The sequence below is a fragment of the Pan troglodytes genome, chromosome 1 (assembly GCF_028858775.2).
Source record: "Pan troglodytes isolate AG18354 chromosome 1, NHGRI_mPanTro3-v2.0_pri, whole genome shotgun sequence".
NCBI lineage: Eukaryota > Metazoa > Chordata > Mammalia > Primates > Hominidae > Pan > Pan troglodytes.
Genome location: NC_072398.2, coordinates 187,471,940 through 187,597,728, shown reverse-complemented (window position 1 = coordinate 187,597,728; position 125,789 = coordinate 187,471,940). Strand labels below are relative to the sequence as shown.

The window sequence follows — 125,789 nt, the reverse complement described above, 5'->3', positions numbered from 1 at the left end:
ACCTGTAATCCTAGCACTTTGTAAGGCTGAGGCAGGCAGATCACTTGAGCTCACAAGTTCGAGCCTGGGCAACATCGTGAGACCCCGGCTCTACAAAAAAATACAAAAAATTAGCTGGGCATGGTGATGCATGCCTATAGTCCCAGCTACTCTGGAGGCTGAGGTGGGAGGATGACTTGAGCCCAGGAAGTGGAGGTTGCAGTAAGCCAAGACTGCGCCACTGCACTCCAGTCTGAGTGATAGAAACCTTGTCTCTAAATAAATAAATAAATAACTCCACAAATGGTGGGATATAGCTATGTGAAAGTTTAGTCCTAGAGTTTAGGTAAGAGGTCTGAGCCAAAGTACAGATATGACCCAGCCTATTAGTACCCATCCTTGAAAGGAAATGGCAGAATTCACTGTTTAAAAGGCTCCAACACTAAGGTCCTAACTGATCTGGTCCCTGCCTTGTCCTCTCATTCTACCTGTGACACTCTCCTGGGCCCCACCCAGTGCTTTAACCATTCCCCGAGGATGTCAGCATCTTTCATACCCCCCTCAACCCTCAAACCTTGCCCCCTGGCTCAGCACAAGGAACAGTCAGGTCTCCTAGGCAGTAAATCACTCCCTCCTCTTGCTCCCACAATTGTAATTATATGCTTATCTGCATCGCAAAACTATAAGCTCCTCTCAGCATGGGCCATGTTTTGTCATCTCTGTATCTCCAGCATCTGGCCCGTTATCTGGTACTCAGTTGGCCCTCTACCTTTGTTGAATGAATGTTAGTGTGAATGGGATGACGTGGGAAAGGAAGAGAGGCCAAGGGAACCAGAGTCAAGTGGAGAGGACAATAAGAATTAGAAAGCCTTTCCAATTCCCTTGGGAACAGTATCACTGAGTCCATAAATATTTATTGAAAGCCTGTGTTCCAGGTATACTCTAATGACTTCAGGTTCACACCTGACTCCAAAGCCATGAGTTTAAATGTTCCAATTAGTACCTGTGTGACCTTATGTAAGTTGCTGAACCTCTATAAAATTGGAGCAATAAGAGTACCTATCTCATAGGATTGCTGTAAAGACTGAAAGAGATAACACATGTAAAGGGTTTAGCACTGTTTCTGTCTCAACATTTAATAGACAAGGTGGGAAAGTGCCCAAAGTATCAGGAAGGTACATACTTATATGTAGATTCATGAGCATTCTTTTAATAATCTTTCCTAAACAGTTACTGTGTGCAAACCGCTATTGTGAGAGCACTATTGAGAGATTTTGGATTAAATGTCCATCATAAGAGTGCACTAGAGACAAAGCAGACTACTATAGATGATGAAACTGTCCCAGAGGCCAAACACAGCAGTGATAGGAAACTTCAACTGTGTTTTTATTTACCTGGACCACATTTGTAAATGACCATGGCAGGCCCTCAATAAATGCTGACTGACTACATGAATGAACATGCTCAAAGACAGTTGTTCAGCTCTTGTCCCAGGTTCTATCATACCCCTCTCCCCCTTCCTGAGTTTCTTTTGTTCAGTTTGGCAAACAGTGAATGGATGTTTGCCAAATATTTGAGGATGCTCAAATATCTGATATAGACCACTTAGCCCCAAATCCTACCAAATGGCATCTTCATGGCCCTGGGGTTCCTGCAAAACACTCAGTCTGATGGAAAAGACAGACATATAGATGAGCAATTATATATGTGGTGAGTGTTCCCATAGAGATAAACCCAGAGGGTTATGAAAGCACTGGGGTGCGGGGGCACCTTAACTCAGTATGGAGGCTAATTCTTAAAGGTGATGCAAAAATGACACTTAATTGAGCATTAAAGGTCACTTTCTAGGCCGCGTAAGGTGGCTCATGCCTGTAATCCCAGCACTTTAGGAGGCTGAGGTCGGTGGATCACCTGAGGTCAGGAGTTCGAGACCAGACTGGCCAACATGGTGAAACCCTGTCTCTACTAAAAAATACACAAAAATTAGCCAGGCCTGGTGGCAGGCGCCTGAAATTCCAGCTACTCAGGAGGCTGAGGCAGGAGAACCACTTGAAGGCAGGAGGCGGAGGTTGCAGTGAGCTGAGGTTGTGCCACTGCACTCCAGCCTGGGCGACAAGAGCGAGACTATCTCAAAAAAAAAAAAAAAAGGAAAAAAAGGACACTTTCTAGGAAGCAGGGAAAGGCATTCTAAGTGGAGCGAAGCATGTATGTGAAGGCATAGAAGCAAGAGATGTGGCGGGTTTGGGAACGCTAAGTAGTTTGGTATGACTCCAGTTCAGAGGGCATATGGGAGGGCAAGAAAGGTAGGCATGAGTCAGTTTATGAAGAGCCTTGTATGCCACAGCAAGAAGACTGGATTTTATTCTGTATATGTTTTTCAGCCCTGGCTGCAACTAGAATCAACTGGGGATCTTTTAAAATATCAGTGCCTGGCTCTCACCTCCAGATTGATGCTAGATGGTTGTTCTTAATGGGAAGAGGCCGAAGCATGTTTATATGCTGTATGGAGAGAGACAATGGGATCCAGCATACACATGAAGAGAGTAGCCTCTGGCTAAGGAGAACGGAAATAGAGTAAGTTCGTCAGTGGAATGGGAGGAAATTGAGGGAGTTTTGTCTAAAGGAGTCTATTTTTTCCTTCAGTCAGATGTTAGGTATTTGCTGAACATGGGGGATGGGTAGGTGATGGGATAAAGAATTGTAGGGAAGTGGTACACTCTGGAGTAACTGATGATGGAATGCTGGGAAAGCTTAGTGAACAGCTAAGTGGAAGGCCCCACTGGGTGGGAGACCATAAGGAGTGTACCAGTTTAGAAGGCTGTGATGTTTTCTGCAGAGCTAAGTGAGTGGGAGTCAGGAGAGCAGAAATAGGACCATTTGGGATCTGCAGGGAAGCGAGATGGAAGGCCTTGCTTGGGAGAGGGTTCAGTGAAGGCTGAGTAGATGAAACTAAACCAAGGGTACACTGATAAACTGGATAAACTGAAGAGGTCAAGGAACTCATAGGTTTGATAAGGATGAAGGCCAGGTGTAGTGGGGAAAGAAAACCCAGTCCAACAACTAAAATTCCATCCATTTCATGGAGCCTTCCTGACTAATGGGAAATGAGGTGGCAACTTCCCCCAGGTCCCACCCTGTCTGACTCACTCCTCACTCACTGCTCTTCAAAGGGCCCGTCTCCATCCTCTTTCTCAAGAAGATAAACCGTGGATGTTGTTTCTCTAAAAGTTCAGCCTGGAAACCACTGTCTGTATGAACTCAATTCCCATGATTTTTTGAGGCTTTATATGTTTCAGCACAAATATTAAATGGAGGTAGGATAGAGAAGCAGAAATGGCAATGAGGAAAAAAATGGGAAAAGGTATGCCTGCATGTTCATGAGTGAGTCAGCAGAAGAGTGGAGGGAAAAGACAATAAGACACGGGGTATCAGCTATGAATAGGAACCGAAGGTCCAGATTGAAGGGCAACAGAACTGGCAAGTGGAGATGGAAGCAGCCTCCTGGGGGCTATGTCAAGCTTCTCCATTCTCCATCCTGTAAAGGACAAAGGACACTTCCTACACAGTACCCACACAGAAGAGCTGATGGGAGGGTTAGCCTGTGAGGACGAGAGAGTGAAGATGAGGGCAAAGGGCTTGCCAGTTAATAATTCTGCATGTCCCTGGGCCCCAGCCAGCTAGCTGGTATCCTCTTCCAAAGCAGGCTGGGACCTTGGCTGAAGGAACCAGGGCTGGAAAGACATCGGGCTGGCAGAGGGGAGAGACTGCATGCAAACATTCTTTGTATCTTCTGGAATTTGAGAGTTGGCCTGGAACCCTGAAAGTCAAGGCCAATGTCTGATCCATCAGTGGGTAACCAGTGCCTACATACTATGGGTATCATTCACTGTTCATTGAACTGAACAAAAGAAACAGGAACGGGGAAAGGGATGTGATAGAACCTGCAGGAAAAGCTCCGGAGAGAAAGAAGGAGAGGCTTTTTGTTAGGGGGCAAACCAGGGGATGCTATCAAGATGGAGGAAAGGGAGTTAGCAAGATCCAGAAGACACATGAGAAGGACCAAGAGGGGAATGAGAAGCTTATTATTCTATTAGTACTTTTTCTGGCAAGGATGAAGCCAGCTGCATTCCCTATGTTCGAATGTTTCCATCCTGTAAGGTAAGTTCTATGATCACCTCTTAATAGATAAAAAAAAACTGGAATCAGAGGTTGAAGGCTTTGCTCAAGGTCGCAGACTGGGTAAGGTGAAAGCAACACAGGTGTTTCAGGCTGAGGAAAAAGCACAGACAAAGGAATGGATATAGGAAAACACAGGACAGGTAGAGAATTGCAAGGGATTCCGTTTGGCTAAAGCAACAGTCCCCAACCTTTTTGGCACCAGGGACCAGTTTCGTTTTGTGGAAGACAATTTTTCCAAGGATGAGGGCTTGTGGTGATGTGGGGGGCAAGGGGCAGGGGGATGGTTTCAGGAGGAAACTGTTCCACCTCAGATCATCAGGCATTCATTAGATTCTCATAAGGAGTGCACAGCCTAGATCCCTTGCATGCACAGTTCACAATAGGGTTCCCACTCCTATGAGAATCTAATGCTGCTGCTGACCTGTCAGAAGGCGGAGCTCAGGCATTAATGCTTGCTGACTTGCCCACCACTCATCTTCTGCTGTGCGGCCTGGTTCCTAACAGGTCACAGACCAGTACTGGTTCATGGCCCAGGGGTTGGGGACCCTTGGGCTAAAGGATATGGCTAACGAAAGGCCTTCATGTGATAGAAGGTTAATGAGTGGCCCCAGATCATGAAATGTTTTGAATTTTAAAAAATGAGTTTACTTTATATTGAGGTGTCTCTGAAGATTTTTTTTTTTTTTTTTTTTTTTTGCGACAGAGTCTCACTCTGTCGCCCAGGCTGGAGTGCAGTGGTGCGATCTTGGCTCACTGCAAGCTCCGCCTCCTGGGTTCACACCATTCTGCCTCAGCCTCCCGAGTAGCTGGGACTACAGGTGCTCACCACCACACCCGGCTAATTTTTTGTATTTTCAGTAGAGACAGGGTTTCACTGTGTTAGCCAGGATGGTCTCGATCTCCTGACCTTGTGATCCGCCCACCTCGACCTCCCAAAGTGTTGGGATTACAGGCGTGAGCCACCACGCCCGGCCCGTCTCTGAAGATTTTAAGTGGCAGGCTGATATGATCCCCACTGTATTTTAAAAAGACAAACTTGGGGACGGGCATAGTGGTTCACACTTGTAATCCCAACAATTTGGGAGGCCAAGGTGGGTGGATCAATTGAGGTCAGGAGTTAGAGACCAGCCTGGACCAACATGGTGAAACCCAATCTCTACTAAAAATACAAAATTAGGTGGGTGTGGTGGCGTGTGCCTGTAGTCCCAGCTACTTGGAAAGCTGAGGCAGGAGAATCGCTTGAACCTGGGAGGTGGAGGTTGCAGTGAACCAAGATCACACCACTGCACTCCAGCCTGGGCGACAGAGCAAGACTGCCTCAGAAGAAAGAAAGAAAAAAAGACAAACTTGGCAACAGCAAGGTATATTATCAAGAGGAAAGCAGAAGAAGGCAGGGATATCAGCTGGGAGCCAGCTCAGAGGTCTGGGTGTGACATAACAAAGGCCTGACCTAGAAGAATGGCAGTGAGAAGGAAGAAAAGGGGATACAACAGAAAGAGGACCCAGAACTGACAGCAGATGTCCAGATGGATAACTCAGGTGGGGCAGGATGAAGAAAATGAATGCAGTTTGGGACATCCTGAGTTTGAGGTGAGATGGCCCATTCAACAAGCAATCTAAAACACAATACTGTGCATTCAGGAGAAAGGACAGAGCTTGAGAAAAAAATCTGAGGATTCTCTATACAGAGGTGAAACCACACAAAGTGGACTGGAGTGTGGTAGCTCTAGTTTTGGCTGTATTCAGAAACTTTCCCATCCCCTGCTTTCATTTCCTTTGAGAAATTCCCTACCCCATTGGCTCATTAATGCTGGTATTCTCCCCTACTTCCTCCCAGTCCAAGCTCCTAATGGCACATAATCCAAGCAAAACCAGAGCTCTCCCATGAGATGAGTTCTAATAATGTAGAGTGGAGAAATGCAGAGACAGAGTCCAGACAACATTTGAGCCTCTGAGCCCACCTAGAGGCATCCACATAACCCAAGTACAGCTGGTTCTCCTTTTTTTTTTTTTGATTAAGCCAGTTTAATTGTAATTTTGATTAGGCTAGTTTAATTGTAATGTCTTGCAATCAAAACAGTCTACTAGACCATCATATAAAAATGAGATTGCTCAGGAGAAAGTAAAAGAGACTAACAGTTACCACTTGAGTGTTGACTATTTGCCTGAAGGGCCTTTTTAAGAAGCTTGGACTTTATCTGGTAGAAAATTAAGAGCTACCTAAAGATTTAAATTTAACTTTAAATATGTTTTGTTGAAGGTGCTCTTTGAAGTTGGTACTATAATCCCATTCTATAGAGCTGGAAACTGAGGTTCTTGTAAGTGAAGTAACTTTCTAAGGCCACACAATGGATAAGTGTTCAAACCAGGATATGAACTTGAAAATAAATAAACTGCAATAGAACTATGGGTGCTAGAATGGAAGTGTATACAGGGCACAGGAGAGGTACAGTTTAAGAATGGTCAAGTGTACAGGGGAGGAAGTAGTAAAGACTTTACAGGAGTAGGTGACATGTGAACTGGAAGGATGAATTGTTTATCAGGTGAATAAGGGGTTTGGAGCAGGAAAGAGAGAGGGTATTCTGCGTAGGGCAGAGCATGTATAAGCCATGGAGGTATGAGGCAACACCTGACTCCCAGCTATTTCCTTATGGCTACAGCTGAGAGCACTTATGGCAAAGTGGCAAGAGTCGTAGAGTATGCCATGACAAAACAAAGTCTGAAGGACTGGTGGTCAGTGTGGCGGGAAGAGAGGCAAGCATGGCACCAAAGAGCTCCGGTTTTGATCTCCAGTGAATTACACACAGCCACCCACGAAGAACTGAGCCCGAACTAGCAAGCACAGACAAGCGAGGCAAGAATTCATCACAACTGCACAGAGAAAGCTATGAGTGGTGAAGGGCCTCCTTTAGGGACTGACTGTAGAAAAACTATGGAACTGAGTGGTTAGCTAGTCTAGACAGGGAAGAGATACAGTTCAGAAGGCATGAAAAAGAACATTTCAGGTGAGAGGTCTTATCATTTGGCCTCAAAAGGACACAATTTCTTAATGAAAGAATGTAGGCAACAACTAGGTGGGAGAAATACAATTCACAAAACTAGATTTGAAATTGACTTATCATGTCAGGTAATCCAATGTAAAAATGCTCCAGTACCTACTCCGCACGTTACTAGGGAGATACCATGGGGGACGAAATATGCACAAAAAGCGTCTCCTGAGGCTAAGCTCCTGAGACATGAGCACAGGGGAGCTGCAGAGGGAAGGAGAGGTTATGACCTCTTAGAGGAATTGGTCAATCGTTTTTTCAAGCAACAATCACTGAGAGCAGAGAGTTCCAGATGTTACCCTATGAATAGATAATATGTATTGTGCTTCTACTGTTGTCAGCATTATCCTAAGCACTTTATATATATTAACCCATTTAAACCTCACAGCAACCCTATGAAATAGCCATTATTATCGACCCCAGGAATAAGGAGGCAAAGGCATAGAGAAGTGAACTAACTTGCCCAAGGCCACACAGCTGGTAAGTAGCACAGCTAGGATTTGAACTGGGGCAGTCTGGCACAAAAACCTGCTTTTTAAATCAAAATGTTATTTTATACTACTTCTCCAAAGACAAATCATAATAGTAATAATAGTAGCACTACCATTTATAGTGTTTATGATATGGGCTAGATGCTATAGTATGCCAGGCACACACATTATCTTGCCTAAGATCACTCAGCTCTCAGGTGGAAGAGCTGGATTCAAAGTTCAGGATGCTTGAATCTGGGAGACAATAAAGTGCACCAGGAGCTAGAATAAGTTTGTACAAGGTACAAATGTGGAGCATAAAAGAGGAGATAATTAATCTTACCTGGTGGGAGTGGTATTGAGTTGTGGGTTACTGGAAAACTTCACAACTTCACACGGGGCGACTTTTTTTTTCCTTTTTTTTTTTTTTTTTTGAGACAAGGTCTGGCTCTGTTGCCCAGGCTGGAGTGCGGCGGCACAACCACAGCTCACTGCAGCCTTGACCTCCCAGGCCCAAGCAATCCTCTCACCTCAGCCTCCCGAATGGCTGGGACCACAGGTGTGTGCCACCACACTTGGCTAATTTTTTAGTAAAGACAGGGTCTTCCTGTGCTGTCCAGGCTGGTCTCGAACTCCTGGGCTCATGCAGTCCTCACGCCTCAGCCTCCCAAAGTACTGGGATGACAGGCGTGAACCACTGCACCGGCAAGAGTGGGGTGACTTGTGAGCTGATTTTTGAAAGATGATTGGGTATTCATCAGACAGAATGATAGGGCAGTGTTCCATGCAGAGGGAACAGTGGGAATAAAGGAATGGAGGTTTGAAAGAGCTGTCACATTCAGGAAACTGCAAGCAATGTTGATGGCTTGGGAATTGAGTGGGTGGCATGACAATAAGAAGGAGGCAGGGGGCTGCATCACACAGAATCTTACTTGCCTTTCCAGAAAATCTGAGCTATTTTTTAAGTTTTTCCAATGAAGTAAATGTAATGGCCAAAAAGAGTAAATAAATATCCCTAGGGAATCTGGTGGCTTAGTCTGAAGCTGTTCAGACTAGTAGGAATTCTTTGAAGACTATTTTTTCTTAATAATGCATGCATGCTGGCTGGGTGTGGTGGCTCATGCCTGTAATCCCAGCACGTTGGGAGGCTGAGGCAGGAGGATCACTTGAGCTCAGGAGTTTGAGACCAGCTTGGGCAGTGTGGCAAAAGCAATCTCTACCAAAAATTAAAAAATTAGCCTGGTATGGTGGCGCACGCCTGTAGTCACAGCCACTTGGGGGCTGAGGTGGGAGGATCACTTGAGCTGGGAGATGGAGGTTGCAGTGAGCCAAGATCGCACCACTGCACTCTAACCTGTATGACGCAGTGAGACCGTGTCTCAAAATAAAATAATAATGCATGCTAAATGTGTGTTCTCTGTTTTAAATTACTCTTAAGTAAAATGAACATTCCAGGATGATTTTACCTTGTAATTTTCAGTATGCCTGGCACACCCACCCCTACCAACCCACCCACCAGGTATGTTGTCCATATGCCCCCATCTCTACCAAAAACACAAAAATTAGCCAGGTATGGTAGCGCGTGTCTGTAGTCCCAGCTACTTGGGAGGCTGAAGTGGGAGGATCGCTTGAGCCTGAGAGGCGGAGGTTGCAGTGAGCCAAGATCGCGCCACTGCACTCTAGCCTGGGTAACAGTGAGACAGACCATGTCTCAAAATAATAAAATAACAATACATGTTAAATGTGTATTCTGTTTTAAATTACCCTTAAAATGAACATTCCAGGAAGATTTTATCTTGTGATTTTCAGTATGTCTGGCACACCCACCCTACATGGGGAGTAAACTATCAAAAGGCTTTTAATCAACGGAATAATGTGATCAGATCTGCAGTTCAGAAAGACCTATCTGGCAGCCTTTTGGAAGACAAGTTAAAGTGGCAGGACTGGAGATAAAGGATTTTAATCAGGGGAGTAATGTGATCAGATCTACAGTTTAGAAAGACCTATCTGTAGCCTTTTGGAAGACGAGTTAGAGTGGGCATGGCTAGAGATATGGAGTCTGAACAATACTTTTAGTAAGAGAGGCCTAGAGCCTAAACTGTAGGACAGGGTGGATGGACACTGGGGAGACAGAATTGGTAGGATTTAGTATCTGATTAGGTATGAGGGGGTTGGGGACCCAGAGGGAGAATAGTTTAGAATGGTTTCCATATTCCTGGCTTAGAAGAGAAACAGGTGTGTAGGCTAGAATAACTGGATTTGGACATTCAACCAGCTGTGGATCATACAGGTAGAGATATCCATCAGGAATCTGCAGCTCAGCAAAGAGGTCTGAGCTGAAAATAAAACTCGCTTAAATTATGCACATAAAAGTGGTGGTCACAGAAAGCAGGTAGAATAAGAAGAAAAGGGGGTTAAGGACAAGTCCTAGAGAATAACATTTAAGAAGCAGGCAGAAGTATAAAAGTCCAAAAGCTGCAGAGAAGGAATGGCCAGAGAGGAGGATGAACAAGGAGAGCATGTGCCATAGAAGCCATGGGGGAGAAAGAGACTAAAGGAAATGGTCAGCATTAAATGCTGCAGATACATTACTATGAGGATTGAAAAAACTCTGGATTTAGCCATTAGGTCAACAGTGATCTCTGAGTTTCTGAGGAATGGTGGAAGTAGAAGCCCAAACACAGGGGTTGAAAAGTGAATGGGAGGTAAAAGAAACAGTGATTCTAAGCACTTTGTTTCAAGAGCATGGCTGCGAGTGAGTCAGTGAGAGGGGATGTAGGGTTAAGAAGGATCTTTTAACATGGAAGAGACACTAAAATGGCACTATCTAAGCCCATGAAATGTAGCCCAGAGAAATTGGCAAAAAGAATGAAGGATAGACTGGGTGTGGTGGCTCACACCTGTAATCCCAGCACTTTGGGAGGCTGAGGTGGGAGGATCGCTTGAGCTCAGGAGTTTGAGACCAGCCAGGGCAACATAGAGACCCTGTCTCCATTAAAAATAATAATAATTTAAAAATTAGCTGGGCATGGTGGCACATGCCTGTGGTCCCAGCTACTTGGGAGGCTGAGAGGTGGGAGGATCACTTGAGCCTAGAGGACCACCTGAGTTGCAGGATCACAGTGAGAGGTGATTGTGCCACTGCACTCAAGCCTGGATGACAGAGTGAGACCCTGTCTCAAAAAAAAAAAAAAAAATGAACAAAGGATATCTACGTAGGGAATGTGGGCAAGAAAAGATGAAGAATCAAAATGACCACAAACTAGGGAAATTAGGGTGAGAATTAGGGAAAGCAGTGGAATGGCAGAGAAAACATAGGAAGACGAGCATCCCAAGGCACTTATATTTGATTCAGTAGGAAAGGTTATCTTCATGTGGAAGAAGTATAATTTATTGCCTATACTGGAGGAGTCTCTTTGGTACATGTATCTTGCCCAAGGAGAGAGAGATGTGTGAGGGGGAGGGCGACTTCTAACACACAAGGTATGTCAGAACTTGTAACTTGTGATAACTTTGTGGTAACTTACCATCTCTTTGATGAATCTTCACTTAGAGAAAGATGTTTTAGAAAACAGTTTCAAGGTTGTGGTCTACAAGGGTGTTGGTATGTTAAGGTGTAGGTGACAGCAAGGGAACTTCACGAACAGTTTATAGGAGTTTGAGGGACTTGGGGGCTTATCTAGGAAAATTTTGGCCTATTTATGTAACAGTCATGCACCAAGGAAAACAAAACAAAACAAAATGCCTGGGGATAAATGGGTTTGAAAATCATTGCCACAGACTTTAGACCTAAAAAGGATCACTGGGATCACCAAGTGAGAAAACTGAGGCTTAGGGAAGTGAGATGCCTTGTCCACGATGTACTTAGGGAAGCTGCCATGTCCAAATGGCATGTGACTCATTGAGAGACCACAACAGGAACCCAAGAGCTGCCTCAGTGACACATGGAGCTCAAAAAAAAAAAGAAGAAGAAAGGAACTTTGTCTTGTGGGACAAAACACATGCTGAAGTGATGGGGCACCATGGTCCCATCAGATGCGTTGGAGTTTGCCTTCTGTTCCAATCATAAAGCCCCATCTGCACAGTGGCAAGCCCTTTCCAAGGGTTAGTCCCCATGTGTTTGAGGTTTCCAGGCAGGAGCCACATCGAGCCTCCATAAGCAGGCACTGTGAACCCTCAAGACTGAACAGAAAAGGACCACATCCCCTGTTCCTACTCCTGGCCCAATGCTAAACTTCAGTAGGCTATTCCCCTAATTCTGGAGCAGACAGGAAAGGCAGATGGAAGAGAATGTACACTCCTTCGTAGTTCATCTGGACAGCAATCAGGAGCTGACCCAGGGTGGGCGTTTGGAAGGACTCAGCCTCCGTCCTGCCTGGTGCTGGGATCAGCTTACACAGCTCCTGTGTCCACAGGGCACAGAGAATACATTGTCCATAAGGAGGATTATTCTGTACAAGAAGCTCAGACAAAGGGAGAGGTTGTTTCCAGCTGCCTGGGGGAGGTGAGAGGGGGGTGGGAAAAGGGACCAGCCTTGCACTGGGGCATTCCTGCAGAGTTCAGCTTCTTCTCTGTGGCAGCACAACAGGAGGTGGGCAATTACACCCCCTCCAGCTCAATCCTAATGCTGGGACCCATTATGGAGTTCTAAGGAGCACTTGGCTACAACCTATCTATCTTGGCTGTTTTCCAAAAAACGACAGGGTTGAATGAGGTACACCAGCTAAGTAGGGCAGCAATAAACACCAGAAGGGGAACAGAATGGGGTGACTGGCACAATGAGCAAAAGAGAGGTTCAGCAATGACTGAATCCCAGGCTCAGGGCAGAGCTGGAGAGGGAGAGATCCTAGGCAATGGGCCTTATGCTGACATTGATTGGATAAGCTTCCGCCTTCAGCAGGATGAACTCTGTCCTGTAGTAAGCTCTTGACGTTTCACAGCTGCTGCTTCTTTCTCCATCCTAGACACAAACCTAGGAGACAATGGCCTAATCTCTTTCTCCAGGGGACCCAAGAATAGGAGAAAGCACGATCTCCAAGCAAAACAGGACAGTCAAAAACAGAGGAATGTTACCAGAGAAGGCCAATAGTCACCTTTTGCAAATCCTAAATCTGAGCCAGTAAATAGGTCATGTCCCCTTCTTCAAAGGAAAACTGTATATGCATTCCCTCCTGAGGGAATGAGTATGTTAGGGGTGGGAGATACATACTCTCTATTGAGGCATTTACTAGGCTGTATGGACCCCAAAGTGGGAGACACTACTGAGATTTGTGTACTCCAGATGATTTGAGGATGGGGGATAAAAACGACAGCATGTGCTCCTACGGTGATGAATGTAGAGGAGTCCCTCTAGAGGAAGGAGTGTTTGCTTAGGGGAACAAGATGTAGGTGACATCCTGCATATGTTCCTGTTGGGGCAAGAGGATATTTCCATTCTTGGATGACAAGGAATCCATTTTAATAGTATGGTGGGGATGAAGTCAGTATTTGCCTGGGACACAAAAAAACTTGGGGTTGGTGCCATTCAATAGGAGGGAATCTTTTGGTGGAGTAAAGGACAATAGTCACCAAAAGATGCTCCAGGAATTTCAGAGAAGCACAGCTCAAACTCTACCCAATATGCCAGTTAATACTGACATTTCCAGTGGGAAGGGAAGAGGTGAGAAGATAACACCTGAGTGGGCTGATGAGCCGCAACAGTTTAAGTGGGGGAAAGGTCTGGCATTGCCTTAGAGCTGGTGACCAGACTCCCCTACTGCTATGTATTGTGGTCAGTGAGCTTTGTGGATACCATTCCTCACCTTGATGGAATGTTAACAGATGTGACATCTGGGACCACTTTTCCAGTCCTTTGCTGCCACAGCCTGGCAGAACTTTGTTTGGCACTGAACAAATGCCAAAGTACCAGTGTGTGACAGAACAGAAAAAAGGCAGCTGGAAGGTATGAGCAGGAGGGAAGTTTCAGGATTTTTAGATCAAAGCTAATTAAAGATACGGAAACTTTTTTATGGAGAACAAATTAGAACTGCCTTGCAGCACTCTTGAAACTGCCCCTCTGATCCCTATGTAGTGCTCTCATAAATTACTGTCAGACAACCCTGAGCCAGTGAACATCAATTTAAATAACTTTATTCAGAGGAATCCTTTGGTCCACTTCTGCTGACTCAACCCCTGCCCATGCCAACAAAGGAGTATAATTCAATTTGTTCAACTTTATAAAAGCAGGCAAAGCTACTGGGGGTTGCCCCCTCCCACCATCATTCTGGTCCACCATTTGGGCCACAGGCTTAGGGAAATGAAGGAAAGTCGTTTCCTTTGAAGGAAATCCTGGCCAAAGTCGAGAAAGTGGGCACCATTATGAGGTCAACTAAACCCTGATGGCAGTGTGAAGTGCAATTCCCTTCTCCCTCCAAAATAAGAAACATGAGTCCAGGGGAAGGGGCTTTTTCATGTACTAAGGAAAAACCCTTTCCCACATAGTCCTGCCTGGCAGAGCCACTTCCTGAGAAAGCCTCGTGTGTATAAGGTGGGGTAAAGGATAGGGGACTTTATGACTATTTGCCAGGTAAAAGCCAAGTTGGCTCCTTAGAGGATGGAAAGGAGAGCAGGCCCAAGCTTCACCAGGGCTGCAGGTGGGCATTTTTTTTTCCTTCCTGGCCCAGAAGCTTCTTCACCTCGCGCCTTAGAGGGATAGCCAGAATGAAACCCAGGCAGGAGGGCCTGCAAAAACAGTGTGCCTCTAAGAACACAGAGGTTGCTACAGTTTCTGGCAGCACAAAATAAGCATAGCCTTATTTGATCTTGTGTCCATCAGCTCACCATTGACGTGAGGCAGTATCAGATTAGGGTAAGTTCTGGATCAAGGACTGTGGAGGGTGGTGGGGAGAAGGATCTGTAGAAACTATCATTTATTGAATACCCATTATTTCATATACTGTACTAAGTGCTTTACATTCATTTCCTCATTTTAATCCTCACAACAACCCTATGAGGTAGGTATTATCACCATTTACAAATGAGAAACAGGCTCAGAAAAATTAGGTCACTTGTCCAAGGTCACACAGCTAGTCAGTGGTGGAAGTGGGATTTGTCTGCTGCTGAAAGCCCATGTTCTTTTTATTGTACCCATCTAGGTGAGCCTTGAGCAAAAGGTAATTTCACTGCCCAACTCTGCAAAGAGCACCAGGGAGTCGAGGTTGCCAGCCACACTCACCGCTGGTAGGGATGCATGGAAGCCGACTTGATGTTGGTTTTTATTCCACTTGGCATTTTCCCTGAAAGGAACATTAAAAAAGTCATCTTAAGCAAGGTAAGACTTTCATGACAAATCAGAAATGTGGTATCTCAGGTTCCCTCTGTCACTTCCTTTATCATCTCAGAACCTCTGTGGCATCTGACCCTGTTTGACAGAGGTCAGAAGTATGATTCTTCACCCAGCTGTCTCCCTGAAGGTGTCCAGGAGGAAAGAAGTGACATGGGAGAATAGTCTGTTCATCCACTCCTAGAACAGATAGCTAAACCTGTGTGACTCCCATTTAACGTCACAGGTAAAAGAGTACTATGTTCTCTCATTGTTTTTCTTTTTTTATATCATAATAAGTGCAGAATCTCTCTTTAATTGTCCCTTTTCCTAGACAGCTTGGAGGAAATAACTCTTCTAGCTGCCTGCATCTAGACTGTTCTAAAAATGAGTAGGAGAGAAGGCAGGAAGCCAAGAGCAAGAGAGGCAGGATACAGAGAAAAGAATACATGTAGGACTGGAAAACTGGCCTGCGTGAAAATTCCTGATGCACCTACCAAATGGTCTTAAGATCTGACTGCTGATTTCTCTACCTAACAAGAGACACTGACAACATATCTAATACCAGAATAAATGGGATAGAAGGATAGTTGACACAGAGATGTGAGATGCGGATGAGAAATTGGAGCAGTTTCTGTTACTCAAAGTTCTTCCTCACTCTCTGGTGCCTGTTGCAGAGTCTCAGATGAGATTTTTTTACTTCTGAAAATTATTTCCTGGGTCACAGTGAAAAGGAGAAATAGAGAAAACCTCTAGGTCTAGAGATGCTGGAGGCCCAGATAATCTAGCTTATTCCCTCCCACTCCTGCTCAAAGTCAGCTTCATTTCAACCCCTGCCACCTTACCTGGTTGACCTGCCTGAGCCATTTGTACCCCACTGAGCATTGGCTGCTGCTGGCTTGGAGCTCCTGCCATCTGCACCTGCTGTAATCCTGAGGTTCCTGCAAGGATCGTCCCAGCTCCTGGCTGGCCTGCCTGGCCAGGACCACTGCTGCCTGAAGGTCTCCAATTAGATAGTCCTTTCCCAAAGGCAACAGCTGCCACCAAGGCATTAGTGTCTGTAGGGTTAAAGGTCTGCTTGTTCGGCCGGAGACCTGAAGAAAAAGTAATGGGGATCCTGAAGTATGCTTCTGATGCAGGACTGAACGTGGCAGCTGGAAGACCAGTATGAGTGCCAGGGTTTGGAGTTCTGAATTCAGCAACATCTAGACTCCCTCACAGCCCAGAAAAAGAGCCAGAGGACCCCCAAGCCTATCTCAGAATTCTCTCTTCTTACTTTGCCCATTTCCTCCACTGCTTCAGTGCTGGCCTTAAATACAAAAGGCTAACAGAATGGATACAAACCCCAAAGCAGTTCACCCTTGTGTCCTAACTTCACTACTTCCAAAACAACCATTCCCATTCCAGTGATCTTATATACCTCTCCTTCTCTGTTTAGCCACCAGTCCCATCATACCTCCACTCTCTGATTCTCGCTCCTCTTTGCTGATTTTCTCCAGAAGGTTTGAACACATTTTATTCAAGCTCTGGATCTGCTTCTGTAACACACAAATTTGTGCAGAGATTAGGGTAACTAGGAAACGATATGGAGAAATTTATTCCTTGGGTTCTGCCAGAAGCAACTTAGGCGCAACCAACTATGTATCCCTACTAGACAGGAATGGTAATGCCTAGCCTCTCATGATGGGATGGGGATGGGGCAGCAAGGCAGTGACTCAGTCCAACCTGGGCTGCATCTGCACCAATGCGGGCAGCATCTGTCGTCAGTTGCTTCTCCTGTTCTTCCACTTCAGGGTCAGGCTTGGTTCTCAGATGGTCAGGGACTACCTCATGGCTGAAAACAGGCACCCGTCCTTCAGTCTGCCGCTGTAACACACAGATTTTATTGATCCTACTCTGTACTCCAAGAAGATTCTATCTGGCCTGACATAAAGTCCCATCCACAGGCAAACAGTGCATTTTCAAGAAAAATACAACCTGAGACATAATATCTAGTTTGCTAGGACACACTCTCCTTTACTCCATCCTTCATTTTTTGTGTCTTCTCACATCCCTATCTCTACCAGACCTAGGGGCAAATTAAACTATCACTGTCTGCCACGCTTCAAAGACTGGAATAGACAAAGTCACAAAAGGGCAAACTTTGTGGCTTGAGACAGATGTTGGAGAAGAAAGGTATCAGCCTTGGTGACATACCCCTCAGGTTATTACAGCACTATTTGGGAGTGGCTCTCCCGCCTTCAGAAGAACAAAAAGCAAGGCCTCCAAAATTATTTCTAGGCTCTCAGCTAATAACTTAATTTCCCTAAATACTAAAGAAGCCTAAAAAACCCCTTAATTTCCCAAGTTGTATTCTTTTTCTCCTCTTACCATGAGATCTTCATCTCGGTCTGGAGACAACACCAGAGGAATGATGACCTGGTTACGGAACAGCGGTGTTTTTTCATGCTTCAAGACCTTGTTCAGAGTGTTCAGCTGTCCAGAAAGCAAGGCAAAGTTGTCCAGGACAGATGGCCTGGTGGTGGTAACAAGGTGTCAGAATGTTGTACCCCTTCCCTGGGTGGTTCTTAGTAAAATAGTCCTAGTTCCTTCAGGCTAGGAACACTTGGATTCACCTCCAAAAGTCTCATAGCCCTATGACTAGCCTAAGTGGGAACAGACTAACAGGGATGACAGGGCTATGAAAGAGGGACATAGTTTCAGTTTATGAACCAGACTTAGAAAAAACCCAGTTCATTGTTTGAATGGGGTGAGGAACAGTGGCAAAATAGGAACCAGGGCTACACTGTTATAACTAAAACTTCAGAAACCGGGTAAAAGCCTCCTTTCCAGCCTGGAAATAAGATCCACACTTCAGAGTAGGTTGGCTCTAAAAGACTCAGCCACATCTGTGGCAAGAGATCCAGCACAAATAGAGCTGTAGTGGGAGGACCTCCTCACCAGAGAAGTCAAAGGGTAAGAATTGAAAGCTAGAAAGAACTTGGGTTAGGAAACTGAGCATTTCTCTACTTCCTTGCCATGGAATCCACTTGCTAAATGTTAGGAAACCCAGCTCTTTCCAAATCAAAAGATGTTTGCAAACTGATAAATGGTTACATCATCAGAAATGTCCTATTCATCAGGAGGCTAGGCCCCCCCACCCATAAGCCCTTCCTAGCTTGCCCTGGTAACTCTTACCAGGTCAGCCGGCCATACTCGTTCTCCAACTTGCAAATGAAACTCCCCAGAGAGTTCTTCAGATCAGCCACTTGACTCAGCAGTGCATCTAATGATGCCTCAAGCTGCTTCTCCTCTCTCTGCACCAATAGGAACAGGTTGGTTACCCAGATAAACGAGTATGACACATAGAAAGGAGGGCTGAAAAGCCAAGGAGATGGTGTGCAACACCAGTCAGGTAACACAGGATCTCATTGGCATAGGATAGCCAGGTTGTTTTCTATCTTTGGTATTTGGGTTATAGACAGCATCAACCCTGAGACCTTCCAACCTGTTTGCCTGACCCCAAGTCCTTCCACCAACTGATTCCTTTTCCCCATCACCTCCTAACCTATGCCTGGTTTTTCTCTGTGTTAGGTACACCCTACACTCCCTCACTGAGACATTTTCGACAGACCTAATGCCGGGAGATCATTCTCTCATGTGCACCTCTGTAGCACATGCACTCCAGCTTCCTCCATCGTAGCATCTGTGAGCCTGGCTGTCTTGTCAGTCTCTGGGAAATCTGCCTACTCATGAAGACTTCTCTGAATACCAGTCCTGCTCTCCCCTTTCCTTCCCCCCACCAACGACTCCAGCTTTCCATCTGCTCTCATCATTTTGTTTCAACCTTCTCCTTCCTGAATTAATATGCACTCATCTATCTCTGTGTCAATATTCCCGTGCCTCTTTCACAAGCTCAGTCAACCCATTAACATTTATTGAGACTACCAGCTGCAAGAAACTAAGTGACAAATGAAAAACAAAAACCACACATGCTTCTAAGCACTGGACAAACAAATTAAAATGCTGGGGGTCTGCAAAGCATTTCCTTCCCATCGGTGGTCTCCTGTTTTACTCCATTTCTTCACCCTTAACAACTATAGGGCACAGGCTGGGAAGAGTGATGCAAAACTGTCTTGCAAACCTGCCTGACAGGAACTTGATCCCGGGTTCCACCATGGCCTCTGATTATAAGCTGCTTAGCTTTCGGCCACCGCGGCCCACAATTCCCTCACTGCTTGGGCTTCTTTCCAATTAGATCCCCTGCTATATCGGCAACCAACAGCCTCCATCCAGCAGCTTAGGACAGGGCCTGAGCCAACCCACCACCTTCTTGAGCCGTCTTCCTTGGACTGCATCTCAGCCTCCCCGTATTACAACCTAATCCTTTCCCACGCCAAGCAAATAGGTGCTGCCTCCTCCCTCCGGATTTAGCCCGACTGTCTCCTGTCAGGCAAGCTCCACCCCCACCTCTCATCGCCGCCGCTCCCGCTCCAATTAGCCTCGCCCCCCAGCCCACATTCCCTTATCAGCCGTGGGTTCTGCCCTCTCTTCTCAGTCCCAACTCTTCATTCTCCTTAGCCAGCCCACTCTCGGTCCCTGTACCCGAAGCCTGCCAGCCGCTAGTACGCCCAACGCAACTCTCACCTGCATTGCGGCCACCGAGGCGGCTGCCAGGATTTCACTTCCGGTTTTCCAGTCAGCAAACGCCTACGAGAAGGCTTCGTCCACCAATCAGAAAACTGGAACTCGGCCCTCCCACCGATTTCCGGTTCCTGCTGGGTGCCGAGGTAGCCAGGTCAGGGGTCAAGAGTGGAACACCCTCACTGGCCCGGGCCGGCGCGGGAGGGCTGTGTGATGGCCTCGGAGCGCCCGGAGCCGGAGGTGAGGGGCGGGCGGGCGCAGCACTGGGCCCCGAGATCCGAGGGGGAGGGTCCGGCGGGCAGGCGTGGCGTTGGCCTCCTCTAGGTCTGGGGGTGGCCGGGCTGCGTAGCCTTGGCAGGGACCAGCCCAGCCCGGAAGGCCCGACTATGGCACCCCTGCGGACTATGTATGGGACGCGGTCCGCAGTTTCCTCGGGGAGCTAAAGGAGTAACTGTTCGCTTTGTTTTGTTTACTGACATGTCATCCGCGTCGTCGACTCTAAGACTTATAGTGGTGTTAACAAAACTTGTATTTTGACTTTCTGTTGCAGTTTCAATGGGCAACACGGCAGTAGATTTACTTTGCCGGTTTTTGCATTTCTTTAGGCATTGGAATGCCATAAACAGCATGAATTTATTTAGTTCTAGGGCTCATGCTTTTAGAAAAGCAGCTTTAATTTCATGAAAAAAACATTTGAGTCGGACTGAGACCTCGTTCCAATATTGGCGCTGTCATGTAGCTAATCTGTGCAACCTCAGGCGCGTCTTCCCGGATCCTGTTTCCTTCTTTATAAAATATCTGTCTTATAGTGTGTTGTGAGAATCCCATGTAATAAACCAGAAAGGTGATATGATATATTCGTTAAATGCTAAGGAACATGCAAGGAACCTTATATATGTTGTGTCATTCAGACTTGTGCAAGGAAGGTGGCATTCTCACAGAGGAGAAAACTGAAAAATGAGAAAGATTTAGTACCTTACTCAAATGCCACTCATCCAGGAACTAGCAGTTTGGAGTTAGAAGATCTGAGCTTAAAATCTCAGATTCGGATAAAACACCACCACCAGGAAAGGTGCCAACAAATCAGTAGGTGGGAAGGGTGAGAGATGTGTATAATGATACAAATAGTATTCATTACTGCAAACATACTGCATGCTCAGTACCATTCTAAGCTCTTTACCAATATCAGTTAATCCTCAGCCCTATGAAGTGGACACTGTTATCATCTCCTTTTTTTAGTTTAGGAACTGAGGCACAGAGATATTAAGAGTAACAAAGTAAGCCGGGCGCAGTGGCTTACACCTGTAATCCCAACACTGGGAGGCCGAGGTGGGCAGATCACCTGAGGTGAGGAGTTCGAGACCAGCCTGACCAACATGGAGAAAGCCCGTCTGTACTGAAAATACAAAATTAGCCAAGCATGGTGGCGCAGGCCTGTAATCTCAGCTACTCGGGAGGCTGAGGCAGGAGAATCGCTTGAACCCGGGAGGTGGAGGTTGCGATGAGCTGAGATCATGCCATTGCACTTCAGCCTGGGCAACAAGAGTGAAACTCCGTCTCAAAAAAAAAAAAAGTAACAAAGTTACACAGCTATTAAGTATTAGAGTCAGGACTCCAAAACAGATGGCCAGGCTCCAGTCCTTGTGTTCTTAACCATATTGTTCATGGTATAAATAATAAAGTAGCCACAGAATGGTAAATCTCCAGTTCACTGGGATTTGGTGTGGTAAGACCCAACATTGAATATGGTGGTAGGAAACTATGCCTTATTTAAAATAGTCATGTTCACAGAGGTGGTAGAATAGCTCATGCATCAGAAATATCAATCAAGATCAATCAGAAATATTAACACAAGAAAAACTATGAAACAGTTTAGAGGATGTTTCATTATAGATTAAAGTGAAAGGAGGTGGAGGGATGTTGTGGGGAAATGCAACATACCTTTTAGGCAGATAGTCTAGGACAACACCGTCCTGTAGAAATCTAAAGCAAGCCACATGTGTAATATTAAATTTTCTGATAGCCACATAAAAAAATGAAACAAATGAAATGAAATGTAATTATATATTTAACCCAAAACTCCCAAAATTTTCAAAATGTAATAAAATACAAAACATCGTGAGATATTTAACATTTTTTTTGGTACCAAGTCTTTAAAATCTAGTGTTGTATTTTACACTGATAGCACATCCCATCTTGGTCTAGCAACATTGTAAGTGCTCAGTAGCCCCATATAGTAGTCTTTACCATATAGAGCAGTACAGATCTAAAGTAATTTCAAGTGAAGACACACAATCCTGGGAGTCTCAGCCAAAAGGTAAGCTTTTTTTTTTTTTGAGACGAAGTCTCGCTCTGTCGCCCAGGCTGGAGTGCAGTGGTGCGATCTTGGCTCACTGCAACCTCCGCCTCCCGGGTTCACGCCATTCTCCTGCCTCAGCCTCCCAAGTAGCTGGGACTACAGGCGCCCGCTACCATGCCCTGCTAACTTTTTGTGTTTTTAGTAAAGACGGGGTTTCACCGTGTTAGCCAGATAGTCTCGATCTCCTGTCCTTGTGATCCGCCCGCCTCGGCTTCCCAAAGTGCTGGGATTACAGGCGTGAGCCACCACGCCCAGCCTAAGTTAAGCATTTTTTAACTCCCTGATTTGCATTTCTGAAAATTTTATCAGAAGGTAAAGAGATTGAAGAGTTCTGCCCCTGGGTGTAATAAAGTTATTGACTTTTAGAGGCTGTTAGGATCCCAAGAGAGAAAGATTGGGTATAGTCAGATTTAGGAAATCATTCATTCATCACACACTTGAAATATTTTACGAGTGCTGGTAGGAGTCAGAATTGTGCTAAGTATCAGGGTGGATACAGAGCCGTGTAAGACAGACATGCTCCCTATCTTTATGGAGTAAACAAGGATTGAATTAGGATAATAAGTGCTGTAAAGGAGTGAATTAGGGTGTTTAACAGTGGTTCTCAACCTACCTTGTTAAGAAATGGGGAGGCAAGGGGTTGTGAATAGGAAGACTCAGAAGAATGACATTTAAGCTGAAGCCTGAAGAATAGGTAGAAGTTTTCTAAAAGAAGAGGCAGAGAGCATTGCAAGCAAAGGGAATAGTGAAGATCTTCAGGTGAGAAGGAGCCCAGTGGAGCCTTCAGAGAACTAAGAGGAAGCAACTCCTAGTGTGGATGCAGTATGACAATGAGAATAGCTAGCACTTACTGAATGCTTACTGAGTATCATCTGATACTCAAAAATTATCTGAAAATAAGCACTTTTATTATCCGTGTTTCACAGATGAGCTAACTGAGGCATAGAGAGTGTAAGTCTCTGCCAAAGCCATATAGTTAATAATCAGCAGAACAAGCATTTGATCCTAGGTGCTCTAACACTGGAATACATGCTTTTAACTGCGTGGGGATTGGTGAGAGATAAGGCTGGAGAAGATGCAGCTTGAGGCCATGCTAGAGGCTCAGGACTTTGATGTATAGTGGTAAGAAGATTTTAGCCAGTTCAAGAGGGGAAATAATCCACATTATTTTGTGGGAATGTGTTAACAAAAGACAGCACAAGGGTTAGAAAAGGCTGAACAAATCACACCTTAATCACAAAGGGACAGGCACAAAAAGACAAAGCAACAAATTAATGAGATGGACCATGCTTCATTCATCCTGGTATACATGGTATGCAGCACAGTGCCTGGTAATGTTTTATTCATCTTGGTATAAATGGTATGTAGACCTCAATAAATATTCCAAAGAATGATAGCCTTCCTCTCCTGTTTAATTGCAACGACATCCCTATGAAGATATTCTTATCCACATGCTATCAATAAAGAAACTGAGGCTTGGAAAAATTAAGTAACTTGTCCAAGGTCACCTATATAGCAAATGATAAAATCAGATTTGAATCCAGGTCCCTGACCCCGAAACTCTACTTTGTCTTCCTTGCCAGACTACTCTGAGAGTAATGAACTTCAGACTCAAGGAGGATTCATATGAGGACTTGAAGCTCCATGTGAGTGTGGATGCTCTGAGAACTAATTCAGGGATTCTCAAATGTTAATGTGGAAGAATCACTTGGAGACCTTGTTAGAATGTAGATTCTGGAGCCCATCAACTCTTTTTTTTTTTTTTTTTTTTTGAGATGGAGTCTTGCTCTGTCGCCCAGGCTGGAGCGCAGTGGCGTGATCTTGGCTCACTGCAACCTCCGCCTCTCAGGTTCAAGCAATTCTTGTGCCTCAGCCTCCTGAGTAGCTGGGACTACAGGTGTGAGCCACAGCACCCAGTCTGGAGCCCATCAACTCTTAATTCAGTTGGTCTGGGGTGGTGCCTGGGACTCAACGCTGTATTTTCATAAGCACTTCAGGTGATTTTTCATGCAGCTGGTCCTTGGATCCCACTTTGAAAAACACCATTCTAGCTGCTTAAATTATTAAGTCTTCTAGTTATGATAAATTACATCTTGAAAGTGAAGAGAACTTAGAAATGATGTTTTGAAAATATAGTTGTTGGGCTGGGCGCGGTGGCTCATGCCTGTAATCCCAACGCTTTGGGAGGCTGAGGCGGGTGGATCACCTGATGTCGGGAGTTTGAGACCAGCCTGACCAGCATGGAGAAACCTCGTCTCTACCAAAAATACAAAATTAGCCGGGCGTGGTGGCGCATGCCTGTAATCCCAGCTACTCGGAAGGCTGAGGCAGGAGAATCGCTTAAATCCAGGAGGTGGAGGTTGCGGTGAGCCGAGATGGTGCCATTGCACTGTAGCCTGGGCAACAAGAGCGAAACTCCATCTCAAAAAAAAAAAAAAAGAAAAGAAAAAGAAAATATAGTTGTTGACTTTGAAGGATCATATGTAAAGGGGGATGTTGCAAGAAGACTAGGCAAATGTTCAGCAAATGTTCCTGATTTCAGGAAGGTGGATTCTGTAAGAACTGATTGATGAGCTAGACTTCATTGTGCCTTTGGAGAGTCAGTCCATCATTCAAAATAACCTTCAAGGAAAGGTGGGAAAAAATGGAAGCTGTACAGTAGTAAAATTTAGTGGCCTACTAACTGGTAATTGGAAGAAAGCTTTCTAATAGTCTGTGCTGTCTGTCTCGTTTACCCCCATTCTCTCCTCACTTAACAAACCTTGCTCAACCTTCAGCATCACTTTCTCTTAAGGTATTAGCCTGAACAGGTTACTTTGTTACTTGCTTGCTTTTTTGGGAGGAGGGGGAGGTCAGGGAGTGGGGCAGGGTCTTGCTCTGTCATCCAGGCTGGAGTGCAGTGGTATGATCATGGCTCACTGAAGCCTCAACCTCCCTGGGCTCAGGCGACCCTCCCACCTTAGTCTCCTGAGTAGCTGGGACTACAGCCACATGACACTACACCCAGCTAATTTTCATAATTTTTTGTAGAGACAGGGTTTTGCCATGTTGCCCAGGCTAGTCTCAAACTCCTGAGGCTCAAGTAATCCGCCCACTTTGGTCTTCCAAAGTGCTGGAATTGCAGGCATGGGCCACTGCACGTGGCTGTTACTTGTTTTTGTAGAACCACATTCTTATCCTTCGGAGCACTTACTCAGTGTGTAATTATACAATAGTCACAGTGATTATTTGATCAATGTTTTTGTCCTTCACTATAGAATATGTTTTATGAGAGCAGGGAATGCATGTGTTTGCTTTTCATTGTATCATTAGGACCCAGCCCAGTGCCTAGCATGTACCAGGCTTTTCATAAATTTGTTGAGTGAATGCATGCATGCTTACGTTGCCTTTGTTCTTTTTGGAGTTCGATGAGGACATGATGGCACCCTGAACAAATTAGCATGGAAATCAAACTGGAGAGATTTAGTAGAAGAAGAAACAACACTCTTAAGCTTCACCATAAAATAATAGGCTGAATTTATCCAAGTGACAGGACTAATTGAATGATCATATGTGTCCAAAAAAGCCAGGTGCATGAGGATAAAATGGGAGATGTGTTTGGACAGCAGCACAAGTGAGAAAGTCATGGAGGTTTCCTGAGCAAGTATAACCTAGGAGAATCTGAATCTGTGACCTCATTTGAGTATTATGTTCCATTCTGGTCCCCACATTTTAAGTTGTAAAGTAGACCAGCCAGAATTCATTCATGGGCACATAATCTAAGATATAAAATAGTGAGGAAACTTGAAACCATGCCATTTGAGACACACTTAAAGAACCCAAAGATGTTTGTTTTAGAAAAGTAAAGACTCAGGGCTGTCATCACATGTTTAATAGACTCTCGTTTGGCAGAGGGTCAGATTCTCCCTGTGTGGACTTAGAAGGTAAAACAAAAAGTGGGTTAGATATTTTCAAGACAACAGATTTTAAGAGTAGGTCAAGATATTATCAAAAAGACAGATTCTGGCTCTATGTGAGGACATTCCCAACTCTGCCAACTAAACAGGTATGGGCAAAAAAAAACAAAAAACAAAGAAACAACACTGAAGTGAATGGCTGTGCAGGACTTCTGACTCAAAGAAGAGAGGTAAACAGCAACACTTTGTTATTACTAATCTGTGCATTTATACACGTTACTTTTTACAAGGTGCTTTCACACATCATTGGGCTAGCTGGTATTTTTACACAGGAGGAAGCTCACCCAGAGTCTTAGCTGTCAAATCACAACACTTTCTTTCCGTAACACTGTTCTTTCTAAAACAAAGCTAATGGAACATAAAGCAAATCTGTTAGAACCCCCATTTGCACTCCCCCAGGGTTCCAGGAACAATAAAGAAGAAGATACTAGTGAAAACGTGGTAAAAACGATGTTTGTGGAAGCAAAGGAAAAACTCCAAAAATAGAATAGCTTACCTTGTCCATAAATGATTGAAAGATGAAGTGAATAAAGGACAGGAACTCTTCGTCAACAAAAACCATGTTGATAGAAGAGTGAAAAATTAGAAATTATTGGTAACAAATTAAGAATAGCTGGAAACAGAATAAATACAGCTTGTGAGATTAGTTTTCCTTGTTCATACATGTATTCAACAGTTATTATTAGAACACTTAGTATGTCTTGGCACTGTGCTAGGCTCTAGGGTTACAGCAAGAAACAATGTATAGGCCAGGTGTGGTGGCTAACACCTGTAATCCCAGCACTTTGGGAGGCTGAGGCCGGTGGATCACCTGAGGTAGAAGTTCGAGACCAGGCTAACATGGCAAAACCCTGTCTCTACTGAAAATACAAAAATTAACTGGGTGTGGTGGCACGTGCTTATAGTCCCAGCTACTGAGGAGCCTGAGGCGAGAGAATCACTTGAACCAAGAGGCGGAGGTTGCAGTGAGCCAAGATGGCACTGCTGCACTCCAGCCTGGGTGACAGAGCGAGACTCCATTTCAAAAAAAGAAAAGAAAAGAAACAATATGTAGACATGGCCTCCACCTCGCTGGATCTTCAGACTTATACAGGAAACAAACATTAAAGTATACAAATTCTTTTTTTTTGAGATGGAGAGATGGATGGAGTCTTGCTCTGTTGCCCAGGCTGGAGTGCAGTGGTGCAATCTTGGCTCACTGCAGCCTCCACCTCCTGGGTTCAAGCGATTCTCCTGCCTCGGTCCCCTAAGTAGCTGGGACTACAGATGTGCTCCACTATGCCCGGCTAATTTTTGTATGTTTTGGTAGAGGTGGGGTTTCGCCACATTGGCCAGGCTGGTCTCAAGCTCCTGGCCTCAGGTCATCCACCCACCCCGGCCTCCCAAAGTGCTGGGATTACAGGTGTGAGCCACTACGCCCGGCCCCTACAAATTCTTAATTATAAACTCTGGCAGGTGTCATGAAGAAAAAATACAGAGTGCTGTGTGAATGCCCAACATAGGACCCTAACTTAGTGCAGACAGTCATGGAAAGGTTCATTTATTAAACCTAGATTTGCCGTGATTTTAGTCCTAGAAGATGAGGTGACCACGTGCCCAACTCTGTCCTTAGAGTGCTGACCCACAAACATGTGCTCTTCCCCTTTTAACCCTGGCCTTACGTGGGCCAAAACGCTTTTCCTTGGTTTTTCCTTGCATAGCTGAAACAGGCTGGCATTTGAAAACAAAAAGTATTTAGTACCAAAGAACAAAAGGAAAGTAGTATTGACACTAGTGTTAAGATGATCTCATCTTGAGAAAAGTTGTACTAATTATGATTAGTTTTAAATGTCCAGTTTGCCGTGCTTAGAACATATAGCGAGAGGGGAAGAGGTGGTGGTGGGGAGAAAAAACCATAGCGAATTCACTTATTTAGAGAAATGTTATTGAACATCCTATGTGCCAGGCACTGCACTGGGCTCTGGAGACAGAGTGATAAACAAATGACTGCTGAATTAGGATAGCCTTCCTATTCTGATAATGCTCTGAGCCCCAAACCATCCCTTAACAAAAAAATTCTTTTTTAAAACTCCAGTAAGTCTCTTGTACATGCTTTTTTAGATAAGAACTTTGGCAGTATCCAGCATAGTCAACACATAATATCCCACCCACACTAGCTAAGTCAAACCTGAAGGAGAGGTTGCCTGGTTTAGTATCCCACCCTAAAACCAAGGATCAGAGAAAGAAAGGGTGAGTAATTGCTGTGATTTCCTTCTTTGCCAATAAATAGACCCCTTTTCTGTTTTTAGGAGCATGGCAATAAGAGTGTACAATTTGATGGGACTTTTCGATGGGGTGTGGTAGTCAGGAATAACTATCTACTTTTTGTAGCTAACTTAGAAATCATTTTGCAGTAGGTTGGGTGCGGTGGCTCACGCCTGTAATCCCAGCACTTTGGGAGGTGGAGGCGGGCGGATCACAAGGTCAGGAGTTCGAGACCAGCCTGGCCAATATGGTGAACCACCATCTCTATTAAAAATACAAAAAATAGCCAGGCATGGTGGCATGCCCCTGTAGTCCCAGCTACTCAGGAGGCTGAGATGGGAGAATCGCTTGAACTGAGGAGGCGGAAGTTGCAGTGAGCCGAGATCGCGCCACTACACTCCAGCCTAGGTGACAGAGCGAGACTCCGTCTCAAAAAAAAAAAAAAGAAAAAAATCATTTTGCAGCATATTGGTTTCCAATGCTACTTTAATCATCCTTGACACCTTCCTTTTTGTTACTTTCCTCCTATGTCCTGACTTATAATTAATCACCAATTCTTTTCTGTCCTATCCTAAAGATCCCTTGAAATGCAACTAAGTTCACTGTTTAGTTCAGCTGACTTTTTGTTTTCCATAATAAGACTTTCACCGTGAAAGATAGTGGTGGTTTTGCATCCTGGCATTATCTCATCAAGACCCAGTCTCACACAGTTCACAGAATGGCTACTTTGAGTAGCTCTAGTCTAAGCCACTGTCATCTCCCCTAGTTGTTAGTCTGCGGTGGGGGGGTGCTTTCTAAATCACACAGTAGCCAGAGGGAATTTTTTTTTTTTTTTTTTGAGACGGAGTCTCGCTAGGCTGGAGTGCAGTGGCGTGATCTCGACTCACTGCAAGCTCCGCCTCCCGGGTTCACGCCATTCTCCTGCCTCAGCCTCCTGAGTAGCTGGGACTACAGGCACCCGCCACCACACCCAGCTAATTTTTTGTATTTTTAGTAGAGATGGGGTTTCGCTGTGTTAGCCAGGATGGTCTCGATCTCCTGACCTCGTGAACCTCCTGCCTTGGCCTCCCAAAGTGCTGGGATTACAGACGTGAGCCATGGTGCCCGGCCACCAGAGGGAATTTTTTTTAATGCAGATATAATGTTACTGTCTTGTGGAATTCCTTTAGTAGCTTAAACTCACTCAAAGGATGAATCCAAAATCCTAGCCAGGGCCTGTCTCAACACAGTGTTGGAAAGCAGTGTAACAGAGAGTAGTATCTCCCAAGGTGTAATTTCATTTTATTATTATTTTTATTTATTTTTTGAGACAGAATCTTGCTGTTTTGCCCAGGCTGGAGTGCAGTGGTGTGATCATAGCTCATTGCAGCCTCAACCTCCCAGACTTAAGCGATCCTCCCACCTCAATCTCCCAAGTAGCTAGGACTACAGGTGCTCACCACCATGCCGAGCTAATTTTTGTATTTTTTTTTTTAGAGATGGACTTTCACCATTTGCCCAGGCTGTTCTCAAACTCCTAGGCTTAAGTTATTTGCCCGCTTTGGCCTCCCAAAGTGCTGAGATTACAAGTCTGAGCCACAGTGCCTAGCCCCAAGATGTGATTTTAGATGTTACAGAGAGAATATAATATGCAAGCGCAACATATTGATATTTAAATTCTCTTTTTATCTTTCTGATTATGTCAAAACATCCTTTCTGCTCATTACCCCCATTGTGCTCCTTTTCATGACTTAAAATCTCTTCTGCTCATAAGCCCTCAGTTTTATCCATTTGTCACTCTCAGTAGATGGGCTTTTGCAGCTCACCAGGCCTTGGTTTGACTTCTGAGGCTACACTTAATACTTACGTTGAATCACTTAACTTTTTGGACCTCTGTTTTCTCCTGTTAAATGTTTTGTGGTGAATACTGAATGAGCTTACTTATGTAAAAAACTTGTATAGGCCAGGCGTGGTGGCTCACGCCTGTAATCCCAGCACCTCGGAAGGCCAAGGCGGGTGAATCACCCAAGGTCAGGAGTTCCAGACCAGCCTGGCCAACATGATGAAACCCAGTCTCTACTAAAAATACAAAAATTAGCCGGGCTTGGTGGCGGGTGCCTGTAATCCCAGCTACTTGGGAGGCTTAGGCAGGAGAATCACTTGAACCCAGGAGGCGGAGGTTGCAGTGAGCCAAGATCGTGCCACTGCACTCCAGCCTGGGCAACAAAAGCAAAACTCCGTCTCAAAAAAAAAAAACGAACCTAGTATAGTGTTGTAATAGTTAACTGTAATAAATAGTTAACTTTTTTTTTGGACAGGGTCACGCTCTGTTGCTCAGGCTGGAGTGCCATGGTGCCATCATGGCTCACTACAGTCTCGACCTCCTGGGCTCAGGTGATCTTCCCATCTCAGCTTCCAGAGTAGCTGGGACTACAGGCACGAGCCACTATGCCTGGCTAATTTTTGTGTTTTTAGTAGTAGAGTTGAGGTTTCATCGTGTTGCCCAGGCTGGTCTTGAACTCCTAGGTGCAAACGGCCTGCCCACCTCAATCTCCCAAAGTGTTGGGGTTATAGGCTTGAACCGTTAATGCCCAGCTGTTATTGTTAACTTTTACTCTTACCAGGCATTGTGCTGAGCACTTCATATGCATGATATTCCTTGATCCACAGAACAGCACTTTAGATTGGTATTAGAATTATCTCTATTTTACAAAGGAGGACATTGAAGCTTAAAGAGGTGATACAACCTTTCCACTGTCTCACAGCTAATAAGTGGATGAATTGGGATTCAAACCCAGACTTTCTGAACCTGAAATTCTTGAACTTGGCCTCTACAGAGTACTTTTTTTTTCTTACTTTTTATTTTATTGTATTTTTTTGGATGGAGTCTCACTCTGTCGCCCAGGATGGAGTGCAGTGGTGTGATCTCGGCTCACTGCAACCTCCGCCTCCTGGGTTCAAGCGATCTCCTGCCTCAGCCTCCCAAGTAGCTGGGATTACAGGCGCCTGCCACCACGCCTAGCTAATTTTTGTATTTTTAGTAGAGACGGGGTTTCACCATGTTGGCCAGGCTGGTCTCGAACTCCTGACCTCTGGTGATCCACCTGCCTCAGCCTCCTGAAGTGCTGGGATTACAGGCATGAGCCACTGCGCCCGGCCCTTTTTTTTTCTTTTACATAGTACTTTTGCATATATCTTAGATGCTCAATAAATGTGAGTTCCTCCTTCTTGCCTTCTGCTATCATCCTTATCACTTTCCAGTACCTCTTTCTGTATCTTTTTACCCCTTCCTTCTGTCTTGGAGCAGAAGAAAGACTACGACTTCACAGCCATTGTATCTGTTCTCCACACTTTTCTCTGACATCAGAAACTCTTCATTATTGCTTTTCCAGGGCTTTTTCAGTCTTCTCTCCATGCATATTTCCCCATTTTGGAAAAAATAATTCTTCACTTTCTTTCAACATCATGTTTCTCAACAGGTAGTTATTAACTTCTGTTCATTTCTCCTCTACTACCTGCTCTTCAGTTCTTGCCACCTGGTGTTCTTTCCCTCATTAATCAGGGACACAGGAGGAGAAATTTGCCATTTGTGTAGGACAGACAAGAGAAAGGGAGTAATGAATGTGACAGATAAGCATTAATCACAAGAGACATTGGGGAGTTCAGACCAATTGACCTTTATTTCCTCAGTGAACTGTGGGCAAGTTTATCTGCTGGGAGGGGATTGAGAGATTGGAAAACCTCCTGTGGGGAACAGGAAAGGCTGCTGGCCAGGAGAATTCAGAGGACTGGTAAAGGCCTGCTAGAGTGGGCACTGCTGGCAAGGTGACAAGTTTCTTTCTGTCCAAGTGCAGCTGCCATAGTATATGTGTGGATAAGGGAAAATGTCAGATTCATCCCCAGATAAGATTTGACAGGACATGTGTAGTGGAAGGACAAGGACATGGGCAAGGGAATCGATGCTTGTTAGAGCATTGTTGAAGTGGCCACCTATGAGGCAATGGAGGCAAGAACTAGAGGGCTGACAACTGATAAGTGCGGGGGTGGGGACTGTGACCCACAGAGGTTTGATTTTGAGGTATTTGGAAGGCTTGCTATTCCTTCGGTGAAAATTTCTTCAGTGCCTGCTGTTGTCAAGACTTGTTAGGAGTAACTGTCTGGCATTCATGTAATGTATTAGGGACTTGTCCTGGTATTTGCTCTGTTTGTAGCAATTTGCCAAGCACAGGGGCACAAAAATAGAATCAGACACAGCCCCTGCCCTCAAAAGCTTATAGTTTATAGGTGAAACTCACATAAACTTTGTGGAAACAATATGGAAAGGTCACTTCATCTATATGGAGGTCTGTATCGGGCAAACAGGAACAGAGAGTTGAGAATTGACTCCCTGGGAACACCTTGCATGGAGGTTGGGGTAAACTTTTCACTTCTGCTGTTTTCCCTCTCATAGATGGTGAGTTCCTTGGGCAAATTATTTGCACAGTGATCTGTGTGTTCCAGGTACTCGGTGCCATTTTTTAAAGATGTATTAATGTCTCTTTGTTCCCAGGTGGAAGAAGCTGGGCAGGTGTTCCTGTTAATGAAAAAGGATTATCGAATCTCCCGAAATGTTCGCCTGGCTTGGTTCCTCAGTCATCTGCACCAAACTGTGCAGGCCACACCCCAGGAGATGCTGGTGAGGCCTAGACACACGAAAGGTGTGAGGGGCCAGCCCAGAAGGATCTGTTTTTTAGGAGAGTGCTAGAAACAGACAGGGTGGGAGACTAACTCTTAAGTCTGGTTAGGGCAAGGGACTGCCTACAAGATGATGGAAATTTTAAAAAATAATTTTTCCAGAGAGTGAGAGGAAGAGTATACGGTTAGATTGAGGGAGGTAGAGCCAATGATGTGTCATTTGGGATATAGAAGGCAGGTCCTGGGAAGAAAGGGATACTTCCCTGATCCTTTCCTTTTCTTTCCATCCTAATTTTCAGCTTCAGTCTGAACAGGAATTGGAAGTCCTCAGTGTCCTGCCCCCTGGGTGGCAGCCAGATGAACCAGTGGTCCCAAGGCCATTCCTCCTGGTACCTTCCACCCGGGTCACCTTCTTGGCTTGGCAGTATCGGTTTGTCATTGAGCTGGACCTTAGCCCATCTACTGGCATTGTGGTAAAGGATTGAAGGGAGACTGTGGGAAGAAAGGATGGGGTGGGGTGTGAGGAGAGGGAGAGGCCTGTGGGGAAGTGAAAAATGGTCCCAGCCTACCATTTTGGAGAGAAGACAGGCTTATAAAGGAATGATGGGTGTTTAAAAACAGCACTGGGCCAGCTGTGGTGACTCATGCCTACAATCCCAGTGCTTTGGGAAGCCAAGGCGGGCTGATTGCTCGAGCTCAGGAGTTCGAGACTAGCCTGGGCCACATGGCAAAACTCCCTCTCTATAAAAAATACAAAAATTAGCCAGGCATGCTGGCATGCACCTGTCCTAGCTACTCGGGAGGCTGAGGTGGGAGGATTGCTTGAGCCCAGGAGGTCGAGGCTACAGTGAGCCGGGATCAGGCCACTGCACTCTAGCGTGGGCAACAAAGCAAGACCCTGGTTTTGTTGTTTTTGTTTCCAAAAAACACCCCAGAAACTGTTCCATGTGTGGCACTATATTTGGGTGTGCGATCAGCCATAAGTTAAGTGTCCTACTGACCCATGGAAGCTGCATGTTTCTGCCCTCTGGTTAGGGCTGCCTTTGGACCCCCTTGAGTGCTCTTTCTCTGCCCTCAGGATGATTCCACAGGGGAGATCTTGTTTGATGAAGTTTTCCATGCCCTGTCCCGCTGCCTAGGCGGGCTGCTTCGGCCCTTCCGAGTGCCTGGATCTTGCATCGACTTCCAGCCTGAGATCTATGTAACTATCCAGGCCTACTCCTCCATCATTGGACTGCAGTCCCACCAGGTATTGCATCATCTCTCCAAGTTTGTACTCTCAGACCAAATTTCTATTAGTCCTCTGACCAAGTCCTTATCCTGTCTCTGCTGTTTGTCCCCAAAGTCCCAAGCTCTGCTGGCTTCTTGAACCTGTTTTCTAGTCATCCTCATGAGTCTCTCTCCCTTTGAGAAGAACCAGTTCCTCTGGACTTAAAGGGCTTTCCTATAGACTTCGGGTCAGTTGGTGTTGATTGGACACCTGCCTTTTTCACTGCTCCTGTAAATCTCTTTGATTCTGACCACTGGATGTCTGTTTTCTCCATTCCCCTCTTCTCCTTTAGTTCTGTTGGATGGTTTGCTGATGCGCTGGCTCTGGCTACTACCCTTAGGAGATGGTCTTTTGGAATAGTTTTGTGATTTTGAAAGACAGCAAATAACCCAGAAATGTAATTGGTTTCAAGGATAGAGGAGGGTCATTTTTTGTTCTTGTCTTTTTTTGAGACGGAGTTTCGCTCTTTTTGCCCAGGCTGGAGTGCAATGGCACAATCTTGGCTCACTGCAACCTCCGCCTCCTGGGTTCAAGCGATTCTCCTGCCTCAGCCTCCCAAGTAACTGGGATTATAGGCACTCACCACCAGGCCCAGCTTATTTATTTATTTATTTATTTTTAGTAGAGACGGGGTTTCGCCATGTTGGCCAGGCTGGTCTTAAACTCCCGACCTCAGGTGATCTGCCCGCCTCGGCCTCCCAAAGTGCTAGGATTACAGGCGTGAGCCACCGTGCCCAGTGTGGGTCATTTTTTTTTTGAGGGCCATGTGAACTGTTGGTTATAATGCTGACCACACAGATAATTACAGGGCTTATCCAGCACTCAAGGAGGCTATCACAAGACACTCCTTTTGGAGAATGGCCAAGTCTGTGACTGGAATATCTGTTTATGACTTAGATAAGCATTGGCCCAGTTTCCCCTCATCTGCTTTTAACTACCCTTAACTCATTGGTAAAGGCTTTCCCTGAAACTGTCCGTGATGGCTGCATTGTCACCTTAGCTATCAAACTGGATTTGAGAGATAAGATATTGGGAACATGATCTAAGGGTCTGAAACATACAGCAACAAAATTGGTGCATACCTGGATCCCAGGGCAGGGATTGCCAGCCCTCTGCCCTAGTTTAAAGTGCTTTCCTAGTATAGCCGTTAGGACTATCAGTTGTGGGCTGCATCCCCAGATGAGGGCCAGGTTTTGCAGGCACTGATAGCCAAGGCAGGGAGAGCATGGATGTTAGGTAATCACTCAAAACTTGGTTCAGGTTGGCAAACACTTAATGAAGCCTGAGCTATACCAGGCCTGAGCAGGTCCTGAAGACACAGATGAATCAGACCTTGTCTTTCTCCTGATGTGAGGAGTTGAGATTTTAGTGGGGGAGATAGATATTAAAGGGAGGTAATTGTAGTTGAATGTGATAAGGGCACCGATAAGATGACTCAGGTGCTATGGGAGCACCAAGAGGGAGCACCCAACCAAGCATAGGGCCACAATAGAGCAGACAAAGCAGCATTTGTTTTTCATGTTTTTGAGACAGAGTCTTGCTCTGTTGCCCGGGCTAGAGTGCAGTGGTGCAACCTTGGCTCACTGCACCCTCCACCTCCTGGGTTCAAGCAATTCTCCTGCCTCAGCCTTTCAAGTAGCTGGGATTACAGGTGCCCACTACCACGCCCGGCTAATTTTTGTTTTTTTTGTTTTTTTGGTAGAGACAGGGTTTCACCATGTTGGCCAGGCTGGCCTCGAACTTCTGACCTCAAGTGATCCACCTGCCTCAGCCTCCCAAAGTGCTGGAATTACAGGCATGAGCTACTGTGCCTGGCCCAAAGCAGCATTTGAACTGAGTTTTGAAGAAAGAATTGAGGTTAACCATTCAAAGAAGGGGAAATGGACTTTTCTGACAGAGGGACCAGCAAAAGCAAATACATGGTACTATGAACCTGTACTCTCAATCACAGGTGTTTTAGGGAACTACATATTATTCAGTGTCAACAGAGTAAAATTTGAATGTGGAAAGGGATGGTAAAGAGGAGACTGTAGACATAAGTGGGAGCTGGTTATGAAAGGCCATGAATGTGACACTAAGGACTTTGTGCTTTATTCTATGGGGGAGTTCAGTGTGGAGGATAAGAGCACTGGATCTGGAATCACATTGCCTGTGTTTGCTTCCTGGCAGTACCACTTACTGGTTGTGTGTCCTTGAGCAAGTTACTTAACCTTTCTGTGCATCTGTGACCTTTTTCCAAAGGGGATATTAACATTGCCTATATCATATGGTGATTGAATTAATACATGTCAAGCACTTAGAACTGTGCTTGCCACATACAGAATGTGTAAATGTTAGCTATTAAAATAATTAGCCATAGGTAGCGGAGAACTATTGAAAATTTTAAACAGACAGTAACAGGATCACATGTCTACATTGGGAAGATCACAGTATTTTGTGGCTAATATGGAGGATGGATTTGGGGACAAAGTCTGGATGGGAGAATAGGCGAAGATTATTGTAGCATGGGAGAGAGGAGGAAGCCTGAATAAGGACAGCAGCTATAGGGAAGGAGAGGATTTCATCAGTTAAGCCCCAGGGCCACTTGGCCGCCCTGAGCCAGCCTTTTCATTTTCTCTGTGGCTCCCTCAAGATGTATCCTGGCTGGGCGCAGTGGCTCATGCCTGTAATCCTAGCACTTTGGGAAGCCAAGGCAGGTGAATCACATGAGGCCAAGCGTTTGAGACCAGCCTGGCCAATGTGGCAAAACCCTGTCTACTAAAAATACAACAACAACAACAACAAAATTAGCTGGGCGTGATGGTGCATATCTGTAATCCCCGCTGCTTGGGAGGCCGAGTCATGAAAATTGCATGAACCTGGGAGGCAGAGGTTGCCATGAGCCAAGATCACGCCACTGTACTCCAACCTGAGCAACAGAGTGAGACTCTGTCTCCAAAAAAAAAAACAAGATATATCCTGTTAAATCACAGCACAGCAGTGCGTGCCTGTAATCCCAGCTACTTGGGAGGCTGAGATGAAAGAATTATTTGAGGCCAGGAGTTTGAGACTAGCCTGGGCCACAGAGTGAGAACCTGTCTCAAAAGAAAAAAGTTAATTCACATATATAATACATGTCCACAAAGATTTTAAAAATACATTAAAATATAAAGAAAAAACAAAACTCATCTATAATACAATACCCAGAAACAACAGGAGTTGTGCAAACAACAGTAGTTGTTTCTGGGTATCGTATTAAATTCTAACCTTTTTTTTTTTTTTTTTTTTTTGAGACAGAATCTTGCTCTGTTACCCAGGCTGGAGTGCAGTGGCATGATCTGGGTTCACTGCAACCTCCACCTCCTGGGTTCAGGTGATTCTCCTGCCTCAGCCTCCCGAGTAGCTGGGACTACAGGCGCCCGCCACCACGCCCGGCTAATTTTTTGTATTTTTAATAGAGACGGGGTTTCACAGTGTTGGCCAGGATGGTCTTGATCTCCTGACCTTGTGATCTGCCCGCCTCGGCCTCCCAAAGTGCTGGGATTACAGGCGTGAGCCACCACTCCTGGCTTAAATTCTAACATTTTATGGAACTTTCTTCTAATTTTGTGAGTGTGTCTTTATCCTCCCTCACTTCCATCTCTTTACCCAAAGAGAAAGGGAGAATCGAGAGGCTCATTCTAGACACGTGATTTTATGTCCTGTTTTTTGTTTTGTTTAAGAGACAGGGTCTCACTCTGTTGCCCAGGCTGGAGTGCAGAGGCATGATCATAGCTCAATGTAACCTTCAACTTCTGGGCTTAAGTGATCTCCCACCTCAGCCTGCCAAGTAGCTAGGACTGCAGGTGCATGCCACCATACCTGACTAATTGTTTAAAATTTTTTTGTAGAAACAGGATCTTGTTATGTTGTCCAGGCTGGTCTCAAACTCTTGACTTCAAGTGATCCTCCCACCTCAGCCTCCCAAAGTACTGGGATTACAGGCATGAGCTGCTGTGCCTAGCCTGTCCTGCTTTTTTTTTTTTTTTTTTTTAACATATAGTATGGGCATTCTTGTATGTCACTAAATATTCTTTGAAAATGTGATTTTTAATGTCCTGTTAACTTACTGTTTCATCATATCTTACCATATGTTTAGCCAGCCCCTACTTGGCCACTTGAGTTGTCTCAGTTTTCATTATTCTAAATAATATGAATAGGAACATCTTTCTCACCTTTTTATGGCTCCAGTTCTGCTCGTTTTCCTTCCCATGGGCCTGTAGAGTGAGACAATGTCCCACTTTCCCTCTTCTGGCTTGCCCGACCCACTTATCCAGTTGGGAACAGGGAGTAAAAAAGTAGTTGTTCCATGGGGTCAGGGTCCGAGAGAAGTGGGCATGTGGGGCAGATTGTAGGAGTGTGATGGGGAAAGAGGGGTGAGATCCTGAGGGCCACCGCAGGGACTGCTGGGTCTATATACAATTTTAGGATGGGGATACTTATTTATGTTTGAAGTAGAAGAAAAGGAGCCCATGGAGAAAGAATGAAGATATTAGAGAGACAAAAGGCTCAAGATTAGATGGACAGATTAGCTACAGGGAAAAAGAGAAGGAAGAGGAATCCTTGCTTCAGCACCTCAAAGGAAGAACAAAGACACAGATGTAAACCTTCAGTAGACTTTGGGGGTGCTTTCAGAGAGTTAGAGAGTAGTGTACCCTCCAGTTTAGGGTAAGCAGGGCGTTCCTATTGACTGACTTGCTTTCTCTTTGAAGAGGGCACAGGGCAGGAGTTATCTGCTGAGGGTAAAGGGAAGGAAGGAGCATTCATTAGGGGGGTAAGGAGAGGATTTTGAGCGTAAAAGAGAGAAAAGTGAAGGTCTACCTAGAACAGTCAGACAAGAGAAAGAAAGAAAGGGCATCCAAACTGGAAAATAAGTCAAATTATCCTTGTTTGCAGATGATATGATCTTTTATTTGGAAAAACCTAATGGCTCCACCAAAAAACTATTAGAACTGATAAACAAATTCAATAAAGTTGCAAGATACAAAATCAACATACAGAAAATCAGTAGCATTTCTGTATGTCAGCAGCAGACAATGTGAAGAAGAAATCAAGAAAGTAATCCCATTTACGATAGTTTAAAATAAAATACCTAGGAATTAACTTAACCAAAGAAGTGAAAGGTCTCTACAATGAAAACTATAAAACATCGATGAGAGAAATTGAAGTGGACTCCAAAAATTGGAATGATATTCCATGTTCATGGATTGGAAGAATCAGTATTGTTAAAATGCCCACACTGCCTAAAGCAGTCTACAGATTCAGTACAATTCCTATCAAAATACCAATGACATTCTTCATAGAAATAGAGAAAACAATCCTAAAATTTATATGGAACCACAAAAGACCCAGAATAGCCAAAGCTATTCTGAGCAAAACAAACAAAACTGGAGGAATCACATTACCTGACTTCAGATTATACTACAAAGCTATAGTAACCAAAAACAGCATGGTACTTGCATAAAAACAGACACATAGACCAATGGAACAGAATAGAGAACCCAGAAGCCATATATCTACAATGAACTCATTTTTGACAAAGATGCCAAGAACATACATTGGGGAAAGAACAGTCTCTTCAGTAAATGGTTCTGGGAAGACTGGATATTCATATGCAGAAGAATGAAACTAGACTCCTATCTCACAAAAATCAAATCAAAATGGATTAAAGACTTAAATCTGGCCGGGCGCAGTGGCTCACACCTGTAATCCCAACACTTTGGGAGGCCAAGGCAGGTGGATCACGAGGTCAGGAGTTCAAGACCAGCCTGGCCAAGATGGTGAAACCCCATCTCTACTAAAAAACTACAAAAAAACTAGCCGGGTGCAGTGGCAGGTGCCTGTAATCTCAGCTACTCGGGAGGCTGAGGCAGGAGAATCTCTTGAACCTGGGCAGCAGAGGTTGCAGTGAGCCAAGATCGCGCCACTGCACTCCAGCCTGGCCGACAGAGTAAGACTCTGTCTCAAAACAAACAAACAAAAAAGACTTAAATCTAAGACCTCAAACTATGAAACTACTAAAAGAAAGCATTGGAGAAACGCTCCATGACACTGGACTGGGCAAAGATTTCTTTTCTGTGTCTAATCTAGCAGATTAACTCAATATCCTGCTCTATTTAATACTGTTAAGCAGAAGGAAATAACTAATTTCAATTTTAAACTCACAAAACAAAGGAAACAAAATCATCTCACTACAGGCCTTTGACAAAGAACATGAGTCGTTTGCTATAGCTGCCAGGCATCAGTGTATGGCGAGGAACGGGGGCTTGAGGTTGCCCAGGCAAGGCCTCTGAGGTGGGGTATATTGGGGGTTAGGGGGGATCTTGATAGCACTGAGTTGCTGGATCCTGTGCTGCCCTGCCTGGGTGGGGAGCAGGGTGAGGGAGGCCATTCCTCTTCTGTAGAAAATGCCAACCCCCAGTACAGGGACTCTGGCAGCTGAATTGGTGACTGTAAAGCCTGATCTATATGAAATCAAAGGCACATGTGGAAATCCACTCCCAGCAAAGGGGGAGTCCTTGGGGGAAGCCAGCTGGGTTTCTGTAGGGTCCCCTCTGAAATGTCAGCATTTGAAAAACACAACCCAAAAGTAGAGGATCTACAGGGAACTTTATTCTCTCACTTCTGTCTTCATGGAGGGCACTGCCCCTTGGGAAGACCAGGTTGGCTTCTGGCACAGGTATCCCCCATCTTCTTGGGCGCCTGTGGCATTGCCAGCAGGCCAGAGGGGGCAGCTGGCAGTGTTGGCTCTAGCCTGACCCAGGGGGCCCAGTTAGGATGCCCTCTACCCATGGCAGGGGTGATGGCTACTTCTCCATGGTTCATGCATGAAGCTTCCAGCCCTTTCCAGCTCAGGGAACACATGCAGAATGACAGTCACCCAGCAGACTGGAAACTGCCTCCTCTCCAAAAGTCTGGCTCCTGAACACCCTCCTCCCTGGGAAGGGCTTTAGCCCCTTTGAGATTGGGCAGGAACCAGAAGAACAGTTTCTCTGCTTTGCCATGTCTGCAACCTAGGGCTCACCCAGCCCCATCAAGCGCTGAGCTCCAGCACTGTCCACACAGTGGAAACCAAGTGAAATGACTTTGGCTTGTGGAGGGGGAAGAATGAAAAACAAAAACAAAAGCAAAATCACCTGCCCACAAGATAGAGCAGAAAAGTTCATCCACTATCTTTTTTTTTTTTTTTTTTTTTTGAGACAGAGTCTCACTCTGTCACCTCGGGTGGAGTGCAGTGTCATGATCTTGGTTCATTGCAACCTCTGTCTCCCGGGTTCAAGCAATTCTCCTGCCTCAGCCTCCCGAGTAGCTGGGATTACAGGCACCTGCCACTACGCCCAGCTAATGTTTTGTATTTTAAGTAGAGACAGGGTTTTACCATGTTGGCCAGGCTGGTCTTGAACTCTTGACATCATGATTTGCCCGCCTCGGCCTCCCAAAGTGCTGGGATTACAGGCGTGAGCCACCACACCCGGCGACTTCATCCACTGTCTATCCGCTTCCCGTGTAAGGCCGACCACCCAGCCCCCAAACAACCCTTAAAATGAGACCCAAACCAAAGACCTAACATATAAGCCTCAAATCAGTAAACCTCTCCTGAAACAGGCGAGGAACTGCCTGCCCAGAAATACTCACAATAGGCTGTGCAGATTGTAAAGAGATCAACAGCTTCACCCACGCTCTGCATAAACTCTGGTACTGGCTGTGTTCTCCATAGAAGGTCTCGCTGTGTTGCCTGGGCTGGAGTGCAGTGGTGTGAACACAGCTCACTGCAGCCTTGATCTCTTGGGCTTAAGTGATTCTCCTGCCTCAGACTCCTGAGTAGCTGAGACCACAGGTGCATTTCACCACTCTCAGCTAATTTTTAGTTTTTTTGTAGAGATGAGGTCTCTACCAAGCTGGTCTCTAGCTCCTGGGCTCAAGCGATCTTCCCATCTTGGCCTCCCAAAGTGCTGGGATTACAGATGTGAACCACTGTGCTTGGCTCAAAGATTTATTGATAATACCCTGCAAGCACAAGCGTGCAAAGCAAAAATGGACAAATAGGATCACATCAAGTTAAAAAGCTTCTGCACAGCAAAGGAAACAATAAACAAAGTGAGGAAACAACCACAGAATGGGAGAAAATATTTGCAAACCACCCATCTGACAAGGGATTAATTACCAGAATATATAAGGAGCTCAAACAACTCTATAAGAAAAAAAAAATCCAATAATCTGATTTTAAAATGGGATTTTTTTATCTTAAAAAAGATCTCAATAGACATTTCTCAAAAGAAGGCATACATATGGCAAACAGGTATATGAAAAAGTGTTCAATATCATTGATCATCAGAGAAATGCAAATGAAAACTGCAATGAGGTATCATTTCACCCCAGTTAAAATGGTTTTTATCCAAAAGACAGGCAATAACAAATGCTGGTGAGGATGTGGAGAAAAGGTAACCTTGTGCACTCTTGGTAGAAATGTAAATTAGTACAACCACTATGAAGAACAGTTTGGAGGTTCCTCAAAAAACAAAATAGGCTGGGCACGGTGCCTCATACCTGTAATCCCAGCACTTTGGGAGGCCGAGGTGGGAGTTTGAGACCAGCCTGGCCAACATGGTGAAACCTCGTCTTTACTAAAAATACAAAAATTAGCTGAGTGTGATGGCGGATGCCTGTAATCCCAGCTACTCGGGAGCCTGAGGCAGAGAATTGCTTGAATCTGGGAGGCAGAGATTGCAGTGAGCCGAGATAGTGCCACTGCACTCCAGCCTGGGTGACAGAGCAAGACTCCATCTCAAACAAAAAACAAAACAAAACAAAACTGAAAATAGAGCTACCATATGATCTAGCAATCCTCCCTCCTAGGTGTATACCCAAAAGAAAGGAAATCAGTATATGGAAGAGATATCTGCACTCCCATGTTTATTACAGCACTATTCACAATAGACAAGATCTGGAAGCAGCCTGAGTGTTCATTGACAGATGAATGGATAAAGAAAATGTGGTACATATATACAATGGAATACTATTCAGCCATAAAAAAGAATGAGATCCTGTCATTTGCAACAACATGGATGGAACTGGAGGACATTATGTTAAGTGAAATAAGCCAGGCACAGAAAGACAAACTTGGCATGTTATTTATTTGTGAGAGCTAAAAATTAAAACAATTGAACTAATGAAGATGGAGAGTGGAACGATGGTTACCAAAGGCTGGGAAGGGTAGTTGGGGGAGGTGGAAGGGGAGATGGTTAATGGGTACAAAAATAGAGTTAGAAAGAATGAATAAGATCTAGTACTTGATAGCACAGTAGACTGACTACAGTCAACAGTAATTTATTGTACATTTAAAAATAACTAAAAGAGTAAAATTGGATTGTTTGTAACACAAAAAATAGGATAAATGCCTGAGGTGGGTAGGCATGGTGACTCATGCCTGTAATCCCAGCACTTTGGGAGGCTGAGGTGGGTGGATCACTTGAGGCCAGGAGTTTGAGACCAGCCTGGCCAACATGGTGAAACCCCGTCTCTACTAAAAATACAAAAATTACCTGGGTGTGGTGGCCCATGCCTGTAATCCCAGCTGAGGAAGGCTGAGGCACAAGAATTGCTTGAACCCGGGAGGCGGAGGTTGCAGTGAGCCAAGATCGCACCTGCACTCTAGCCTGGGCGACAGAGCAAGGCTCTGTCTCAAAAAAACAAACAAACAAAAAAAAACTTGAAGTGGTGGATACCCCATTTACCATGATTTAATTGTTATACATTGTATTCCTGTATCAAAATATCTCATGTGCTCCATAAATATATACACCTTCTATGTACCCACAAAAATTTAAAAAAAAAATTTTTTTTTTTATACAGTCTCGCTCTGTAGCCCAGGCTGGAGTGCAGTGGCGTGATCTCTGCTCACTGCAACCTCCGCCTTCCAGGTCCCGGTTAAGCAATTCTCTTGCCTCCCAAGTAGCTGGGATTACAGGTGCCCACCACCATGCACAGCTAATTTTTGTAAAATTGAAAAGGTCCAGAATAGCCTCTGTGTGTACAGAAGGTAGGAGTCTCCATGGTGACAGCTGATCTTGGGCTGGTCAGTATGCTTAGAAATAAAAAAGCATTAAAAAGTATGAGAATAAAAAAGGCTTTGCCGGGCTGAGGAGGGGCAGCTCATAAGACATCCTGTAGGCCAAGGTAGAAGAAGCTATTAATAGAAGATCTTATAGTGCCCCCATGTGGGGGGTTGGGGAAGCCCAGTGTGGAGGACCCTAAGCAGAGGGAAGTTGTGACCCCAGATAAAGATGACTAATGACTAGGGACCTGGGCTGAGGACTGATGGAGATTGGATAAGGGGGAAATTGGCTGTGGAGTCATACCTTAGACCCTGGTTGGGTAGGAAGTCAGGATCGCCTAGATGGAGCTATGGAGAATAAACAGAGCAGAAGTGTAGTGGTCTATGCCACCCTGACCGTCCTGTCTCAGTCTTTCCCTTGTGCTTCTTAGGTGCTGGTACAGGGCTGCCTCTTGGACCCTTCCCAGCGGGAGGTGTTCCTGCAGCAGATATATGAGCAGCTCTGCCTCTTTGAGGATAAGGTGGCCACCATGCTGCAGCAGCAGTACGATCCCCAGAGCCAGGTATGTAAGAGAGAAAGTGGGCAGAGGCAACTTAGAAAGAGGAGCAGCTAAGGACAGAGGGCAGAGAGGAGGGATAGTCCAAATAGGGCAAAAAAGGGCTAAGAGCTGGGGCAAAGTGAGACAAGGATAGGCATGCTCATGACACACTCCCTGTTGGAGCAGGACTCAGATATACTCCCCAAAACACAGATTCTTTCAGGGAAAAAATGTGAAATCCATTTGTTTGCATTTTTTTTTAGCCCCAGATCTCCTCCAGTGGATCTGAGAAGGTGATTATGCGTGGCTTTGACCTCTAGTTAGCATTTTGTACAATCAGGGATAAAGCTGCCTAGGCCCACTAGACTTCCCTGTCTCATCACTTTGGGTACCCCAGAAGTAGCCAGGCAAATGGCAGTCCTGTGTGCCTGATGACTGGTCATGTAATTTGATTGAGATATAAAATATTTCATAACAGTGATGGAAAAATGTGGAAAGGGGCCCTTCTTGGCAAAAGATGGAGAAGCCCTACTTCAGTACAGTCTGAAGCTTCATCTGATGCTGAACTCCCTTCACCTCTGAGGTTCAGTATCTGAGCACACACAGGGAGGAAGCACAGTCAAGACTCAGCCGCATAGTAGGGGAATTGAGGTTCTCACAGGATTCGGCCTGTCTGGCCTGAGAAGTGCTGGGCTATAAATTCTGGCTTTGCTGTGGATGGGGCAGCAATGCCATCTGCCCCATTCTGTCTTTTCTGTAACTTGGGGCAGGCAGAAGACCAGTCCCCAGACTCAGGGGACCTACTGGGCCGGAAGGTAGGCGTCTCCATGGTGACAGCTGATCTTGGGCTGGTCAGTATGATTCGTCAGGGCATCTTGGCGCTGCAGTTACTACCCTCAAACTCTAGTGCAGGTCAGTAGAAGGAATATTGGTGGGACTGGGGAAGCAGGGATACAGGAAGGGTGGGGCTGACTGCTAACAAAGATAGCAGTTCCAGGGAATCAGTGGGCCCCAGGGAAGAGGATCTGTTTCCTTGTTTGCAAAATGTAAGTCTGTATTAGTGTGTATCAGGAACCCTCGGCTCTGACAAACATCAGAGACCCTAGAAGGAGTAGAGCTCCAAGGATATCACTTAGGGGAGGTTATGATCTGGCATTCAAGAGGAAGAAGCAGGAGGGTAACGGAGAAGGAAAGGTGTTTGAAGTTTATAAAACTTCACAGTTTATGAAACTGCCGACATTGGTGGGAAGACACTGAGCCGTTCAGGACCCTGTCAGTTGGGTGCCTCCCTGTGAGTTTGGTCTGGCCAGTGTCTCCAGGTCTGATCTGGTGTTTCCTGCTCCAGGGATTATCGTGATCACGGATGGGGTGACCAGTGTACCTGATGTTGCTGTCTGTGAGACACTGCTGAACCAGCTTCGCAGTGGCACTGTGGCTTGTTCCTTTGTCCAGGTGAGGACTTTTTAGGAAGGACGAGAGAGATATGGAATATCTCACACAAAGTTGGGATGGCTGATTACTTTCTTACAGGCAGTGATTTCCCAGGTAAAGTCAATTACTTAGTTACATGGGGGGAAGGAGTCATATCTAGAAGGTAGGTAGCATCATGGGAGAGGACTCTTATTTTTTTCCTCTTTCCTTAGGATTTTGGAAATAGCTGTTAAAGCAAAAAGAATGCAGAATTTGAAATCTGACAGTCATTTCCAGTCCCACCTCCCCTTGTAGATTAGTCATTATTGTTTTGAGTGCAAGGGTCAGAAAACCCCGCTCAAACTAGCTTAACCAAAGGGGGAAAAGGCATAGTCAGGGACTGCAGCTAATTTGGATTGATGGACTGTAGGGAAGGAGGTAAAAAGCTATGGGAAACAAGGCTGAAGGGGTAGGCACAGGCCAGAACATGAAAATCTGGTTCTGCTTTATTAATGAGGTTAAGCATAATTCTGTGGGTGATGCAGATAGATAGAAGGAAAGTCATTAGTTGAGTTTATGTTTTATAAAGGTCACTCTTGCTGCTGGGTGAAGGACAGAGGGGAAGTCGGGGAGGCTACTAATTGCAGTGAGAGAGGATCAGGGCTTAAATTAGGGGTAAGAGGATTGAGAAAAATGAAGAGGCAGAGTCAACCTGACTTCATGATTAGCAAGATGGGGGTAAGGAGATGAGAGAGAAGAGGGCTTAAAGTTGTCTCCAAGTTTTTGACTCCAGTGATGACTGGGTAGCAGCAGAGCAAAAGGAAGAGAAGCAGTTGTGGTAGAGTGAGGATAAGATGATGAATGCAAGTTTGTGTATGTTGTGTTCGAGGTGCCTGTGGTTCAACACAGACAGTTAAGAACATCACCTTTGGAGTTAGGCATGCTGGTCTAAATCCTGACTGCACTTACTAACCGTGTGACATTGGGCACATCACTTCACCTCTAGGTCAGATTCATTTGTAAATGGAGATTGTAAAAGTACTTATCTCACTGGGAGGTGAGATGCATTTAAAGTATGTAGCATTGTACATAATCACTTAAGAAATGGCTGCTATTTGTAGCAGGTAGCAGTTGAATACACAGATCCTGATATTCAGGAGACAAACACTGCTTGAGAGGTAGAGATTTAAGATTTATCAGGGTACAGATGGTAATTGAGAACAGAAGAGGGTCCTGGAAGAACTTTGGGGAGCACCAGTGTTCAAGGTCTTTCATAGGAAGAGGGCCCAGCAAGGAATGAAGAATCAGCCAGGAACCAGAAGATTGTGATGTGAGAGAAGGTCAGAATTTTTGGAAGAAAATTTTACTTGATCTTTCTGCTGCTTCTCACAATGGTAACTACACTGTGAGAAGTAGCAAAAAGATCAAGTAAAATGAGGAATGAAAAGTGCCCTTTGGATTTGGTGATTAGGAGGTCACGGGGATCTTTTTCAGAGCCATTTTAGTGAAGAGGTGGTGAGGGGATTGAAGAGTGGATAGAAGGAAGGAAATAGGGACAAGTGTTGACAAAAGAAATTTGGCTGTTGAGATAAACAGCAGAGCAAGAGAGAGAATGGTAACCAGAGGGAAGTACAGGGTAAAGAAGTGTTGTGTTTTGTTTTTAAAGCTAGAGACTTAAGCATGTTTCTAAGGATCTGTAGTGAAGAAGAGTTTGAAAATAAAGGAAGGAAAAAGGAGGCTGGTGGAGTAAAGTCTCTAAATTGACAGGAGGGCATTGTCTTAAGAAACAGATTGAGGGATTCTTTTGGAGCAGGGAAGTGTGGTTTCTTTCTTTGAAAATAGAAAGTAGAAGTGAAGATGTCTGCGAAGGGCCTCCGATTTCTCTCTGAAGTAAAAGGTGAAGCTGAGTACTGTAAGGAAGAGAGGCCAGAGTTGGGAAGAAGGAACAGTATTAAGGACTGCCCTGAAGGACTAGCTGAGTTGGGTGTCATATGTTTTGATGTGGTGCCAACCTACACAACTGTCAGTTTTCTCTGGGCACCACTGGCCAAGAATAGAGGCTGTGATCGTAGTTGGGGTTTCGAAGAAGCAGATGAGAGTGAAGAGGGCCAGGGATTTGAGAGCGATGCTTATGAAGTTGTCTGAATGTAGGGTCCAAGCTGGGTCGAGAAAGGAGGGTCAGGACAATGTGGATAGATTTGGAGAGAGCAGAGGTTCAAGGCCTGGCAGTCTCAGTGAGGTCAAAGAGCAGCAGCAGGAGGTGGGTGGGAGGAAGCTAAGGGAATAGTGTTGTATGTAATCAGTGGGTTATGGCAATTTGAAATTGCAAAGATGAATTTGTTCCACGTGAAGCCAAGAGCTAGCGTGTAGCCTATAGGCAGGTGAATAGAGAAAGTTACTGGAGATGAGAGTTAAGGAACTGAGAGGGCAGGGACTTGAATGAGTAATCTGGAGCAGGTCTGCAAACACTTTCTGCAAAGGCCAGTCACTCTTTAAGCCTTGTGGGCCACTTGGTCGTCACAGCTACTCAGCTCTGCTGTTGAAGCGTGAAAGCAGCCACAGACAATACAAAATGAATGTGTGTGGCTGTGTTCCAATAAAACTCAATTCACAAAAATAGGTGATGGACTAGATTTGGCCCTCAGGGTATATGTAGTTTGCTAATTTCCCACCTACAGCTATTGTATTCAAAATGTAGTCCACAGACCAGCAGAAAGCTTGTTTGAAATGCAGAATCTCAGGCCCCACCCCAGACCTACTGCATTTTAACAAAATCCCCAGGTGTTTTTCATACACCCTAAAGTTTGAGAAGTGTTGATAAGCTGAAGTCTCTCAGGATGATGACAGGAAGTCAGTGAACCAGTTGCCAAAATCTTTAGTGAAGGAGGTGGTGGGCCATTAGGTATCGAGGAGGAAGCAAAGAGGATGCTGTGGCCGGTTAGCATGGGCATCAGACAGAAGGGCTTAAGGAAGGAAAGACACAGACAGTGGTCTGTCCTGGGAAAACACTGGCCTACTTCCCACTCTGTGGTCCAGGGAATGGGAGCAGCCACCTAGCCCAGTCTCTTTCTCTCCTGTTCTTCCTTCTCCTATGCCTCTGTTAGAGCTAGGTCTTCAGTTGCTCACTTTTTCCAGGTGGGAGGAGTTTACTCTTATGACTGCAGTTTTGGCCATGTGCCCAATGTGGAATTAATGAAGTTCATCGCAATGGCAACATTTGGGTCCTACCTGTCCACTTGTCCTGAGCCGGAGCCAGGCAACCTGGGTCTGACTGTCTACCACCGGGCATTTCTCCTCTATTCCTTCCTGCGCAGTGGGGAAGCACTGAACCCTGAATATTACTGCGGTGAGAGGCACACTGAGGTGGGTGTGGGAAGGAGGGAATATAGAATGGGCCCAGAGATTATGAGGCCCTGGAGGACTGAAAGTGTAACTGGGGCTGGCTCTGCTGGCACTGTTACCTCACAGTGATTTCAGCATAGCCCCTTCCCCCTACAGATCTGTCAGTTGGCAGATAACCAGTTTCTCCTTCCCCATCTCCACTGGTCTTCCAGGCTCTCAGCACCGCCTATTTAATGAGCACCTGGTCTCTGCAAGCAGCAACCCTGCCCTGGCCTTGCGCCGGAAGAAGCACACTGAGAAGGAGGTGCCAGCCGACTTGGTCAGCACTGTGTCCGTACGGCTTCGAGAGGGCTACAGTGTCCGAGAGGTCACACTGGCCAAAGGTAAGGGTCATTAGGCCCTGCTGTAATCCCATAGATCTCTCAAGAATTTGTGTGTGGGAAGACCTACATGTATCACACATGAAAGAGTGTCACAGTGAAGTCCTTATCACTTGAGACAGTGGGTTTTGAATTGTCATCAGGGCTTAATTCTCTTAGCATGGAGCTTCCCAATTCTATCTCCTTTTGCCCAAGGTGAACCAGCTGAGGGTGGTATAGGGTCCTGAACTTGGCTTAGTTTTCAGATTGTTTCTACAAACTTGTGTTTGTGTCAGTGGGCCAGCTCTGGGCCTGAAACCTGTGGAACCATGCTTGGAACCTTTGGCAGGGCTGGGTTCCATGAGGTAGGTGGGGGTTTCAGATAGAACTCGATCCCAGGCCTAGAGTCCTATGCCTTCTCCTAACTGGCCCTCCCGCTTCTCCCTAAGGAGGGTCCCAATTGGAGGTAAAGCTGGTGCTGCTGTGGAAACACAACATGCGCATTGAGTATGTGGCTATGGCACCCTGGCCCCTGGAGCCTGAGGGCCCTCGAGTAACACGGGTGGAAGTGACGATGGAAGGCGGCTACGACATTTTGCATGATGTGTCCTGTGCACTAAGGCAGCCCATTCGTTCATTGTATCGTACCCATGTTATCCGGCGTTTCTGGAACACGCTGCAGAGGTCAGTGAAGTCATCACTCAATGAGTGCTGCCCCATTTGTTGTATGGAGGGACAGATTTGCAAAGGCAGGAGCTGGGGAGCATCACCCAGAGAACCAGGCTTATATCCAGGGTCCCATGTCCCCCTAAGGCTCCCCTCATCTGCACCCAGCAGAGTCAGATATGGCTCAGGCCTGGCCCTTATTCTACAGCATCAACCAGACAGACCAGATGCTTGCCCACCTTCAGTCCTTCTCCTCAGTGCCTGAGCATTTCACGCTTCCTGACAGCACCAAGAGCGGAGTGCCACTCTTCTACATCCCTCCAGGCTCCACCACCCCGGTGAGTAGCTCTGAAGTATAGTAGCCCCATTTCATGTCAACTTGGGTTGCACAGCATCTGGAGCCCAGGACCACCACCTTCTATTCCTTTCTGTCTCACGTCTAAGGCACCTAAGCCAGAAGCCCAAGCTTTAACCTTGAGAGCTTCTCTTCTCCCTCACCCTAAGGCCCCGGGGAAGAGGAGGATCTATACAGACAGGCTGTCCTGAACAGAGCACAGGTAGCAGAGGCAAAGACTCACACAGTGTCTAGGTGGTGGTATCCCAGTCCCAGCAGACCGTGAGCCCTTGCCCCATCTCCACGTGACATACTCTGGGCTTCCCCAGCCACCTTCACCTGTGTGCATCCACCACCAGCCACCATGAACTGTGTACTCTCTGAAGACCACAGCTTCCTTGGTCCTGTGCTGTCTTCACACTCAGTCCACGCTGTCAGCCTAACACTGATGGGAAGGTGGCTTATGCTAGTGTGCAGTGGCCACATCATGAGGTCCTGCCACCATTTAGGGGCTTTTCTCCCAAGTCGGTGACATAAGCTGGGCTTGTGGTTCCATCCTTCTGGATTCAGCTTTAAAGGGCTACACAGTCTGTCCCTGGGCTCAGTCATCCAAATCTAGCCTTCATAGTGGAAACAGTTTTTGCCTGTGCTTCAGGCTGGGCTGTAGCCTCAAACCACTGCTGTCTCTGACTCTCTGAACGGAGTCCACCCATGATTTTGTTTGCTCTTTGGAGTTTGTACCCTGGCCCTCTGCAAATGCTCCTATAGTGCTGTCCTTCCTGTCCTCAGGTGCTCTCCCTCCAGCCCAGTGGTTCTGACTCATCCCATGCCCAGTTTGCTGCCTACTGGAAGCCAGTGCTATCCATGGATGCAAATTCCTGGCAGCGATGGCTGCACATGCATCGCCTGGTGCTAATCCTGGAGCATGACACGTGGGTGCCCTTAGGGCTGGGCCATAGTTGGGGTGGAGTATCGGGGTCAGGGAGATAGGGAATGATGGGAAGGGGAGCAGCAGATGAGCTCTTACCAACTGTGGCCAAGGGAAAACTATAGCCTTTTCCTTGCCTCCCTGCTCTTCAGTCCCCATAACCTCAGGCAAGGCCTAGAAGAGAGTGATAGTAGTCTATTCCTTTTCTCCAAGCCTGGGGCTGGGAGGTCTAACCTCAGTCCACACCCCTCTTCCTAGACCAATCCCCAAGCACTTGCACACCCCGGGCAGCAATGGGCGCTACAGCACTATCCAGTGCAGGATCTCCCACTCCTCCCTGACCTCTCTGCTGCGGGACTGGAGCAGCTTCGTACTAGTCGAGGGCTATTCTTATGTTAAGCTGCTCTCCAGGTGGGCAAAGTGATGTCCCTTCAACCCCCGCCCCCCCCCCCCCGCCCCCGCCACCTCATCCCATGTCTCCCTCTAACCCCAGACCTCACTGCTACTTCCTGCCAACCTTGGGCTGCTCACTGACTCCCATTTCTCCCCAGTGCCCCAGACCAGCCCCCCAATTCCTTCTACATGGTCCGTATCATTTCCAAGGCCCCATGCATGGTTCTTCGCCTGGGTTTTCCCATTGGCACACCAGCACCGGCCCGGCACAAGGTAAGCTGGGCCCTGACTGACTCTGACCAAGGAGCCCTAGGGTGTAGAATAGCTCCCTCTCCCCAAACCCCACAGGGCCAGGTCTAATAGAGGGAGGAGCCCCCAGACCAAGGAAGACCTGGAGAAGAGGGCTGTGTCTCACTTTGTCTGTGAGCCCCTTCTCCCAGACCTGTAGGAGATGGGAGTAAGAGGATGTGACCACATTTTCCCCTCAGATTGTGTCAGGCTTGAGGGAAGAGATCCTGCGGCTGCGTTTCCCCCACCGGGTACAAAGCAAGGAGCCAACGCCCAAGGTGAAACGAAAAGGGCTAGGGGGTGCTGGTGGGGGCAGCTCTCCCTCCAAGTCACCCCCCGTGCTGGGGCCACAGCAGGCCTTGTCTGACCGGCCCTGCCTTGTGGTCCTGCATAAGCCACTGGACAAACTGCTCATCAGGTTGGTACAGAGGTGTGGAAGGGCGTGGCTTAGCGGGGTATGAGTGGTACAGAGGTGTGGAGGGCATGGCTTAGCCCGGTGTGAGTAGTATAGAGGTGTGGAGGGCGTGGCTTAGCCCGGTGTGAGTAGTATAGAGGTGTGGAGGGCGTGGCTTAACCTGGTGTGAGTAGTATAGAGGTGTGGAGGGCGTGGCTTAGTGGGGTATGAGTGGTACAAAGGTGTGGAAGGGTGTGGCTTAGCGGGGTGAGGTGTGGAAGGGCGTGGCTTAGCAGGGTATGAGTGGTACGGAGGTGTGGAAGGACGTGGCTTAGTGGGGTATGAGTGGTACAGAGGTGTGGAAGGGTGTGGCTTAGCGGGGTATGAGTGGTACAGAGGTGTGGAGGGCATGGCTTAACCCGGTGTGAGTAGTATAGAGGTGTGGAAGGGTCTGGCCTAGTGAGGTATGAGTGGTACAGAGTTGCAGAAGGGCGTGGCTTAGCGGGGTATGAGTGGTACAGAGGTGTGGAAGGGCATGGCTCAGCGAGGAATGAGTAGGTCAGAGGTGTGGAAGGGTGTGACTTAGGGGGGTATGAGTGATACAGAGGTGTGGAAGGGCGTGGCTTAGCGAGGTATGAGTAGGTCAGAGGTGTGGAAGGGTGTGGCTTAGCGGGGTATGAGTGGTAAGGAGTGTGGAAGGGTGTGGCTTAGCAGGGTATCAGTGGTACAGAGATGTGGAAGGGCATGGCTTAGCAGGGTATGAGTGGTACAGAGGCGTGGAAGGGCGTGGCTTAGCCGGGTATGAGTGGTACAGAGGTGTGGAAGGGCGTGGCTTAGCAGGGTATGAGTGGTACAGAGGCGTGGAAGGGCGTGGCTTAGCCGGGTATGAGTGGTACAGAGGTGTGGAAGGGCGTGGCTTAGCGGGGTATCAGTGGTACAGAGGTGTGGAAGGGCGTGGCTTAGCCGGGTATCAGTGGTACAGAGGTGTGGAAGGGCGTGGCTTAGCCAGCTGTGAGTGGTACAGAGGTGTGGAAGGGCGTGGCTTAGCCGGGTATCAGTGGTACAGAGGTGTGGAAGGGCGTGGCTTAGCCAGCTGTGAGTGGTACAGAGGTGTGGAAGGGCGTGGATTAGCGGGATATGAGTAGTACAGAGGTGTGGAAGGGTGTGGCTTAACGGGGTATGAGTAATACAGAGGTGTGGAAGGGCGTGGCTTAGCCGGGGATGAGAGAGATCGCTGGGGAGTTGTCCCATTTCCTAGGTATGAGAAGCTGCCCTTGGACTACCGGGCACCCTTCTTGCTGACATTGGAGCCACCAGGTCCACTGCCCTTGGTGTCAGGCCGCTCAGCCTCTTCTAGCCTGGCGTCACTGTCCCGCTACCTCTACCATCAGCGCTGGCTTTGGAGTGTCCCGTCAGGACTGGCCCCTGCGCTGCCTCTCAGTGCCATTGCCCAGCTCCTCTCCATCCTCACTGAGTATGTCATCCAAGCCTGCCAGGTCACTCGGGGCAAGGAGAGAGCAAGTGTAGACTGGGACACCAGCAAAAAGCCTATAGCACACACTTCTCCTCTCTAATTCCCAGTCTGAAGTATAGAGCAGCATCTGCTGCTGCCCTCCCTGTCTCCTCCCATCACCCGATTTGTTTTGTCCTCTCTCATCCTCACTGGATTTGTTATACCCTGAGGGACCGCCAGTCTAAGCAGGGCCAGCAGCAGACTTGGCTCCTTGAGGACTGCTGGGAGGTGGGTGTATGTGGGGAGAGCTTGTAGTCTCAGTGTCTCTTCTTCCCTTATCCTGGCCTTGCCCCGGCCTTTATGGGGCTTCAGAGTCCGACTTTCTGAAGGATTCCACTTCGCCTGCAGTGGGGAAGGAATCATCAACATGGTTCTGGAGCTTCCAATTCAGGTACGTGCCATCCCCCATGACACCTCCCTGCCAAGGTCTGTCATAATCCCAGGGACACTCACCTCTGAGCTGGGTTGGGACTGCTGGAAACTGCCTCACAGGGACCCTGTGGCCAGAGGATGCTCACGGTCTGAGGCTGCAGTCATAGGACAATTTGGTGAGGGAACTGAAATTCTGAGGGCCAGAGCTAGGCCAGGCCAGATCTCTGCCTTGGCTGGGATTTGCCCAAGATCTCCCATTTTGCCCACAGAATGAACCACCAGGGCAGGATGCAGCTGAAGAGAAGCACACCTGTGTTGTCCAGTACATCCTCTTCCCCCCACACTCTACCTCCACCAAAGACAGGTGAGACAGGCCATCTGTGAGGGCCGCCTCTGCAGAGTCAGCCTTCTCCCCACCATCCCCTAGAGGTCTGGCTCCCATATCCTGAGATGATCTTGATCCCAAAGTCAGGGAGGGGGTGCGGTGTTTAGATGCTTCATCAGGCAGACGCTGGTCTGGGAAGGCCTTGTATGACTCGTGGCTGTCCTCTGTGCCTGCCTCCTTCCCTCCATGAGGTTCACTCCCTGCCATGAGGCTGTGCATTGGACTCAGAGCCCTTCCTCCTTTAGCTTCTCGACAGATGATGACAATGATGTGGAAGTGGAGGCCCTGGAGGGAGACTCAGAGCTCAATCTGGTCACTGAGGTGTGGGTGGAGCCACAGTATGGGCGAGTGGGACCTGGCCCTGGAAGCTGGAAGCACCTCCAGGACCTGACGTATTCTGAGATCCCGCAAGCTGTGAGTGTCCTCAGAACAGTACCCGCACCTCTCTCACTGGATTGGGGTGCCATCTCTTTTGGAGTACTGTAGTCTGTGGGCTTCCTGGTCCCTCTGAATGGCTGGGACTGTTGAACCTTCCTGAAGAGCTGGAACCCAGGGTATCCTGGGCTAAGAGGGGTTGACTCCTGACCTCTGATGTTCTTCCTGTAGCTCCACCCACGGGATGCTGCCTGCATAGGCTCCATGCTGAGCTTTGAATACCTGATACAGCTGTGCCAGAGCAAGGAATGGGGTCCTCTGCCCCCAGAGCCGAGGGTCTCTGATGGTGAGTGGGGCAGGCGGCCCACTGGTGGAGCAGGGGAGTGGGTAGGGTAATGTGCGTCTCACTGTGTCCTGTCCTTCCTCCCTCGTAGGATTGGATCAGGGAGGAGACACCTGCGTCCATGAGATCCCTTTCCATTTTGACCTAATGGGATTGCTGCCACAGTGCCAGCAGCTCCAGATGTTCTTCCTCTTGCTTGCCAGAGGTAGGTGAACCTAGTACCCTTTCACCCCACACCTAAAGGGCCAGCAAGCCTGGAAGTATTAGAAAATAACAAACAGCTGGGTCAGCAAGTGAGCAGATGAGTGGTGGGGGCAGGAGGAGCCCATGAGGCTGAAGGAGGGGCCAGCTGGTCAGGGCTGAGCCGGGGGCACCGGGCAGCAGGAGGCTCTTGGTGCTGAGCAGAGTGTGTGTCGGGCAGAGCCAGAGGGTGTCCCTTTCGCCGAGGGGTCCTGTCCCGCCAACGACATGGTGCTGTGCCTGCTGCACAGCTGCCTGGGGCAGGAGCTGAGTGACCGGGAGATCCCACTGACCCCCGTTGACCAGGCTGCCTTCTTGAGTGAGGTGCTGCGGCGGACCTGCCACGTTCCAGGTGAGTTCCCCACATCCTCCTGACACCAGACCCTGGCCCAGCCCTTTTCCCCCACCCTCACAGGGTGATTTCTGTCTTTGAGTTTTGGCTTTCCCCTTCCTCCCCCTTTCTTCAACCCAGAGTCCCGCCTCTCTGCTGGCCCTGCCCTCTTTCACCCATCTCTACCCCCATTGTAGGTGCCGAGGGGCCACTGCTGGGGGTTCATGAGATCCCGAAGGAGCAAGCAGTCGGCAGCACCCAGGCCACAGGAGACTCCACTTTTACTTCCCTGGTCAGCACCGATTCTTCTCCCTGAGCCCTTGTCACACTGACCTCCTTCCAGCACCACATCTTCAGGCCCCAACCTTCTACCGCCCTTGAGACTAAATGGCATCTGCCAATGACACAATGCCGTCATTTTCCATTGTCCTGGATCTTTCAAGCTATACCTAAGATGAGTCAGCTCTAGGGTGGAGGAGGGGAACAGGGGTTGGACATTCCCTTATAGATTGCTCTAATTTCTGTTTTTCTCTTACAGAGTGTAGGTCTTCCTGAAACTCTCAAGCCTCTCATCTCTGCCCAGCCCCCTCAGTGGCGCTGCTATGCAAGGCTTGTGAACCCCCAGCATGTGTTTCTGACTTTTCTCCCAGCTACCTTCTCAGGTGCCAGCTGCTGACCTCCTCACGAACCCCCTCAGATACAAACCCCTGAGCTCCCTCACTGGCCCACCAGGCAGCTCTGATTTATGTCTGATCCTCTTCAGATGTCCAGCGTCTGGCTGCCTGTGGCCTGGAGGGACCCCCTCAAGAGGAGACAAAGCCTAAGTTTGGGGATTGGAGTGGGGCTCCCAGTCTGAAAGATCTAGGAGGAACTGGGATCAAAGCTACAAAGTCCCACGTCCCTGTCCTCAGTGTGACCCTGGCTAGTGGTAAGGCTGCCGACTCAAGGTGGGCAGGAGTGGGAGTGGGAAACAGATAGAGCTGGAAGACCACGTGACACCTTTTCTTCACAGACAATGCCCAGAATCAAGGAGAGCTAAGCCCACCATTCCGTCGAGACTTACAGGCTTACGCTGGGCGTCAGGCTTCCCAGACAGAGAGTGCGGATGGGCCCCGGACCCGGTGTCCTGTCTACATCTACAGCTGTTCACTGGAAGCGCTGAGGGAACAAATGGTTGGCATGCAGCCCCCTCAGGCGCCCCGAGACCTCTTCTTCCGGTGAGTGCCTTCAGTGTTGACTTATGTCCTCACCGGGCCATGGCTCCCAGCCAAGAAATAAGTACACACTAATAGGCGTGGGCAGGTAAGTTGCTGCCATATCCTGCTGGCTCCTTGCTTGATTTCCCTCAGCAAACCCTTGAACTTGCTAGGCCATGAATACACTTGATATGTGTCTATAGATGATCCATTGGAGTGTGGATGGCTAATGAGTGTGAGGTATCACTTAAGGGAGTTGGTCAAGTTCCATTTTCCCTTCCTTTCCTAGGACTCAGTTCCTCGACCACCCCTCCCCATCCTCAGCCTGGATGGAACCCCGGTACAAGGAGGCAGCTAACCACTGTGCCCTGCTGCAGGAGCATGCACAGCGGTGCTATGTCCGTGGTGAGCAGGAGGGCCGTGGGAGGGAGGAGTGGGGCCCTGCGGGAGATACAGGGATTACAGGGTGGGGACTGGAGAGGCCATTCCAGAGCTCGAGCCTTATGGCCCCTTCCACTTCCATCAGGGCTATTCCGCAGCTTGCAGCAAGCACAGAGTGTGACCTCCCAGGATTTGCTGACAGCGGTAGATGCCTGTGAGGAGCTACTACAAGAAATAGACATCACCCCATTTCTCCTTGCATTGTGTGGCCACACTTGGGGTTTGCCTCATGCACCCCCAAGTCCTGGTCCTCTCAGCCCTGGGCCCTTCAGCAGCAGCATGGAGGAGGGTGCTGAGCCTCGGGAACGAGCTATCCTAGCTTCTGAATCCAGGTTAGGATTATACTTGAATGATGGATAAGGGGGTACACAGACCAAGTCCCTATAAACAAGGACCTTCCAGTCCAGGGGAATGACTGTGCAAGGTAGTATCTAAGCACCTGAGAAGCAGTAGTGCTTTGTCGCCGGCTCACTGACTCCCATGCAGCCTTCCTCACCAATTTGGCACAGGCAGCAGTCTCCCTCCCAGGCTCTCCCCATCTCCCCTGCTTTGGTGTTGAGTGATGAGCTGAGTCAGGGATAGGGAGTCCCCTGGTGCTAACCGTGAACGTAGAGACTTGTTCTGAGGACATCCACACAATAGTAGGAATCTCCCCAACCAATCTGTGAATTTCATGGGGGCCAAAACTGTATTTTGCTCACTGCTAAGTCCCCAGCTCACCTTAGGGGCTCAGCAGGTCCCTGTTGAAGGGAGGAAGGGGAGGAGAGAAGGAGAAAGGCAAGCAGGCAGACAGCTATGGGTCTAGCATCTGCAGTGTGTTAGCGTTGGGGAAACAGAAGAACTAGAAGGATGAATATGCTGATGACTCCTAGATTGGAACTCCGCTCCGGTTCTTTCTCTGGAGCTCTAGATACTCACTTTTTGTGCCCCCCAAATGAATGCATTTTCTTCCCACTAACCCTTGATTTTTCTTCATTCATGGTGAAAAATACCACCCTCAATCTAGTGATCCAAGTCAGAAAACTGGGAGTTATCGCTACTCTGTTTCATAGAAATCCCCATCCATCAAGAAATGTGAAAGTTAAGGCTGGGTGCAGTCACTCACTCCTGTAATCCCAACACTTTGGGAGGCTGAGGCGGGAGGATCACTTGAGCCCAGGAGTTCAAGACCAGCCTGAGCAACCAGGGGAGACCTTGTTTCTACAAAAGAATTTAAAAATTAGCTGGGCGTGGTGGCATATGCCTGTGGTCCCAGCTCCTCAGAAGGCAAGTGGTGATGGTGCCACTGCACTCCTACCTCAGCAACAGAGTAAGACTCTGTCCCAAAAAAAAGGAAAGAAAAAAGAAAAAGAAATATGGAGGTTAAAGCCAAAATGTGTAGGTTGGTTCTCTTTGCCTCTTTTACCACCCATGCCATTACGCTAAGTACTCTTCCTGTGGACAAAAAGGCTTCCTGTGCTGCTCCCCAGTTGAGAGGCAGGCTACTTCAGAGCTTGATGGTTCTTAACACTTCAACATCCTTACCCCAATCATTCAGCATAGAGACCGAGGACCTAAGCGAGCCTGAGTTTCAGAGCACCCGTGTCCCTGGCATTCCAGACCCTGGGCCAGAGATCTCTCTGACAGATGTCTGCCAGCTCAGAGGAGAGGCCCATGGTGCCCTTCATAGCGTCATCCAGGTGGGAAGCTTGGGTGAGGGTAGAAGAGGTGTAGAGTCCTGTCTGTGCAGAGGGACAGGATTCTCTCCTGGGCGGGGGGTATGCATGTGTCCTGCTCTAGGGTAGGGAGTAGTATCCTGTTGAGGGGTGACTGACATTCTAACCTCCTTCTAAACCCCACAACAGGAGAAGTTCCTAGAGATCAGTCGTCTCCACTTCCGCACAGTGCCTTCCAATCCCCACTACTTCTTCTATTGCCCTCCATCCAGCAGGCGAGAAGTGAGTGGCTCTCTTCCTTACCTCTCTCGTGCCCTCAACCCAGAGGCCCACCCAGACCCTCTTGAGTCTTGGTTCCCTGAGGCCTGGATGTGGCTCTTGTCTTGCCTTAGATCAAGCTGTCTAAGGCAAGACAAGTGTAATCCCACTTGCCTAGGATGAGGCAAGTGGGATTCTTGCCTCATCATCTTGCTTCATTCTTTTGCCTAGGATGAGGGGCCTCGGGACACAGTAGACAGAAAAATCAGTGACCTGGAGTTTTCAGAGGCTGAGCTTATGGGAGAAGAAGGTATGTGGGCAAGTGAGTCAAGGTGGGGAAGGCTGCTTCACGCCGAGATTCAAGGGTTCCACTGCCAGCCTCTCTCATTGACCATGTGACATGCACTACTAGGAGACACATCTGCCTGCTGTGTGGTCACTGAGAGTGACCCAGAGCTAGAGGTAGAATACCGGGAGAGCCGTGAATCAGACCTGGGGCCTGCTGGGCTAGACTCTGCCTCGCTGTCAGATGTAGACACTGTGAATCCTGATGAAGACTCCTTCAGTATCTTGGGGGGCGACTCACCCACTGGGCCTGAGAGCTTCCTTCATGACCTGCCACCGCTCTTCCTGCACCTCACGTGCTCCGTGCGGCTACGTGGGCAGCACAGCTCAGTACCTGTGTGCAGCCTGCCTACCTGCCTGGGTGAGTTTGAGGCAGCCTGAGGGAAAGCCAAAGGTCCTGGAACAGCCTGCCTAAGTGGGAGTGGAGGGGAGCCTAGGGTTATGTCTTTTAACACATAGATCTTGGAATCTGTGCTTGTCTTAGAGCCCTCAGCAACTGCTAACTTTCCCCCTCTCCCAGGCCAGGTGCTTTCCAGTCTGGAGGGCCCCCCAGTTGGAGGCCGAGTTCCCTTGAGGGACCTCAGTGTGACTCTGGATGTCTTCATGCTGACTTTGCCCCTGGAAGTGGAGCTCCCCACGGCCTCGGACCCTCAGCACCACCGGTGTGGCAGCAAGTTTGGTGGGGGGTTTGGGACCTTTTTAGGGTAGGGGGACCACTAAGCGAATCTAGAGCATTTGAGGACTAAGGACACCTTGAGGAGTCCAAGAATGAAGTAAGGAGGAGGCCCTGGTAGGATAGTAACTCCTGACCTTTGACTTGTTCCCACCCTGTTCAGGTCAACATCTGAAAGCAGTGCTTCATTCCCACGATCCCCAGGGCAGCCATCATCTTTAAGGTCAGATGATGGCCTCGGGCCCCCACTGCCACCCCCAGAAGAGGAGAGGTACTTCCTTATCTCCCTGTCAGAGTTCATTACTGCTTTTCAATTTCATTTTCTGGAAACCAATATCTAAACCTTTCTTCCAATTAGGCACCCAGGACTATCCAATTTGGCCACGCCCCACAGACTGGCTATTGAGACCACCATGAATGAGGTGAGCCCCCCACCCCCAACACTGTAATTGATTCCCTTTCCATCGTATGAGTGAGATAAGGTACCCCCTTTGTTCTGGGATAGAAGTGAGGCCTCTCTCAGTCTATGAGGCAAATTATCTTCTAGTCCGGGAGTAAGGGGATGCCCAAGGAAGCAAGGGAGATGCCCTTTGTCACTTGCTGTCTAACTGTAGATCCACTGGTTGTTGGAAGATGAGATGGTGGGGGCACTCCGAAGAGGGGGCATCCCACAGAGTCCTGCCCTGCACCGCGCAGCTGCCCATATCCATAGTTCTCCTGGACGCTCCACCTGCCTTCGCCAAACTCTGCCACTGAGTTTTGTATTTGGGCCAGAGCGTTCCCTCACACAATTCAAGGAGGTAAGTTGCCCTCCGAACACTGCAGGGTCACCTTGGGGCCCGTCCTTCCCTGGGCCCCAGGCACAGGACTGGAAGGCCGTCTGTTAGTTCGAACTCATAGAGTTATCCCTCCTGTCTCCCTGCTCACCACATCATCTGCCCTAACCCCTGTGCTTGGCAGCCCAACTCACTGGAAAGAAACCCAGCTCCCAACCTGGTCACTGCTCCTGTTGAACCTTAGGCAAGTCACTGAATCTTTTCTTACCTCAGCAGTGGGGATGCCAGCATCTGCTTTACCAGGTAGTTAGGAGCGTCTCATGAGGAAGTGTAGCTCACCATGTGTAGGGAGGACTGCCCTGCCTAAACTGTGATCTTGGCTCCTGCTCTCTAGGAGTTCCGCCGCCTCCATCTCCCTGGCCATGTTCTTCTTGAAGACCCTGACAGTGGCTTCTTCTTTGTGGCAGCTGGCCAACAGCCAGGTGGGTCCCATGGGGAGCCTTCTTCAGCGGCCTGGGCTTGGCACAGTCATGAGGACAGGGCTGAAGGCATCGAAGGGGAGGTGAGTCTCACCTGGGAATGGAGGGGGGTGGTGGGTGTGTGGGGCCTATACCTCAGTCCTGACTTCCTATTCCTCAGACCCTGACAGCCAGCCCCCAAGCACCTGGGTCCCCAGAGGATTCTGAGGGTGTCCCCCTCATCAGCCTGCCCAGCGTGCCACAGGGAGGTAAGAGAGGACTTGGGCAGCAGTCTGGAGGCCAGGACCAGATCCCTGACCATGCTTCCATTTTTGGAGGGAGGCCCTAGACAGGATTGAGAGAGGCTCCAGGCATTTTCCTTCTCTATCCAGGGAGTCAGCCTGGGCCCAGCCGGGGATTAAGTCTCATGTCCAGTCAGGGCAGTGTGGACTCAGACCACCTAGGTAAGCTGGGGGGACGGGGTGAAGGACTCTAAGCTGATGGGAGGTGGGCTTAGGGCTGTACTGGGAAAGGTCTGGGCAGGAGACATCAGAAGGGACTAATCTGAAGTGCATCAAGCCAGATGCACCTGGAGGATCAGATGAGTCAGGCCCAGCTTCGGATGGGATTGACCTTCAATGCGTCTGACACAGGTTATGATGGTGGCAGCAGTGGCTCAGACAGTGAGGGTCCCAATGACACCCTTGGTGAGAAGGCCCCCTTCACATTGCGGACTCCACCTGGGCCAGCACCTCCACAGCCTTCACTCTCAGGCCTCCCTGGGCCCTGCCTGCCTGACTTCTGGCTCATTGTCCGGGTCCTGCAGGACCGTGTGGAAGTGTATGCACATGCACGGTAAGTAGAAGCCAGGGCCTGCACCCTCATGCTCCCATTAACCTCTTCTCTCTGCTCCCACAGTACCTCTCTCCAGTGTTGTTAGAAGTAAGACTTGGGACTGAGAGCTTGGGTAGAGATCCAACTTGTATTCTTAGGTTGGTGGCTCCCGATCACTTCCCACATCTTACAGCTAAGCACATCACATTCAACTGTCTTATAGATGAGAGTCGAAAAGCTGATGGGGATTTTGGCTTCTCGCTGAGCATTAACAACATCTAAGGATCAGAGCAGCTTTAGAAGTTCGTGTATAAAAATAAAGCATAATAAGGCTGGGCGTGGTAGCTCATGCCCATAATCCCAGCACTTTGGGAGGCCGAGGCAGGCGGATCACTTGAGGTTAGGAGTTCGATACCAGCCTGGCCAACATGGTGAAACCCCGTCTCCATTAAAAATACAAAAATTAGTTGGGCGTGGTGGCAGGCGCCTGTAGTCCCAGCTAATTGGGAGGCTGAGGCAGAAGAATCTTGAACCTGGGAGGTGGAGATTGCAGTGAATGAGATTGTGCCACTGCACTCCAGCTGGGGCGACAGAGTAAGACACTGTCTCAAAAAATAATAAGGCATAATAGCTAATATTTATCAAGTGCATACTATGTGGTAGGCACTGTTCTGGCGCTTACATGAATCCACTCATTTATCTACATAACCCTACGGCGTATTAATGTCCTTATCATATGGGTGAAGAAACTGAAGCACAGGCCAGTTAAATACTTGCCCAAGGCCATAGTAAGTGACAGAGCCAGGATTCCTGCATAGGCATCAGTTCACTACTGCTCTCATCTCAGGGGTGGGTGGCATATGCAGGGTAAGGTGGGGCTGAGAAGAAAGGAAGACCACCATTCTGAAGAAGACTTGAGAAGAAAGAAGAGGTGCACAGCATAAAGGAGCCTCAGTGTGGTGCCCGTATGGGAGCTGGTGAAGCAAGCGTGGAGCCTCGGCATCCAGAACTGCTCTTGAGAATTCCATCTCTTCCATTTCCCACCAGGTTTACCTCTGTCCAAGCCTGCTCACTTTTCATGGTTTCTCTTGGCCCCACCTCCATGACTTTCTCTCCCCCTCGTGATACGTATAACTGCAGTTATGTCATATACATATCATACCATTACATATAACTCCTCCCCACTGCAGTTCTGGTCAGATTATCCTTCCTTCCCAGGAGCCTGATTCGGGAGGATGGGGGGCCGGGCACTGAGTGTCGCCACCTGCAGCAGCTCCTGGTGAGGCGAGTTGGGGAGATCTGCAGGGAGGTCAACCAGGTAAGGGGCAGGACTCTCCAGACCCGGACACACAGAGCAGATGAGAACCAAATTTCTAAGAACTTGATTTTCAGAGGCTATTGGTCCATTTCAGAATCAATAATTATGGAAAGTCTTTGACTTCCCCAGTTAGTAGGATGCTGTTTCTCCCCCAGCTCCCTACAGCCTTGGGAGTGCTCCACAACCCACCCCCAGTAACAGTGGGTTACTCTCTCATACCATCCCAGTAACCATGAGATACTCCCTCTCATTGCACTGTGCTAGCATTAGTGATATACTAGTGACCCAGACAGAGGGACGCTGTAACTCTGTGGAGCTTGTGTAGAATGGGGGACAGTTGAACAACTGAATTACACAACTTACTTCAATTACAATTTTGAAGAATCCTAAAAGGAACAGTAGAAGCTGCTATGAAAGCATGTAACAGGGATCTGACCATCTGAAGTATCAGGGAAAGCTTCTTAGAGGAAGTGATTTTTAAGCTGAGACTCGACGGATGGTGAACAGATTCTGGCACCAAAGGGGCAAGTGTTCCTGACTGAGAATCACTCTCAGAGGCCTGAGCTTTGACCTCTCTGTGATGACTGATATTCTTGTTGACCTCCAATCCCCAGTGATAGTGGTCATTCTCTCTGGCATTTGATCACCCCTGACCACCACCACCCACTTAGGAGGAGGTATTTCAGTTCCCTGACCTCATGCTCCTTCTCCCAGCGACTGCTTCTTCAAGACCTTCATGACAGCCACGTGTGTAACTCTCTTCTGGTGGCCGAGAGTGAAGAAGATCTGTGGCGCAGTGAGACTCCCTTCCACTCCCGTCAGCGGGCACCACTGCCCAGTGATGGTGAGATCCCACCCAGGAGCCTCCCTCACAAGGCAGTGCTGCCGCCCTTTCTTTTACCGAATACTCTAGTGAAAGCTGAGGGCAGAGTCCTCATTACTTGGTCATCAGTGCCAAGTACTAGAGAGAGAGCAAGGAGGATAGGACAGGAAAGGATCACTGGACTTGGCTGCTGCTGCGAGTTCATCAGTGATTTTCATGGAAGTAATTTCAGTAGAGAGATGGGAATAGAAAGCAGATGAAATGAAAAGTGAAAGAGGGTGATAGGTGGGGCAGAGAATAACTACTCTTACAAGTAGCTTGGCAGTGAAGAGACAGAGAAAATAGATACGGCAGTAACTAAAGGAAGATGGGGGCAAGGAAGGAGCTTTAAAATAAAGTAGAGACTTGAGCTTGTTTATATTCTATAGGGAAAGAGCCAGGGGAGGGGGAGAGGTTGAAGAATACAGAAGAGGAGAGATCACTGAAGGGGCACCAGGCCATGATCTGTCTTCCTAAGAGTCTGCTTCTGCCTGGCCCTGTCTTGTTAACCAGAATGACCGTCTTTCCCTGGCAGGGAAATAGTCAGGAATGAGGAGTTTGGGGGAGTGAGAACAAGCAGGCCAGTTCCCAAGTAAGAGAAATCCAGAGGGGAGGAGCCTGAAGGCCAGTAGAATTGCCTTCTGATTGGCTGTTCTTCCAGACAGGCAGCCACAGGACTGCTTTGGGATTTCTAGTCATGGTAAGGGAACATGATAATCCACTCAAGATGGTAACTGAAGTCTCGACACTTCTCCCTTCTCTTATTCCTGATGACCTCTCACCCAGACGGATAGAGGAAAAGCTGAACCATAACATTCCTTTGCAGTTCTCCTCTGGTTTAAAAGTAAAATCAGACCACTCCTTATTTTTAACATTCTCAGCAAGTCTGTAGACAAACGTTTCTGATATCTCCAGGAGAATGCATCTCTCAGCACATCCTGGGATCTCCTCCATATCGAAGCAGAGTCCCCATAGTTAGTGGACTCCCATGGTTTCAAAGGCATCTTCTGCAAATTGAAGATGAGCTAGGACAGGTGAACAATTTTACTTCAAAATGACTTCCAGCAGCCTGAGATGTAAGACCAGTCAGAACCCAGACACAGCCCTTCCTCATTTTAGTCTCTCCAGAATTTTTCCCTGAAACCCTTAGCAACCAGCATTCCATTCCAGAGCCTCTGCCTTTACACAGAAACTTCAGCCTCCTGGGTAGCCTGTGTGCTGTTCACACTTGACAGCAGCTTCTCTGAGAAAACTGCCACTTTGATTCACCGGAAGGCTCCCTGGAAACCTGAAAAGGGTCGAAGGAGGCATTGTACTGTGGCCATGGGCTCCTGTGTACTGCAGCCATGGGCTCCTGTGTACTGCCACACTACCCTTTGGGTTTATTGGCGTTTCTGTCTTCCAAAGCCCAGGACAAAGTTTATCCCTCCTCTGCAGCTGGTGTGCATAAGCAGCCATACCCTTTTGGTTTTAATGAGGTTACTGTTGCAACTCCCTGGAGGACATAGTGTTAGAGTGCTACTGACATATATTATGACAGGGTCAGAATCTCTTGACATGATCTTGAGGATTTCCTCATGCTTTGCCTGCCTTGATACCTCTCATTAGCTCCTTCTCTAAGTCTCCTTGAGATAGTTCTGGAAGCCTTTGTGCTATATGACCTGTGTTCCTAAGGGCATGTATCTACCTGGCCCTGTCGTGTTACCCAGAATGATCATCATTTCTCTGCAATAGTCAGGGATGAGTCTGGAGGAGTGAGGACAAGTAGGCCAGTTCCCAGGTGAGAAGTCTGTGGAGGGCAGAGGGTGGTGTGTCCCATTTCTAATCCCTGCTCCCCCTCACCCAGATTATGCTGCTGATGAGAGCTGTGCGCCCCGAGGGTACCTGGCAGCCACAATGCAGTTTGTCCCTGGCCATTTCTCCTGTGACGTTGTGTGGGGAACTGTGATCCGAGTCCATTCACGCCTCAAAATGGGGCCCAGCATGGGGGTCTCTCGGGGTATGTGATTGGCATGAGAGGGCAGGAGAGCATTGGAAGGATCTGGAAAAGGCAGTTTCCTGAGCCCATGTTATTCCCCCAGCCATCCAGGCCCTGCGCTCTGTGCTCAATGCCTTCTCTGTGGTGAACCGGAAAAACATGTTTGTTTACCAGGAGCGAGCAACAAAGGCTGTGTACTATCTTCGGTATGTGGCCCTTGGAAGGTGGGTAGGGCATGAATTAAGGATGGCCTGGGAGGAGGCATGTCCAAAGACATGCTGCTCTTTCCCAGGCTCCTAGAGACATCCTGCAGTGACCGGCCATGGAAAGGGGATGCGCTGCCCCCTTCCCTCGCTCTGTCCCGAAGCCAAGAGCCCATCTACTCTGAGGAAGCCTCGGCATGTATCACTCCCACTCTCTGATGCCCCTGTGTTCCTCTTGCACTTTGCTCTCTGGAACCGGGGCCCTGACCACAGTTTTCCCTGTAGGGTCCTCGTTCTCCCTTAGACATGGCCTCTAGCCGCAGTTCAGATGCTGCTCGTCCTGTGGGCCAAGTGGACAGACATATCCAGCTGCTGGTCCATGGTGTTGGGCAGGCAGGTAAGGTCTGAGGAGGGGGTAGGGGAGTTGCCACATGAGGCTCCAGAATCCTCTGGGACTTCTCTTAGAACCTTGCAAGCATTACACTAGAAGTTATGTAACAGTCTCAGCCCAAGACCTGGCACATGTTAAGTGAGCCATAAATACTAGCTGGAGGCTCCAGACCCTCTGGGACTTCTCTTAGAACCTCCTATTACTCTGCCCTGGGTCCCTCCTCTAGTTCCTGCTGTGCTCGGGGCTTTCCTCAAGCAGGAGCTGCATGGGAAGGGACTGGCTTCTGCCATGTTCAGGGTTAGGACTGCAGTTGACTGAGGCACAGCTTGGGGAAGGGGAGCTGGGGTGGCTGGAGAACTGGTGGTGCCACCGGCCTGATACGAGACTGGGTTCGGGGTGAAGAGGATGGTTATTCGGGATATATTTTGCCCCAGGTGTCCAGTAGGCAACTGGATTTTCCAGCTAATATTTATAGCTCAATTAACATGTGCTGGTCTTGGGCTGAGACTGTTAAATAACTTCTAGTGTAATTCTTGCAACAAACCTATGAGGGCGATGCTATTATAATTCTCATTTTATGGATGAAGGCACAGAGGTTTTGAGAGTAAAACTCAAGTGTCCATAGTCACATAACGAGTAGTTTGGCAGAATTGGAACCTAGTGCTGGCTACCTCCAGAGCCAGCACTCCTAACACTGCCTCTAGTATACAGGGGATTCTTTGAGTTTGGCATGATAGGGCTGCTATGGGGGTAGCTGGATCCTCTACCAGTGTCCCCACCTTCCCACCATGGCTGTGTCAAGGTCCTGAGATCACGGATGAGCTCGTGCGAGTTCTATGTCGGCGCCTGGATGAGGCCACGCTGGACGTCATCACAGTTATGCTTGTTCGGAACTGCAAGCTGACACCAGCTGATGTGGAGGTCAGCTCCCCTCTAGGCACCAGCATCCTTCCCAGACTCAGCCACAGGTTCCAGGACAGTCTAGGCTGGAACTTCTGCATTCAGCTCTGCCCTCTTCTTCCCACTCTGCAGTTCATCCAGCCCCCTGGAAGTCTCCCCTCAGAGGTGCTGCATCTGGCCCTACCCACCTCCTGCAGGCCCTGGCTTCCAGCCCTGGCATGGTACCTACGGCAGAACTTGCTCATCTTCCTGCACTCTCCCAAGTACACAGATAGCAACAGCCGGAACCACTTCCAAGTGAGATGGCACTCATCTCTCTCCACACTCACGTGCACCCCTGCCCCCTGCCCCACGCACTTACTCTTTCCTACCGATACCCCTATATGTACCTTTGCCCATGGACCTGGGTACACCCATGCCCCCCCGGGGACCATTATTACCCGCCTGTGTCTTCTCATGCTCCCATGTCTACCTGCACCACATTCCCCACTGTGGGCACCCATCCCCGAGGGTTTTGTCCATTTGCTTGCTCTTAGTGCTCTGTGGCTGTTCTTTCCCCAGCATCCACTCCCACCACAGGGTGGCCTCCCTGACTTGGACATCTACTTGTATAACAAGCCTGGTGGACAGGGCACTGGGGGCAAAGGTACGGTGCAGGGCACGGGCCTGTGGCACCACCAGGTGAGGGAAAGCCTTTTGTCATCCTATTGCTAAGAGGACGTTTCCCAGGCTTGCAGCTGAGTGGAGGGTCGTGGGAGGGGTGGTCTGCAAGTCCCAGAGCTGAGCCTTCCTATGGATTTCTACCCAGGGGTTGCCTGCATCACTCTAGCCTTTGTGGATGAAGGAGGGGCCCCCTTGTCACTGGCGTTGTGGCCCCCCTCCTCTCCGGGACCCCCAGACCCACTGCGAGAGGAGGAATTTGAGCAACTGACCCAGGTCATCCGCTGCCCGGTTGTTCTGGACAGTTCTTCAGGTGGGACAGCTTGGTCAGAGGATGAGGTGTTCAGTTATTGCTGTGGGAGGTAAGGGTGGTGAGTAGAGTGGGATCTAGGGACACCCTCAAGTGTCCCTGTTCTCCTTCCAGCTCAGAATGGGGCCCCACGGCTTCGATTGGATGTGTGGGAAAAGGGGAACATTAGTATTGTGCAGCTGGAGGAGAAACTCCGAGGAGCAGCTCGCCAGGCCCTGGCCGATGCCATCATCGAGCTTCAGCTGCTGCCAGCTTCACTATGTACAGAGGACACACCCACAGGTATGCAAGTCAAGAGGTCCCTGGGGTCCAGAGAATGTCACAGATCCAAGCAGGACAGTGTGGCAGGTGAGCGTGCAAAGGTGGCGTTTAGGGGAAGCATGTCAGAGAACTACTACATCAGAACCACTTATTCACAGTTGTCCGTGAGCTTGTCTGGGCATCATCCAGGTGCTACACTGGCAGCAGTGAACGGATGCAGCTGCTCACCCACTTAGAGAGGGCTATTGCATCAGAGGCTCACTTCACACAAACACATGCAGCAGCACACTATCAGTTGTATATACTGTCATTCACTGACAGGTAGAATAGGTGGCAAGTCACTGTCATACCAGTCTTGAGGTTCAGTTTTCTAGAATGGGGATTGATGATCAGTGATGGGTGTCTGTAATGTCTGATGTCCACAGGAAGTCTCAGGAACGGATCGTTGGAAACTAAGAGCTCTGCAGGCCGAGCTAGCACCTTTCCCCCTGCCCCTGTCCCTGGGGAGCCTGTGACTCCACCCAGCAAAGCAGGCCGACGTAGCTTCTGGGATATGCTGGTAATGGAAGGAAGTGGTGAAGTGGGCATCTACCTTTCTGCCTGCCTCCTAGCTCCTCCTACACTCCCTCCTGCTTCCCAGTCCCCCATAGGCCTTGCCACAGTGTCCTTTCATATAAAACTGCTCTGTCCTGCCAGACACCATGGCGTGTACCTTTAGTCCCAGCTCCTGAGGAGGATGAAATGGGAGGATTTTGCTTCAGGCCAAGAGTTCAAGGCTGTAGTACGTTGTGATCATGCCTGTTAATGCACTCCAGCCTGGGCAACACACAAACACTCTGTCTCAAAAAAGCAAAACAAAAACTGCTCTGTCTTTTGGACTGGAGTTTGTAGAATGTGGCAGTTCTCACTGATGTAGAGGGAGCCTTAACTTACTTTGTGCCTTCACTTCCATTTTTCTTGTCGGATCCTCACAACAGCTTGCAAGATAAGTAGAGCTTTTACAGTGAGGAAGGTGAGGCTCAGGAAAGTTAGGTAACCTGCCCAAGGCTCCTTAGCCAGCCCCTGGGGAAGCCAGGGTCTGAACCCAGACCTCTGAATCCTCCTAGCTCACTGCTGTTCCATAGTGCCTCCATCCCACACCTTTCCTCTTCCCAGTAGCCCTTCCTCATTCACTGCATTGCCCCCAGAGTAAAACAGAATGTGGGGATTTGGGTTCCCCCAAAACAACTGACGACATTGTCCTGGATCGGCCAGAAGACACTCGGGGCCGGAGGCGTCACAAAACCGAGAGTGTTCGGACTCCTGGTGGAGCTGAGCGGGCGCCAGGCTCAGATTCTGGAGCCCAGAGACAAAAGTATGTGTGTGGTGGTGGTGTGCCCTAGGAGGGTATGGGTGTGAAGTCACAGATGGGCCTTGGTCTGTATAAACATACAAGTGTCATGTATGGACATGAGGCTCTTACTCCCACTGTCTTCAGGCGCCGGACAACACAGCTAGAAGAGGGTGAGGTGGGGACCCTTCATCCTGTGTTTGCCCGTGTTGCTCAGCGCTGGATGGAGTTTATGGTTCAGATTGGTGAGACCCCAGCCTCCCCTCCCATCCCTCAACCCCAGCCTGGTCTCCATCCTGCAGCTTCACAGTGACTCCTCTGCCTCCTAGGTTGTGCCTCAGTGTCCAGAAGCTCTGCCCACATGGTGTCCCGGTTCCTCCTTCCATCCATCCTGTCTGAGTTCACCGCACTGGTCACCTCAATGGCTGGAGACACCAGTGTCCGCATCTTTGAGCAGCATTTGTGAGTGTAGATCCTATAGAATTGAAGGGAACTCCCCTAGACTTCCTAAAAGCTGGGCCTACAGGAAGCCAAACCTGAGGAAGCTGAGCTAGGAGAGGTGGAAACAAGGCCCAGGGAGGTGAAGGCTAGGCCAGGGAGTGGTGTCATGGATGGCCTTTCTGTCTGTCCTCCCTTTCAATAGGGGTTCAGAGCCAGAGATCTTCGGCCCTTGTTCCCCTGGGCAACTGGGCCCCTCTCCCCGCCCTGCAGCTGAGCGGCATCTGCTGCTTCTGGGAAGGAACTTCTTGCAGTGGAGGAGACCAACACAGCAGGGTGAGGGCATTGCCTGGGGGGGCGGGGGGCGGGTAGGCTAAGAGTAACTGGTGGGGTCTCCAACCTTGCAGAGGGGAGGGTGGGATCAAGGGGGATCTGTTCCCAGGCCCCTATTATGCCCCTCCCCCACCCTGTAGCTGCCAAAGCCATGCAGCGCTTCGAGCCAGGAGGTGATGGGAGCTCAGGGCGAAATGCTCCCCGGCAGAGGCTCTTGCTACTAGAGGTTGTGGACAAGAAGGTAAATATGGGGCCAGGGACTGGGTGGGAAGAGGGGTTCCGTGATCTCACTGACCCTGACCCCCGACCTCCAGCTACAGCTGCTGACCTACAACTGGGCTCCAGACCTGGGGGCAGCATTGGGCCGAGCGCTGGTTCGCCTGGTGCAGTGGCAGAATGCACGAGCCCATCTCATCTTCTGCCTACTCAGCCAGAAGCTTGGCCTCTTCCATCATTATGGCCAGTTGGACTTCCCCGTGCGAGATGAAAAGGTACCTGCTGCTCTGGTTCTTCCTATAGTTTTGGCTACTGAGGGGTCAGTTAAAGGAAAAACCAGCTTAGAAGCCAGAAAGATGGGACAGACTGAGGGCAGAGGTAGTGGGGAGGGAGAGTCTGAGAGAGGAAGCCCTGGGATGAGAGAGAGGGTCCGAGGGCAAAGGCTATGAACCCATTGCAATGCTCCATCTCTCAGGAGCCAAACCCATTCCTGCTGCCGACCATGGAAGTGGAGACCCTCATCCGGAGTGCAAGTCCCCCGCTGAGCCGTGAGCAGGGCCGGCTGAGTGGGTCCTCTCGTGGTGGGGGTCCTCTTCCCCTGGACACATTCCCCTTTGACGAGGCCCTAAGGGATATCACGGCTGCCCGCCCCAGCTCCGTACTTGGTCCTGTGCCCAGACCTCCTGATCCTGTCACCTACCATGGACAACAGTTCCTAGAGATCAAGATGGCAGAGCGCAGAGGTGAGGGTACTGGGCCAGGCAGCAGGGACAGGAAATCTGTGGAGTCTGGGAGGAAGGGGGTGACAATGCCTGGGGCTACTACTAATGCCCTCAACCCTCAGAGCTGGAGCGCCAGATGAAGATGGAAAACCTGTTTGTAACCTGGCAGCAGCGTTCTACCCCAGCCACCATGCCCATCAGTGTGAGTGACCCCAGCTTGCATCTTCCTTGAGGATCTGTGATCCTGCCCCGTCACTGCTCCATGCTCACTGCCCTGTTTCCCCAGGCTGGAGAGCTGGAGACCCTGAAGCAGTCATCCCGCCTGGTGCATTACTGTGCAACAGCCATGCTCTTCGACCCAGCTGCCTGGCTGCATGGGCCCCCAGAGACCTCTGGACCCCCTGACGGGCAGGTAAGGCTGACTCCCAGACTTCTAGCAGACCTTTGCTTACCCCACAGTGACCCCCCTCCTCCATCCCCAGCAGGATGGTTGACAATGGGGAGAGTCTTCCTTGATCTTTACTCTCACAGCGGCGCCATCGCCCTGAGTCAGGGTCTGGGAGCCGAGAGGCCCCCACAAGCTGTGAATCCTTGGATGTGTCGCCCCCGGGAGCCCGTGAGGAGCCTTGGCTGAAGGAGCTGAGCTTGGCTTTCCTGCAGCAATATGTGCAGTATCTGCAGAGCATAGGTTTTGTGCTGGTACCACTGCGGCCCCCCTCACCCGCCCGCAGGTGAGCCCGTCCCTGTTTTCCCTTCTGTCTTCTCCTCCTGCACTGCAAGTGAGGCCCCACAGGCCCTTCCTCTCTTTACAAGGTCCTATGTTGACAGTTTGGGCTGGGCCTGTGCATGTTTATCCCACCAGGCTTGCACTCATGTGAGGGTCTCAGATACTTTCACACAGCCCTCATGCGTGTCCTGCAGACCTTGTATGCTTTATGGAACTCATGATGACACTCGTACAAAACTGTGTCCATTTTCACAAAGCTCATGCCCACACACATCTTGTACACTTACACACTTGCATACATCCCCACATGTGAATTTTTTTGGAGATGGAATCTCACTGTGTCGCCTAGGCTGGAGTGCAGTGGCGCGATCTCGGCTCACTGCAACCTCCACCTCCTGGGTTCGAGCAATTCTTGTGCCTCAGTCTCCCAAGTAGCTGGGATTACAGGTGCACGCCACCCTGCTTGGCTACTTTTTTGTATTTTAGTAGAGATGGGGTATCACCATGTTGCCTAGACTGGTCTTGAACTCCTCAACTCAGGTAGTCCGCCCACCTCAGCCTCCCAAAGTGCTAGGATTATAGGTGTGAGCCATCACGCCCGGCCTGCACATGTGAATCTTGTACATGCTCCTAAGCCTCTGGATCTAGGACTTAATGATTCCTGTCCTTATCATCCCACTGACCTCTCCTGAGATTTGATGTAGTTCTCGGCCCAGGGAAGTCCTTTTCTCACCAAGGACCTCTGTGCTAGGCCTACTTGCATCACTGTCCTTGGCCTGTTCTTGGTCATGTTCACCCACTGGCCAGTACTGACAGGTCTGAGTCTTGGGAAGTAGGCAGCCCGTCTGTTGCCACCTCCATCTCCCCTGAGCTCAGGGACAACTCTGCAGCCACCTTTTCATCCACTGTCAAATCTCAGATTCCCGTGTTTGTGGCCCCTGCTCTATGTTCCTCTCCAGATTCTGTGTTCTCTGCCCTTTCCCAGTGGCTGTATGCGAAAAATGAGCTGTTCACCTTACACACAGCTACTTTCGTGTCTCCAGATTTGTGAGTTTATCAAGGCATGTTCTCCCTCCTCTCTGTTTTCAGTTAGAACCTTTTCAAGCCAGTAGTCCAGAAATGCCAGTTCCAACTCTCTTATGTTTCTGTGACTAGCTCCCCACTCCCGAGGTTTCCCTCTCTTCCAGGCATTAGGAAGAGAAGGCGTGCCTGCCCCTCCTGTGATCCCATCTCAGAGGCCAGGCTGGCCCCTCCTACCCTGGGGAGGAGCTGCCCAGCTTGCTATCTTGACAGCCAGTTCCCAGCTCTAGGAGCTTCTCTAAAGGACTTTAGTTTGCACACTTGCCATCAGTTACGCTCTTCCCCCCAAATCTGAATTCCTTTAGACACTGGGTTAAAAAAAAATGTTTCTACAGCAAAATTTAAAGCCAGGTCTTCCCTTCCCACCAATCTTTAACAATCACCAATCACTAAGTCTTGTCCCAGTTTCCTTGAGGTTTAAATGGGACATTTTTTCCACCAGAGGTTTTGACCCCCAGCAAGAATTCTGGCAGTTTATAGCCCCTTGGCGTGAGTGGGTCCCCCCAACCCCTTCTGTTCTGTCCCTTCTTCCCAGTCCCTCCCCTGCTTCCCTTCTCCCCTATCCTCTGCACTAAACTGTAACGAGCAGTAGGCCTCTGAAAGCCTGGAACTGCCATCCCCCAATCAAAAGACAGCAGCTTTGCCCTCTCAGAGGAAGGTACCTAACCAGGCATCAAGCATCTCCTTGAATTTTCCTAATCAAATTGTAGACAGGCATCACCTTCCCCCTTCTCTTTCCTGCCCAGCACACACCCTCTCAGTAGCAGAGGCTTAGTCTCCACCTCCCCACTGAGCACTGTTTTTGCCTCCCTTGAAGCAGCAGCTGCTACGGAGAGAGCCCGGCCTTGCAGTCTAGACCTGGACTCCAGGCCCAGCCTTGCCACTCACAGTGGCAACTTTGTGGGTCTGTTTCCTCCCTTGCAAAATGATTCCATATAAAACAGATTCTGGGTCTGATCACCGTGACTGCATGCCACTAGCCTGCCTCATCCTCTTATCCCTCCTCCTTTTCTATAGCACCAGCCGGCCACGGGCCATGGCTATCCTTGGAACAGAGGGTCGAGGCTCCTTCTCCTGCCCTAAAACCAAGACTGATGGGAGCCCCAAGGTAACTTGTCATATAATGGTAAAGTTACTGATGCTAAATTACTTTCCCACGGGCTGAGGTCATTGACCCTGAGTGATGTACCGAGGTCACTGATCCCAGACTGACACCATTAAAGTCAGGGTCCAAGGGACTTCCACCCTACTGATTCGAGGCTGGTGAGCCCCCAAACCTTGCCCCCTTTTTCCTTTCTTCAGAGCACTAGCTCTCCGGTAACCACCTACCACCTGCAGCGGGCACTGCCTGGGGGCATCATCCTCATGGAACTGGCATTCCAGGTAAGCAGGAGGAGCACTGAGTGGAGACAGCCAGACCCACCTGTCTCTCGCCTTCCTGATCTCATCTTCACCTTCCCTCCAGGGCTGTTACTTCTGTGTCAAACAGTTTGCCCTGGAATGTTCCCGAATCCCAATGGGGCAGGCTGTCAACTCACAGGTATGTGAATGAGCTATGGGCACAGTCAGTGCACCCCAGTGTGCTGTGGGCAGCATGGCTCCATGTCCCATTTGCTGGGCAGTAGAGTAATGCAGTAGGCGGGCTGGCCCAGTGACTTATTCACTGCTATGGCCTGGCTAGGTCAGTGCTCATTCTGGTGCCATGACTGCACTCACTACAAGGCTGACCCCATCGGTCATCCAAAGCGTGTTCAGCTGTAGCCCTGAGGCAGCACAGTGCCTGGTCTGGCCTGTAGTCATCTAGAGTCTGTGGCAGACCCTGATGGAATCTGGGATAGAGCAAAATGGCCCAGTTTCTGAAAATGGCCCTAGTTTCATGGAAATAGTTACAGTATGAAAAAGGGAGGCTAGAATGGGGAGGCCTTCCCACAGAAACCATTCTGGCAGAGGGCGTTCCACTAGGCCACAGCAGCAGGGGAAATCTTGCGCTTCTTCCCACGGAAGGAGGGAAATGTGTATTGGGCAGCCAGTGCAGCCATACCTTAACCCTGTCTCCTGCTGCTGCCTCCCCAGCTGTCCATGCTGTTCACAGAGGAGTGTGACAAGGTGCGGGACCTGATGCACGTGCACTCGTTCAGCTATGACTTCCATCTGCGCCTCGTGCATCAGCACGTGCTAGGTGCCCACCTGGTGCTGCGGCACGGCTACCACCTCACCACCTTCCTGCGACACTTCCTGGCCCACCACCCTGACGGACCCCACTTTGGCCGCAATCACATTTACCAAGGTCAGTGCCCAAGGGCAAGCCAGTGAACCCAAAAAAGAACAGGCCACAGGTGCCTCCAGGTCAGGGCTGGTGGGACCACCTCCCTGGACAAGTGGTCCCATGTTGTTAATCACCTCATGTCACACATACCACGTCCCCATGTTTCTGTCCTGTGTCTGTTTCTTACCAGAGTTTGGACCCCATGTCACATGTCCCCTGCCCTCTGAGTCACTTCTGTCCCATCTCAGTGTTCCACAGGAATGCAGGAGCTCCTAAGGAAAGCAGACCCACTCTGCCTGCCAGTCAGAGCCTTAAAGACTCCCATCCCTGTGCCCCACCAGACCAGTGTGTCTGTCCTAGGCTTAGTGTCTGCTGTCTCCTGTTACTTACCCCTCAGGGACATTGGAGCTCCCCACACCACTCATTGCTGCCCACCAGCTGTACAACTACGTGGCTGATCACGCCAGCTCTTACCACATGAAGCCATTGCGAATGGCCCGGCCAGGGGGCCCAGAACACAACGAGTATGCCCTGGTGTCGGCATGGCACAGGTAAGGCTGGGAGGGGCATCCAGCATGCACGCTGTAGGAGCTGGGGTTGGGACATACTTGCAGTAGGGAGACCAGTGTTTTCTTGGGCAGGGGTGAGGTTTGTTTTATTAGAACCCCAGAGTTGACATCTCCCCAACCCGTCCTGCACAGTTCTGGCTCCTACCTGGACTCTGAGGGACTTCGCCACCAGGATGACTTTGATGTGTCTCTGCTTGTCTGTCACTGTGCTGCACCCTTTGAGGAGCAAGGAGAGGCTGAGCGGCACGTTCTGCGGTCAGCAGATCCCCTACCTTGAACATGCCCATTTCCCAGCCTGCCCCACCCTGCCCTGTGTGTCTCTTGCTACAACCACCACTCTCCTGCCCTGCTCCCCACCCCAGGCTACAGTTCTTCGTGGTGCTCACCAGCCAGCGAGAGCTCTTCCCCAGGCTCACTGCTGACATGCGCCGCTTCCGGAAGCCACCCAGACTGCCCCCTGAGCCAGAGGCTCCTGGGAGTTCAGCTGGCAGCCCTGGGGAGGCCTCAGGGCTTGTTCTAGCGCCTGGACCGGCTCCTCTGTTCCCACCACTGGCTGCAGAGGTGGGCATGGCACGAGCACGGCTGGCTCAGCTGGTGCGGCTGGCTGGAGGGCACTGCCGTCGGGACACCCTTTGGAAGCGCCTCTTCTTGCTGGAGCCACCAGGGCCTGATCGACTGCGGCTAGGGGGGCGCCTGGCCCTGGCAGAGCTGGAGGAACTCCTAGAAGCAGTCCATGCCAAATCCATTGGGGACATCGACCCCCAGCTGGTAAGGAACTGTGGGCTCCCGAAAGAGCTGGGATAGGTGCCAGGAATTCCACTGGCAGCCAGGGCAGAGGGCACAGGAATCTGAGGTGACTGGCACAGAAGACTCAGGCCTGTGGCTCCTCCCCCAGGACTGCTTCCTATCCATGACGGTCTCCTGGTACCAGAGCCTGATCAAAGTTCTCCTAAGCCGCTTCCCCCAGAGCTGTCGCCATTTCCAAAGCCCAGACTTGGGAACTCAGTACCTGGTAAGTCCCCTTGAGCTTCCTCTGAAAAGGGAAACACAGCAGAAATCCTCACCAAACAGATGTGCCCCTCAGCCTGACCAAACAAGCTCTGCTCTGGAGGGAGGCCTAGACAGAACGGGACTACACAGATACATGTAAAACCCTTCCAGTACCGGGCATCGAGCTACAGCATGTGATTCTCTGAGCAGCTCTGCCCTCAAAGACTCACCAAGAATACAAGCCTTGGCTTGAGATCCTGAGGGCCAGGCTCTGGAACTGACAACCCAAGGAGCTGTCAGAACTTTGTCAGTAGGCTGGAGCCCCAGAAAGGACCCCTTGGACTTTGAAGCCTTGTTACTTAAAGTGTGGTCCACAGACCAGCAGCCGCAGCACCTGGGAGCTTGCTGAAATGCAGGCTCTCCGGCCACATTTCAGACTGTTGACTTGGGATCTGCAGGTTGACAGTCTCCCCAGGTGATTTGTGTGCACACTGAGGCGTGAAAGCACTGCTGTAAAGGACAGGTAGAGATAACTGTGGTGGTGGACACAAGCACAGGGCATTAAGGAGCCCACAGAGATGGGCCCGGCCAGAGCTGAGGTTCAAGAGAGGAGGCATTACAAGAGAAGACTTCAAGTGAGAAAGTAGGAGGTGGAGCCAGGTGAGGGGTCCTGCAGCACAGTGCTTGTGCAGAGGATTCATTTCAGGGTGCAGGAAGGGTCTCCCAGAGAAGCCAAGGTCAGTTAGGATGAGGCTGCAGTAGTGTCGGCGGTTGTGAATGGAGGGAGGTGCTCCTGCGGGTGGTGGGAAGGCTGGAGCAGGAGTGGGTTTTGGGGAAGGGTGACAAGCCCAGCTTGGGGCAAGCTGAGTCTGGGGTCCATAGGCCCTTCACTGTCTGCAAGGTCTGTAGGCATCAGGGATTCGAGCTCAGGAGAGTCCTAGGCAGCAGCTCTGTGAACAGGCGGTAACTGAAGCCTTGGGAGAGCAAATCATCCCGGGATGGATCACCAAGCAGAGCGTTAGGGAGCAGACGGACATAAGGGGACGACAGGACAATCCCAGGGGTGGTCAGAGAGGAGTCCCAGGACAGGAGGCAAGGAGGTTGTGCCAGGGGTACAGCACTCTCTGTTGATTGGCTTCAGTGTGCCAGGCTCTGTGTAGGGCCTCCAGGATCAACTGTTACCCCTCATTCTGATGCAGCTCAGACAGGCTGACCAGCAAGCCAGCGAGGATGAGGACTGAGGCTCAATTTGGAGACACGGTCCTATGTGACCTCGGGGTGCAGGCGGGGTGAGGTGTGGAGATGGAAGTAGGCCTCTCCTCATCCTCCCTTCACCTCAGGATGCCCTGTGGGAGGGTCTGTAGGGTCTGTGTCCCCTCCTCATCTTTCACTGCAGGTTGTGCTGAATCAGAAGTTCACTGACTGCTTTGTGCTAGTGTTTCTGGACTCCCACTTAGGAAAGACGGTAAGAACGAGTGGGGGGCTTTGTGTCAGCCTCATGGGAGGCCGTACCCCAAATGCTCCACCTCGGAGCCTGCTGAGGTTGGGGTGCCCACCCTTTCTGAGCCCTGCCTCCTATCCCCACCCATGCCCTCCTCTCACCAGTGCATCCCCACCGTGTTCCCCACAGTCTCTGACAGTGGTTTTCCGAGAGCCCTTCCCAGTACAGCCCCAGGACAGCGAGAGCCCCCCTGCCCAACTGGTCTCCACCTACCACCACCTGGAGTCTGTCATCAACACAGCCTGTTTCACCCTCTGGACCCGCCTCCTCTGAGGGAGTGGACTGGACCACTGAATGTCACTGTTCCTTGAATCATGGGCCTACCAGATTGCCTGCCAGAGGCAGGACTGACCAGCCCTTCTGGGCCCCAGGGCAAGCCAGACACTGAGTGACACCAAAGGCTTTGTAACTATGTCTTGAGGGTCTGCTGCACCAGCCTGGCAGCAGGAACCGCCCTCCCCAAACACCCACAGCCACTGACCCATCCAGGACTCCAGAGAGTCAGGTCAACCCCGAGGACCCCTTGGGCCCTTCTGGGGTACTCCTTTCGGCCCCCCTGGTAGAGTCTCGGGAGTTCACACGGGGTGGCAAACACCCCCTAGAGCTCCTCTGCCTGAATCCTGCCCCCTAGCCTTTGACCACTGTCAGCCACCTGTGTCCCTTGAGCCTTCGGGTCTTCACTTCCCACTTGGACATCACTGCTGGACATTCCCATCGAGATGACACCTGGGTTCCAATCCCAGCTCTGCCTTTGAAGCACTTGTGGCCACCGTCAAGTCCCTTTGCTCTCGGACCCTGGGTTTCTCATCCTTTAATGAGGTGGGTTCAGAAGCTCTCCCATCTTCACAGCAACCCTGGCACTGGCTTCTCAATTGGAGGGAAGCAGCAGAGAAACTGAAGTGTTAGACACTATGTGTCCCACCACCCCATTACAGAGACATATGACAATGTTCAGCAGGTCATCTTTAATGCAGAGGAGGAGATGGGATGTCACTCGCTGTCTGGAGGCACGTGGGTGGTGTGCAGGCCCTCACTGGCCAGCCTCTGGGTGGCCCCGCCTATCCCAATATGAACGTAGCCAACTCAAGCCCTCTACTGTGTCTCCTGCAGGGAGAGGGAGGCCTCGGCACCTTAGCCCACAAGGAGAAAACAGCCCCTGTCCGGGTCCCTCCAGAGCTCCCTTCCCCAGGGCCACGCCTCACCTCGAGGCTGATACTCGCAGCCCACGAAGCCTTTGTAGCCTTCATCTTCCAGCAGTTGAAACAGATAGGGGAAATTCAGCTCTCCGGGGCTGCTGGGCTCCCCTCGGCCTGGGACCTGTGCCACCTGCACATGCCCTGGGGACAGATGTGGACAAATGTGGGGTCCAGGCTCCTGCCAGGGCCTGAAGGACAGATGTGGGGATTGAAAGGGTGGGAGGGCAAAGGAAGGTCCTCTCACCAACAATGGGCAGGAACTCCCGGATGTTTCCTGTCAGGTTCCCATCCATGATCTGCCAGTGGAATATGTCCTAGGGAAGAGGATACTACATTCCGAGACCCCGCAGGCCCCGCCCTCCTTCCGATCTGCGAAGTACCCCCTTCCACTTACCATTTGTAATTGGAGGTTGGGTCTTCCTACCTTCTGTAAGATGGCTGCCGCTGTAAGAGAAGCCAGGGAGGGGACCGTGAGCCTCAAGAGCACAGGAATCAAAAGGGACAGAAGGAGAGACAGGGCTGGGGTCGTACCCTGCTGGGGCGTGTCCAGGAAGTACTGGGGGTCAGTGATGCGGGTGTTGATGGGCTCCAGCAGTCCCACGAGGTCCTCCTAGCAGCATGTCGGGTGCTGTGAATAGAGCTCCTTCCCAAGTTTGTCCCCCATCAGTCAGTCACTGGTCAAGGCCCTCACCTGTTCCTCTGACCTAGGCTGGCAGCCTCACGTGCTGTCCCCACTGTGCACCCCCTTCTCCGCACACCCACAGAGACATGTAAGTACGTGTGTGTTTCCACCTTTCTCACCTGAGCCAAAACCCCAGCTGCATGCCTCAGGTTCTCCAGAAAAACGGCCTCCATCTCAGCCTTGACTGCTATTCGGTCAGCCCCCTGGGGTACTCGGCCAGCCATCAGGTGGATCCTGTGGGGAAGATGGACTGGAGGCCTTGCCTCCCTTGGCTCTCTCTGCACCTCTTCCAGGATTCCCTGACTGTGCCAGCCCTCGTCCGTCTCCCCAGGTCTCCAGTCCATGGCACCTGGGTCACGATGCCCAGGTATCCCAGCACTTTCAGAGACACTTCAGTGATGGCCGAGGGGCAAGCCCTTTCCCAGACATCTCAGTGTCCACCCACCGCCTCCTGCCTCCAGTACTTTCCAAAACCTTTCCTTCCCTCAGTCCTTCTCCTCAACCTGTAACCTGCTAAATTCTCACCTTTAAAAATTGTCCTGACCTTTGCTTGCCCTTCTCAGGTATTCCATGCTGCTGTCTCTACTTCCTCTCCTTGCATCTACTTAGCCTCTTCCCATCTGTTTTCTGCCCCCACCATTGACCAGTAGTGATCCCCTCTTGCCAGTTCCTTCTGAGCCTGTTTGGCCTCTGCAGGATTTGACATTTGAATCAGCCCCACTTTGAGCCGTCCACCTCCTCCCATCATCCCCTGATCTTATCAGCCACATCCAGCTCCAAGCAGACATTCCAGGCCTCCCCATCCCAACAGGCTACATACATGTCCAGCCTCAGGAACGCTGCCAAATACACCAGGCCTCCTCTTGCCACAGCACCCTTGCAAGGAACACTCAACTTCCTGCCCATCAAGCAATGCCCACTCCTTGAAGACAGTCCAAGCATCACTACCTGTAAGCAGCTTTCTCTGATCCAGACAGGGTTAGGTGCCTACCCTGCTCCCACAGCTTCCTGGAATAGGCCTGTCCTCAAATGGATCACTGTATATATTTACTCTCCTATCTGCCTAGGCAGACTGAGCTCCCAGCATGGGATCCCAGCATGGGGTGAGCATGAAAGAGTGGCAAACAGACTGGCATAAGACAGATAAAATACAAAAGGCAATTTACAAAGGACCAGGACCGCAGAGGCAGAGATAAACCAGTGGGCTCAGACTTCTGAGCGTCTCAGATCTGGCGTCCTCGACTCCCTGAACCTGCATCAGGGTCATGGGTCACAGAGGGGTGGGGGTGGGGTGGAGCGGGGTACCTGGGACAGCCCAGGGCTTTGGCATACCGCACGGCCTGCTCCAGTCCCTCTCGGAAGGCCGCCTGTCTCCCGGGGACGGCCCCCAGCCCCATTTCCCCCTTCTCTTGGTCTCCTGCAGAGAGAACGGGCCTCAGCCCCCGGCTCGGGCACTCCCCTGCCCGCGCCCCGGCACCCCCCAGCCCTCCCGGCCCGCGGCGCACCCGGGGGCGTGTTGATCAGCACAAGCCGCAGCCCCGCTTCACGCGCGGCGCGCGCCAGCGCCTCAGGCGTCTCCGCGTACGGCCAGGCCACCTCGACGGCCTCGAAGCCCGAGCTGCCCGCGGCCCGCACCCGCGCGGGGAGGCCGGGGAGCTCGGGGAATAGCCAGGACAGATTGGCGGAGAAGCGCAGCGGCGCCATGCCTGGGGAGGCCGGGCCGGGCGGAGTCCGCGGGATCCAAAGGCGGCGGGCGGGGGCGGGGCTCTCCTTGCTGGCCCTGCAAACGAACGAGCACTGTTCGTGGTTAGAAAAGCGAAGTGCTGTAAAAACCCGGGCCTTCACGAAAGGCGCCTACCGTTAGCGAGAGAGGGATCACGGGGAGAGGCGAAGGGGCGGAGCGAGGGAGGCCGGAAAAGGAGCAGGACCCGCGCCGGGAGAAGGTGGGGAGGCCGGGCTCCAGGGCCTGAGAGCCGGACGCGAAGCAAGAGAGAGCTGGCTGCCCGAGGGCCCGGTTGCAATGATGGGACACGCACTTTAATACTGAGTCTTTCCTCTGATTATAAAAATGCTATCTGTTCGTTAAGCAACATTTGAAAGCTGTATGACCAAATAAAGAAGCACTTTTATACCGCCAGTTATCACACCACTAGCCTGTTGGCTTTCCCGTCCAAATTTTAAAATATGCAATTTTTTTCTTTGGAAATTCTGATCATTCGGTATATGCTGTTTTATAGCCCTTTTTCATGGAATATTATTTTGTGAGTATTTCCTCGTGTTTTCCAATAGCCTTCAAAGTCAGTGCCTTCGCTGCTCATTGTCGCACACCTAAGCAGCAAGTCATTATTGTACTTTGTGGTTGGATATCGTGTGTGTGCACGCGCGCTGCAAGCGCACTTTCAGGTACTTCTTAGTCCCTATCTCTGACTCTTTTCCGAGTCTTTTTCTAGAGATGTCCATCACAGTGTTTGCCCGTTCACGCCGCTAGTCTTTTGCAAGGGAAACCGCCCCATTGGAGCAGCTATGGGTGAGCTGTCCCTTTTTAGCCTTAGCCTCAGCTGATTGGACCAGGGAGGTCATCTGATCCCAGGGCAGCCAATCCATAGACTGGCCAAAAACCTCTTACTTGCGTCGTTTGGAAAGGTAATTTAACCAATCAAGAGTTCAAAAAAGGAAATGCTGAGAGTCAACAGGTGGTGTTGCCAGAAGGTGACTGGGCTGTAGAAACGACATAAGACAGTCCTATGGTAAAGAAAAGCTAGAGCGGAAAGGAGGGGAACCAAGTCCTGTGAATAGAGGTAGCACACTGAGAAACCCACGTCGTCCCAAGGGTGCCCAAACCCATAGCTGCCCCCAGGTCTGTGCACTTAAGGCTGGGATGCTTAGACTTTCCTGGGTTTCTGTGTCTGTATAGCCTCTTAATGTTTCTTGAGATAATTTGAATGATTTTACTTTCATCTACAATAACCCAACTGATTGGGCATGTTCTTATGGGTAGAATTACATGGTCAAAAATAGGAACATATTTAAGTTGTTGATATCTTAAATTTCCTTTGAAAAATATAAATTTATATCCCAACAATTCATGAGTAAACGTCATCTTGATCTATCGTCTGTGCTAACTTTGACAGAGAAGCTTAAAGTGCAACATTAGGAACACCCAGCTCCCACTGATTGTTCTGTCAACACTCAACTCCATCTCAAATGAGGCCAGCTCAGACACCAGGGATCCAGCCTGATCCCGTGGTGAACCCAAATTCTTGGCAGGTTCTGTTTCTTCAGCTCTGCCTCCAAGAACAGACTGCTGCCAGCTGACACTGATCACCTGATTTCATGCTCATTTGCAGCTGGTTATACACTAGGACCTTTGCCTTGTCTTGGAACGTGTTTCTCGTCCAATCAAGACCTCACTAAGCTTAACATTGTAATCAATCCCAGCTTTAGTGTGTTTGCAATCCAAAATTGACAACAAAGAGTAACATCTAGAGGAAGTAATTCCTTTATTACCACCTCACTGTTGATCTCCGAGTATGCAAATTCTATTTATGACGTTGACAGCACCACCATCTGCTGAGCTCTGCGTCAGAAACAAAATGTGTCCAACTCCCAATGGTCCACCCCTTTTTTCCTTGGACATGCCTTAGGGCAGTAAAGATTATACATAAACTAGACATAGGTGACTCACTTTCCCCTTAATTCCCTTACAACACCTTCCACCTTCACATAATATGCTCAAATAAATATATAAGGAGTGCAATGTCCATGAAAATTATTTGCTTTATTCACCTTTGACTATGTCTTATCCCACCTTGCAACACAGGCATGACACTAAGTTATCACAAGTTTTGATTCTTTGCATTTGCCTTTTTTTTTTTTTTTTTTTTTTTTTTTTTGCTTTATTGTGCTTCACAGGTACGTATTTGACTTTTAACCAAATAATTTGCACAGGTGTGATTTTAAAGTAACAACAACTTGTAAATAGTTGCATGGATAATGGCAAAAACTTTAGTACAGAGTTCAGAGTCTCATTTGATCATTGGATAACATTTGGCAATGCAGTAAAACATATTACAACTCATGTGAAATGCAAATCAAAACCTCAATGAAATTCTATTTTATGCCTTCCAGATTGGCAAAAATAAAAAACACATTATCAAATATTGGATAGGATTTGGAACAACTGCCAATAGGAGTGTAAATCACTATAACCTCCTTGGAAAACAATTTGGCATTGTCTCTTAAAGCTGATATGCCTATGATCCGACAGTTCCTTTCCCAGGTGTATCCCCTGAAGAAAGTTTTGCACAAGTGTACCAGGAAAGAAGTAAAGTGATGTTCACAGCAGAACTATTTATGTAGCAAAAAGATGGGACTAACCCAAATGTCCATCCATCCATCCATAGATGAGTTGTGTAATAGTATAGTCATACCATGTTGTACAAGAGAAAGCTGGTGGCTCAAATGATAACACTGAGTTTGTTCCTGTGTTAGGACAATATATGAAGAGCTTAGTGAAGTTTGATTGGAACTGAAAAACATCAGTATGAAAGCATCAAGTGGATAAATCTCAGAAACATAATCTCTAGAGGAAGAAGCAAATCACAGAGAAATACCTACAGTGTGATTCCAATGATATAAAGTCAAAGGCAGGGAAAACCAACAGTATCTTGTGTAGGAATATGGACATCTCTGATAAAACAGTGAAGAACAAGTGAATAATTATCACAAAATTCAGCATAATGGTGACCACCTCTAGAGGAGGACAGAAGAGGGTAGCATTGGAGCCTTCTCTTATGTTGGATAGCACATTCACGTATGTTAATTTTACTACTCTTCTTTAGAGCTAACATATATTTTATAAATATCATTTTTTATCTGTCTTATATTTAATAAAAACACATTTTTAAAACCTGTATACATTACTGCCATCTGTTAGCACATTTGATATTAACATCCTCATTGTGGTATCACTATAATCTCAAGATTTTTCTACAGGTTCAGCTTGTTTGTGTTGTTTGTCTGGTTTGAATTCTAATGATCACTTTTTAGACTCAACTTGTCACTGCTCAGCACAGTGGTCTTTTATTGTATTATCTGTCCAGAACCTGTGGCAGGTAGCCTGTAAAATGGTCCCCAATGGGTCAGAGGGGTTGGCTCACACCTGTAATCCCAGCACTTTGGGAGGCTGAGGCAGGAGGATAACTTGAGCCCAGGAGTTTCAGACCAGCCTTAGCAACCTGGTGAAACCCCATCTCGACAAAAATATAAAAATTGGCCAGGCGTTGTGGCATGTGCGTAGTCCCAGCTACTCCAGAGGCTGAGGTGGGAAGATCACTTGAGTCTGGGGGAGGTCAAGGCTGCAGTGAGCTGTGATTGCACCACTGCACTCCAGCCTGGGTGACAGAGCAAAACCCTGTCACAAGAAATAATAAAATAAATAAAATAAAATAATAAAATAAAATAACCGTTAGCAAGATTAACCAAGAAGAGTGAAAATCCAAATAACCTCACTAAGAAACGAAACAGGAGATATTACAACTGACACCACAGAAATACAAAAGATCATTCAAGGCAACTATGAACATCTGTATGCACATAAACTAGAAAACCTAGAAGAAGTGGATAAATTCCTGGAAAAATACAACCCTCCTAGCTTAAATCAGGAAGAATTAGATACCCTGAAGAGACCAATAACAAGCAGCAAGATTGAAATGGTAATTTAAAAATTATCAACAAAATAAAGTCCAGGACCAGATGGATTCACAGCAGAATTCTACCAGACATTCAAAGAATTGGTGCCAATCCTTTTGACACTATTCCACAAGACAGAGAAAGAAGGAACCCTTCCTAATTCATTCTATGAAGGCAGCATCACCCTAATACCAAAACCAGGAAAGGACACAACTAAAAAAGAATACAGACCAATATCCTTGATGAACATAGATGCAAAATCCTTAACAAAATACTAGCTAACCGAATCCAACAACATACAAAAAAATAATCCACCACAATCAAGTGGGTTTCATTCCAGGGATGCAGGGATGGTTTAACACATGTAAGTCAATAAATGTGATACACCACCTAAACAAGAATTAAAAACAAAAATCACATGATCATCTCAATAGATGCAGAAAAAGCATTCGACAAAATCCAGCATCCCTTTATGATTACAACCCTCAGCAAAATCGGCATACAAGGGACATACTTTCATGTAATAAAGGCCATCTATGACAAACCCACAGCCAACATAATACTGAATGGGGAAAAGTTGAAAGCATTCCCTCTGAGAACGGAAACAAGACAAGGCTGCCCACTCTCACCACTCCTCTTCAACATGGTACTGGAAGTCCGAGCCAGAGCAATCAGACAAGAGAAAGAAATAAAGGGCATCCACATCGGTAAAGAGGAAGTCAGACTGTCCCTGTTTGCTAACAATATGATTGTTTATCTTGAAAACCCTAAGGACTCCTCCAGAAAGCTCCTAGAACTGATTAAAGAATTCAGCAAAGTTTCCGGATACAAGATTCATGTACACAAATCAGTAGCTCTTCTATACACCAATAGTGACCAAACAGAGAATCAAATCAAGAATTCAACCCCTTTTTACAATAGCTACAAAAAAATAAAATAAAATACTTAGGAATATACCTAACAAAGGAGTTGACCTCTACAAGGAAAACTACAAAACACTGCTGAAAGAAATTATAGACAACACAAACAAATGGAAACACATTTCATGCTCATGGATGGGTAGAATCAATATTGTGAAAATGATCATACTGCTGGCCGGGTGCAGTGGCTCACGCCTGTAATCCCAACACTTTGGGAGGCCGAGGAGGGCAGATCACTTGAGGTCAGGAGTTCGAGACCAGCCTGGCCAACATGGTGAAACCCTGTATCTACTCAAAATACAAAAATTAGCTGAGCGTGGTGGTGCATGCCTGTAGCCCCAGCTACTAGGGAGGCTGAGGCAGGAGAATAGCTTGAACCTGGGAGGTGGAGGTTGCAGTGAGCCGAGATCATGCCACTGCACTCCAGCCTGGACAGTAGAGCAAGACAAATACTCACATCCAACTGATCTTCAACAAAGCAAATAAAAACATAAAGTGGAGAAAGGACACCCTTTTCAACAAATGGTGCTGGGATAATTGGCTAGCCACATGTAGGAGAATGAAACTGGATCCTCATCTCTCACCTTATTACAAAAATTAACTCAAGATAGATTAAGGACTTAAACCTAAGACCTGAAACTATAAAAACTCTAGAAGATAACATTGGAAAAACCCTTCTAGACGTTGGGTTAGGCAAGGATTTCATGACCAAGAACCCAAAAGCCAATGCAATAAAAACAAAGATAAATAGCTGGGATCTAATTAAACTAAAGAGCTTTTGCATGGCAAAAGGAACAGTCAGCAGAGTAAACTGACAACCCACAAAGTAGGAGAAAATCTTTACAATATATACATCTGACAAAGGACTAATATCCAGAATCTACAACAAACTCAAACAAATCAGTAAGAAAAAAAAAATCCCATCAAAAAGTAGGCTAAGGACATTAATAGACAATTCTCAAAAGAAGATAGACAAATGGCCAACAAACATATGAAAAAATGCTCAACATCACCAATGATCTGGGAAATGCAAATCAAAACCGCAGTGTGGTACTACCTTACTCCTGCAAGAATGGCCATAATCAAAAAATCAAAAAACAGTAGATGTTGGCATGGATGCGGTGAACAAGGAACACTTCTACACTGCTGGTGGGAATGTAAACTAGTACAACCACAATGGAAAACAGTGTGGAGATTCCTTAAAGAACTAAAAGTAGAACTACCATTTGATCTAGGAGTCCCACTACTGGGTATCTACCCAGAGGAAATCATTATTTGAAAAAGATACTTGCACACGCATGTTTATAACAGCACAATTCACCACTGCAAAATCGTGGAACCAACCCAAATGCCCATCAATCAACAAGTGGATAAAGAAACTGTGATATATATATATATCTAGAGGAAGAAGCAAATCACAGAGAAATACCTACAGTGTGATTCCATTGACATAAAGTCAAAGGCAGGGAAAACCAACAGTATCTTGTGTAGGAATACGGACATCTCTGATAAAACAATGAAGAATAAGTGAATAATTATCACAAAATTCAGCATAATGGTGAATTTTTTATATATATACATTTATATGTATACAATTTTTTATATATAAATGTATATATATAAATTTATATATATAATTGTATATATAGAATGGTGAATTTTTTATATATATTATATGTATATATAGTGGAATATTACTGATCCATAAAAAGGAATCAAGTAACAATATTTGCAGTGACCTGGATGAGACTGGAGACTATTATTCTAAGTGGAATAACTCAGGAATGGAAAACCAAACATTGTATGTTCTCACTGATGTGTGGGAGCTAAGCTATGAGGATGCAAAGGCATAAGAATGATACAATGGACTTTGGGGACTTGTGGGGAAGAGTGGGAGGGGGTGAGGGATAAAGGACTACACATAGGGTGCAGCATATACTACTCACAAATCACCACTAAATAACTTACTCATGTAACCAAATACCACCTGTACCCCAATAACTTATGGAAAATAAAATAAAAAATTTATATTAGCCGGGCACAGTGGCTCACACCTGTAATCCCAACACTCTGGGAAGCCAAGGCGGGCGGATCTCTTGAGGTCAGGAGTTCGAGATCTGCCTGGCCAACATGGTGAAACCCCGTCTCTACTAAACATACAAAAATTAGCTGGGCGTGATGGCGCGTGCCTGTAATATCAGCTACTCAGGAGACTGAGGCAGGACAATTGCTTGAACCTGGGAGGTGGAGGTTGCAGTGAGCAGAGATCGCACCACTGTACTCCAGCCTGGGACAGAGTGAGACTCCATCTCAAAAAAAAAATAAAACAAACAAAAAGTGGTTCCCTATATCTCTGTCTCCTGGTATTCATGCCCCCGTGTGCCTCCGTTCCCTTGTTTGTGAGCTGGACCTAGCAACTCACTTCAAACAAACAGAATATTGCAGAAGTGGTGTGATGTCATCTCAGAGATTACATTACAAAAAGCCTGTGGCTTCTATCTTGGCTCCTTTCACTCTTTCACTTGCTCTGAGGAAAACCCGCTGCCATGTTGTGAGCTGCCCTGTGGAAACACCTGTGTGTCAAGGAACTTATGTTCTGGCTGTTATGGACTGAGTGTTTGCGTTCCCCCAAAATTTGTATGTTGAAGCCCTAACCACTACTGTGATGGCATTTAGGAATGAGGCCTTTGGGAGGTGATTAGGTCTAGATAAGGTCATGGGGTGGGATCCCATGATGGGATAAGTGTCTTTGTAAGAAATGGAAGAGAGACCAGAGCTTGCTCCCCACCCCCTGCTCTCTCTCTCTTTCTCTTTCTCTCTCTGTCTCTCTGGACACATGGAGAAGGCAGCATCTGCAAGCCAGTAAGAAAGCCATCACCAGGAACCAAATCTGCTGGCACCTTGATGTTGGACTTCCCAGCCTCCAGAGCTGTGTGAAATCCATGACTATTGTTGAAGCCACCCAGTCCATGGTATTTTGTTTTCACAGCCCAAGCTAATACACTGGCCAACAGCTGATAAGAACCTGAGGCCTGCCAACAGCCACATGAGTGAGCTCTGAAGCAGATCCTCCCTTGATTGAGCCTTAAAATGCCTGTCTCCTGGCCCATGCTTTGATTACAGCCTTGTAAGAGATACCCAGCTAAACTACACCTGGTCTCCTGACCCACAGAAACTCTTTGGTAGGAAATGTTTGCTGTTTTAAGCCACTGAGTTTTGGGGTAATTTATTAGCCACAATTGCTTATTAATAGAGGATCTCTTTCTGGGACCAATTCCCTTGTTTGGGGGAACTATACCACTTTCACCACTTCTTCACCTTAAGGTGTGAATGGAGCTATCATCTTCTTATATGATTCTTTCTTCTGAGCCATAGTGATTGGTCAATGAGCGGGCACCTGACCCAAGCTGGCCCAGGCATAATACCTGTTTCAGTTGTTGCAGGTTGCCCATTCAATATGTGTTTCCTCTTTTCTCCATCCTAATAGAACCATACACATGGGGACAGTCGGCCAGAGAGAATGAAGCTAATGTACAAAGAGAAGTGGCAAACAAAAACCAAGAGATGCATCGTGTTTACATTGTTTAGCACCTGGAGCTTCTATAAGGGAATCAATCAGGTTGGCCTTTTTTTTTTTTTTTTTTTTTTTTTTTTTTTTTTTGTGATGGAGTCTCACTCTGTCGCCCAGGCTGGAGTGCAGTGGTGCAATCTCAGCTCACCGCAAGCTCCACCTCCCGGGTTCACGCCATTCTCCTGCCTCAGCCTCCAGAGTAGCTGGGACTACAGGCGCCCGCCACCACGCCCGGCTAATTTTTCGTATTTTTAGTAGAGACGGGGTTTCACCGTGTTAGCCAGGATGGTCTCAATCTCCTGACCTCGTAATCCGCCTGCCTCGGCCTCCCAAAGTGCTGGGATCACAGGCGTGAGCCACCACGCCTGGCCAGGTTGGCCTTCTTACTTCATCTTAACCCTTTCCAAAATCAAGATAACCCAGAACTAACTTGCTTTTCCCATCCAAAGAGCTAGCATTGTGCACATTGCAGGAAATACTTGGATCTCTCAGTAAAAAGAAATTTAAAGACCCAAACCCTGGGGCTTTGGGGCTAAGTATTTATATCATTTCATGAATTTATATAATTTAATATAACTTACAGTGGAGGCTGGGTGGCCCCACAGCGCATTAGGGACTTCAGTGTCTAAGAGGAATCTTTGTCTTTCAAACATTATATTAACATTTTTTATTTCATCCAGTCTTCTTTAAACTCTTTCCTGTCTTGCTCTAAACAAGAGCATCCTCATTTCTATTTAACTTTCTTGTTTGAGCTACTAATCTTTCCACTACTTTCCTACAGTCTGCTCAAATCAGATTCCATATATCATGTTATATATTTTCACACCCAACCATGTGTTCAGTTATAGCTGTCTAGATTTAGGAATATCAACATTCAAGTGTCACTCTATTATTATTATTTTTTGAGCCGTTGAGCCTGCATTTCTAAAACTTCAGAATTTTTCTTTCCTACTTTACTCAATTTTACAAGTAATAGTCCATATCACATGGATTCATGACAGCTTGTAACAGTGTCAAAAAGGAAACTAAATCTTGGGTAAAATTTTTCTTTCATAGTTTTCTGTTGTATCCAAGCATTCATACAGGAATATCCATGGTACATCTACGTTAGAACTCTATAACTAAAATTTCGGTAGATTTAAACAGAATCATCTCACACACGGTACATTGAATAACAATAGCATTATACAAAACAGCATTGAATCACTTTACAAAATTTGTGCTTGCATGAGCTATCATCTATATTCTTGGAAGAATATTATAATATTTGCTGTTCCATATTATACATTTTTGTCTTTAAAAGGAAGTTCCTATCACTGGCCCTGTATCTTTAGTTTATGTTCTATTACTGGGTGGTTGGATCTCATCCAGAAACCTTTCTGGGGCCCCTCCCTTACATCTGCATGCTGTTGGTAACACACAAAGGCCCTCGGCAGTCTCAATTTATGGAATGTTAACTAACGGCACACTCAACCACATGCAAATTAAGTTAAATACAACCAGCATTTGTATAGCTCAAAGGGTACAGGTGTAAACAGTTTTTTACATTAAGTTTGTAATTTGGAAAAAATCTCAGTAACCCTGACTACACAATCCTATCCTTTCCTCATTTAATGTTTACACTCATGAATTCTACCCATGGTGTTATGTATGTATTTTTTACAACTTGTTTTTTTCCCCTTAGCAATATATATAGGAAGTCTTCCCTTAAAAAATAAAATCAGGCCAGGCACAGTGGCTCATGCCTGTAATCCCAGCACTTTGGGAGGCCAAGGCGGGTGGATTATTTGAGATCAGGAGTTTGAGACCAGCCTGGCCAACATGGTGAAACCCCGCCTCTACCAAAAATACAAAAATTAGCCAGGTGTGGTGGTGAGCTCCTGAAGTCCCAGCTACTTGGGAGGCTGAGGCAGGAGAATCACTTGAACCCAGGAGCCAGAGGTTGCAGTGAGCCAAGATCATGCCACTGTACTCCAGCCTGGATGACAGAGCAAGACTCCATCTCAAAAATAAAAAAATAAAAATAAAAAATCAATTTACCTTATTGTGCTCTCTCCCTTTAGCCAGTCTTTTAACTGTGTTTATATTAAAAATATGTTTTTATTGTTTCCCTACTGATAGATAACAATATTGTTTCCAAATCTTTACTATAACAAGCAATACACATCCCTGTATATGCTTTCTTGTGGCATACAAATATGTGTATTTCTCCAGCTTAGGTCCCCATAAGTGGGCTTTCTGGGTCAAAGGATATGCACATTTAAGGTTCAAATTCACTGCCAAATTGTCCTTCAGCTTTATCAACGTATATGCCTACTAACAACCCCTAAGAGTGTCTGTTTCCCTACGTCTTCATCAACACTGGATAACATCAGTCTTTAAAATGTTTACCAACCTGAAGGGGAAAAAAACATTTGTAAGAATCAAGTCCTCAACTATTCCTGAGGTTGAACATCTCTCCAGATATTTATTGGCCATTAGTATCTGGATAGATGTTCAACCTCAGGAGTCATAATAATAAAAATTCTGTGAGTTGCTTATTTGAAGTCTTTGTCCCCCTTCTTTTTTTTTTTTTTTTTTTTTGTAGAGATAAGATTTCAATCTGTCGCCCAGGCCGGAGTGCAGTGGCACAATTGTAACCTTGAACTCCCGGACTCAAGCAATCCTCCCTACTCAGCTTCCGAAGTAGCTGAGATTACAGGAGCACACCAGCTAATTTTTATATTTTTTTGTAGAGATGGGGTCTTGCTATATTGCCCAGGCTAGTCTCAAACCACTGGCCTCAAGTGATCCTCCCACCTCAACCTCTCAAAGTGCTGTGATTACAGACGTGAGCCACTGTGCTTGGCTATCAGTTGGATTCTCAGTGTTTAATTAATCAGTTTAGAGGCGTTCTTCATAAAAATTCTGGATATTAAGCCTTTGGTTGTTTTTGCTTATCTTTTGATTTTATTTAAAGTGTCATTCACTATTCAAAATATTGGCACTCTCGGGACTCTGTTCCTTTGTGGAAGGAGTCTTCGAGAATAAGGCTCCTGGCCCCTTGCCCCACCTTCCCAGTCTTACCCTGGGGATGGGGAGTGACTCAACTGGTGGGTAACTTTGGCAGAAGAAGAAGCCGAAACGCTCAGCTCAGCTGCATCCTCCCTCCCCTCTGTGAAAAAGCATGCACCCTGCTCTGCCTCCATGCCTGCCCGTAAGTTTTATAGGAGCCGGCCCTTGCGGTTGACCTCAGGAGTGAAATATTAGCAAACCTGCCTGCCTAGCAGACCTAAGCCATATTGTCCAGTATCAGTTTTGATGGTAATAAAAGTAATATTTGTATTTCCATCTGCCACATTCCTGTGTCTATCTCTTAATAGGTTCTTGAATCAGTCAGAGTCCAAACAAAAAACAGATGGCACGCTCAAATTAGGATAATTCAGGAGATTTAATAACAGGACTATTTATGAAGGTGTGGGCAGAACCTAGAGGAGATACAGGGAATACTGCAGCAATCTAGGGCCTACAAGGGTGATGGGGGGCACAGGAGTTACTGGAATCCATGAGGAGAGAGTCATAGCTGCCCTCAGAGGAGCAGAAGCCCCTGGCTGTGGAACACAGGTGGCCAAGGCAAGCCTACAAGGAAGAAGCCCGATAAATAAGTAACCTGACCTTACTCTCTTTCCTCCCTCTAATCTCCTGCTAGGCCTCCCTGCTTGATAAAGCAAACAGAGCCAAAGGGCAAGGGAAGCCAACACAGGTCCATCTACTTGGGCAGAGAGAGAGGAGGAAAGAGATCTGGGGGCATAAATAGAATATATCTGGCACAGTTCTCTTTCTTCCCTCAGTATACACTTTCATCTTTGATACGGGTGAAAAATTCATATCCTCATCAAAGGGAATGCACAAAGTCCCATTGGCTACTGTTTTATCAAGAGGCAATCTCAATCTGGCATAATTCCCCCTGAAACCTAGAGCATGACTTCCACTGGTGTTCTTCAAATAAGGAATTGGGTAAAAGTGAGGCGCGGTGTGGCAGGCAGAATTCAGAGATAGCATCCCCAAATTCCTGCACCCTCCAGTGCCACACACCTTCTCCCAGTTATTCAATCAAACACAAAGCAAGGGGCTGCTGTGATGGGATTTTGCAGAGGCAATTGAGTTCTCAAATCAGTTAGAAAAGGGAGGTTATCCTGGGTTAATCTGACCTAATTGGGTGAGCCTTTAAAAGGAACTGGGCTCTTCCTGGTGAAAGAGATTTGAAGTGTGATACATGAAAAATTCTCCATTGGTGGCCTTGAAGATGGAGAGGGCTTTGTGGCAAGGAGTGTGGGTGGTTTCAGTGAGCTAAGAGCAGCCCCTGGCTGACAGCCAGCAAGGAAATGGAGCCTCAGTTCTCTAGCCACAGGAACTGAATTCTGCCCCAATCGTGTGAGCTTGGAAAAGGACCCTGAGCTCCAGATGAGAAGGTAGCCCATGCCGCACAAGGATTTTAGTCCTGTGAGACCCTGAGCAGAGAATCCAGCCATGTACACCAGGCCTAGATTTCTGATGTACAAAACCGTGAACTAATAAATGGGTATGGCTTTAAACAGCTTAACTTGTGATAATTTGTTATATAACCCTAGAAACTAATACAGGAGGCCAGGAGCACGCCTGTAATCCTGCAGCACTTTGGGAGGCCGACACAGAAGGAGAGCTTGAACCCAGGAGTTCAAGACCACCCTGAGCAACATAGTGAGACCCCATCTCTACAAAAAGAAAAAACATTAGCTGGGTGTGGTGGGGCACACCTGTAGTCCCAGCTACTTGGGAGGCTGAGGTGGGAAGATCACTTGAGCCTGAGAGGTTGAGGCTGCAGTGAGCCAAGGCTGCACCACTGCATTCCAGCCTGGGTGATAGTGAGACCCTTTCTAAAAAGAAAAAAAGAAGAAGAAGCTAATACAGGCAGCAAACAGTAAGGTAACATAAAACCAGTTTTTATAGTCCCCATTTCCATAGCTGGGAATGGGGCCTAAACTGCTAATCACCTCTGCCTTCTTCCATCACTTGATCCAGGTTCCCTTTGTCCTCATCCAGCACCTCAGATGGATGGGTGTCTTTACCTAGTGAAATGACCCTAACATTCTTTCTTGTAGGATTTGAATCTTTGATGGTCTTGACGTTATTGGGTTGTCACAGTTTTCCACTGACCAGGACTTTAGAGCGAGAGAGGACGAAGAGGTGCCCTAAACATATACCAGCAACACAATTATCCCCTGAGAATCAGGACCAATTGCCCCAGTGAAGAAAGAAGGCTTCTTATTTGTCTGTTCACTGGAACAATGGTCACTTTTCCTGGTAGAAGAATTACCACTTTGAACACTAGGACCTTCAGATCCATGGAGCCTAAGATTGCAAGGATACTCTTTAAGCCTTTAAGTGGATTATTAGGTATGATAATGAGAGGGACCACTCCCACCACTATCCCTTTGTTCTTACACCTATGCAGCCTGGCTATGGGCACCATATGTTGACTTCTGATTGAAAGCATACACTGTACCCTATGAGAGAGCACCCCCACATTGGAGGGTGTTGCCTTCCAGAGGGCACTGTAATGAGCCTTTAGTAATCTGTTTCACCATTCTCTCAAGCTACTTGCTTCCAAGTTGTTGCAGGATCCTTGGGGTGTTGCATTTCTGGCTGGAAACCTCTGTGGCGAGTAGTGTCTTTGCCCAAGTTTTGCTTGGGCCCACTGGGCTCATTCCTCCCACTCAACCTGGCAGGCTGCACTCGGCTGACCTGGATGCCATGCCTGCCAAGGGCAAGCCAGGCGTGGAGCAGTAAGGGGTATGTGAGTGAGCAAGCATGGGGTCTGGCCACTGCTTACAGGCAAGCATGCTGGCTACTGCAGTGGGGTGGGCAGCTCCAGGTGTCAGCACAGGTGCTGGCTCTCTGCAAGGCTGCAGCTAGACCAGGTGTACTGCAAGCAGCTTCTATGGCTGGCACCAGGGAACATGGTGGCACCCGGAAGCTTGGAGACTTCAGGAACTTCAGGGCCTCAAAGAGGGAGTCACAGCCCTGGCTCGGGGAGCTCCCAGGTCTGGGCTCCCCAAAGGGCCACAGCTCTTCTTTCTTCTTCTCCTGCAATGTGGTGAGCAAGGGGTGTGTTTCAGCCCTGTTTGTGTTACAGCTCTTTCAGCCCCACCATTCAGCAGGTCCCAAGTTCTTGTCCTGCATCCAGGAAGAATGAGGTACATGGACAAGTGCAGGATGAGCAAGGCAAAGAGGAGCTGTGTGGAGTGACACAATAGCTCAGAGGAGGCCCTGGAGTGGGAAGCTCCTCTCTGCAGCTGGTCATTGGGACATCTGCTCAGCTCTGGCTGAGCCTGGGGCTTTAATGGGCCTCAGAAGGGACAAAGTGTGTACTGATTGGTCCATGGGTGGCCATGGGTGGGCCCAGAAAAGGCACCACAAGTTCAGACTGGCAGTCCCACCCCTAGCTTTCAGGCCCTCCCTGGCCTGAAGGTCGGGCCTCACCACAGACCCGTTCCCTACTGTGCAGGATCCCTTCTGTGCAGGAGCTTGTCTGCCTCCTGCTGCTGTTGATGGTGCCCAGGCTGTTTGTGCCAAGGAACACCTGCAGGCCTGTGCCAAGATTCCCTCAACTTCCCCTTGGCTTCCCTCCTATGCTTATTAGTGCCCAAAGTCTGGAGGGGGCCAAGGTGGCAGGGGGCTGGCGTGTTGGCACCGCCCCAAGTGTTCTCACACCCAGCCAGGCTGTGACAGCACCCAGGCTTGGCCCCAACCTTGCTCTGAGATTGGAGCAGACAAGGGAGTGGGAAGAGGCCAGGCAGTGGGAGCAGACACCTCTGAGCCTGCAGGAGGAAGGGGGACTCTCCCAGGCCCCTGAGAGTGCCCAGATGTCTGGATCCACAGCTATGGCTTGGGCGGTTGCAGCTACACCCAGATAGGTGGGATTCCTGCCTGCTCCTGGACCCCGCAAGAGCACAGAGATGCCTGGGTCCACAGCCATGACTTGGGTGGTTGTAGCTGTACCTGAAAGGGTGGGGCTTCTGCCTGCTCTGTGGAGTGAAAGGCCCAAGTCCGCAGCCACGACTTGGGCAGCTGCAGCTGCACCACCCAGGGAGCTCCTTCCCCACCAATGCAGAAGGGGCAGGGCTCCCACTTGTCCCCAGCTCCTGCTGGCTCTGTGGAGTGTGCAGCCGTGGCCGCACCTCCCTGCTGCAGCTGGCATGTGGCAGCAGCCACTCCAGACGGGCTGCCACTGCCATCAAATTGATAAGCCACATCATAACACCAGAGAATTTTATGGGCAGGAGCCCACTGCCATACTTCCTATGCTGTAAAATGGGCCCCCTTATCAGAGATGATGTTGTATTTGATACTGTGGTGAAGAATAAGGCATTCCGTAAGTCTACAAGTGATGCTGGAAGAAGCACTTCAGGCAGAGAAGACAAATGTGTACCCAGAAGACATGTTTACGGCATGAAAGCAAAATTCTATTCCTTTCAAGATGGAGGAGTCCAAGGTAGGCTTCCCCCAAACAAAGTGTGTCTCCATCATTGTGTTGTGAAATTCAAGGGCAAGCAACTTGTCTCTCACTTTAGAGAAGGATTACCCACACCAATGACCCTCTAGAAACTTCACTTACATAATATGCCTCTTGGCCTTAGGCACACATATGTCTTACAAAGGCATCTAGAGTGTTGATGCTTCCTACTCACCAGGTCCAGTTAACATAATTCCATCAATGTCATGGACCAGAATGATATCCTGTAGGGTATCAAGATGATCAAGTTCCCATCACACTATATTATGACAGAGAAAAGGAAACTTGATATTGTCCTGGTGTAAGATAGTAGAGGTATACTATTTGCCCTGCTATGTAAATGCAAGCTGCTTCGGATTTTCCTGGGGGAAAAAATGTTTTCTAGGTCAGAAGCTGAATGCCAGATATCATGGGCTGTGTTGAATTGCCACAGTAAATATTTCACATTTAGTGCTGTAGCTATGACTGACATCACTATGTGAATAAATGTACAAAGATCTCTTTCTCCATGCCCCATCTGGCTTTTGCACTAGCCAGATAAGTAAGTTAAATGGGGATGTACTGGGAATTGCCACCTATGCATATCTCAAGTTGCTGGTGGTAGCATTAATCACTGTAGTTTCCCCCAGGTTGAAGTATTTTTTACCTTCTTGGTGTGGTGGGCGTGGAAGTGAGTGCTGGAGGGATCTCCATCAACAAGAGCTTCCACTTTGCCCTCCTTTTCACTTCAAAAGTCTTAATTTCATGGGTCAAAGGACCAATATAATCATTCTGCCAGTTATTACATATCTCTCTTTTCTCTACACATTCTAGGAGTCAGGGAAAAACACAGGATGAATACCTGATCCTGTGGACACTGTGTTAGACAGACTAGGATGTATGGGCTAGGATTCCATACATCACCTGATTTTCATGAGTTCCAAATTTCACTGGTGGATGATGGTGGCACTTCAGGGTTCTGGGGATCAGAGTGAGTTCAGGGTCAATATTTATTAACCTTGGGAGTATCTAGTATATTTCCTTCTCACTAGTGTATAGCTGCCCTGGTAAATGGCTGCAAGCCATTCTGAGGAAGGCTTTGGAGAAGACACACAATATACATCCGTGACCACATTGCAGGGTCCCTCCTCAGTTGTGGGTCTCCGAGTTTATGAACTGACTTAGGTCTAGGAATTGGGTAAAAGGCCATGAATCTTCCTCCAGTTTCTACCCAGAAACCTAGAATTTTTCACCTGTATTTGTCAGGCAGCACCTTCACAGGCTGCCCAAGTATTTCATTTCTAGAGAACTGCGCCACAATTCACTACAGATTACAGCACTCTGATGGCCACTCTGTCCCTGTGGCTTGCGGGGCGCTACCTCCTGTCTGACCAGCAAGCATGGCCACCTTGCCTCATCTACTGTGGGGTCCCATTATTCTCTTTAAGATCAAGAAACCCAATTCCTTTGCATTGTCCCCAACTGTCATCTCCAGCCTATAGATGACAGTCACCACAGAGCTCTTCAAGGACTTCCGAATACCTTAGTGAGGGAAGTGTCCTTCAGACCTTCTCAGGGGCCGTGGTGTGGGAGAAGTGAGCAGGTTTGCACAGCACAGTGGTGCTCACAGTGCGGTGATTCTCATCCATGCCAAAGTTCGAGAGCCACCGCTGTGGAACACGGCCTCTCCGACTTTAATGAGCACGCACAGCACCTGAGGATCTTTTTAAATGCAGAGTCTGGTTTGATAAGTCTAGGGTGGGGTCGAAGGTTCTGCATTTTCTGATGCAGGTGATGCCAGTGCCTCTGATCTGGGACAACAGCTCTGAGTATCAATGCTGTAGAGGAAGGTGTCTGAAGACTCAGGAACATGAGGATCTAATGGATCTATTAAGTCAGGGAGTGGGGGGGGAGGTCTCAAATTTTAGTGCAAATCAGAATCACCTGGAAGCCTTATTAAAACACAGATTTCTGGGTCTCACCCCTACAGTTTCTGATTCTATAGATCTGAGGTTAGGCCCAAGAATTTGCGTTTCTAACAAGTTCTCAGATGATGCTGATGCTGTTGGTCCAGGGACCACACCGAGAGAAGTGGCTGTCTAACATCCTCCCAATCCACTCCCTGACCTTTCCCTTGACTATCCTGACTGTCAACCTAGGCGGGGTTTCGCACGTCTTTAAGAGTACAGCTAGCTTTTTCTGGAGCAGGCCTTCTACTTTGTTATGGGCCTGAAGGTAATAAGAGGTAAGGGAGGGGACCTGAGGAGAGTTAGCATTAGCGTATGGGGCAACTGCCCTGGGAACAATGATTGTAAGGCTTTTATGCAGAGGAGAGATAGCTCCTTCAGCCAGAATAAAAGGTTTGGAGGAGAACAGAGGTTCAAAAGTCTCAGCCCAATCAGGCCTGCCTTTCAGGCATCCTGTATCCCCTTCCTGTATCTGAGAGTCCTCCCCGAGAACCTTGCCTTGGCATAAGAGACTTGGCCTCGTTCTGCATTTAATTGCTGCTGCAAATCTACAACTTTAACAGTCAGACCCTAGACTTAGTTCTTAGCCATATTTACCCTTCAATTACCGGAAATAAGGAACCCCTCAGGGCCACCATGGAGGCATTCTGGTTTTCCATGCATCTTTTTAATTGTATTTCCATAGCTTTGATTTTCTCTTTTTCCCTATATAAACTTCTTAGGATAGTAAAAAGAATCCAGTTGTTTCTACTATTTTTTAATCACTGTTGTTGCCATAGCAATTAAGTGCCGGCGCTACTTGATCTCTTAATGCCTTGCCCATCACCTGCATTCCCTCCCATGCTCCCACCATTGATAATGTGGGTAATGATGATGTCACCACATGCCATGGATTACTCACTTCCTCATTCTTCCCCAGCAAGGTTATCGCTGTGTTCCCCAAATACATGAGCAACGGAATTCCAGAATCCCATTTTGAGGAACTATTTTCTGATTTCACAATGGCTATGTCAGTCTGAGTTCAAATAGGAAACAGATGGCACACTGAAATTAGTATAATTCAAGGAGGCTTTTATGAAGGGGCCATTTATGAAGGTTTGGACAGGGTATCAGGGACTCACAAAGGATAATGTAATCATCCAGAACTAATAACAGCAGAATTACTGACATCCCTAGGCCTGAAGGGATGAAGACAGGGAATGGTTTCTGGAATCCAGAAGGAAATTCCTGTAGAGTGGGCCATGTGGAGAGCAGTAGTGACTTGTGGTCAAAGGACACAGCCAGCCCAGGACCTGTAAGGGAGCTCTGTGGCTGGGGATCTGCATTGGCTGAACCCAACACAAAGCCAGAAGGCAAGGACTCCCCTGGCATAGACCATGCGGGGGCTCTCCTAGGAAAGCGAAGGGGGAGGAAGCGTGGAGAGTGGATTTGGCCTGGTGAATGTTCCCCTAAACTTTTTCCGATACTGTTACTGTTTATTTTTCTTCACATTTAAATCTATCGTCTTGCTCTTTGTTTTCTATTTGTCTCATCCGGTTTTTGTTCCTTTATTTCTCTGTCCTTGCCTTCTTCAGGACTAATTACTTTTATTATTCTATTTTTTTCCTCTATTACCTTGTTAGTTTTATTAATACATTCTTTTTTTATTCTTCTAGTGGTTACTATAGAGATTAAAATATCTCCTTACATCACTATGAACTCATGTTTAGTTTAATATAGACACAGATAATTACATCCAGAAATATGTTTATATATCACACATACATATATACATAGGCACATACATCATACATACTTGTATATGACATACACGTATATATATACATGTGTGTGTACACAGGCTAGTGCACACACATATCTTCCCTTACTCTGTCAGCTGAGAAGGCCTAGGAGCAAAGAACACCCCTAGCATCCAGTTCTAATGCCATTCTCATAACAGAAACCGGGGCTCCTCAGAGAAATGGATGGCTCAAATTGAAACAGAAAACATACAGGAGGACCCTGAATCATATTGTAGTACCAGAAAGTAAAGGAGTGTTAAAAAATGTTGAGAGTACGCCAAAAGGACACAGGAGTCAAATCAAAGAGCTCCCAATGGTCAACGCTGAAAATTTTTAAGCAAAAAAAAAAAAATAAGTAAAATAGTACTGGATTATAACTCAAAGTATAAAATAAATATCCAAGACTCCAGACTGATATAAATGAATGACTAAATATATAAATAAATGGGAGAGGAGAAATCTCCCTTGCACCACGATTCCAAATAATTTATGTAGATACTCTGCCCTTGAAGAGGAGGGAAAGAATAATACCCCACTCCTTAATTATGGGGTGTACATAGTGACTTCCTTCCAAAGAGTACACTATTGAAAAGTGAAATAAAATAATTTTACAGTGGAGAAACCTGACAAACACTACCTCTGCCAGGGGATCAAGGTCAACATCAGTGGCGATAGGTCATGTGGATAGTGTGTTCTTCTTGATAGGATGTGATGCAAATGACACTTTACCACTTGTTCTTCCTTCCTCCCCCTGAAAACAGGTCACCCCAATCTAATTATGAGAAAAACATCAGACAAATCTCAGCTGAGGGACATTCTACGAAATACCCAACCAGTTCTGCTCAGAACTGTGAAAAACAAGGACACATGAATGTATGTGTGTATGTCATATACATATCCGTTTGAGAAACTGTCACAGCCACAAGGAGCCTAAGCAGGCATAACAAGCAAATGTAATGTGGGATCCTAGATCAAATCATAGACAAAACAGGACAGTAGGTAAAAATTACAGAAATGTAAATACAGTGTGAATTTTAGCTAATGTATCAATATTGATTCATTACTTGTGACAAATATGTCATAATGTAAGATGTTAATAACGGGAAAGGGAATGTGGGGCACAGGAAAGCCCTCTGTACTATCTTCTCAATGTTGCTGTAAATCTAAAACTATCTAAAATAAGAAGTATATTTTAAAAATAGAACTCCTTGGCTCACTAGAGTTTGCCTTAAATTAGTACTTTTATTACTTCTCAAACAATGAAAGAAACTTACAACAGTTTAATTCCATTTATCCTTCTCTTCCTCCCTTTTGTGTAATTTTTGTCATCTATGTTATTTCTTCTTTTTGTTTTTTTTTTTTTAGATGGAATCTTGCTCCATTGCCTAGGCTGGAGTGCAGTGGCGTGATCTCGGCTCACTGCAACCTCCACCTCCCAGGTTTAAGGTATTCTTGTGCCTCAGCCTCCTGAGGGGCTGGGATTACAGGTTCCTGCCACCACTCCCAGCTAATTTTTGTATTTTTAGTAGAGACAGGGTTTCACCATGTTGTTGGCCAGGCTGGTCTCGAACTCCTGACCTCAAGTGATCCACCCACCTCGGCCTCCCAAAGTGCTGGGATTACAGGCGTGAGCCACCAAGTCCAGCCTGTTATTTCTACATGTGTTTTAAACTCCACAAGACATTATTGTTGTTGTTTTAAACAATCAATATTCATTTAAACATACACTATATGTATGATATATGACAAATATATGAGGGGATATAGACAAATGGATATATATCATATATATGTATGTGTATATGAAAGATATAAAATACTCTTGGCCAGGCACAGTGGCTCAGGCCTGTAATCCCAGCACTTTGGGAGACCAAGGTGGGTGGATTGCTTGAGCCCAGGAGTTCAAGACCAGCCTAGGCAGCATGGTGAGACTCTCTCTACAAAAAACACTAAAATTAGTCGGGCATGGTGGTACATGCCTGTAGTCCCAGCTACTCTGCAGGCTGAGGTGGGAGAATTGCTTGGGCCCGGGAGGTTGAGGCTGCAGTGAGCTGTGATCACGCCACTGCACTCCAGCCTGGGCAACAGAGAAAGACCCTGTCTAAAAAATAAAAAATAAAAAAATTACTCTCCACCCTTCCTCCCCTTTCGTTTTCCTAGGAGAGCCCCCGCATGGTCTATGCCAGTGGAGTCCTTGCCTCCTGGCTTCGTGTTGGGTTAAGCCAATGCAGATCCCCAGCCACAGAGCTCCCTTACAGGTCCTGGGCTGGCTGTGTCCTTTGACCACAAGTCACCACTGCTCTCCACATGGCCCACTCTACAGGAATTTCCTTCTGATTCCAGAAACCATTCCCTGTCTTCATCTGGGGATGTCAGTAATTCTGCTGTTATTAGTTCTGGATGATTACATTATCCTTTGTGAGTCCCTGATACCCTGTCCAAACCTTCATAAATGGCCCCTTCATAAAAGCCTCCTTGAATTATACTAATTTCAGTGTGCCATCTGTTTCCTATTTGAACTCAGACTGACATAGCCATCGTGAAATCAGAAAATAGTTCCTCAAAATGGGATTCTGGAATTCCGTTGCTCATGTATTTGAGGAACACAGCGATAACCTTGCTGGGGAAGAATGAGGAAGTGAGTAATCCATGGCATGTGGTGACATCATCATTACCCACATTATCAGTGATGGGAGCATGCGAGGAATTGCAGGTGAAGGGCAAGTCCTTCTTTTGGACTTAATTACGGTTTTTCTCTCATTGCATTTTTCCTCTACAAGTTTTGAAAGCATGCATTCAAATTGTGTGCTTTTCGTGGTTACTGTAAACCAGTTTAGCATTCGTATTTTATCTAAAAATGTCTAAAGTCAATATCTGTATCATTGTCCCAATCAAGCCAAGGATTTGGGGATAGATGAACTCCAGTTGCCCTGCTTCAGACATACGTGCTACTGTCATCCTGTGTGTTAGATCTACGTTGTTGCCTTTAACCTCACAAATTTGACATCAACAAAATTTTGTAGTTTTATTTTTAGATTTATTCACATGCTTTTCATGTCTGTTCACAATTTTTTTCTTGCATTTAAGGTGCTGCTTTTGAAATTTGCGATGCTACCTTATGCCTGATATACACCAGTGGTGACGAGTAAACTGGCTCAGGGGCAGGGAAGGGCCCTGAATTGTAGTCAATTTCTGGTGTGGAAATGTACTCCCACCATGGCTTATTCCAAGCCATCAGTGTAACATCATTGAATGAGCAGGTGCGAAGAGATGTTCAAATTTTGTGGGCTCCAGCACACCACTGAATTATTTCTTTTTCTTTTCTTTTCTCTCTTTCTGTTTTTTTTTTCACAGCTTTATTGAAGTATAACTGATGTGCAATTAACTATATGTATTTAAATTAGATAAGTTCTCACATCATCATCACCAAAATCAAGATAATGAACATACCCATCACCTACAAAAGTTTCCTCATTTTCCTCCCACCCCTGCCTGACCCCACCCGTCCCCAGATAATCACTGATGTTTTTCCATCACTAAAGATTAATTTGCATATTCTAGCATTTCATATGAATAGAATGATACAGAATGTCCTCTTTTTGGTCTGGCTTCTTTTAGCATAATTATTTTGAAGTGCATCCTTTTGTATGTATCAGTATTCATTTCTTTTTATTGCCAGATAATATTTACATCATATGTATATTCACAATTTATTTATCCAGTCACCTGTTTATAGACTTTGGGTTGTTTCTAGTTTTTTGCAGTTACAGATAAAGCTTCTATATACACTAGCATGTCTCTGTGTGGACATATATTTGCTTCTGTCTTAGGTAAGTACCAAGGAATGTAATGGCTGGACTATGTGGTAGATGTATGTTTAACTTTTTAAGAAAATGCCAAACTGTTCTCCAAAGTGATTGTACCACTTTATATTTTCCATCAGCGGTGTGTGAGAGTTTCAGTTGCTCCACTTTCTCACCAGCACTTGATAAGGTCAGTCTTTTTAAATTTTAGCCATTCCAGTGGGTATGTAGTGGTATCACTGTGGCATTAATTTGTATTTCCCTAATGATGAGTATGTCATGTGATTACCCTTTAGCAGTTTCTTCAGTCAACTGAAAGTAAATACAGTGTATATTCTGGTTTTGTTCACCTGAAAAATGCCTATATTTTGTCCTCCCTTTTGTTTTTATTTCTGGTTTTTAGAGACAGGGTCTCCTTATGTCACTCAGGCTGGAGTGCAGTGACACAATTATGGCTTACTGCAGCCTTGACTTCCTGGGCTCAAGTGATCCTCTCACCTCAGCCTCCTGAGTAGCTGGATTACAGGAGCATGCTACCACACCTGGAACATTTTTGTGTGTTTTGTAGAGACAGGGTTTCACCATAACCAGCCCAGGCTGATCTGGAATTCCTGGCCTCAAGGGATCCTCCCACCTTTGCCTCCCAAAGTGTTGGGATTACAGGTATGAGCCACCACACCCAGCCTGCTCTCACTTTTGAATAAGATTTTGCTGAACATACAATTGAACAATTACTTTTTTCCAGTATTTTGCAGATAATATTCTCCCATCTTTTTTGTTTCTTTAAAAATGATATCTGTATTTAAAAAGTCTTAAAATAAAGAGACAATGATTAAATGCATAGAATTAAAAATTAGAGTCCTCGTGGTTCATCACAACAGTTAAATTTTGCCCTTTGTTTCTGGAGGAATGCCCTATAACAGATAATTTGAAAAATTTAAAAATAACATAAAAGGGGCTGGACACAGTGGCTCATCTTATAATCCCAGCGCTTTGGGAGGTCAAGCCAGGTGAATCCTTGAGTTCCACAATTCAAGACCAGCCTAGGCAACTCTACAAAACACACACACACACACACAAATTAGCTGGGTGTGGTGGTGTGCACCTGTAGTTGGGAGGCTGAGGCAGGAGGGTCACTCAAGCCCAGGAGGTTGAGGCTGCAGTGAGCTGAGATTGCACCACTGCACTCCAGCCTGGGCAATGCAGTGAGACCCTGTCTTAAAATTATATATATATGCATATATATACATATAATAAAAAGGGAGCTAAATACCTGAAATTCTGAACAAAGTAAAACAAAAAAAGAAATAAATTTATTGCAAGAGATGGAATTTACAGTTTAAAGGCTTAAAATAACAAAGAAATTCACTAAACAACAGGCCCTTCAGAAAGATTACTGAAAAGAAAAAGTAGTTTGGGGAATAGCAGATTCTGAGATATGGTGGAAAGTTCACAGTTTGGCACTGGCTGGACAGCTTTGTTTTCTTTTTTTCTGAATTTTTTTTTTTTGAGATGAAGTCTTGTTCTGTCACCCAGTCTGGAGTGCAATGGCATGATCTTGGCCCACTGCAACCTCTGCCTCCCGGGTTCAAGTGATTCTCCTGTTGCAGCCTCCCGAGTAGCTGAGATTACAGGTGCCTGACACGATGCCTGGCTAATTTTTGTATTTTTAGTAGAGATGGGGTTTCGCCATGTTGGCCAGGCTGGTCTCGAACTCCTGACCTCAGGTGATCTGCCCTTCTTGGGCTCCCAAAGTGTTGGGATTACAGGCATGAGTCAGCACGCCCAGCCAATTCTCCCATCTTTTAACTTCTACTGAGGCTATTGAAAAGTCGGCTTTTAGTCTAATTATTTTCCTCATATAATAATCTGTCTTTTCTCTCTTCTCTTCATGTTTGATGTTCTACCGTTTCACTAAGATGTGTGCTGATGTATATTTCTTCTTATTTACACTGTCTGGGAATAGTGTGTCCTTATGAATCTGATGTTGATAATTAGCATCTTTTATCTAGTATTGAAATTCTCAGCCACAGTCTCTGAATATTGCAGCTCCTGTTCCTTCTAGAATTCCTGTTAGGTTTATGTGAGATCTTCTCATTCACTCCTCCATGTCTCTTAACCTTTCATATTTTCACTATCTTCATCTCCTCTTAATGCATTCTGGGCAATTTCCCAGATTTATCTTCTTTCCACCTGTGTATAAACTACCCTTTTGACCTCTATTTTTTTCCCATTTTATCTTCAGTTTCCAGAAGTTCTGTTTGGTTTCTTTTCAAATCTCATTAATCCCTCTCAATGGTCTGTTGTTCCATTGCCAAATCATCTAATAATTCTGGTAGCTATCGTAGGTATACGTCTGCTTCTGTTGTGTATTGTTTCTGTTGATTCACACATAGTGGCTTATTATCTCTTATGTTTGAGGACTTTTTTTTTTTAATGTGTGTGAACTCACATTCTTTGGAAATTTATCTGTGAGAATTGAGCCCTGGATGAAAGTGTGTTCCTCCATGGAAGATTTATGTCTGTTTCTTTTTCTTTTTCTTTCTTTTTTTTTTTTTTTTTTTTTTTTTTTTTTTGTTGAGGTGGTGTCTTACTCTGTCACCCAGGCTGGAGTGCAGTGGGGTGATCTCGGCTCACTGCAACCTCTGCCTCCCAGGTTCAAGCGATTCTTCCACCTCAGCCTCCTGAGTAGCTGGGGTTACAGGTGCCTGCCCCCACACTCAGCTGATTTATGTATTTTTAGTAGTGATGGTGTTTTACCATGTTGGCCAGGCCATTTTTGCTTCTAACCTCAAGTGATCCTCCCATCTTGGCCTCCCAAAGTGCTGGGATTACAGGTGTGAGCCACTATGCCCAGCCAATTTATGTTTGTTTCTATGGGGCAGTTTGGGGCACTACAATCCCAGAATCACTTTAAATCTTAGGCTTAAAGATTTTCATTTTGAAGCACACAGTTATGAGGCATTGCTCCCAAGTGAGGACAGTCCCATGGTTAGGAAATAGGTAATCTTCATTGTCCTTTTCTGTTGGTGGGACTTTTCTAGTTTGCTCAATTCTCTAGTTTATCCTCAGGGAACCCCAACTTTATGTGGGGAGTTCCAATCCAACCTCCCTGCCCCTTAAGCCTCACACTTCAACTCCTGTCCTCTGCACTTTGCTAATTCTCCAGGGATTGGCAGATGTCACCTGGCAAACACCAGCTCTGGCTAGAATTTTTCTGGAGTGGTGTTTTCTCCTTATTTCTGATCATTCTTCTTCCTTTTCTGACAACATTGCCATGCCTTTAAAAAGAAAGATGCTTCTTGTATTTCATCCAGCATGTTAAGTGCTCTATACTGGGAGGGTTTCTCCAGACAGCAGTTGCTTGAAATAAACTATTTATGTTTTTTTACCCATCTGGAACTTATTTTTGTGTTGTACAAAGCAGAGGTCTAAGAGTCCTGCTACCATTTTCACTGTTCCTTCTTTTTGCTCAGAAGTGATATCTTTGAATCAACTTTTAAAACAATATTTCCCCACTATTTTCTGTTGCTCATTGCCAGCTGGATATCTAAAAAAGTCATAGAAACCCGCTTTTAAGTGAAATATCCCGAAAACAAAATTATCATACTATTGACTGGCGTAGTGGCTCTGAATTTTTTACTCCTGTGCATTGCTTTAAGAATTGGCCCAGCACAGTGGCTCATGCCTGTAATCCCAGCACTTTGGGAGGCCGAGGCAGGAGGATTGCTTTGAGACCAGCCTGGCAACATGACGAAAACTCGTCTCTACAAAAAATTAGCCACACATGGTGGCATGCACCTGTAGTCCCAGCTACTCAGGAAACTGAGGTGGAAGGATCCCTGAACCCAGGAGGTCGAGACTACAGTGGGCTGTGATGGCGCCACTGCACTCCTGCCTGGGCAACAGAGTGAAAACCTAAAAGAATAAATAAATAAATAAATAAATAATTATCTCAAAATCTATATAACAAAATTTTTTTGCCCTAACAATCCAATTTTATCATTTGATCAGAGGGAAAAGGGTTCTAGATCCTCTCCTGACCTAGAGATGAAGCAAACACAGGTCAACAGCATTTTGCATTAAAAATTCATAACTGAAAGAAGAAAGAATTCATAACTTTGTTTTCTCAAAAATTATACTGGAACAGAGTTTAATATCAGTTTGAAGACCAAGTCAACTTCATATCAGCCAAATTCATACCAAAGGAAAGAAAATTGTACATGTTGCAAAATAATTTACCATGTGTTTTTCATAAATGTTAATATAAATGGAGTGAATTATACACTGCTCAGCCCCATTCACACATAGACAGACAGACGTTTAAAGGAAAACATCTGTTGCAGTTTTCACAACATAGATTTATAGCTTCAGTCATGTTAAATTGTTACTTGGAAAGCACAATCCCAAGGAAACAATAATTTCTGAAGGCCTATACATGCTGGGTTTTATTTGATTAGCTCTCCATCAAGCTAAAAATAACAAAGAAGACTTCTCGAACCAAGCTAATTTTTTGAAATTTCAATTCCACTTAGAAGGAAAGATACGGGAGAAAAGTTAAGCATATTCTTTAAAGATCCTTTTTTATTTTAATCAATGGATGCAACTTTTTTTTTTTTTTTTGAGACAAGAGTTTTACTCTGTCACCCAGGCTGGAGCAATGGTGTGATCTCTACTTACTGCAACCTCCACCTCCCAGATTCAAGCAATTCTCCTGCCTCAGCCTCCTGAGTAGCTGGGATTACAGGTGTTTGCCACCACGCCAAGCTAATTTTTGTATTTTTAGTAGCGACAGCGTCTCACCATGTTGGTCAGGCTGGTCTCAAACTCCTGACCTCAAATGATCCACCCACCTTGGCCTTCCAAAGTGCTGAGATTACAGGTGTGAGCCACCACACCCAGCCAAAAAGAAAAAAGTTGTTTTATATTTAAATATACACAAACCCTTTTCAGTACTCTTTATTTCCCTGTAGATCCAGTTTTCTATCTGGTAATTCTTTCTTTCCAGCTGAAGAACTTCCTTTAGCACTTCATGTAGTGCAATCTGTGGGCAAAGAGTTCTCTCAGCTTTTGCTTATCTGAAAATGTTTTTATTTCACTTTCATTTTTAAAATACATCTTCAGCCAGGCATAGTGGCTCATGCCTGTAATCCCAGCACTTTGGGAGTCCAAGGAGGGAGGATTGATTGAACCCAGGAGTTTGGGACCAGCCTAGACAACATAGTGAGACCTCATCTCTACAAAAAATAAACAAGATAACCTGGGTGTGATGGCAGGCACTTGTAGTCCCAGCCACTTGGGAGGCTGAAGTGGGAGGATCACTTGAGCCTGGGAAGTTGAGGCTGTAAGTGAGCCATGATCATGTCACTGCACTCCAGCCTTGGCCACAGAGTGAGACCCTATGCCTAAATAAAGATTTAAAAATCAGCCAGCCGAGCATGGTGGCTCATGCCTGTAATCCCAGCACTTTGGGAGGCCAAGGCAGGCGGATCACGAGGTCAGGAGATCGAGACCATCCTGGCTAACATGGTGAAACCCCATCTCTACTAAAAATAAAAAAAATTAGCCAGGCGTGGTGGCGGGTGCCTGTAGTCCCAGCTACTCGGGTGGCTGAGGCAGGAGAATGGTGTGAACCCGGGAGGTGGAGCTTGCAGTGAGCCGAGATCTCGCCACTGCACTCCAGCCTGGGTGACAGAGTGAGACTCCGTCTCAAAAAAATAAAATAAAATAAAAAATATAAATAAATAAAATATGTTTTCACTCAATATAGAATTCTAGGTTGATCTTTTTCTTTCAGTGCTTTAAAGATGCCATTCAATTGTCTTTTGAACTATATTGTTTCTCATGAGAACTTGGCTGACATTCTTATCATCGTGTCTCTATGTATAATGTGTCCATTTTCTCTGGTTGCTTTTAAGACTTTTTTCCTTTATTTCTGGCTTTCAACAGTTTGACCCTGATGTGCATCGGTGTTATTATTTTTGTATTTATCCAGCTTAGGAATTTCTGAGCTTTTTGGATCTTGAGTTGTTATATACTTTTATCAAATTTAGAACATTTTCAGGCAAATTTTTTTTAATTAAAAAATTGTGGCCAGGCGCGGTGGTTCATGCCTGTAATCCCAGCACTTTGGGAGGCCGAGGCAGGTGGATCATGAGGTCAGGAGTTCAAGACCAGCCTGGCCAAGATGGTGAAACCCTGTCTCTACTAAAAATACAAAAAGTTAGCCAGGTGTGGGGGTGGGCACCTGTAATCCCAGCTACTTGGGAGGCTAAGGCAGAGAACTGGTTGAACCCAGGAGGCAGAGGTTGCAGTGAATGAGACTCCATCTCAAAAAAAAAATTTTTTTTATTTGTATAGATAGGGACTCACTGTGTTGCCCAGGGTGGTCTGGAACTTCTGGGCTCAAGCAATCCTCCCTTTCCAGCCTCCCAAAGTGTTTGGATTACAGGCGTCAGCCACCATGTCCAGCCCAAAACTTCTTTTTCTTTTTTTCTTTTCTTGAGAGCGTCTTGCTCTGTCACCCAGGCTGGAGTGCAGTACCACAATCTCAGCTCACTGCAACTCTGCCTCCTGGGTTCAAGCAATTCTCCTGCCTCAACCTCCTGAGTAGCTGGGATTACAGGCACCCACCAGCACACCCAGCTAATATTTGTATTTTCGGTAGAGACGGGATTTCACCATGTTGCCCAGGCTAGTCTCAAACTTCTGACCTCACGTGATCTGTCTGCCTGGGCCTCCCAAAGTGCTGGGATTACAGGCGTGAGCTGCCACACCTGACCTCCAACACTTCTTTAAATGGAATCCAAACATGTTTTCTGCTCCACTCTGTTTCTCTTCTCCTTATGGGACTTCAGTTACATGGGTGTTACCTTTTGATGCAATCTCACATTGCATCAAATCTCACATCACTCATTGATGAGCCCTTCTCTCATCTCTCTTTTCCTTTTTCTATCTCTATGCTTTGGTCTGGATTATTTATATTGACCTATCTTCAAGTTCCCTAATCTTTTACTTGATTGTGTCTAATCTGACTATTTTTAATTGAGATGTAATTCACATACCATAATATTCAACTTTTTAAGTGTACAATTAGTGGTTTTTAGTATATTCACAAAGTTGTGCAACTACCATCACTATTTAATTTCGGAACATTTCATCACCTTAAAAGGAAACTCTATCACCATTAGCAGTCACTTTTTATTCCCCCTTTCCACCATCCCTGGGCAACTAATCTACTCTCTGTCTCTATGGATTTGCCTATTTTGGGCATTTCATTTAAATGAAATCATAAAATATTTGACATTTCATGTCTGGCTTCTTTCACATATCATAATTTTTCAAAGTTCATCATATTGTAGTATGAATCAGCACTTCATTCCATTTGTGCATAAATAATGTTCTATTGTATGGATGTATCACAATTTGCTTATCCATTATTTAGTTGATGGACATTTGCGTTGTTTCCACCTTTAAGCTACTATGAATAATGCTGCTGTTGACACTAATGTATAAGTTTTATGTGGACATATGTTTTTATTTCTCTTGGAAATATACCTAGAATAGAATTACTAGATCATAGCTCTGTGTTTATCTTTTTTCTTTTCTTTTTTTTTGAGACAAGGTCTCACTCTGTCACCCAGGCTGGAATGCAGTAGTGTGATCATAGCTTACAGCAGCCTGAACTCCTAGGATCAAGTGGTCCTCCCACCTCAGCCTCGCAAGTAGCTGGGACTATAGGCATGTGCCACCATGCCTGGCTTATTTATTTATTTATTTATTTATAGAGATGGAGTCTCACTATGTTTCCCAGGCTGGTCTGGAACTCCTGGGCTCAAATGATCCTCCTTCCTTGGCCTCCCAAAATGCTGAAATTATAGACATGAGCCACCTGTATTCAGCATTCAGCCTCTATATTTAACTTTTAAATGAACGGCCAAATTGTTTTCCATAGCAGCTACACCATTTTACATTTCTACCAGCATTATATGAAGCAGAAATTTCTCCACAGCTGTGCCAATGCTTGTTATTGCCCTTTTAAAATTATTATTACAGCCATTCAAGCGGGTTTGAAGTGATATCTCTTTGAGGCCTTGATTTGAATTTCCCTGATGACTAATGACATCAAGCATATTTTCGTGTGCTTATTGGCCATTTGCAAACCTACTTTGGAGAACTACTTATTCAGATCCTTTGCCTTTTTTTTTTTTTTTTAATGGGTTTTTGCTCTGTTGCCCAGGCTGGAGTGCAATGACTCGATCATGGCTCACTGTAGCCTCAACCTCCCAGGCTCAACCAATCTTCACACCTCAGTCTCCCAAGTAGCTGGAACCACAGGCACAGGCCACCACACCCAGCTACCTATTTTTTTTTTTTTTTTTTTGTAGAGATGGGATCCCACTATGTGGTCCAGGCTGGTCTTTAATTTCTGGCCCCAAGCAATGCCCCCGTGTTGGCTTTCCAAAGAGCCAGGATTACAAACATGAGATGCCACACCCAGCCCCCATTTTAAAATTGGGTTATTTGTCTTTTTTTAATTATTGAATTGTAGGAGTTCTTTCTATTCTAGATACAAGTTACTTGTCAGATATATAAATTACAAATATTTTCTCTCATTCTGTGGGTTGTCTTTTCATTTTCCTGTGAGTGTCCTTTGATGCACAAAGGTTTTTAAATTTGAAGTCTAATTTATCTATTTTTTTCTTTAATTGCTTGTGCTTTAGGTGTTGTACCTAAGAAACTATTACCTAATCCAAAGTCATGAAGATTTAGCCCTATATTTTCTTCCAAGGGCTTTATAGTTTTAGCTCTTAAGATCTTTGATCTGGCTGTGGGGGCACTGTGGCTCATGCCTATAATCCCAGTAATTTGGGAGGCCAAGGTGGGAGGATCGCATGAGCCCAGGAGTTCAAGAACAGTCTGGGCAACATAGTGAGAACTTATCTCAAAAAAAAAAAAAAAATCTTTGATCCATTCTGAGTTAGTTTTTTGTACACGGTGTGAGTTAGGGGTCCAAATTCATTCCCTTGCATGTGGATATTCAGTGTCCTACTATTATTTGTTGAAAAGATTGTTATTTTGTTCTTTTCTTCATTGCATGGTCTTGGCATCCTTGTTGAAAATCAATTAACCATAGGCTCTCACTTTTATTCCATTGACCTATATGGCTGTCCTTTTGCCAGTACTACACCGTCTTAATTACTGTAGTTTTACAGTAAGTTTTGAAAATCAGAAAGTGGGAGTCCTCCAACTTTGTTCCTTTTCAGGATTATATTGGCCCTTCTGGATCCTTTGCATTTTCATATGACTTTTAGGATCATCTTGTCAATTTCTGCAAAAGAGGTAGTTGAAATTTTGATAGAAATTGCATTAAATCTGTATATCAATTTGGAGAATATTGCCATCTCAACAATATTAAGTCTTCCAACTTAAGAAAACAGAAGTTTTTCTATTTATTTAAATCTCCCTTAATTTCTTTCAACAATGTTTTGTAGTCTTCAGTATAGAAGTTGTATTAGGCTATTCTCACGATACTATAAAGAAATACCAGAGACTGGGTAACTTATAAGGGAAATAGGTTTAATTGACTCACAGTTCCACATGGCTGGGGAGGCCTCAGGAAACTTACAATCATGGCAGAAGGGGAAGCAAACACGTTCTTCTTCACAAGGTGGCAGGAGAGAGAAGTGCCAAGCAAAGGTGAAAAAGTCCCTTATAAAACCATCAGATCTCATGAGAACTCACTCACTATCATGAGAACAGCATGGGGGTAACCACCCCCATGATTCAACTACCTCCTGCCAGGTCCTTCCCATGACACATGCAGATTATGCGAACTACAATTCAAGATGAGGTTTGGGTGGGGACACAGAAGCAGGCCATATTAGACGTCTTGTACATCTTTTGTTAAATTTATACCTAAGTATTTTATTCATGTTGATGCTATTATGAATAGAATTGTTTTCTTAATTTTATTTTCAGAATTCATTGCTAGTGTATATTTTATGAAATACAATTGATTTTTGGTTGGGTGCAGTGGCCCATGCCTGTAATCCCAGCACTTTGGGAGGCTGAGGTGGGCAGATCACTTGAGGTCAGAAGTTCAAGACCACACCAGCCAACATGGCGAAACCTCGTCTCTATCAAAAATACAAAAATTAGCTGGGCATGGCGGCCCACACCTGTAATCCTAGCAACTCAGGTTCTGAGGTGGGAGAATCACTTGAACCCAGAAGGAGGAGGGTGAAATGGGCCGAGATTGTGCCACTGCACTGCAGCCTGGGTGACAGAGTGAGACTCCATCTCAGAAAAAAAAAAAAATACAATTGATTTTTGTATGTAATCTTAAATTCTGCAACCTTATGTATCTTGTTGATTATTTCTAATAGTTTTTAAGTGGATTCCTCAGGATTATCTATATACAGCATTATGTCATACCACTCACAAATAGAGATAGTTTTACTTCTTTCTTTTCAATCTTGATGACTTTTGTTTCTTTTTCTTGTCCAAGTGCCCTGGATAGAACCGCTAGTACAATGTTGAGTATAAATGACAAAAGCAGACAACTTTGTCTTGTTCCTGATCTTGGTGGGAAAACATCTAATCTTTCATCATTAAATATGAAGTTAGATGTGAGTTTTTCATAGATGCCCCTTATCATGTGGAGGATATGCTCTTCCACCCAAAAAAGGCCAAATGCACTTTATTCTCAAGTGCACATGGACTATTCCCCAGGATACACCACATGTTAGGCATAAAACCAAGTGTCAATAAATTTACAAAGATTGAACTCATACAATATATCTTCTCCAACCACAGTAGAATAAATTCAGAAATTAATTTCTAGTTTGTTGACTGTTTTATCATGAAAAGGGGTTGGATTTTGTCAAATGCTTTTTCTGCACCTATTGAGATGTTCATGTAGTTTTGAGGTTTTACTCTATTGATAAAGTGCATTATGGTAATTGATTTTCAGATATTAAACTAACCTTGCATTCCTGGGATAAATTTCACTTGGTCAAAGTGTATAATTGATTTTATATGTTGCTGGATTCCGTTTATTATCTTGTTGAAGTTTTGCATCCATATTCATAAGCGGTATTGATCTGTGGTTTTCTTGTCTTGTGATGTCTTTGTCTGGTTTTGATATCAGAGTAGTAATGGCCTCACAAAATGAGCTGGGAAGTGTTTACTTTTCTCCTATTTCTTGGAAGAGTTTGTGAAGAATTTGTATTAATTCTTTAAATGTTTGACAGAATTCACTAATGAAGCCATCTGGGCATGGGATTTTCTTTGTAGATAGTATATTATTATTATTACTATTACTACTACTACTATTAATTCAATCTCTTTACTTGTTATATGTCTATTGAGATTATTTATTTCTTTTTGAGTCTGTTTCAGCAGTTTTTGTCTTTTTTTTTTTTTTTTTTTTGAGACAAAGTCTCACTCTGTCACCAGGCTGGAGAGCAGTGGCGTGATCTCAGCTCACTGCAACATCTGCCTCCTGGGTTCAAGCAATTCTCCTGCTTCAGCCTCCCGAGTAGCTAGGATTGCAGGTGCACACCACCATGCCCAGCTAATTTTTGTATTTTTCGTAGACCATGTTGGTCAGGATGGTCTTGATCTCTTGACCTCATGATCAGCCTGCCTCAGCCTCCCAAAGTGCTGGGATTACAGGCATGAGCCACTGCGCCCAGCCTAGTTTGTGTCTTTCTATCAATTTGTCCATTTCATCTGGAGTATCTAGTTTATTGACATACAACTATAGTCCTTTTTTTATTTCTGTAAGGTCAGTAGTAATATCCCCACTTTCATTCTTAATCTTTATAATTTGAGTCTTTTCTTTTTAATCTGTCTAGTAAAGGTTTGTCAATTTTGTTGATCTTTTTAAAGAACTAACTTTTAGTTTTGTTAATTTTCTCTATTATTTTTCTATAGTGTATTTTGTTTATTTCTGCTTTAATTTTTATTATTGCCCTTTTTTACTTGCTTTGGATTTAATTTTCTTTTCATTTTCTAGGTTTTTAAGGTGGAAGTTTGGGTTGTTGAATTGTGATCTTCCTTCTTGTTTTATGTATGCCTTTAACAGCTATGAATTTCCCTCTAAACACTGTTTTTCCTGGATTTCTTCTTCTTCTTCTTCTTCTTCTTTTTTTTTTTTTTTTCTGAGATGGAGTCTCACTCTGTCACCCAGGCTAGAGTGCAGTGGCACGATCTCGGCTCACTGCAACCTCCGCCTCCGGGGTTCACACTATTCTCCTGCCTCAGCCTCCTGAGTAGCTGGGACTACAGGTGCCCACCATCATGCCTGGCTAATTTTTTATGTTTTTAGTAGAGACAGGGTTTCACTGTGTTAGCCAGGATGGTCTTGATCTCCTGACCTCATGATCTGCCCGCCTTGGCCTCCCAAAGTGCTGGGATTGCGGATGTGAGCCACTGCACCTGACCTTTTCCTGAATTTTATAAGTTTTGTCATGTTGTGATTTTTTTTTCATTCCATTCAAAGTAATTTTTAATTTCCCTTGTGACTTCTATTTTTTGAGATAGCCTCTTTCTATGTTACCCATGCTGGTCTTGAACTCCTGCCCTCAAGTGATCCTCCTGCTTTGGCCTCTCAAGTAGCTGGGATTAGAGGCACACACCACTCTGCCCAGCTCCCTGGTGATTTCTTGTTTGACTAATTGGTTATTTAGGAGTGTGTTGTTTAATTTTCACATATTTATGAGTTTCCACATTCTTTTTGTTTTTGATTTCTAATTTCATTTTGTTACGGTTGAAGAACATATATTGTATGAGTTCAATCTTTGTAAGTTTATTGACACTTGTTTTATGGCCTAATATATGATCTATCCTCGGGAATAATCCATGTGCATCTAAGAAAAATGTGCATTCTGCTGTTGTTGGGTAGACTGTTCTACAGATGTCTATAGTGTTGTTTAATTCCTCTTTTTCTTTCTGATCTGTTTTCTAATTGTCAATTTTTGCATTTGTAATTTGAAGCTATCTCCAAAATCACTATTTCTTCCGCAAGCTCAAACTTGCTATTTAGTCCCTCTAGTGAATATTTTATTCTAGTTATTGTATTTTTCAACTCCTGAGTTTCTATTTTTAAAAAAATGATTTCTCAGCCAGGCATGGTGGCTCATGCCTGTAATCCCAGCACTTTGGATGGCCAAGGTGGGTGGACGGCCTGAGCTCAGAAGTTTGAGACCAGCCTGGGCAACATGACAAAACCCTATCTCTGCCAAAAATACAAAACATTAGCCAGATGTGGCATGTGCCTGTGGTCCCAGCTACTTTGGAGGCTAAGGTGGGAGAATTGCTTGAGCCTGGGAAGCAGAGATTGCAGTGAACCAAGATTGTGCCACTGCACTCCAACCTGGGTGACAGAGTAAGACCCCAACTCAGAATAGTAATAATAATAATTTATATCTCTCTATTGATATTTTATACCTGGTGACACATTACAGATACAGACATATTCTCATACTTTCCTATAGTATGTAGTATTCAGACATAGATTTTTTTCATTGTTTTGAACATATTTAAATAGTTGATTTAAAGTCTTTGCCTAGTAAGTCCAATATGTGGCTTTTTTCAGAGGCAATTTCTATGTATTCCTTTTTTTCTTGTGAATACCTTTCTGTTTCACAATTTTTGGTTGAAATTAGACTTTTTAAAGCTATAATGTGGTACCCTGAAAGTCAGACTCTTCCCCCCACTCCTGTGTTGTTGTTGTTACAGTTGTTTATTTATTCAGTGACTTCTCTGGATTAATTCTGTAAAGTCTATATTCTTTGTTGTATGTGGTTAATGAAGTCTCTAGTCAGCCATCTTAGTGGTCAGTTAATGATTGGCCAATGATTTCCTTTATTAACTAGAAGCAAAAAAGTCATCCCAGTCTTTACTGAGGGGTGCTGTGTGTGCTTGTGTGTGTGTGTGTGTGTGTTGGGACACACCCTTTTTTTTTTTCTTTTTTTTTGAGACAGAGTCTCGCTCTGTCACCCAGGCTGGAGGACAGTGGCATGAACTCGGCTCACTGCAACCTCCACTACCAGGGTTCCAGTGATTCTCCTGCCTCAGCCTCCCAAGCAGCTGGGATTACAGGCACCTGCCCCCATGCCAGCTAATTTTTATATTTTTGGTACAGACAGGGTTTCATTATGTTGGCCAGACTGGTCTCAAACTCCTGACCTTGTGATCCGCCCACCTCAGCCTCCCAAAGTACTGAGATTACAGGTGTGAGACACCTCACCCAGCCTAGGAGACACCTTTAACACTCAGCCAGGTAGTGTCCATCTACACCTTAACCTTCACTTCCTACTTGCACAGAAAATCAAAATCAGCCACAAGTGAGAGCTTAGAGCTTTCCCATTCTATCCTAAGCACACACACAGCCTTACACATGTGTGTCACCTTGCAGATTTCCAGGAATATGGCAGAATTCTTTGAGGCTCCTGTGGACATCTAATTTCCCAGCTTTTCCTTTTAAGCCTTTTAGTTAGTCTGAGTTTGTGGGGGGTGGAAGGGAAGTTCTGTGTGTGTGTGTGTGTGTGTGTGTGTGTGTGTGTGTGTGTGTCCCAACTGTTATTCATTGCTTCAGGCAGCCATGAAGTTAAAACATTTGCCTTTAATTGTTTTCAACACACATTTCTTCCTACCCCAGGAGGAAGGCTGTTCACAATGGGCTAGCTTCAAGCCAGCCTTGTAACTGGGGTCTTCCAAGGAACTACCAGACAAGCCAAATAATGACAATTTCCTTAAGCACAGGTCTTTGGAAGGGTTCCACCTCTATTTGCCTCCTCTGGTGGCTGCCAAGAGGACTTCCTAAGAGGGAATGCAAGCTGTTATTTTTCAAGGCTACTGCCAAGCTGGTAAGTGGGGAATGAGACTAGGGCAAGTTAAAATGGCACAAAGTTTGCTGTTCTTACTGAGATTCAACTTTTGTTTCTTCTAAGTACACTGTCCCCAAGTAGCTGCAAGCCTTTGGTTAATTTTCAGAATTTTGAAAAAGTTGATTCTACCCATTTTTTGCCAGTTTTTATTGTTGTTATCATTTCTATTGCTGCTTATGGGGCCTCAAGGGGTAAAGTTTTGGAGGGTCTTTTGGAGGCCGTTTTCCCAATCTGCTTTTAATCCTGTCCAGTGAGTATTTATTTATTTATTTATTGAGACAGAGTCTTGCTTCTCACTATGTTGCCCAGTCTGGACTTGAACTCCTGGGCTCAAACAGTCCTCCTGCCTCAGCCTCCAGGGTAGCTAGGACTGTAAGCGTGCACCACCATGCCCAGTGCCAATGTGTCACTGATGGTTTCTACAGGAGTAAACGAAGGGGGATGAACACAGAAATAAAGACAAATACGAGAGGATCTATTTTAAAAGAAGGGGTCAGGGGGCTCCTTGCTTCTTGTGAGCAAAGTCAGCCCTGAGCTTCCACAGCCCTTCATATTTACTAGGTGGAAAGAGCAGGGAGGGAGTGGTAAGAGTTGGTCAGTTGCTTGATTTATCACAGGTATACATAATTTTTTTTTTGTACAACAGGCTTCAGATTTCCTATAGATAATCACAAGGAACACTGTGCTGGGGACGTGACTGCCCTCAGCATCCCTTCTGGCAGCAGACGCAGTTGTCAGTTTTCCAACATCCTGCTTTCATGAGAACAGTTTTCTGTTTACTCATATAGCCTCCAGTGGTATACTGAGTTGGTCACGACCCCCATTTTCTTGGCCTGTAACACCAATGAGTGTTTTTAGTTTAGTTAGCATGTTTTTTAGTACAAGAATTTTCATTAGGGTGTTTTGTTTTGTTTTTGAGACAAGGGTCTCACTCTGCTGCCCAGGCTGGAGTTCAGTGGTGTAATTATAGCTCACTGCAGCCTCAACCCCCTGGGCTCAAGTGATCCTCTCACCTCAGTCTCTTGAGTAGCTGGAACTATAGGCATATGCCACCACACCTGGCTAATTTTTAAATTTTTTGTAGAAATGAGGTCTAACTATGTTTCCCAGGCTGGTCTCAAAATCTCGGGCTGGGATTACAGACATGAGCCACTGTACCAGGCCAGGCTTTTTTCTTTTTAATAAAATACCTTTATTCAAACATAATTTATATACTATACAGTTCACCAGTTAAAGTGTACAATTCAATTCACATTTAGAGTTGCGGTATAACACAGAGTTGTAGGTTTTTTTTAAACATTTTTATATCTCTATTGAAATTCTCCATCTCTTAACGCATTATTTTTAACTTTTCTTATGGGATCTTTAACATATTTATCACTTATCTTGCCTGCTAATTCCAACACTGGATTATCTGATAATTTGTTTCTATTATCTTATTTTTTTCTTAACTAAGAGTCATGTTTTCCTGTTTCTCCACATGTCTGATAATGTATTATTGCATACAGGACGTTGCAGGTAAAACATTGTAGAGATTCTGGATTCTATTACCCGCCTTCAGACAGAGTTGAGTTTTGTTCTAGCAGACAGTTAGATTACTAGCATATCACCCGGAAATAGTGGAGGCTTGGTTTTCACACTTTATTCGAATGCATTTATTTTAGTTTTGTCCTCATTCCTAGCGAGAATCTCTTGGATCTGGACATGGTCCCCCTGGGATGTCAACAGAAAGCCCGAGGTGTTTACCAAGCTTGCCTAACATAATGAGACTCAAACTCCAAACACTGTTTGCCCTGAAGTGCACAAGTACAGACATCTCTACTCAGCAATTTCAGGCTTCCAGCTGTTATTTTCCCCTAATCTCTTTGGAATCTTCACTCATGTAGGTTAGGGGTCAGCCGCAGATTTGAGAAAAATGTGCACATAGATTCGGTGCTCTGCTTAGCTCCCTCCTGTCTGGTTCGCCCTCCTCAATTTCCTGCTGCTCCAGCAGCCTCCAACTCTGTCCTCCGACTCCTCAGTCTCCTCAGGCCGCAGCTTCTATTTGTTCTGTGTCCCCACATTCCACAAGAACCGGGAGGTGCTCTCCAAAGAGAAGCCATAGAAATGTGGCTCTCACCCAGCATGGTTCCTTTCTTTTAAGAATTAAATCCCATCAAGTTTATGCCTGTTTTTTGGGGGGTTTGTTTGCTTGTTTGTTTGTTTGTTTGTTTGTTTTTGTCATTCTCCAGCAGCTTCAAACCATTTTTTAAAATATTTAGATCAGAGTTTATCATTGTTATCTTAAAGAGGACTAGTCTGATATAAGCCACTCTGCCAATACCAAAAGTTAAGACCTTGTTCCAGAACTGTTACCCTTGTAATATGTTATTAGGTATTCATTACCCATTTTATTGTACAAGTAATAAATACTTATATGTTTAAAAATTGCCAAATGATACAGAAATATACAAAAGAAAAGTTAATTTTTAAGTAATTAAAAAATTAATCACTTTAATTATTCCCATCCCACTCCCCTCTCCATGATAATTTGGCATGTATCTTTACAGACACACACAGACACATATATGGCTTTTACATGAATGGTATGATTTTATGTGTATTATTTAGTAATCTACTTTGTTTTCACTTAGTATGTTTTTTAGAGATTTTCTGTGAGTACATATTTATTCTTTCATTAGGTATTCATAGAGCACTTGCTATGTATCAGGCACTGTTCTAAGTCCTGGAGATAAATCAGTGAACCAAACTTACAAAAAAACTTGCCTTCATGGAGGTTATAGTCTAGCCAGGGTGGGAGGAGGTGAATCAGAAATAAACAATTAACAAAATAAATAAGGTGTTGTGTGCCGTGGAGAAAAATTAAGTGGGAAAGGCAATAGGATTGCTAACTATCTGGGAAGAGAAGGTGTTTGCAAATTATTTAAAGAGTGAACAAGGAAGTTGACGTTTGAGTGGCTCAGAAGAAGTGAGGTGGTATGAGAAAAGAACTCTCCAGGCACTGGGAACAGCAGGAGGGAGGACTTGGTGGCGTCTGCCAGTGTGTTTGGGGGAGCAGTCAAGAGGCCAGTGTGTGTGATGTGGAGTGAGCAGGTGCAGTAAGAGATAAGGTCAGATTGCTGTAGAGGCCCAAGTGGCGCCGCGCCTTGGAGGCCACTGTAGTTTCCTGTCTCTACATGTCATTCCATGGAAGTGGGTTAGCTGGATCCCCTTTCACTTCAGCTGGCACCACAGGGTGTTCCTGTTGAGCCCCGGCCCCCGCAGTTCCATGAATGTGTCTCTGCTCTGTGCTCCCTTGCTGGCCTGAGTCTTTCTTAGCTGTGCTGCAACTTAGCTATAGATTCTCAAAACAGCTTTCCCTATGATCTCTTGGATACTTGCTTTGAGTCCAGATTCTACCTTCATGGTGATTTCCCCACTGGAAACCACGGTATGTTCTCCTGCCAGCAGACCTACTTCAGGATCACGCTCCCCCTGATCAGGTCTCTCCCCAATCCCAAATATCAGAGAAGAGGGGCCAAGATGACCATCCACTCCTTCCCGGGAGGCCTTGGCCTTCTTTGCAAATCCATTCACCTTCTCCTCAAAAACCAAGTCTACATATTGAAGACATATGTAAGAATCCTGCTTTTATGAAGCCATAAAAGACTCCATTTCACCATTCTCTTAGGGCAAGGAGTCCCTGTCTAATATACACTGCCATAAATAACGGA

General features: G+C 46.7%; 3 protein-coding genes and 1 long non-coding RNA gene across 18 annotated transcripts; 2 read left to right on the top strand and 2 right to left on the bottom strand.

Annotated features, from left to right (window-relative positions):
- Positions 1-13,788: 13,788 nt before the first annotated feature.
- On the bottom strand, positions 13,789-19,722 carry MED8 (mediator complex subunit 8). Its single transcript, XM_003308032.5, has 7 exons — positions 19,602-19,722; positions 18,153-18,271; positions 17,346-17,490; positions 16,701-16,841; positions 16,432-16,513; positions 15,821-16,069; positions 13,789-14,949 (listed from the first exon to the last, which is right to left on the bottom strand). The coding sequence occupies exons 1-7, from the start codon at positions 19,605-19,607 to the stop codon at positions 14,885-14,887; spliced, it is 807 nt and encodes a 268-aa protein (XP_003308080.1). The 5' UTR covers positions 19,608-19,722; the 3' UTR covers positions 13,789-14,884.
- LOC107976642 (uncharacterized) lies at positions 14,941-19,008 on the top strand. Of its 3 annotated transcripts, XR_008539056.2 has the most exons (4): positions 14,941-14,984; positions 15,127-15,222; positions 15,314-17,507; positions 18,549-19,008. It is a non-coding gene; the product is annotated as an uncharacterized LOC107976642 (long non-coding RNA). The 3 variants fall into 3 exon arrangements; XR_010154228.1 differs by lacking the exon at positions 14,941-14,984 and having other exon boundaries at positions 15,055-15,222; XR_008539058.2 differs by lacking the exon at positions 14,941-14,984 and having other exon boundaries at positions 15,055-15,222; positions 15,310-17,507.
- Positions 19,723-19,731: 9 nt separating the features above from the next.
- On the top strand, positions 19,732-81,009 carry SZT2 (SZT2 subunit of KICSTOR complex). Of its 7 annotated transcripts, none has more exons than XM_054666101.1 (73): positions 19,759-19,838; positions 23,541-23,603; positions 32,686-32,811; positions 33,110-33,283; positions 33,889-34,059; positions 44,584-44,715; positions 45,462-45,603; positions 46,037-46,143; positions 49,237-49,447; positions 49,656-49,826; positions 50,252-50,486; positions 50,677-50,806; positions 51,592-51,734; positions 51,989-52,141; positions 52,282-52,396; positions 52,612-52,829; positions 54,064-54,279; positions 54,631-54,709; positions 54,960-55,054; positions 55,321-55,489; positions 55,682-55,796; positions 55,885-55,998; positions 56,215-56,385; positions 56,562-56,656; positions 56,903-57,026; positions 57,128-57,292; positions 57,377-57,581; positions 57,850-57,965; positions 58,087-58,333; positions 59,539-59,680; positions 59,846-59,938; positions 60,146-60,224; positions 60,327-60,620; positions 60,780-60,921; positions 61,096-61,203; positions 61,291-61,354; positions 61,547-61,732; positions 62,103-62,270; positions 62,348-62,435; positions 62,559-62,630; positions 62,820-63,021; positions 64,219-64,318; positions 65,033-65,162; positions 67,027-67,179; positions 67,262-67,364; positions 67,451-67,556; positions 67,647-67,758; positions 68,555-68,673; positions 68,785-68,949; positions 69,214-69,298; positions 69,461-69,625; positions 69,737-69,904; positions 70,309-70,442; positions 71,071-71,237; positions 71,361-71,458; positions 71,543-71,675; positions 71,857-71,987; positions 72,125-72,225; positions 72,299-72,475; positions 72,676-72,943; positions 73,045-73,124; positions 73,209-73,334; positions 73,454-73,653; positions 75,747-75,837; positions 76,032-76,112; positions 76,195-76,269; positions 76,803-77,016; positions 77,393-77,546; positions 77,697-77,819; positions 77,927-78,332; positions 78,460-78,576; positions 79,951-80,019; positions 80,185-81,009. In XM_054666101.1, exons 1-73 carry the CDS (start codon positions 19,812-19,814, stop codon positions 80,326-80,328), a joined length of 10,362 nt encoding a protein of 3,453 aa, XP_054522076.1. In that variant the 5' UTR covers positions 19,759-19,811; the 3' UTR covers positions 80,329-81,009. The 7 variants fall into 7 exon arrangements, with proteins under 7 accessions (XP_054522085.1, XP_054522083.1, XP_063658942.1 ...); XM_054666096.1 differs by having other exon boundaries at positions 71,854-71,987; XM_054666110.2 differs by lacking the exon at positions 23,541-23,603 and having other exon boundaries at positions 19,732-19,838.
- On the bottom strand, positions 81,001-83,972 carry HYI (hydroxypyruvate isomerase (putative)). 7 transcript variants are annotated; one of them, XM_054666136.2, is made up of 10 exons: positions 83,792-83,924; positions 83,439-83,713; positions 83,239-83,350; positions 82,754-82,855; positions 82,053-82,167; positions 81,783-81,861; positions 81,646-81,695; positions 81,496-81,565; positions 81,258-81,392; positions 81,001-81,159 (listed from the first exon to the last, which is right to left on the bottom strand). In XM_054666136.2, the coding sequence occupies exons 2-10, from the start codon at positions 83,635-83,637 to the stop codon at positions 81,086-81,088; spliced, it is 936 nt and encodes a 311-aa protein (XP_054522111.1). In that variant the 5' UTR covers positions 83,638-83,713; positions 83,792-83,924; the 3' UTR covers positions 81,001-81,085. The 7 variants fall into 7 exon arrangements, with proteins under 7 accessions (XP_054522111.1, XP_063658978.1, XP_054522133.1 ...); XM_063802908.1 differs by having other exon boundaries at positions 83,266-83,350; positions 83,792-83,923; XM_054666158.2 differs by lacking the exon at positions 82,754-82,855 and having other exon boundaries at positions 83,792-83,972.
- Positions 83,973-125,789: the final 41,817 nt, after the last annotated feature.

What these genes read in the sequence shown, in the direction of transcription:
- SZT2 (XM_054666096.1), top strand. Translation starts at nt 19,812, where the DNA reads ATGGCCTCGGAGCGCCCGGAGCCGGAG. An exon ending in CCACACCCCAGGAGATGCTG is followed by an intron (nt 32,812 to 33,109) that starts GTGAGGCCTAGA and finishes CCTAATTTTCAG; the next exon opens with CTTCAGTCTGAACAGGAATT. An exon ending in CTAATCCTGGAGCATGACAC is followed by an intron (nt 51,735 to 51,988) that starts GTGGGTGCCCTT and finishes CCCTCTTCCTAG; the next exon opens with ACCAATCCCCAAGCACTTGC.
- MED8 (XM_003308032.5), bottom strand. An exon ending in GAGTATGGCCGGCTGACCTG is followed by an intron (nt 17,491 to 18,152) that starts GTAAGAGTTACC and finishes TACCACCACCAG; the next exon opens with GCCATCTGTCCTGGACAACT. An exon ending in TTGGTGCAGATGCAGCCCAG is followed by an intron (nt 16,514 to 16,700) that starts GTTGGACTGAGT and finishes TGTGTGTTACAG; the next exon opens with AAGCAGATCCAGAGCTTGAA.
- HYI (XM_054666136.2), bottom strand. Translation starts at nt 83,637, where the DNA reads ATGGCGCCGCTGCGCTTCTCCGCCAATCTGTCCTGGCTATTCCCCGAG. An exon ending in CAGCTGGGGTTTTGGCTCAG is followed by an intron (nt 81,862 to 82,052) that starts GTGAGAAAGGTG and finishes ACATGCTGCTAG; the next exon opens with GAGGACCTCGTGGGACTGCT. An exon ending in CTGCGAGTATCAGCCTCGAG is followed by an intron (nt 81,160 to 81,257) that starts GTGAGGCGTGGC and finishes CTCTCCCTGCAG; the next exon opens with GAGACACAGTAGAGGGCTTG.